We start from the raw sequence: 118091 nt of genomic DNA, 5'->3' as shown, positions 1-118091 counted from the left end.
CATCTGGTCGTGGAGCAGGCTTTCTCATTGTTAGAGCAAATGTGTACAGCATTTTGCAGTGATTTATTTAGCCAGAGAATATACAAGCACTTAGATTTCACCTCATGAGTCTTTAATGCTGTAAATAATCAGCTACTACTTTTATTGTTTGCGGTTTTGTATATTGGCTCTTGGAGGCTCTGATGTTGCTTAGAAACCCACCTGCATGGCAGCATCCTCACAATGTCAATGCTAACAAACTGATGTTAAGCAGGTATAATGTTTACCATAATTGTTTAGCATGTAAGCCTGATAACATTAGTGAAGGTTTACCAAAGTCAGTAGGAGTCATCCTCTTGGAAACAAAAAGTGAATGAAACCACAGAATATTTGTTGGGGTTTGTTCAGCCTGGATCAAAGTGATGGATCAAGGAACCAACACTGACACAAACAGAGTCATGACACTGACATAGCTAAAAGTTAAAATTCTGGGGCAAAGTATAAAACTCGGTCAGCCTCTTGGTTCAGCATAATATTCAACTAGATTCAGCCTCCAGGGTACAGGAGCAAGAAGAAAGACAAAATGTTAGAGCTTCACAAGAAAACTATGGGAAAACATTGAGCGACCTCAAGTTAAGACAGATATGTGATATGTTTCCCCTCGATTCCATGTCTGTTTCTTGAACACTCAGGTCCTGGAGGTCAGTAACCTTCCTGCTCAACCTCCAACCTCCCACTGCTCGACACACTCAGTCAATCTCTCTGACCCATACTCACACTCTCATTCTTTCCAAGATGATTCATTTAAGAAATGTTTTTTTTTCAAAGTGCCACGCAGTCCCACTTTTTTCTCCCTATGGGGAGACAGCCCGTCGTGTTCATTAACATCTGACCCCTTTTCAGGGAAGTGAGTTATTAGTCTGTCACTGTATGAAGAGTGAGAGGAGAAAACAGATGAGGTGAAAATAAAAGCCATCGGGTTACTGGCCATCTGTGTCACTTGTGTTTGACTCTTCATATGGCGTTTGTGCAGGATTCGTTAATTCGTCTCATTCCTGGTAGCTGTCTGGCCTGGAGGAAAGCAGTTTGGAGGATTCCAGATGAGTGAGTTCACGCTGGGTATATGTGTGAGCAGGCATACCTTAAATTTCCATGGAAATGGTGCTGGGGCACTGAGCACAAGTCAAAGCCTGTAATAGTTCCATATTGTACAAACAGAGTCCAACCTTCATATGAGTTTCTTCATGTGCAAATTAGACTGAGATAAATAACTTTAGGGGGTCCCTCCTGCCCTTTACTTTGCCAACACGGTGGGCCGGGGGATCAAGATTTATGTAACTATTCAGCTGACAAGCGAGGGATCTATTAACAGGATCACTGGGTTTTTTCCCCCACACTCTTTAATCTGAGCCATCTGAGCCATCTGAGCCTTGAAATAGTAGAATGAACCTTTCAACAATCCTGTAGCTGCTACAGTGTAGCTCTTGACCCCCTGTCAGCCGGACCCTCTCGTCACTTAGGAACTGCAGAAACTGGAGCCCTTTTAGAGTGAACTTCTTTTAAGAGTGAGACTGTGAACCCAAAGAATGTTCCCTTTCTCCTCTCCAGTTTGTGCCTCAGTGTTTTATGTCCCCTTTTTTCCCTATCTGGATAGATTTATTGCTTCTTCGCTCTGTCCCTTTCATCAAAGCCTTCCCATCCCATCTGTCCATCCTTCATCTCTCCTCGTTATCAGTTCAAAACAGGACTGATATTTTCCACATTTCTGCCCATCTGTTATTTGCAGTATTTGACAAGGAGCTTGATCTGTGACAGGAACTTCCTTTTCAGAAGTTAGATTTTCACTCAAATATCTCATCCTCCTGCCGTTGGTCCCCGGTTCTCCTGCCGGGCCTTGTGGGTACGTCTTCAGCCCGACTTCCTCTCGGCATGATGTCATTTCAGTTTGGCTACATGAACTCTAAGAGAAGAGGAAAAAAAGAAAAACACAGTCAGCAAAAACAGAACTAAGGAATGCAAACTAACTGACAGGGATGAAATCAGTCAGGAGAGAGGTGGGAGAGTGTGCCCCCCCCCCCCCATATCTTCAACCTGTCTGGGCAGAGTGGAGTGAAGGAAAGAGTCTAGTGCTGAGATTAGAAATAATCCCATACAGTACTCTGCTGCTCCCACCTCTGGCCTCCCATTACAACCTTAAAACATCTCTTTGGCATGGATATATGGAAACAAGGAGGGCCACCGTCTGCTCAAATAAATCAACAGGAACCATGGCCCCAAAGGGCAAAATAAATGATGGCAAATACAGAATCAAACGCCATGCCCTTTGACCCAGGTGTTTATTTTGTGCTTCATTTTTTGTTCAGTAATATTATTCTTGTTGTGTTAATCGTGGGCTTGGACAAAACTTGACCATGAAAAAAACATTGTCCAGTGATGAAATTAACGAAAGCAAATAAGTGTTACGTCTTCACTTACTCAAGAAAAATTACTTTCCGCACAACCTCCCAGTATGATGAAAACATCAATGGCAAAATACTTGACAGAAAGACAAGAATGACAGGCACCAAAGTGTGGGTTTGATATCTGGGTAATGGCTGGTTAAGTGATACCAGAGAAATGACATCGCTCAGGGAATGTTAGAAATGTGAGATGTTGGTATGTAATGTGAGAAAATACAGACTCGCCTCTCCATCTTTGATATGTTACTCTTTTATATCTTATTATTTTTTTATTTTAACTAACATTTTCTTAAATTATTATTATTTTCTCTATTACCTTATGTTGCTTTAATTTGTCACGATGCCTTTCATATCTTATGTAAAGCCCTTTGAATGGCCTCGCTGTTGAAGAATGCTATACAGATAAACTTGCCTTGTAATCAACGGTGACCACTGAAGTGTCTGCAGGCGATGCTGCCATGCAGATGTTATGCATTGTGGAAAATGCAAACATGTGACTAGAATGACATGTCTGATCGCTGCGAAGCCTCCGTCACAGTAATATGGTTTGAATGTCCACAGATCAGAAAAAATGAGGCTGTGATAGAAACACTACGCGGGAAACTGCAAACCCTCCAACCACATGAGATGGATCAAACTTTCTAAAGCTGTTTCCATGGAGCATTCAGGTCATTTGAGCCAAGAAGCAAATCTGCTGTAAAGGACTCGGTAAACAGACCCAAATATTTACAGCCTCACAGCGAACATTCCCGCTGACACTCGTCTGTGTGAGTCTCTTATTCACGCACAAAGACAGTGGAGTTTCTTTGAGGAGTTTGCACCTAAAAAAGATCCTTAACTCCCACCTGACTGTCCTGGTTTGACTCTGTAAGTGAGTCAGCTCACATACCTTCACTTAAAAGTTTGTTGGAACCTTTCTCACACCTGGAAAACTCCAAAACAGCTTTAACCAAAGATTTAAAGTTTAAAGAGTTTAGAAGTTTAAAGAGCCTAGTTCACAACAACCCAACTTGTCACCTCATTACAACTGAATAATAGAACCGCCAAACCTAGTTAATTGCTTTCATATTGATTATTTTGATGTTTAAACATATCTTTAATACCTATTTCCAATTTGTTTATGATCAATTAGTAAATACAGTGAACATTCCAGGGCTATTCTCTTTTTTTCTATTTTCTTTTCCACTTTGCAACAAACATTTAAAAAAACATTTTTTGTTTTCTTGCCTCTTGATTCAGAGTAAACAGCTCTACATTGAATACAGGCCGCGGAGCCTTAACGGAATGTTCTGGAATGTTATCGCCACAGTTCTCTGCTCCAGAGAAACGGCAAAGGCCCCGCCCACAGGAACAACATAGTTGCCAGGTAACTAAAAACACTTGATAGTGGCGACAGTGTGGTCTGTTAACGTGTGTGTGTGTGTGTGTGTGTGCTACTAGCTGGTTTCAGACGAGTGGTGTAGTCAAGTTACCAAACCTTGTGTTCGAGTTGAGTCTTGAGTCACCAGGGTTTGATTCTGAGTTCAAGTCCAAGTAACCAAATTATAGACATATTCGAATCCCGAGCCTAAGTCTGAGTCATTTACTGTTATTTCAAAGGAATAATCCTAATATTCTTCATTCAGGAAGGTGTGCAGACACGGTGAAGATGTCAAAGCAGAATGCAGCAACATCCAGTAGAGAGATTTGCAGCACGGGATGAACAGACAAGAGAAAGTCATGAGAGAGGACACGCACTGGATTTGTGAGAGATTTGCAACGAAAACTGCCGTGAAAAGGATTTTCAATCAGGAGAGACAAGTCAATGAAGAAATATTATTTATCACATATTTGACAGAATTTTATGTGATTGGCGCTTGGATTCCAGAGGTAGAAATTATAGTCGAGGGCATCGGTCCTGAGCAGAAGCAAAATAAATCACCTCATGGAGTCCAGACACTGGTGGTGATGGTGCTGAGTTGATGAAGAGATGAATCTCTGAAGACTGGGCAGTGATGGGGAGGGGAGGGTGCATGAGCATGATAGAACATGGGAAGGAAGAGATGATAGTTTAACAAGACAGGAGCTACTGGAGAGATGAGACCATCTGATGAGCAACTGAACGCAGAATCGAGCTGGGGGTGCGCATGCGTGAGACGATGCAAGTCAGGATGAAATGGTAAAGTGAACAGCTCAATCCCACATTGCTGTTTTGGTGCGAGTGACTGTCGGTTAAAAGTCACTGCACGCCACTGATTTCAGGTCAGATGAGTTGACCAGACTCAACATTCATCATGTCACTCTTCACAAAATAAACACTTCATTTAAAAATGAGGGCAAGTCTTAACTTACAAACAGCTGGCTGGAGAAATACTATTTCAGATGATTTATGTCTTTATTTGTTTGTACCTTGTTTGACTCCCCAAATTTGTGGCTTTGGTGATTTCATCGTCGGAGCATGGAGGAGCTGATCCAGATGCGGCTCTGACAAACAGAGCTGTGAGGCTGCAGGCTTCCAGATCTCATCCCCATATCTGCAGCTGCTAATCATGTTATTTACATGCAGTTTTAATTTGGTGACACTGCTCTCCAACAAATAAAAACTGCAATGAACATAATTACTGTCAGGCTACAAAACAGAAACTTCCTTCCAAACAACTTGACTGTGAATGAAGAGAAACAACACCCCCTGTCACTCTCTCTGCTCTAACAAAGTCTAAATGATCAGGGCATCTGTGGAGCTGCATCCCCACATTGAAATGAAAGCGTGTTTCCACAGTGCACCTCTCACTCCCATATATCTACTTTATGATTCTGACTCTGCCAGAGCTGTGCACGTTGAATGAGGACCAGGCCAAAACGGTGCACTGGGAGGTTTTCATGGTTATGAAAAAATATAATCAAAAGGACGGGAACGTGGCCTCTCTCGCTGCATTCTTTCCTTTATCAGGAATTCACTGAGGTTTGGCTATGCACTTCTTACTGGAGCCTTTTCCTGTTCGCTTGCAAATAACAAGACTTTCCATTTGTCGTCCCTGTGCACTTTGCACAGAGAAGCCAAAGACTGTGCTTCAGAGCTATCCAAGTGCTCGGGCAACTCCACACCCACAGTTTAATCCTTTAAACGCTGCATATCACACAAACAAAGCCAGGCCCCTCTCCCAGTGTCTGAAAACAGACCCCCGAAAACCGTAGAGCTCATTTTCCTGAGAATAATACTCTCTATGCAGATCAGCCACAAGCTTCGGCTCAGGGTTTTGTCCCTGTGTCTGGTTCTCTTTTCAGCTGCGGACAGATTGATGAAGCAATGATGCTCATAATTGGATTCCAGCATGGCACATCTTTGCTCTGTGCTCAGCTGGAGCTTATTGTTTTTGACCAGCATAAAATCCGCGGCTGATTGGCGTCTGTGAATTCAACAGACAGGAGATAGCACAGGGATTTACAGCTCCAAAAAGACACCACGACCATGACAAAACATTCCAGCAACAACTGTTTAATTGTAAACTTATCTAAAAGTTATCCACAGCCAGATAAACAAAAAGCCCAGAGGACACTGGCGCCTGTGGAACTGGGATGATCACAAACGTTTGCAAATGCATATCTGTTTATAATAAGTGGTAGAATCCAAAACACCCCTAATGCAAGCCAAGGAAAACTTGGAGACAGACTTTTCTGGCACCAGGGAAGCAGTTGAATGATACTGAGAAAGAGACATTCTGTACAAGAAAAACCTATAAAAAGTTCATAAATGTCACAGTCTCCACCTGTCGTGTTTTCAATCAGAAAGACGAAATGGAAAAAGGAGAAAAACAAGGACAGAGAAGGATTAACATACTTTTCATAACTCTCCCAATTCACTCATTCATTGTTTGAAATCAGTGTAGAAATTATCGCCCGTGGTAATTGTTTTTACACACACTGATCTTGTGCATCTGACATCTCGCACCAACTGTTCCCATTTCTCCCTGAAGCATGCGAAGCAGCGCAAACGTCTGGCGGCCACAGACACAGGCAGCGGGACGAGTGACGAGAGTCTGTATTAACACAAAGAATAAGAGAGAGAGAGGCACATGAGGCCACTGAGGTGGCCAGAGCCTCGTCTCAGGCCAGGCAAGGCTGGGCCGCAGCTGTGTCCTCACACCCACCTCCCATCTATAGATCCAGATTAGTAACACTATGACTCCGCCAAGACCTGCTCCCAATTATGTTAACGGGGATATATTTATCAAACAAGGTTGATCTCTTCATCTTTTTATTGATGCATTTACATACATTACATTACATCATACATTATACTGATTCCCAGTATAATAACAGTTACTGTAAGGGTGCCATGTAGAGCTTTTTAAATCTCAGTTCAGACTTTCAGTGCTCCAAAGGCAACGTTTACTGAAAGGGTCCCCTTATTGTATTGTCTTTGAGTTTATCTGCCACATTACACAAAGTAATTGTGTAATCACGGGGCTTATGTGATACAGAGGACAGTAACACACGTTGACAATTGGTGATGCTGTAACGTACCAAAACAGTTAGCCAAGGAAAAAGAACTACAGACTACAGATGGGTGATAATTCATTATTATTGTTCACCAACCTCCAGGTGATCTGATTCCTAAGAAAAATGTTTTGTCTGCTTTAATTCATAGTGGAACAAAAGTTTGATCTGCTGAATATCAATTTGATTTGATTTGAGCATGATGAGTTCTTTTAAATAAGTTAACTTTAAATTAACCTTGCGTATGACTAAAAGCTGAATAAAGAAGATGTAATTGGGCTTTGAATTGATTTTGTCAAATTAAGTTTAACTTTGTTTGTCTCATTTTACATATTGTGATTTATATTTATATAAAAATTTTAAATCTTATATAATATTGGTTTCAACCATACTTTGTGTATGAAAATGGACATGGTCACCAGGTCTGTAAAGTGAAGCCAACGTAGAAGAAACTGTATTCTCTCAAATGGCCAGCAGAGGGCGACTCCACTGGTTACAAAAGAAGTCAGTTTCTATAGAAGTCTATGAGAAAATGACTTCTCTACTTCCAACTTTACAACATCAGAAAACGTTTTCCTGAGGAAGTTATGGTCTCAATCGCTAGTTTCAAGTCTTTTTCAATACAGCAAGATGATCCTTTTGTAAAATTATGGCCCCATTTACGATATAGCACGGAATGCATTAGGGCGAGGACACCATGTGATTGACAGCTAAGACCGGCCAATGGGTGGAGGGTGCAGGTGGACGTGCAGTGGACAAACTCTCAATGTCCCTGCCCCCTGTTCCTCCAACAATGGTAACTTCTGGTTTAAAAAAAACAAGATTGCGCTGGACAAAATGCCAAACTCAAGGCTTCATAATGGCAGTTCGCAAACGAATGGAAATGACGTCAGGCTGGTTTTGCCACTTGGTTTTGGTTTTAACCATATCACCCAGGTTTAAAACCATTAAAAAGAAGCTGCCATGTTTTATGAGATAGAGAACTCATTCAGAGAGGCCGCCCTGCTGCAGTGATGTAGAAGGGAACCAGTACATTGTGACATCATTGCTGGGTGTGTTTACAAGCGCAAAAGACTCAACATTTTGAGTCCCAGAGTTGCTTTAATTTCATCCGTATGTATTTTCTCCTTTGTGTTTTCAATAACGTCAAGACCATTTTATGTTTCTCCTCTAGCTGCTATGCTGCGTACAGTATTTGTGTTGCTGTCACATTCGCTTCTCATGCAGGGGTCCAGACGGTGCTGTTGAATTATGGGCCTGTGACTCGGGTGTTGAATGACTGTCGGCTTAAAGAGCGCCGGTTCACCAACTCTACCGCAGAGCCAAAGAAACTCTAGTCAGCGGCCAAGTCCCCAATGCCCTCTAGTCACCCACAACAAACACCCCGAGGAGACATTCAAACCACAGAGGGTTTAACCTGCTGTCATTAGTTCCCTTCATATTTATATTTTTCTTCCCTTCCCCTCAAAAAAAACTGCACAGTCATAAAATCTGGACCAACAATGTGAATTCTTTTCCAGCACTGTGTTTCAGGGTCACAGTCAGCTGCGTATCGAAGCTGCCAGATGTAAAAAAGGAGTTAAAGTGAAGCAGTTTGAGGAATAAATGTTCTGCTTGACATCATTTCACATCCTCTCAATGATTCTAGGGACATAAACCAGCTAATCTGAAATCACCCACCTGCTTCATTCACTTTTGAATACATTTCAAATAATTTGAGATGTGTTCAAAGTCAATCATTTCAAATAATCTCTGAAGTTAAAAAAAAGGCTAATGCTAACAAATCCTTAGTTTCAACCTTTTTCAACATTAATTTTGCTGATTTCTCTGATGTTTGAGTGCAGCACTATTTCTTAGACAAAACGTACTTGATCATATGAAATTGGACTTTATACATTTACATATTTTCTTCAAAATGAAGAATCAATCAAGAAAGTAGTCTGCAGATAATGATGGCAATGAAACATGCATTAGTTGCAGCCCTCCGTAAAAGCGTCAGTGGCCTGAAAGCTGTGGAGACTGTGCAGGACTCAGTCTGCTTGCTGTTTCCCATCTGAATCATATTTGTCGCTTCCTTTATATGAAACAAAAATATGGAAACAGTGAGTGGGTTAATGCACCACAAACAGTGCAAACCTGCTGCTCATAAATCAGAGAGCTGACAGCTCTGTAACAATGGACTCCACCTGACCTTTTCCTCGTTGCTGCTCTCAGCACTAGAGCTGCTGCTGCTGCTGCAGGGTGGCGTGAGTCTGAGGATCTGTGCGACCCAGCAGGTCTGCACACGAGAGCGCCACTGTTTCAACACAAAGTAAGTAGAAACACAAATAGCAGTCGCTTCTGACTACATGTCGGGATATGGTTCATTTCATCAGGCTGTTTTATTTGTCTTTTAACTCGGAGAGGATGCACAGAAACACAAGAGGTTTACACAGCTCGATGGATGAAGGGAAATAACTGATATAACAAACGAGTTGAAGGTGTGTGTGTGTGTGTGTGTGTGTGTGTGTGTGTGTGTGTGTGTGTGTGTGTGTGTGTGTGTGAGAGAGAGATAGCAGCAGCAGCAGCAGCAGAAGAGGTGGTGCTGCGGTGGTGGGGATGATTTCAAGCGGTCTTTGGTTACTGAGCTGTGTTGTTTCTTTCACAGAGTCACCCAGACACCATGTGACGGACAGATGGAGCGTTAAGTCGTGACTCACACTGACACTCGGTTTAGCACTGCAGTGACCAAGCATGACAAAGGTTTAAAAGGGAGTCGAGAGACCGGCTTAGAGGCCCAAATTTAAGACCTTACACTTTCTTTTCTGTTGGAAAATATCTTGATTTTCTCAGCCGTTCTCCCCCTTCGCAGCTTTTTCTCACTCACTCCTCCTTTTAAAGCCCCACACAAAGAGACGTGGAACTTATTCCTTTCCCGACTCTTTATTCTTTCTCCAAGTTAAGCTTTTCTCACTCTTTGTCCTACTTTGGCCATACCGCAGGGAAACTCCAAACCATATCCAACAATGTCACTCAAGTCAAGCAGGCCAGAAAGTTAGAATTCAGAGTTGTCTCTCCGGTCTGAGCGGCTCCCAGCTCTCCATCATCTGATACTCTCTCACTGAGTTGCAAGCGGTGTTGGATTCAACCGGGTCAAGGCATGGAGAGGCAGAAATGGTTCACGGAGGGGGTGAATACAAGAGAGAACACTGACAATCTGGGTGTGAACACACATGATGCCGCTCCCAAAAAGTGATTTTTGTGGTTTCTCTGTGTATCCAGAGACGCACATGTTGCCTCAGCAGTCTGGGCATGTGCAGCATATTTTCTGCGCCCCACATGGTAAACGGCGCGTGGGAGCGAGGCCAGGTATCTTAATCCCCAATCACCCTTGGGATTCCCCACCAAGAGATCCCATTAGTGAGGATAAGAGCTGTAATGTAGTCCGGAGAGGCTCGGTGGACTGGTGGTGTGCTGCAACCCCCACAGGCCAGTAGTGACCTCCATCTGATCCCTCACTAACTGGAATTACAGCTCCGGCTCCATCAGGCAGTGTAAAAGAGCACTGAACTGTAAAGCATTCTGATGTTTTAATGAACAACATACGCAGAGCAACAAGTCCAGTGAAGGGCACCTGTATATATGAAAAGAACAGCAGTACTTGCAGATCCCACAGAAACCGCTCCCGGCACTTTATGGCTTGCAGTTATGAATAGAGGAGGAATTTCAACAACCAAAGCCACTTTAGAGACAAATTTCAGTTGTTTGGAAAGAAACTGCACGTTGCCATTGTTATTCAACTGGCGGAAATATCAGTTGCATGTGTCTAAATGTGAGTCTAAGACAGAGGAATCTGAGGGGAGGAAACCCGTCTACACTCTGCTCAGACGTACAGTACGGTGCGCGGCCTTGGGTCAGCATCTGGTGTCACTGAGCAATAATCACACACGATGTGAACACGTGAAATAATTCCACAACCAGATCCGGAAATTTATTCAGTTTAATGATGTCTGGAGTGCGATCATAGTGGGTGTCGGAGCATGAAAAAGTAGAAATCTGAGACACCTGAACACAAACCGCAACCTTCATCCTGGACGAAGACGAGGATGAAATGAAAGGGACTGAACACGTGATGAGGCAAACGGAGCCAGTCGAGGACCAAATTTCATGATTGCAAAAGTCATTTTCATCTATTTGAATACAAGCCGAGGCCTCCGGCATTTTCTGATTGTAATGTAATGATCATTATTACAAGTTGTTACTGTATATCATCACAGGTACACAAACAAAACCCCGTCTGTGATCAGTAGGAGGGAGTGTGTAATGAGTCGGTCTGAATTCCTCTGGACTGCATTCACCACTTTTGGCCTCGGTCCCGTGTGTAATTGCTTTAGTATGTTTCCCTTCATAGTTCATTTTGGGTTTTTCATTTAAAATGAAACTGGAGGAGGAGTGTTTGGTCAGAGGCCAGTGCCCTCAGGTGACGACTTGTCCCAGAACCCAACAATGAGGACACAGTTTCCCCGAGAGAAAGAGCAGATCTGTGATGCTGACGTGTCATCTGTGAGCTAATGCATGTGTATAAACAGTTTTACTTCATTGCTGTTCCTGTCACCTTTAACCTTTTAGACTCACGTTGTGCTTTGATACATTTTTTTTGGTGACACTTTATATTACAAAAAGAGAGTACTACAGAGTACATGTACTACAGGAATCATGTGAGGACATGGGAACGCTCTCTTTGTTTCGAGGACTTCTGTTACAAACTTGTGAAATACTTATATTGCACTAACTCTGTTTTTAATTAGTCACTACCTATTCAACTATTAATAATATTATGCTGGATAACAAGGCAGGAAATGGGGTAAGAGTGCCAATGCTCTAATTAAATTAGTTGGAGTATTATTCATTTGAAAAATATATCTGGGAAACAAAACATTAGCTTTTAATGACTCATCTATTATGACATGATGTTTTCGCCTGTTGATCCCCTTTAAGGATTTAATATGGACTGGGTCATTTAGGACACTAGTTTATTACCAGGTCCTCTCCTAAATGCATTCTCCCTTATTATTATTATTATCATTATACCTACCCGTAGATATACGCGAAGCATTCAATGTAATTAGTATGTATAGTATAGTATGTAATTTGCACGCTGTGATCTAAGGTTTTCGCAAACACAAAAAATAAATTCTCCAGCATTTGCACAGATTGATTTAGGAATAATCCCAGATTACATCATTTCTATTTATGATCAAGTGAGACAGCAGGGCAGATGACAATAAGACAACGTGAGCAGCGAAAGGATGCTTTTGCCACACGTGAGGCAGCAATAGTTTGTTGTTTGCTCTTTTCCGTTTACGTGTGAGAAGAAAGTAAACTGTGCAATATATGCCACAAGAGCAAATATACAACTAGCAAGGCAGTGCAAAGGACAACGATCTAGATAAGGTTGAAGACAAAAGGTCAAAGTTCACCGTCTTGATAGCCTGAGAAAAGAACACCTTTATTACTTTGGTGGTGAGGTAGAAATAATAAATGATTGCTCCTTTCTGACTATAATGTGAAAATGCAGAAGCCATAAGGTTCGGTCATTTCCTGTTTACAGATGGCGATGGTCGACTCCGATGGCAATAAATTCTGTTGCAAAGGCTTTAAATGTCCTTCCGCTGCTCCGCGGTGATGCTGAGAAATATTTGGTCTTGTGTGAGAGTTTCCATTTCTCCCTCTCCCCGGTGCACAGAGCTGATACTGTTGTCAAAGCAGTGGCTCTTTTACAGTGGCACGTTACAGGGCGAACAAGGGACCATCTGGTAAAATAAAACATCAAATAAAAAGAGGTTAACCCGCCCCCGCCCTCGATCCTACACGGTCCTGTCACAGTGTGGTTATGGAAACACTAAAGCTGTAACACTTCCTCCTCCTCACCACACACACCTGGTCAAAAGTACACGTCCCCGCTCCTCCTGGTTATGATCCCTTCATGTGGAAACAAACAGCCACGTAAACCAGTGTCGTTTTCCCAATTAGGAGAGGAGAGGAGGTCTGGAGATGAAGAGCGACAGCAGCAGCTTCTGGAGTCAGCATGAAAGCTGCTCATTTGCGAACACCCCGCTGGGTTAATTCAACCCCTGCATGAGTGTGTATGTTTTCACACTGGCCTTCTGAACTCTTTCCACTCGGGCCATCCGAGGACCTCTGGTGTGGACAAATGAACACATGATGATTCATGTGCAAGTGTCACACAGTCGCACACAAAACACAAACATCACAGAGTGAATCAACATTTGTATTGCTTTTGTTGTTGAGTTTTTAGATATGTTATTTTAAGCCTCTGGAAACTATGTTTTGGGGAATACAATCACATCTATAGTAACATCATTTTATTTATATCACAGTAACCGTCTGTAGATATTACATAGATATTACCATCCTAATATTTACAGTGAATTAGAGGCACACACATAGGCACAGACATTTATTTTGTGTAATCATCACTTAAGATTTACATTCTTATAGGCGCCTGTTGTATGTGTTTTGGGGAGTGCTGGTAGTTTTCTACTTTTGTTAACACACAACTTTCGTGCCCCGAGTAGCTTCGTATTTCCATTTCCTCTGACAGTGGCAGATATTAAAATTTGGCAGAAAAGCAAATTTAAGAGAGGCATTTACATTTAGTGATGATTTGTTTTTGACAACAAAATAGTCTTTGACTAGTTTTTGATCGGCGTACATACAGACATACATCTCGTTGGTCAATGCTGTAAAGACGCTGCAGTAGCGAGATGCTGGTAAGGACTTTTGTTATTTTTGTCAATTCAGCTGTTCCACCGTCTGCCACGGATAGATACCCGGAGAACTCTATTCTCTTACTTGTTGTGGTTACGCAATGGATGACTTGGTTCCTTTGTGCCGTCAATCGAGTCGTCATTTTTCTGCATGAGAGTGCGTCCTGGTGAGAATAACATGGAGAGGAACAAGGGGCTTATAGGGACTAATACATATGTAGATGGTGGCACTTTTCCAACACTCTGCAATCAGTTTTTACATCATAGTGACAAGTTTTAGGCCAAAAAGTTTTCTTTTCCACTTTAAGCAACAAGAGCAAACAGATTAATACGATGCATGTGGCTAAGGGAAGTTTAAAAGGTGCTAGACAAAAATAAAAATGAAATTGCTCCACAGGGTTAATATGACAGATGTCAGTAGTTTCAGTCCTTCACTCAACTGTGTTTCCCTTTGCGTGTGTTCACAGCTGTTTTTAATACAGGAGCAACTGACAGATAAGAAAATGTTCAGCAGCAGTGAAGGGGAAAGGAATTTACCATAACTGAAAACAACATATGTCACAACCCCCTGTTGAGACAGGTATCTGGTTATGTTCTATAATTTATCTATACAGAGAGCCTTGATACGTTCACTGTATCAGCTCGTATGTATTTCCACTCATCTCTGTTCAGAGTGAGTCGAATCTTTGACCATAGTGAGCATCAGGTCTGCATCACAGTAAATGTTAGACACTCAGGGAAATGCACTTATTCACTTTCTTGCAAAGATGTTCAGTATTTGAGAATATTTATAACATCAGTGTTTGAAATAATAAGAATAAACGTCAAACTATTTCATATTTTTGTCAATACGTTGTCGATCCCCAATGGTGCATGGCAAACGTCAAACACTTCAAAAGACAACAACAGAGTTTGCATCTGTTCTGGACCACTATCAATCGTTTGGTCCATTCAAATGTCAGATATTGGTTTAAAAAAAACACTAAAGCTAATAGCAGTGATTTATTTTTTTTAAACTTAAAATAATTGAGTATCAAAATTGTTGCTCTAGTTAGTTCTGATTTGATTAGGAGCTAACGGGTCAGAAACATGACATGTACGGTCACTGCAGAGCACCGGTGAGGTGTGTGTGCATGTCAACATCGCTGCAGGTCACCAGTGGACCCCTGTGTGGATTTAAGTATTTCTTGGTATGAGCTACTTTTGTAGTAGCAGTTTTCACCACATGCAGTCCTACTTGAGTACAGTTTGACTCCACTAACTTCTACTTGAGCTGGATAATCTCAGGCTCCAAACAGCAGCACACGCTGCTGCCAACAACGGAGTGCCGGGATTGGAGGGGAGGCCCCAGACTCCGTCTTTGTGCCCTCCTGGGACAGTGACTAGTGAACGTTGTTTGGACCGTAGACATCACACAAAACTGGCTGCACGCGTACTTTGAGTCATGTGGACCGCAGATAGCAAATCATCCTGCAGCAGCAGCAGCAGCAGCAGCAGCAGGTCTGAACGGGATGGACTTAAGTAGCAGACATTTCAACATTTTCCTTCCCTGGACTCTCCTCTAAAGGCTCCTGATCGACCCTTCTGTTTTTACTTGGCCCTCAACTAAACTCTGTCAAACCCCTCTGGGGCAAAGCACAGTTCAGATAAGAGCGGGTGGAAAATGTGAAGAGACACAGAATGACAAGCAGTTTCAACACAATAGCAGGTTTTTGGAAGAACAGCGTGTAGAGATTGACTGCACTTTTCCTAAAGTGCACTGCCAGTGTCAACTGGAAACCTGGACGCCTCGCGGCTACACGTCAGGAGCAGGTTCCTGAGGGAGACGGGAAGAAAAGCTGCGGAGGAATCAGCTCAACACAAAGATACGGCATGATCACAACAACAGAATGAGCAGTTCATCAGATCTCAGAGATGCTGGGGTAACTCTGTCACCATATATAGATTTAATTTCCCGTTAACTTGGACAGTTTAGAGTTATTTCTGTGGGTTGATTGAAACAGTAGTTGAAAAATGATTAACTACAACTTCCTTTCAATGCAAAAATGGGCACAGCCAAAAGAAACACTTCATATCGTCATCTGCTTTATATTCCTACACCACTGCAGATGCCAAGAACCATGAGGCTCATACATGAACACTGCCACCTAGAGGAAGATACATAAAATGACATGTGGTTTGATCATAATGGTCCATGGAAATCAATACAAATCAAATTCTTAACTCATGTGCATAATTGCTACTGATTTCTTACTGATCTTTTAAAAAGTCTTTCATTGTACCCGATATTGTATCGTTTATGCACTTTGTATTATTTTGTATGAAATTTGATATAGTAAGTAGAAGAACAATGTGATAAATTTAAGCTGCCACTATTTTGATAAATTATTAAATTTTGCCAATTTCAGACCCAAGTTCTTTTTTATAAAAAAAATGTTATAATGAAAATAATCTGCTGTTGTTGTTACCTTGTATCTTTTATTGACTTAAAAACATAAAAAGGAATCAAAAGATGTTGCCTTATTTAAAGATTTATTAATTTATAATACAAGCTTTTATGTAGACCACATTGCATTTTTAGTTTTTACATTTATTCATACTGAGCTACACTTCATAGCAGTGACATTGATTGACACAAACACAAACCAAAGGACACTCGATGGAAGGAATCAAAAGGTTTCCAACTGTTTCTGAAGAAACCGCAGCCCATCAACACTCCCAGTGAACCACCTTATTTTTTAAGACCACATGCCCTCGCTAGTCTTCAAACAGTATGCCACATGCATCACACACCCTCAGACACACACACACTCTCTCACACACTCACACACACACACACACACACACACACACTAAAATTCAACAAATACCTATACACAAGATAAAAATTGATATATTTAAATTTCAATATTAATGCTATTACTGAATTCCACAATAAAAGGCAAACAAGAAGTAAAGACAGCATCCAAATGAAAGGAGGTGAAACACCACCAAAATTTTTCCTTTTTACTCAGTGAGAGAGAACTCTCCCCCCGCCTCCTTTTCGCAGTCCAGTAGAGGAGGGTCTCACGCCGGCAACACATCTCCCTCCCACCTTCAACCATCTTCTTCTGTCTGACTGTAAGTGGCCCGCAATGTCGGCTCGAGTCACAAGGAAACGTTGACTATCTAGTCAGTAAAGTCACTGCCACAAGTGCGAACACGACACCAGATGGCAAACGAGCAAATTCTCTGACCCCGTCCCTGCACTCCTCATCGGGAGTCTGCTCCTGTTCCTCGTGGACCCGAACATCCCTTAGGTGTTTACGCAGCTCCTCCTGATAAGTCTTTTCTCTATTGGTCCATTGCCAGGAACAAACGGGATGTGGGTGGTGGCACAAATGCCACTGGTGCTGATACAGACCAAACGGTTGAGTTAATAAGAGGCAGAAACAGTCTATGAGGAGGAGGATGGCACATTTTCTACTACGCAGGGAATTGAGGTCTGTTTAAAGAAATACGTCATGAGGGAGGGGAGGGCGACACAACAAACACTTCTGAATTAACAAACCAGTTAAGTGCAATGAGAGGGTTAACATCATTGAGTACGACCTGGGGAAACATCCATGTGACTAGTAGGAAAGGGTTAAAGCCCACACATCCTTTATAGCACTTCTGTGTCCATGAAGAGTGATGGGTTCCTGGGTCTTCATCACTATGTATGACAGCTCTTTAAAACTTGTCCAGCAGCGAAGGGACTGTTTAACATCACGATCTTCAAATTAAAAAGGAGAAACTACAGCAAAATTCTGCAGATTGAGTAAAAGTTTGGGGGCAAAACGTGAATATGTTGGCACAAAAAAGCCTCAGATTGGACTAGAGTTCACTCAAAGTGGGTAATGGGCCCCCAACCGGACTTCCTGCGATGTATTCCGAATCCACTGCGGCTGGGATGACGGGTAGGAGGGAGCAGAGTGTATGCATGTCTATACGTGTGTGTTATGTGTGTCAGTTATGTGTGAGGTCAGGGGGAGAGGGGAGGGTGCCGCTTCTGTTGCTTTACAAGAGAAGGCAGCAGTTGCTCTCTGTGGTTTTTTCTCTGTTCCTTTGACCTACAGAGACAGGACAGCAGAGACAAGTTGAGAATAAAACACAACAACTACAACAACAAGCTGAAACCAGGAAAAGCACAAGAACAGACGCCGCGTGGGACGAGGCTGACGTTAGCGGCTGTAGCAAGGACGGTCTCACAGCATGGGATTTGTGAAAGGTCAGAGAAAATGGACCAGTAACCATGAAGAAGCAGTCAATACAATAATAATATATTGATATTCACTCTTCAACATAACAGAATAACAGCTGACACAGGAGTCTGAAAAAGGTTTCAGCGATGAGGACTCTTCTTCTTCATGTAGGTATCAAATTGACAAACAGGAGGGTCGTCTTATGATCATGCTCGTCTTTGCCACACATGATATTTATTTGTCTGAATCATGATATTTGTGTTACACAGATATATTCTCTTTAAATTTTAGCTTTAAAGAAAAGAGAAGGAAAAAAAAGACAAATGAAAGATGCCCACCATGAGAGTTGGGCTCCGGAAGAGTCTCTCTGGCAACCAAGTGCATGACAGTAGTTCGGCCCGGTGGTAGCTTCAGAGCTTTAAACAAAGAAACAGACCAAATAATTCATTATTTTCATTAATAATCATACCATTCATATGAACGTATGGTGGCTTAACCTGTGAGAATTGTGTGATCTCATGAAAGATCGACCTTGAATCAGAAAATATTGTTTGTTTGTATATTTTTGAATCAATTCAAGCAGCTGAAACGGAAGAAAGATTCTGACCGGCCAGAGTGATTGTGAGGACAGTGATGGAGGTAAATAGCGGGTATGTGATAAGAAGGCGTGTAATTAACAACATTTCTGTTGTTAGCAAAAGCAAAACCCACATCACTTTCTGTTTCAACTTACTTTCACCACACCACTTGTTTTGACTCAGCTGCTCGTTTGTTAAACTGTCTCCACCTCAAGTTTAGGAAGAGCATGACTTGACTACACTGGCACCTGTCACTATGACAACAGATGCATTGATCATTGTCATATCAGGCATTGATGATACTATTGATATTTTGTAACAGTCCTCACGTCAAACATGAAAAACTTGACAGACCTGACAGATTTGATATAATATACGATCCAGTCAATAAAGGAAATTACCCGTCAGTAATTAATTCAGTGGTGTAAGTTACAGTGCAAAAAAAAACTGCAACCAGAGTTTTGAGGGTCAGTGAGCAACTCACTCAAATAAATTTGGAGAAGAACTTGTATTTCTTTCTCATTAATTATGTGTTTATGTATTGTGGCCAAGACATCTCATCCATGATATAATGGTTTAGTTTTTACCATCTCAGAAACAATTGATCACACGTCGTGTATTGTATTGTAAAAATCTACAGAACTGAACTTAAAAAGTTAATTATCGCTCTTGGAAATATCAGTTTGACTAATAACACTCAAGGTCCACCTACTGGACATCTTCCAGAGCATTTGGCCACATCTCATGGCCATATTGAGTGAATGAGATTACCTGTTACATTGCGATTGAAAATCCATACTGGGGCCACTTGAAATATTTTTTAATTTTAAAAATGAATTAGCTGAAAGCTCCATAAAACTTGAGCGTGGGGTTACTTTTCAATCCACATGTGAGTTGGCCACCATACTCTTTGTGTCTTACCTCCCAGGGTGACATTGCCATGAAGGAAGCGTCCCTGGAAGATGAGGCGCAGTATACTGGGGCTGCTGACCCTCTCCTCCTCCCATCCTGTCAGAGAGCAGAGTAACAAGTGCATCACTTAAGATTTGGTAACATTATGTTTCCTTACGTTCAACGAAATCTAGCTGCATTCAGATCTGAAACAGGACATGATGTTCCTACTGCTGGAGATAAGCATTTATAATAATCTCAAACAATAAAATGTTTGAGATTGATTATGCGGTTTACAGTCTGCTGATATAATAATGTACAAAAATAATAAACATGCTAAAATAATAAATTTACAGTCAAGCAATAAATAAATCAACATGTCGGTGACACCCAGTTACCTTGAACCAAGTCTGCCGTTTCAGCAATGTATTTGCTATAACCCAATATCTTAAGATATATACTAGTTTGGCCAATTGATCAATCTATCTCTGCTGTGTACCATCACGTTTCGTCACCATTTGTACCCATCTGGACGCTTTTAATTTTTTACATCCACGGTAAAATTGTCAAAAATTCATTTTGACTATTAATATCAACACAGTATACAAGGTTTATATTCATATTTGAGTCTAATACAACAGAACTGCAACTCATCCTACATTTGCGAAGGTTACAATATTCAGTTTGGTTGAAACTGTGTTAAAAAGGTGTATATTCAACTTTGTGATCATTTCGGAGGATGTAAGATGCTGTGTACTGAACTGAAGTGTAATGTTGACTGGTGTTCCTATTATTTTGTCCACCCCATTCAAATCTGAGGGCAGGCTAAACAACAGACACCTAAACAGGTTGTTGTATTAGACTGCATTAGTCATAGCTAGGTGTTTCTAATAAACTGTGTAAATTTAAAAAATTTAATGAAGGCTGAATCCTGCTAAAACATACCTGCGGGCCAGTTCTCGAATACATGTTTGGCAATGTCTGTGGCCGAGTCGTTTGGGGAGAAAGTGAAGTCTTGCGTTTTCCCACTGACCAGGATAAGGCGAAGGTGCACCTAAAACAACAAACAAAAACAGACTCATCCCAGTCCATAGAAATGCGGCATCAACCAACTCAAAACACAAAACTTCCATTAAAAAAAAATCTTCAGTTAGTGGTGGTGGAATCCCTCCACTTCCTCTAACCTCTTCAGACATGAGGTGACATTCAGAAGGCTGTGAAGAGACAGGCATTCCAGTCTAATTAGATTTATCCACACCAGATCTCCACCCTTCGACTGGGCGACTTCATTCACTGAGGGCTTACACTGAAGTGAGCCCCTGTTGCCGGAGACGACAACAGATAAGGGTGGGGCTGAGGGGGAGAACACTGGCCCTTTAGTTCCAGGGTGCTGCAAGCTCCTCTCCGGGCTGTCGGCCTAATGCGATAACCCCAGGTGTCCCAGACAGCTCTGGGCCATGTTATTAAATTTACATGGCCAGTGCGTAGCGCCGAGGGGGGACTGTGCATGTGTGTGTGGGAGGGTCTTTAACAGTGGGGTTTCCTAGAAATGTTATCCTCTGGGCAACTACACAAACCAAATCTGTTTGAATTTTTTTTACTAGAAATAAAAAGGAGCTGCTTATATGGATGCCTTGAAGAACTAAAATATTACAGCATCATCAGGAAATCCATGTGAAACACTGCGTACTCTCACCACGAGATTTAATATGTTCACAAACTCTTGCATCATTTAACATTTAAAATAGTATAAAAGCCTTTTGTTGTTGTGCACAATACATTGACCAAATAATCAACAGATTAAAATCCGCACCTATTTTGATTTCCAGAATATAAATTAAATTGCCAGATATTAACACCTAGTTTATAGTGTAAATAATTAGAGAAAACCAATGACAGACTTACTGATGCTCTAAAACAACCTTAGAAAATAATGTAACTAAACATTAGTTGCAGCCCTATATTGTAATACAGTCTATCGTAGGCAGGGCACGTTTATTTGTATGGGACATTTCAACAACAAGCCAATTCAAATACACAATTAATGAGCACAACGCTGTAGTTGATCAAAAGTAAAATAAAACAATGTCCGAGGTTGAAGAATAGACTTTCAGCTGTACAGTAGGATTTTTACTCGCTGCAAGGAGTCAGATTTCACCTCTGCAATGCTACACACACATTATCAAGCCATATCTTGCTTTATATTCACTAACATTCTTTAAAGTGTTGTTGCACACATTCAACTCAGTGCTTGTCATTGCTGAACAGGAAACGACCACTGTCTAATCGCTGTGTTTATGTTCATCCATTTTAATGAAGCAGCAACCGCGGTGAGAAGATTTGCGATGTAATCACTTTCATGAATAAAACGAGAAGTCTCTCTGTAACTTTCTGTAATAGTTTCTCTCAATTAACTTCCCCAGCAACAGAAACAAGTAAAGAAAAATAAAGACAGCCAGTCTCAGTTCTAGTAGCACTCGAGTTTTTTCCATCCAGATTAATTTCAACACTATTCATTGTTGACTTATTACTTTTACGGTTATACGCGGTGCTCATCACTGTTGATTGCTCTCTGGATGTGTTCAGTTGTTGCAATATAAGTGTATGATACTCAGTGACACATATATAAATAATTAATAGACCTTTAACACAGAAGCATACATGGGCCTAAAGGGTGTGTCCGGGTTCTCACATCCATGTTGGGTGAACAAAGAACTAAGTGAAATGCTCTTGAGAAGCAAAATCAATCATCTGACCTTGAACCGAACAATCTGACGACACCTACATGTGACGAGAATATGTCTGTGCTCCTTCTCACAGATTTCAGGCAATCATCAATAGGTAAAGGATTTGAATTCCTGATATTATTCTGATTTGACCAGTTATGATTTGTCTGTATGGCCAGCTCATGGTCAAGACTAAAAACAGCAAATACTGTTCCTTGTTAATCCAATAATCCATCATCTCTAATCAATCATGTCTCTACTCCAAAAAATTACTTAGAGGGTTAAAAAAAAACAACCAAAACACCGCATCAACTAAATCTTTCGAGTGAGACACTTCAATAAAAGAGGGAGAATTGACAGATGGAATTCATTTTCTCTGACAGTTGCCCTTCTTAAAAAGGTCACAGAGGAACTTTCTTTGGTTCACAAATCACGGAGGAGAGAACAAAGAGACTTAACCACGAGGTGTGATGTTCAGAGCGGGACATCCCCACTCTCTGATCTGTTTACAAATACAATCCTCCCTCGGTGGTCCTCTGCCCTCCCCTCCCCCCTCTGAACTGAATAACCCCAATGTGGAGTTACATACTATGTCATCATTAACAAGCTTTGTCCCCATCCCTTTCATCCCCTGCAAAATAAAAACAATGTCAAATCTGCCTGGTAACTCATGGCAACGTCCTGTATCACAAATATCCTCAAGGTTCTCCAATCCAAAGGCGACAGTACTTTCGTCAAACACTGGTACGACTAACTTTCTTAAGGGTTAGTGGAGCTATCAAAGGCTTATACACATGCTAGATGTTGGTTCGGTTTTCTAAAAACAAACAACCACAAGCTAATGTCCCAGGCTTGCTGCCAAGAGATGTTCCACTAAATCGCACTCTGCCTCGCTGTGGGTTTTTTACCTGACGTAGGTGTTTTACAAAGTTTTTCTTTAAGTAAAATTTTACAGATTTGAACTACAAATTCGAAGAGGCTAGTTTCTCAAAAGCTGAAATACAAAAATACAAAACACATCTATTTCAATAATTGACAATCAAAATTGTTATAGATTTTTTTTTTCTAAACTAAATGCTTCCCTATTAATCACGTAAGTATTAATCTGTGCAACTTCCCATCTTGAACACACAAAGATCTGTTGGTTACGGCTTCAACAAAGGATAAAACTTGGTAGTTTTTTGTTTTTCTTTGTGGGTATAAAGTGAATATTGGCAGATTAGATATCCATCTGCCAAGTATCATAATTAATAAGACATTTCATTCTCTGTATAACTTCTATTATCGTTTCTGTCAAATCTGACACTTAAATAAGTGTTGTCCATTCCTGCGGTTGCCGGGGTTAAAGTGGGGTGGAGGGGCGACATAGTAAGAGGGTACAATCAATTGGCGTCTAAACCTTGAAAGGAAAGTAGGGCAACGTTTTAACAGAGATTAGACAGATGGTGTTCACAGGAACAGCAGTCACTGTCCCAGCTAAGTGTTTGTGGACGTTGGCTAATCCATGATCCCCCACCCCCAAACCCTAAATAATTATAATGTGAGCACACTATATGATATACAATCTTATCCACTAATATGTACATGAATGCAGCAGTGTGTGGTGTTGCAGAATCCTTGAATCTTTGATCAATAAAGGTACATTTGATCAATCAGTGTTGACATTTGAAACCAAGGTGTCGGGCCCTCACTCACCATATCGAGCTCCCTCTGGGTGGTCATGGCTCAGGTCGGAGGAGGGCCGCGGACGTGGAGCAGAGAGATCAGGACTGGTGTGGTTCAGCTGCTGGAGACGGGGCCAGAGCCCTGGAACAAACAACAGACACACTGTGAGTCTCCTCCACTGCCTGGCACCACCACCGCACATCACCCCCGACCCAGCGAGCTGACGTGCGGCTCGTGTCCGCTCGCAGCGATATCACCCAAACACCAAAACATGCACATCACGGAGCCACCGGAAGCCACATAGGTAGTGAGCGAGGGGGCTCACCTGTCCGCGGGTTGGCTGATAAAAACGAAACTGGGGTTAGCAGCTTGTCGGCTAATGGAGCTAGCGGGCTAACACGGCTAATATTAGCTTAATTCAACCACCACTACCAATTAGCTGGGTTGCAGCATTTAATCGTTTTTTGTTGTTAAAAAAATAACTATATATGTTTCCTCCCCCGGACACGACATCTACCGCCGAGTACAGTCCTGACAAATATCGAAACGGAGCCGTGCCACTGGAGAAGGAGTTAGCGTTAGCTGCTGTGTGAGCTTATGTCAATCCTGCTGTTAGCTGGTAAGCTGTCGGCTAGCTGGGACGACCAAATGTGACATCTTGTCTTTTCGACCTCACCTGCATCGGATGGACGCGATTAAATGTTGCATTCAGTTGAGTTGACGAATCAACGGGCAGCGCTTTTCGTGGGGAGAATATCGAGTGTAGACGGATATCGTTGACAGTGTATATCGGTGGCTAATGGACGGGAAGACGCCGGAAGTCAGCTGGTTGTAAACACAGACAACGACCGCAAACGCTTCTGGGAGATGGAGTCCAGAACCAATAATAAGCGACTCTGCGACATCATGGCCGATATTAAAATAAATAAATAAACCTTTCTGTTTCAGAAGATTCTGCGTCTTCTTTGAAACATAATTACTCATTTGTGTAACTAAGTCCTCATGTATGTACTCCACCATATTAATCTGACAGATATATTTAAAGATTTAAAGATTAAACCAGTGGTCCCCAACCGTCTTGTCTTGTCCATTGGTTTTCATTTGGAGACTAAGCTGGAGGCACGCACGCTTAAAATTGACCCCCAACCCTCACAAAAAATTTGGAACATAGGAATAATTATTTTTTTTAAGTGTATCATTTTATGACTCCTCAAATTCATATTGTGATTCTTAGGGAGGGCCCAATCCCTAGGTTGCAAACCACCAGACTAAATGATCAAAGTAAGTTTCAAGACTGAATTTTCCTGCTTAACCAGGTTATCAAAGTTTGGCTTCTGAAATATAAACTGTGGCAGTGGACCAAGCAGTTCTTCCAACTTGGTGATATCATTTTTCTAAAATCCTTTGTTCAGTTAAAGCAGCTCATTTTCAATTGACGTTACCTGCGCCTCAACATGAAAATGTGAACATGAACATGAACATGTTTATTTTAATATAAATGAAAACAGATCTTGGTGTTTGCTTATTCAACCTAAAGGCTTTCATTTTCACCCATCAAGACCCAGATCACCTCACATTTCAGTACCCATACACAGATCCAGCTTTAAGGACATGGGTATTAAACTCAGCACTGGAAACACAGAGGGGAACATTGCAACATAGCACAGCACTTTGGGGGATCCTGCCTATTTCCTGGTTACATGCTGACAGCACATGCTCCCTGGCTCCTGATGTTGATCCCACACCCTGAGCATTTGGGGTTAGTCAAAGCAGTGCAACAGGGAAAACTGGGGCCACACCTTGCTGTCAGACAGCTTGAGCCACCACGGCACGTTAAATATAAAGCCAGCCTTTTCTCAGTTATGTCTCAGCTAATGAGTGACAGTGCAGGAATTAACTTCCGAGATAGAGATGAAGCATTTATGAGCTCCATATAAACATTATGTTAATGGTTTATAACATATTGCAGTGAATTGTATACAGATCTAAGTAACATCTAATTACAGCTGCTACTTACAAAATCCCTCCTTGAAGACAAAGGAAAAACTTTGGCAACTAAATAGATAGTAGATAAATGTTTACTAAAGCTGTAAATCATTGTTGTCGTGGAAATCCATATAATTGAGGTGAAAAGTCTATTGAAATGTCAGTTAAAATTCTACCTTGAACAAATAAGAACAGTGCCAAGTTATCAATACAAAACAATAAAACAAAATGTCCTGAGTTTTTTGTCCCTCTGTGTGTCATCATTAGTTCATGTTTTTGTAGAAATTTTGCTTTTGATGCGTATTGAAACGTATTTATTGCAAAATGTATAGAACAGAGTTTACAAGGACAGTAAAACAGTTTATGACGTTAAAAAAATTTAGTTATAGTGACAGTGTGGGAGGTCACGTTTAATGAGATTTTATGTCAATGCAGGGGAGATGACAAGTTATGTCAAGGAAATAAGAGAAAAAAAATCCAAATTGATTCAGGGTTAGGGGGCATTCCTGTTCTGTTCTTCAAATGTAAAAGTATTTCTGAGTTGTGAGAGAGTGTTCCGCTGGCTACAGTTGTGTGTTATCAGATATATGTGTTCACAAATGTTCATTCCTATTCTCGATAATTGTTAATTAGCAATCCCCGCAGATGTAAGGATCAAAGGTATACATTCCTGAGATCTGTCATATACACTCCTGATATCATAGCATCATAGGCATACATGCTCCTTTGATCTAGCACACACCCAACTCCTGAGATCAAAGCAATCAAAGGCACGAGCTCACAAGACAAATCTGAGGAGTCAGGAAACTAACAGCATAGGAAAATCAGAAAACTCCTCAAACTAGAATATTTTTCTTTAGTTGTTTTATTCATTTTGAAAGAAGGGGGTAACGAATAATAATAGACCACAGCAAACTGTACGAGTAGTTATAGTTGTATTACAAGAGGTTACGAGCTAAAAAATAAAAATAAAAGGTTGGGACCCACTCGTGTGAACTAATGATACACACACACACACCTCTTTATTTCAACATCACTGAAGACTCGTATTTCCACCACAAGGTATAGGATGATGGACAGAGCTGACAGTGGTATTAGGCTACGGATTACACAAGACATTTGTAGTGCTATATTTAGGTAATGTAACACAAGAAAACACAACATGACGACAGACATCTTATTATAGTTCTACTAGCAGCTACCATGAAGGCAACCACGAGGAAAGGGTGTCAAGAGGATCCCCCTATCAAACGCTGGCTGGACATAGCTGAGATACATGATATGGAAAAAAATCATCTAATAATTCAACAATTTACAAATCAAATCCAACTAAAACCTTTACACATAGACTGGGATACATTTAGTTGTTTCACCAAGTTGTATGCCCCTGTGACACCATTTTGTTTTTGTTCTGTAATAATTAAAGGAAAGGTTATAAAGTTGTTGTTTTTTTTAAGTGTGAACTTTTATTTGATAGGTGATTAAATTAATTGATCGATTAAAGATTAGGTAAACCACGTTTAATGTTGCTGATTACATGCCTCTACTTTTACTTTAGTGGGATTTTGAATGCAGGACATTTACTTGTGGAGCATTTTGACATTGTTCACCTGAACTTTAACCGAGGAAGAAGATCTGAGTGGCCTACTTCTTCTACGCTGACCGGTAATAACCCTCTGTAAATATCCCGAGTGTACATGGGGCTAAGCACACTTTCATAAACTGTTACATAATGCTCCACAACAGGTACACGGTGCCTCGCCGGGGCTGCGGCTGTTGACGCCCGAGCGCTGTCACGTGAAGGACTCGCTTTCCCAGAATGCCCCTGGGCGCATGCGCAGAGCACGTCGCCTGACAGTGGTAAACAGACGTCAGAAGGGAGTCTTCGCCTCGAGTCAAAACAAAACAAAACAAAAACAAGTCGAAAAGACGCCGAACGAGCGAATATCTGGACCGTCGCGACGACGGGGATCTCCGCCGAGCTCGCCGCTCGCCAAAAGCGGAAACTTGGAGGGAGTTACGCGCTCGTCTCGCGGACTTTTTCACGGATTGTAAAACTCTGGAGTAGCAGGGAGCTTAAGCAGCTAACGTTACGGAGGCGGTCGTGCGGTTTTCAAAGTGCGGCGAGTGGGAGCCGACAGACCCGCGAGGCGACGCGGCTTCACAGCGACCGACCGGCCGGCGGATCCGCTCCGTAGCTCGGTCAGCGACACGTCGGCGCGGGGCTCGGCCGTGCTGCGGGCCGACGGGGCCGAGGGAGAGGAGGGTTGTTGTTTTTTTTCTTTTACAACCGCTCCGCCGAGCATCGTGTGCCGCGGCAGGAGTGTGGAGAAACATGGCAGATGGCGACACGCGCCTGTCCGCAATGTGGCGGAGCGTGCGGACCTGAAGCACGGACTCTTGTCCCTGCGCGGCTCTCTCGTCGACACTGTGCAACCGACCCGCAGTGCGTTTAACTCCGATTCCCTCGCCCGACTTTTCTGTGCTTGCTGTGAAAACAGGCCACACTATTTTTTTTGTCTTCTTCTTCTTTTTTTTCTTCTTTTTTTTTTTTTTTTTTTTACACTTTTACACAGTCGATGAACAAAACCGCTGCTCGGACATTCTGCCGTTTCTACCCTTCCATCCGCCGGACTGCAGTGTGACTGGTCCGGGTCATTGGGGGATTTTCTTCTGTTCTTTTTCCCACTAAAGGTATTTTATCTTGTGGCGAGCTCAGACCTCACGTTGTTTACAAGTGGAGGCGGACAGAGGCTCCTCGGAAGCTGCTTTGTAACAGTAGCCAGATAATCCCTGTTTGTAGCCTTTATGGTATCACAGTAGAAGAAGACAAAAAGTTCAATCAGAACATTTTTTATTGGATTTCATCTGGTACGAAGTTTATCTTAATGTTATCTGTCTTATCTAAAATCGTTGTCTGGTTACACTTTAGGTGGAATCAGAAAAGTTTAGCTTTTATCTAAATTGTGTTGTTGCTTTTTAAGGGGAACGACATTATTTTATATCCATTCATGATTTTGTAATTCATTCTTCGGGCGAGCCAAGATCCCCGTGTACATCCACATGTTTTGCTGCTCACTGCCACTCAGCCACTTTTGTTTTTATTCCATTCAAACAAAGAGACTCGCGTCCCAGCCCTCCTTCGTTCTATATAAATCAGAAGGTTTATGATAGTTACTATTAAGGAGATTATTTGGGTTCCCTAATCTCCAATCTGAGGATTAACCGAGGCTATTGGTGTGTCCAGATTATTACGTCTCTCTTCGCGGCCCCTCGGTGGGTGAAGCATCTTGTTTTTGTGTTGGCAAGTTGTTTTTTTGTTTTTGTTTTGACGCGTCATCTCCTCCCAGTTCAGTTTAAACTTTAAAGGTAAATGTTTTGAGTGGTCCCCATTTTTGTGGTCGAGTGTAACTTCCGCGGAGCCGCCATGGATGAGTCGTCGGTGCCCCCGATTGACCCAGATTTCGAGCCGCAGAGCAGACCCCGCTCCTGCACGTGGCCGCTGCCCAGACCCGACCTCTCGGTTGTCAAGCCGGAGGGGGCCGATGGCACCGAGTCCGCCGCCGGCACCCCGCCCGCCGACGAGGACAAGCCCGAGCCGCAGCCAATCACGTCCGAGCCCGAGAAGGCTGCGGCGGCGGCCGAGGGCGGGGCCGTGGCCGGAGTGGGCGGAGCCGGCGCGACGCCCCGCAAAGGCTCGTCGCGGCGCAACGCGTGGGGGAACCAGAGCTACGCGGACCTGATCAGCCAGGCCATCGAGAACTCCCCCGAGAAGAGGCTGACCCTGGCGCAGATCTACGAGTGGATGGTGAAGACGGTGCCTTACTTCAGAGACAAAGGAGACAGCAACAGCTCAGCCGGCTGGAAGGTGAGTGTGTCCATCTTCACCGCAGCAGTTATAACGCGCTGGGGGCAACAAGTCATTGATTTATAGCTTCACAGTTCATGTTACATCCGGTTGGTTCCTCTTTACTTCTGCTGCACTACATGATCCGTATGTAACGATGATTATCTGTTTGGATAAATAGACACAAATACATTTAGCAAATGAACATCCTTAGGAAAACAATGCAGCAGTCTCAGCAGCTAATATCAAAGTATATGACATTGTTGCTTTAGGTTTGGAAAATTAACTTCTTAAGCATGTTTATTTGATGTTATTCATCTTGGACTGCATTGTGAAACACCACGACAAGATTAATATAGTGTTAAGACTGCAACTATAATGATCATTTCCATTATTGATGAATCTGTAGTCTATTCTATGACTTAATTGTTTGGTATCCTGCAGAAAAACAACCACAAATTCTCACAATTGAGAACAATAAACTATTTTTTTTCATTTTTAATTGAAATGTACCTAATCAAATAGTAATAATTCAACTGATAATCACAATCGTTTTCGATTTATCAATTAATTAACCAATTGTTGCAGCTCAGTTTACTCTACCAGCACTTTGTCACATCAAGTCCATTGTAATTAAACAGCGCCAAGTCTCAGGGTAATTTTTTATTACATTAAAAACAATTGTAGGACTAGTAATCGAACTAAAGATTAGTCTTAACAATAACAACGATAAGACTATTAATGATGATTGTAGCAGTGATTGTTGAGTAGGACCATGGAGGCGGTAGATCACAGATCCAGACTCTATCTGCAGAAACACCTGCAGAAAGCAGCAGCAGCAAGTAGTAACATACAATAAAGGATAGAAAAACCTACAGATGGAGAAAAAGAGAAGAAGAGAGAGGAGCTTTGTGCTTCATTAGGAAGTCTCAATCAAACCTGGTCCAGCCCTAACTGTAATCTTTAGCAAAAAGGAAAAGTTTTAGGCTTGAACGTGGAGAGGGTGTTTCCCAACTTGTAACCACAAAGGAACCACAGGTCTGCGTTCTGTGAACGCGGTGTTCTAGCAGGGTAATCGTGGCCTATGAGCTCCTTAAGATGTATTGGAGCAGGGATCCAATGCAATGAGGCGGACATCGGAGAAAAGTGATCTCTTTCCTTTAAGTGCTTGCCCTGCAGCATTTTGGATCAACTTTGAATGTCCTCAGTTGTCTTATTGGGTTATTTTAGTGGTTATGCATTAATGGGTTGTTTTTTTATTTGCTGCCTTGCTGCAAAAACACCTTTGTCTTGTCAGACGAGAGATCTGAACTGACCTGGGATACATCTGACAAAGTCACTACACTACTTTTTTTTTAGCTCGTAACCTCTTGAAATACACCTATAACTACTTGTACAGTTTGCTTTGGTCTATTATTATTCTTAGCCCCCTTCTTTAAAAATGAATAAAATTGAAGAAAACTATTCTAGTTTGAGGATGAGTTTTCTGACTCGTGCCTTTGATCACTTGGATCTCAGGCGTGTGTGTGTGTGTGTGTGTGTGTGTGTGTGTGTGTGTGTGTCTGTGTGTGTCTGTGTGTGTCTGTGTGTGTGTGTGTGTGTGTGTGTGTGTGTGTGTGTGTGTGTGTGTGTGTGTGTGCGCGCGCGTGTGCGTGCTAGATCACAGGCGCATGTATGCCTATGATGCTCTGATCTCAGGAGTGTAGATGACAGGTCACAGTAATGTATACCTTTGATCCTTTGACATCAACGGGATTGCTAATTAAAAATAATCGAGAATAGGAATGAACTTTCGTGAACACATAAATCAGATAAGTAACTGTAGCCAGCAGAACAAACTGTCTCAAAACTCAGAAATACTATTATATTTGAAGAACAGAACAGGAACGCCAACAGAGAGTGCATAGAGGCATGGCCTATAAATATTCGGTGTCATGATTGTCCAAAATAAAAGTATTCTTTAGTGTGATTTATGTCCAGGTTTCATTTCAGTAGAATAAGTTAAACTCTGGCTTTGTCAAATGTCTTATGTTTAATAGTAGTGATTAAACTGTGAATTAAACAGCATTTAATGAACATAGGCCAAAATTTTATCTGCATTTTTAATTTATTTCTCATTCTTCTCAGAATTCTATCCGCCACAACTTATCACTCCACAACAAGTTCTTGAGGGTACACAATGAATCGACGGGAAAGAGCTCCTGGTGGATGCTCAACCCAGAGGGAGGGAAGACCGGGAAAGCTCCTCGACGCCGGGCCGCCTCCATGGACAACAGCAGCAAACTATTGAAGAGTCGGATGAGGGCCAAGCAGACCAAGAAGCAGGCGGGAGCAGCGGGTGCTGGAGGTGCGCTGCAGGGTGACGGCAACACGGGGTCAGCAGGCGCAGACAGCCCCAACTCATCCCAGCAGTTTCCCAAGTGGGGGGTCAACAGCAGTAGCCCTTCCTCCCGCGGCAGCCTGGACGACTCTGACATGTGGACCACATTCCGCCCACGCACAAGCTCTAATGCCAGCACCCTGAGTGGACGTCTGTCCCCCATCGCTCCTGGACAAGAGGACGATGATAACCTGCCTGAAGACGGACTGCTGGGTAGATACGCCGCCAGGAGCTTGACCCCCACCCTCACTGAGACCCTCATGGAGGAGCTGGATCTGATCGACGGCCTCACATTGATGACTGGGCAGCAGGGAGGGGCCAGTCCCAGCACAGCCCCACCGGCACCTCCCACTCCGCTGCCCTCTGCCTCCACCCTGCTGCCCCGAGGCTCCAGCTTCTCCTCCTTCCATCAGCGGCAACCATCCAGCCTCTCGCAGGCCCCCACCCACACCGGGGCCCCGGCCTCAATCTCTCAGTGCGGACCCAGCAGCAAAGAGCAGTCAACCTTCAGCAACTCCCTCTTCAACCCCATGCCCAGCTCCGGGTCTCGTGGAAGCGGCCACTACAACAACCACGTGCCCTCCAGTCTGGAAGCACTGCTCACCTCCGACTCCCCTCCTCCGAATGATGTCATGATGACCCAGGTGGATCCCCTCATGCCCAGTCCTGGAGGAGTGGGCCTGATGGGGTTGGGTACATCCATGGTGGGTGTGAGGTCCAAACCCAATCAGCTGTTGTTGGGTAAAGGGCTGGAGCCGAACACGGTGGCCCCCATGGCGCTGCAGGCTCAGCTGCAGCCTCACCAGCATCACCTTCACCACCAGCAGCAGCAGCAGCAGCAGCAGCAGCAACAGCCACAACAACAACAACAACAACAACAACACCAGCATCACTCTCAGATGGGGTTGGGGATGATCCTTTCAGGTATGTCTCAAGACCCGTCACAGCTCTCAGCCCTCAAAGCCCAGCACACCACGTTGCCAGCAGTGGGCTCTCTCCATGGGGGGTCCAGCATGGGTCTGCAGGGGATGGGTCACTTTGGAGCTCCGTCGTTCTTCCCCACCGGTCAGGACCGACTGCCCACAGACTTGGACATGGACATGTTCACGGAAAACCTGGACTGTGACGTGGACTACATCATCAACAGTGACCTCATGGACGGAGACAGCCTTGATTTCAACTTTGACCCCATACTGCCTGGAGGCCAAGGCTACGCCGGCCCGACCACCACACAGGGCTCCGCTCACACCTGGGTCCCCAGCTAATTCCTCCACTGACCGCAGCAATCCAGGTAAACAGAGACACTAACTCATGAGGGTGCAACTGATGATTCTTTTAATGATCAATCAATCTACTGTAAAAAAAAAAAAAAAAAAGTTTTAGTCTATAAATGAATAAGAAAATAGTTAAAATTATCTAACACTTGTTTTGTCTGAAATGATATTATTGCATTTTACAATTTTATAAAACAAGAAAAACAGAAACTCCTCAGATTTGAGAAGCTGCGATTAACTTTTCAGAGCTGAAAGTAGATCAACAAATTAGTCAATTGACAGAAAATCAATTTTCAACTATTTTTATGACCAATGTTTTTTTTTTACTTTTTGAGCAAAGCTTTACACTTACAATTTTCAACTTCCCAAATGATAAGAACCTGCAGCTCCTTTGTTTTATATCATTGTAAACTGAATATTTCAGAATTTTGGAAAAACACATTAATCAGGAAAATATAAAAAAAATAAATTATCTCTACAGAATTACCAAAGTTGTTACTGTTGCTGATGCACAGCTTAACATACGGATGAGAATGTTAATAAACAACCTCAACCCAGTGAGATGATTTTTAACACACCAGTTTAATGAATTAAACTGTCGTCGGTGACCGTTTCATCATCTTCTCTCGCAGGAACCGATCTCCAATGAAGATGACCTCACAATATGACAATAGAACCGGTGCACTCCTCCTCCCTGATGGCTGATCCACAAACGCAACCTGGAGTTTAAAGACAATACCAGACCTCAGTCATGTCATGTGCCAACACATGCAGAGGACAGGGAGGAGATGCAGGCTACTATGCACAACATTTCTCCTTTTTAATAAAAAAAGTAACACTTTCAACAATTTTTATCTTTAAATCCAAACGGATAATTTTTTAAGACGTGAAATTATGTTTTTAGAGTGAAAAGACAAATCATGACCTCCCGTCTGCTGTGGAGTTTACATTACAGTTACGTTTCACCACGATAGCTTTAGGGTCGATACGGTACCCCCGATCTTGATGGCTTTGGTTTTCAAGACTCGACGGACTGTGATTTTGGAGAAGTGGCCAGTTTTCCATGGACTCTTGCCCAGCATGAATTGCCAGAAGACCAAATGCTGTTTGATCGTCTGAGCGAGGTGCACTTAACTCCGCCGCACCTCCAGAGGAGAGTTCTCGTCCTCAGTAAAAACCCTGAGGATTGTGACTGTCGTGTGAAGAGGTGAAAGACTGGAGATACAAAATGTTTGCTAGAAACATTGGCTATACATTTTTGCCCAATTGTGTACTTGGACTATGATCATATGTACGATTCATTTTCTCACTTTAGAGAAAGAAAAACAAGTTGAAAGATAAAAAATGTTCAGCTATATTTGGTGTAGGGCTGGGCGATATGGCCAAACATGTTATCACGATAAAAAACGATTCATATCAATTGATATCGGTAGTTATCACGATAAATGTCAACGACTATTTCTTCTAAGTTGAAAGACTGATTGTTGCTCGTGAGTGAAAGTCAAAGAAACCAGAGCTAACTTTTCTTCAATGTCAGAAAAAGACAGAAGAATATTTCACAAATCTGAGGTGGAACATTCAAGACGATTGTACGTGTCGAACCTCTCACCATGCACAAGCATTATATTGATTTATATTGATTTTTCGTTATATTGCTGTTGAAGAACATTGTATCGCGATAATCAGTTCTTGTTTTATCGCCTAGCCCTAATTTGGTGATTCAGTTAAGAGGGTATGTATTTGCAGTTTGGCATTTTTCAATCCAGTGCGGTGAGGAAGGTGTGAGTTAGAGCGTGATTTTTGTTTGTTTTTTTAATCCCTGATGTGCAGTTAAACTAACAAAATGAAGAAATGTGATTTGTGACATACACAGGGCATTCAAGGGTAAATTTATTTGCCAACAAGTGATTGGTTGGCCAAGTATTACATTGTCTTAAACAGCAATATGCCTCCACTGTCAAATAGTCTACCTGATTTTTTTTTCTTCTTCCCTCATTTTTTTAATTTGTTTTTTTTCTTGAGCCTGTGCATTTTCAAAGCACTTAGGTTTCCTGCGACACAGGGACCCCGAACTAAGAGAATACATCCACATCAGGGTTGTACCATTTCATTATAAAAGAGTTTAAATCCTGTTAAAAAAAAAAAAAAAAGATTTAAAAAACATCTCATGTACACATTGCACATTTACATGGTGGCACGCTATGCAGATTTATCAGGAGAACAAAATGAAAGCTTGAAGGAAATTTGAAAAAAAATCGCTTCTTGAAGGGTTTTTGCTATTTAACATTTTCCTGATATTTTGTCTGGAGGGCGACGGAGGTGTGGGCCAGAATATCCTCTCACACTTTAATTATTTAGTACTATTTACTGTGTGAGAAGTACAAAAAAAGAATATATTTGATTATAGTTTTAATATACAATTTAGATGGAGGTAATAAATGAGATATTAATGCATATAAATATATTACTAATGACCAGTGATGGGGTTTTTTTACATTGGAGGAAGCATTTTCAGAAAATTTTTAACGGTAATTTTCTATACTTTTATTTTTGTAAAGATGAGATGCATGTAGATTTTTTTACATAACCAAAGGAACACTAATATTTGCATTCGCATGGCATTTAGGGAGCTTGGGCCTGACACAGTATCTCAGTGTACATATACGCTTAGAAAGAGACGCCTGTAACATGAAATCTGACTTTGACAGCAAAGTGCATCAACACTTGACCATTTAAACTAAAAGATTCCCAGTGATCTGCCTCATCGTTTTTTGCATTAATTGTGAATCCAATTTAAAACAGAAAAAAAAAAGATCTGTGCTGAAGCGTGGCGCGACGAAAAGAAAAGCCTGTGCCGTGTGATACTTTCTCATCTCAAAACGAGACAAATGCAACCATTACCTCTCAGGGTCACTCGGAAGAAACACAACAGGAGAACAAGTCTGCACAGAGGGAATCAGAAAACATGACAATAGCCAAAACAAAAACGAAAAAAAAAAGTAATTTTCTCTGTTACAACAGACTGGAAATGATACGCCACATCTTTGTTTTGTTTTCCTGGAGACAAGAGTTGATCTCAAATTGGACTTCCCTTTCTAGAGCGACTGCTTCTCCCTCTCCAGTCGTGTCCATCAGAACCAGCCTGCCCCTTGTTTCTGTGGGTTGTTGTTTTTTTTGTTGTTGTTTTTTTGACTGCCAATATTTAAAACACTATAGCATGATGTTACTCTGGAGCAGTATGGACTTTTTTTTGTCATCTTCCCCCATAAGAATTTTGTGTTTTGTGTTTGTATGTAATTACATTTTTTGAAATAACATCCCAACAGTTACACTCTTAATATTCATCATTTCACTGTAGCAATGTGAATATGTTAGCCTCTGATTTGTACAAAGCACTCTCTCTGTTTCTCTCCCTCCCCCCCTCCAAATGTTTTTTTTGTTAATGGTGCTAGATGTCCTTGTGACATATCCTGGAGTACGCCATGATGCTGTGGGTGCAAATCAGGGCCTTTGAATCTTTTGAATTTTTTTTGTATTCCGCACAAGGATCTTGAGTCCTTTCAGATTTGTTTATATATATAACCCCCCCCAATCTGGTCACTTAGAGAAAGATCTGAAAACAAAGGACCAGCTTGTTAAAAAAAGCATGATTTTTAAAATTATTTTAAAACATAGCATGTTATTATTTTAGGATGTTGTATGTGCAACAAACCCCCGTGTTTCTCTTCACTAATGTTCAGGTGTTGGAATGTTATTAACAGTTAATAGGACAGACTGGTCGGTTTGTGAGGATCAGCTGCACCAGGCCTCGATGTCTCTAGTTTACTGTTGCCGCCTTAAAAAAAGGGCATATGTGGTATTATTACTTGCCGTGTACCCCCCCCCCCCCCCCCCTTATGTAATTTCAACTATCTACATATTTTTCTCTTCAGTTTTCTTAAAATAGCAGTTAGACCCTTTATGTTTTCTTTGAAATTTAAAATTGCCCCATTTTAATACAGTATTTTAGTATTTGGCGAGGGTTGTTTTGTTTATTTTTCTTCCATAGGGGAGCAGGGTGGGGCGGGCAGGGAATGATAAGTTGTGCATACGCCAATTATGTCTATGATTTTTGATTAAATGTCAATAGATTTTCTTTTTCTTCTTCCCCCTCTTCAGTCTTCTTCTCTCTTTACACATTGTAAAGTCAGCCAGAGATGACGAACAGTTCTGAACATCAGAAATAAATTCAATAAACTGTTTAACCCACTTTGTCTGAGTTATCGGTTCAAGATGAATCGTGATGCTTCAGATGTGAGTTTTTTGTGTAGTATGTTGTTTTGTTTTCATGTCAGGCTGTTTTCAGCTCCGCAGGTCTGCCAATAGGGGGCAATGTCATCGAGGAACACTGCTGGTATTCAACTAAACACATACAGTAGCCAGTTATTAAAATATCCTTAAAATTAAACCGGACCACTCAGGTTTATTCTTGACTGACTTTTGAACTCCACTTGAATTTCTTTTAAATTTCATGTTTCCTCATTTTCCCCAACATGTTATAAGGATTTAACAAATTAGCATTTTTGTTTGTTTTACAAAAATACATAATTTCACTAAGTGCCAAACAGTGTTTTAGGGTTTTAGGACAGGTACTTTTTCATGCCCGTCTTGAAATAATACTGATAAGTAAGCATTGGATAGTAATTAGTAAGTGATAAGATGAAAAAACGAATTCTTGTTCTGTGCAAGGAAAATATTTCAAAGTTCTTGATTAAGTCAAATTAAATGGGGAACTTACAAAGTTTTTACATGTCCACTTGAAATATTACATTAAAAATGATGGTAAGACTTTGGGAAAAAAATGGTTCTTGAATATCTTTTTCATGATTTCCATTAATTTCAGTATGTGAAATCATTATCAGTTTGCGGCCATGAAACAGGATTCTACAATCACTGTATTACCATTGACATTGTATATTAATTAATACTCAAATGGGTATTTTAGTGTTTTTACTAGACTGAGGCCAACAAAAACCTTATCGCAAGTTATAACAAGGGTGGACGAAAACATAAAACATCATTATCCTGTAGAAGAAAGAAGAAGAAACAGACAGCAGAAGGCAAGTTATTTTCATAGAGCATCTTTATAGAAAACATTTCTTCACATTTTCAAAAAACATTTTTTTGTTGTTTTTCACTTGTTCTGTTTTTTTAAGTTGTTTTATTTTTAGTAAATTGTCCATTTTTTTTATAACTGTTAAAGTTGAACATTTTTTTAAACATCCATCTGTGTCAAAGGCTCACGCTGAGTTGCTGGGGCTCGAAGAAAGTGTCAGATTAAAAACAAAAAAACAAACAAACAAAACCCCGGTGCATTTGCAGCCGTATTATTTGTCAGAAATGGCGCTGACCAACGTAAGAAAACAGTTCCCATTCATGCGGGAAACACCACAAGTTCAACACTCGTCAGGTGGAGGCGTTTCCCGGCTGCAACCAAAGCCCACATTCAGCCTCCAGGAGTCACAGCCCTTCACTTCAGCAGCACTCCAGTTAAATCCTGAAGGCACCTGTGTTAACAGCGCTTTTTTTATTAAGTCGATAAGCACTTTTTGTTTCTTTCCTAAATCTAATGTCTAACTCTAAACAGTCGGTCACACCTCTACATCTACCCAGGCTGCAGCACAACAAGCAGGTCCTACCGTTGCACCCAGGAACAAAAAAAGAGAAAGTACTCTGAAGTTTACAAAAACTGTAAAAAATAAAAAAAGACGAAAAGATACAAGCATTTTAACAACTAGTTGCACATTGTTCTTCTCTGCAAACTGTACCGTGGATTTCGACTTGATAATCAGCTTTGATACAGCTCACAAAAAAAGCCTTAGCACAAAGCTTTGAGCGAAACTCTGATCTCAACCTCAACTTACGACCAGTGCAGATCTACTTCTGTGCACTTGTCATCTGTACAAGTCTTCACGCTACTGCAGCTTTTTCTTTTTAATTTTTATGACCTTTGGTCTGAAACTCAGTGTTTGATCATTTCTGAAATACGTGAGTACCAAGAACAACTAAACAATAATTCTGCAATTGGCTCAGCCGAATTTTCACTGTAGGAAACAGCTCGCTGACCACTTCAGTTTAGGTACAAATTTTCTCATCAGGTGAAAATTGTTTTGCAAATATTATTCGTCGTTCAAAATCCTTCCAATAATTCACTGAAATATTTTGGATCAAGAGGAAACCTCACTCGGAGTTCTGCAGTTCAGCACAGAAGCGGAGTTTGAAAGTCGGAGGACAAACAGTCTAAAAATGTTTGTAACGCGTCATACAGTGACAAGAAAGGCCTCAGACCCACACACCGTGTGTCTCAACGTCCACTAACAAGCTACCTTGCATTATAAATATATAAAGTTTTAAAAAGTGCTTATTAAAAGAAACTATAGTGATGTGAAAACTTCCAGCAGTGTCACTGTTGCGTTTGTTTTTGACCAGCATTAATACAAAATGCTTGGGGAGAGCAAAATGGTCGTCCTTCACAGTCCCATTTACTGTCCTCCAACACTGACTAGGATTGTCCAAAACAAAACACAAAAAAATGAAAGGCCCTGGTCTCCCATTGACATTCATTAAACTTGTACGGAGAGATATGTTTTGGGAAAACGCATAGTTAATACGAAGAGGGGACTGATCTTAACTCAAAAGGACAATATTGGCCACTGTATCACGCTGCTACACCCAAGCAGTTTCTCACAGGCTGAGCTGGAGCACACAACAACAGGTAAAAATTAAAACAACGCTAGTAATAATTGCACATAACCTTGGAGAGCAGAGATGTCTGATAAGAGGACTTCACAATAGGAGCATCTGCAGAAAGGGGCGAGGAGGGGACTGTGGCACACTATGGTATATAAATACATTAATTCTGAGAAGGAGAGAAGCATATTCATGAGGCACCGCTACGAAACAATGGAGCTCTGTGTCCTTAAAAGTGCTACTCTCATCCCACTTCACTGCATCTTTATCCTCGTGTCTCTCTGGGTCTCTGTACCGGCGAAGAGTTTTGACTTTGTGCCTCTCCAAGCACTCAGGCAATCATGTACTGAGTGATGGCTCTCAGAGCGTAGAGCAGCTCCGCCTGCAGTCGGGCCTCCATGATTAGTAAATTCACATGTATCTAAAAAAAAAAAGAAAAGAACTTGAGCTAGGTCGACCAGGTTTAACATGTTTTATTTTGTTAACGTCTCGTCTTCAATATAATAATGTCAGTAAAATAAAAAACCTTCTTACCCTTTCGGAAGTTTTGAGTAGAGCCCAACTCAGCGGACACACTGGAGTTTTGGTGGCATCCGGAAAACAGGCCACGGCCTTGATGTACAACTTCAAATCCCGCTCCAACAGCTGGTTCACTTCACCGTAGTCATAGTCGTCATAGCTGCAGCCACAAACAAACATATTTATTAACTGAACTCACAATAAAACTCAAGGGTTCTGTATGTGTAAAAAGAGTTTTTTTTATTTTTTTTTATTGTTGTTGGCAAATGGATCGAATGAAGAGCCCGTCTCACCGTATTCCTAACACACAATGGATGTAGTTCCAGATCGCCCTCTTCAGGTCAGAGCTGTGCAACGAGGGGAGGGTGCTCACACTCCTGAATCTGTCGTCCAGGAGGTGCCCGATGTCCGAATACAATCTGTTTACCAGGGAGAAGCCGTGGTCCTCCCATGAGTAGTCCTACAGAGTCAAAACAACAACACGTTTACCATCTGAGACTTGTGCAACCAAACAGTTTTATATACTTTTTTATTAGAATAGATTTTAGAGGCCGGAGGAAGTAAAATGGGTTCAGAAGGGGAAAAAAGGAAGAAAAGTAACCACAAAATTTATTTTACATCATGCAATCACTTTAATGGCCCTAAATAACTGCCCACCGCAATAATGACCGAGTAACAAACATAAAAAACAATAATTAAAGATCCGCTCTCACTAAGCATGTAAAGATGTAACATGAAAGAATAAACTTAATTTAACTAACAGCCATTTGCACTTCTGTAAGGAGAAAAAAAAACACAACTGCATATATTTGAGGGGAATTTGAAAAAAACAACAACAACTCCAGACTGCGATGATTATTTGTAATTTTCTCACGAGGAACTAATTTGTATGTTCGTTTTGTTTGCTCAGGTGACAGGCCGCGGTTTAACACCGTGGATTTAAAACGGTGTTAATCTGATCTACCAATCAGGGATAAATATTCCCCGTGGCCACGGCTTCAAGAGCCACAACACACAGAGGAGTTTACTGACAACACCACCTGTCTGATGATTCATGCACAAAGTTGGATGTCCTCACCTGAACTCTGAATACTTGGAAGTGGTCCTCCTCACTACGGGCAAACTCCTCATAGCAAAAGTCAGGGTCTGTGATGAAACCCGACGGGTCTGCGAAGCATATTATCTCCTCCTCTTCTTCCATGTCTAAAAAAAGAAAGGGCCGTGTCAATACGTGTGACTGATGAGTGGTAATCGCTCACGTTTCAACCCATTTGAACTGAATTCAACATGCGATGTATCCATGAGAAATGAGTGGGAACTTCAAAGCGGTGTTTAGTTTGTGTTTGTGCGTTCAGCAGCCAACTAGGTCACCTGTTTGTTGGAGTGTCTGGGTCTGCAGGAGGCGTTCTTCTCTCTTCTCTCGCTCCTCCTGGGACTTCTGGATCCTCTCCTTTAGACAAACCATGTCACAACTGGAGTCCAGAGACTGTCGACACAAATACCACACAGAGTACAGATTTGATTAAATTCATCTTTTCATGTACTTTTAAAAAGAACAGACAGTACTAACTATTGTAGCAGGAAATCATCTTATCGTACATGTTGTTTGAGTCGTGTACCAACAACTCTTTGGTTTCAGCCTCTCCAATGACTTGATTTTAATTTTCTCTGTTTCCATATAATCAATCAATAGTGCAATATAAGGAATTTACTTTCGGTTATTTTTTAATATCCTTTTCTGATATTTTATAGACTAAAAGAATAATCAGGTAAAACTATTTATACAAATGAACGAGTTAAACTGAACTGTTAGCTGCAGCCCTTCTGTAAACCTGAGTCATTATATAGCTAAATAATTGATTTATATAAATCTTGCCAGTTTCTCAAATGAAAGAAGGAAAAAATTATTACATTAAAGAAAAACCTTAGTGTCAATTGCGGAGACAGGTATCATTAAAAAGACCAAAGAAAATGCAATTTAGAGGTTTTGTTACCCGTCGTCTTGTTTTGTGTTCGGAGGGAGTGGCGAGTGACTGAGGCACGTTGGTGTTGCCGTTGGCAGCATCAAAGGGGCAGAAGGTCGGCGGGGTACCGTTGGGAGTTTTGGTGCGGGGGACGAAGTCGGAGTCAGCGTCACACCCGTACACAAAGCTGCAGAGGGCGTGGCAGTGGGCCAGGATCACCACGGCCTGCACCAGTTCCGCCAGCGACCAGCACTGCTCGCCCGACTTCAGCAGGGTCTGAAGGGAGCAGAGTCGAGAGCTCAGGCTCACACGGGGGCGGATCAAGTGAACTCCTCAAGAATAGTCATTTTGTCAATGACCTTGTGTGATTTTAAGGCTTTATTACACTTCTTTTGTGTGATCTAAAGATGTAAATAACCATGGGTAATAATTTGATACCGTCTTGTTACAGTTCATGTACATTCTGTTTCGTGTGGTTTGTCTGCGTTTCACTCTGCTATACCTGAATGTGTGAGCAGGCAGTGAGCCAGGGTTGGTGGGCCAGCACCTTGTTGATGTGGGCAAGGAGTCGAAGGCGAGGGGGCGCCGCCTCCAAACCTTGCAGCCACAGTGGGTCCCCGCCCACCCTAAGAAAGTGAGCTGAGTGCAGGTACACCAGGTAGTGGCAGTGATGTCGTGCAGCAGCCTGGAGGTCACGGGAAGAAACAGTCGAACAGACAGATTTGGGGAAAGAACTCAACCATTAGAGCTCGATAGTCTTTCATTTTGAGTAATACTAATGATTATTGCTGTTTAACTTTCTTTAGCTACATGCACAGCAGAATGGTCACTGACCATGATGGCGATGTAATGGCGGTATGGCAGCGGCAGGGGGCCGTCCATGTGCAGGATGTAGTGCTGTGCGCGCAGGAAGCTCTCCAAGTACTGAGGGTGAGAGGCCATCTGCTGGAACACAGCGTCCACGCTCCCCCTGCTGACCAGAGCCTTCATGAACAGCAGCGACACGCGCTCCTTCTCACCGTTCACCACCACCTAAAGAAGACGGGACAGAGCAGGGGGAGAAGGTTGGTTTCCGAAGTTAAAAACATAAAGCTGCTTGTTATTGCGGCATAAGCTGAGAATGAGGTCATGTATGTGAAGCCGGGCCAGTCGCCACTCAAACTGAAAAGTCACTTGGTATACAGTCAAACTATTTCAGTAATCAAAGTTAGGGCTGCAGCGACGTGTCGACGTAACCGATTAAGAATCGATGACATATCTGCGTATTGTGTGTGTGTGTGTGGGGGGGGGGACTGTGCGTTGTTACTTATCACTCCACAACCAAGCAAAGAAAAAGAAAAAGCTCACATCAAACAGGGACATACATAAACTACGTCATAGCTTTGATGGTTTGTCACGATAAGTTGTGCTTTGATGCCCATTAGCACAAAGACTTTTTGTCACTTTGATGCGATACCCTTCCGTCACTGGCAGCTCTGACGTCACTACGCAGCGCCACAAAGAGTGTTTGGAATAAATACTTAGAGACATATTAGTTAAATTAAATGAGTTTTGAAGTGAGAAACCTCAAATGGAACAGATGAGTTTGTCTGACCGTGTCCCTATAAACATAAAGGCTTTGCTCTGCTTCACTTCACGCACATCATTTTCAGATGTTGTGCTATGGATTGTATGTGGAAGTTGTTTCTTTTGCTTCATCTTCATTATTACATAGAGGATATTCACTCTAAATGTTTTCTTCTTCAGGCAAAAATGAAATCTTTTATTTATGTTGTGTTCCATCTTCATTTGCTCTGATTCATACAGTATAGACCTTGTGGGTGCAGAGACATGCAAAAGGCCCTCGGCAGTATAGAGTTCAAAATGGTTCCTTCATTCATAGATTTATTTTAAAGATATGTCACTGATTTTGATTAGTGTGTATATTTGTCACATCTTATTTAGTACATGCTCTTAAATCTATTTATTTATTTATTTAAGTCTTGGACTTTACAGAAGAATCCTTCTTTGCATTCTTGGCACTTTATTTTTTTAAAGTTGGGATTTCTATTTGTAAATATTCTTATGAGAAAATGCCAGAGAAATAGGTTGAAAGATAAATGGAAGTTATGGTTATTACTTATTGGTAAGTAAATCAAAGGATTAAGGGACTAATTGAAAAAAATAATCAATAGATTTTATTTTTTTAAATAGTAATTAGCTGCGGCCTTAAATCAAATATATGTTAATTTTTTTTTAAACAAAAAGGGCAAAAACCTTGGCTTCTCAGATGTGAATTTTATTCTATTTTCTCTAAAGTCTTAGAATTTCATAGACAAACTGATTAAGCAATTCTCTGTGTGGTAACTTTCCTTCACAACTCCGTGCATACTGCAGGTCTGATTGTCCTTTTGGGGAATTAACACAACTCTTTTGGCGGCCGAAGCAGGAAGACTTCAGATGAGGTCGGACTTCAGTGTCCACACCGTGTCACGCCAGGCCTCGGCCTGTGCTCTGGTCAGTCTGAGCGAGGTAGTCTTGGATGCGAAACGGCCATGATACTGTAATTCCCCTTCCACTTGCAAAGTGAGTGCATTCCTCACAGTATTTTTTCTCTCCAAATAAAACAAGCAAACAATGGAGCTCAGCTGGGAGCTCCACAGCCCCAAGGATACTAACTCATGTTGGCTACAGCCGGGTCTGAATGACTCCTCTACACCATTATTATCAGATGTAGATCAAGCACCATGTGCATTGACAGGTACTGAAATTAAATTAAACCGAAACAAAAAGCAGACTGATGCTCAGCTGAAACAAAAAACAAAACAAAAAATGAAAAACATCAAAGGTCGTCTGAAATGGGGATTTACATGCAGGGAGGAACCACAGATGAAGAAACTAATGTGAGAGAGTTGGGTTTAGGAGGCCTTAAAGAGTGAGAGTGAGGCTCGGCGGCGGTTGAAGAAGTGAATGAGACCAAACCCACATACTGTAGGAGCGACTGGGCGGATGAGTCCGAGGCCAAGAGAAACACACCCATGTGGAGAGGGAAGGTGATTTGTCCTCATTGGCCCTGCCCTTTATCACTTCTCTCGCCATCATACATTAACCTCGAGGTTAAAAGGTGTTTGGCAGCTCGGACTCAGTTCCCTCACATACGTGAAACCCGAGTGCACGGCGGCGATCAAAGCCAAATGGTTCAAATGGTGGTTTGAACGATATGAATTCTGACAAAGATTTCTTTAAACGGCACAGACACTGCTGTCCGGGACTATCACTGTCCAGTGGAATCCCAAGCACCTCAACTTCTGTCAAAGATAGTCAGAGTGAACGGCGACCGCTGGGCCTTTAGCTCCACACAGCTCTTTGGCATTCGGCACCATGTTTATCTGGCCGGTCGCTCCATGAGATATTTCACTTCACCCTGCAGCGAATGAGGGTTTCCTCCTGATCCTGCCACAGGCTCCACCTCTTGACCTATATAGAGCCCATGCTCAAATCTTAACATACTACACATTAAACAAATCCAGAGTCTTATTCTCATGCTTACATTCACCCTAATCTCATCGTTTATATACAGCTAGTAATAAAAAAAAAGAAAGCCCAGAAGGGAACAGGAGGATAAAAAGAAAGCAGTGAGTTGGCGCTAACTGAAACGGGGTCGGGCACAGACCACGACCCACCTCTCGTCTGTCGACGCACGCGGGATATGGTGTCGAGGGGAACGTGGCGCACACAGGTGCCTGCCAATCAAAGAGCTATTGACGAGAGCACATTCACACAAGTATCTCTCTGCAAACACAAGAGCTCCTGATTAGTATGCTGCACTGCAGAATGTAGGTTACTGCTGCGACAAGAAAGGAGGACTGTTTAACTAGCCGGCATTTCAGGATCCTACAGAAAAACATGCTCCAAGTTCGACCTATTGGAGGCTTAAAATACCACTTGTCCTATTTATTTATTTTCCAATCTGTCATTGTAGAAAAAGCTTGGACCGCAACATTAACCGAGTATACTTTTCATCTCACAGCGAAGGATCCACATGAAGAAAAAGAAACTGCTGACTCTTCAGTTTGTTGCACGCATGTTGTGATTTGGGGCTATACGAATAAAATTAATTGAACCGAGTTTGCTGGCTTTTGGCTTTTAGGTTTCAGACCACACCACACACCAGACCAGGCCTAGAGGTGTACAGGAAACATTTCAGGCTGAAAATATGTGAAGATAATAGTTGCCTCTGAAAGGCCAAAAACCCCACAATCCCATGACAAAACCTTATCAGAGAGGGACATTAGGGATATCACTGGCTTTAAAAAGGTGTCCCCACAGACTTCTGCTCTAGCTCCTTGTTCAGAGAGCACTGGAAAACATAATTTCTGCGTGCGGATACATTAATTAATAGGTTACTCATTGTGTTAGTCAAGTATAATCTGAAATAGGACACCGTCTATGACTCGACTGTACACAGGCTCCACTGGGCTGCTCAGTCAGCTGATAAACACACTGCAGTTTTCATCAAGAGAAAAAATAACAAAAATTGTGCCACAAACATGTCGGGACAAACACAACAGCGCAAGTCAAATTGAAACAGGAACTACAGTTGTGCGGCAGGAAATGACACATTGTACAGTTCTGATGAAACGTTAACACAAAAAACAAATTTAAAGCTCTGCTAGACCTCCTGTTTGAGACAATAGACAATCGAGAGAGTATGTTCATGACAACGCAAACTGAACGTTTCCCAGGATTTTGAAACTCGTCTGTATTTCCTGACCATTTGATTTGATTAATCACATAAAGTAATCCATCCAACACGGCTTCAATTTCATCAGAACTTGTCAATACTTTTGATTATTAATACACACTAGGTTTAGGCAGATGTCCAGACAGTTCTGCACACTGCTTCATCTCTATTGCCTGAAAACAAGCCACAAAAGCTGCAGACAGCAGTACTTCTGATAAGACGGTACACGTAATACACTGTCCACCCACATGAAAGAATACACCCATATGAAAAGAAGGGGGGGGGGTTAGTAACAAGCATGTGTGGGTGGACATATAAAAACAAAAAGCAACACGTCATCATTTAGGTGACTGTGTGGTATCACAAAAAACACTTTGGTTTTACAGAGATGCAAAAACAGTCTCATAGACCTTTCTGCACACGCACATATTATTCCTTCTTACAGTTTGCCCCAGCAGCAACTGATGGTTAAAGAGAGTCGTTTCTCTCAAGTCAAACCTCATCCCGAGGGTGACAGAAGCACAACGGCAGAGTTGATATTGGAGCTACTGTATTCAAATCACATGACGAATTCAAACTTATGGCCTTGGCTGCAAAAGATTTTAAAAACAACACCTAACACAGGCCCTGTTGTGAGCAAAAGATTCACAGGTGCAGATCATTTGAAATTCAACAAAAAAAATATAATAATCTCCCTTCCCCAACCCCAGAAGAGGTTCATTTGTTTATTGATCAGAGAGGAGCGAGAGGCAGGGATGAAATGAAAAAACAGAGGTGACGTCAGTGAGGGGAGGAAAGGTAAAGGGAGACAAAGACCGGCTTTCATAGCGGCCTGACAAAAACCGAAGAGCGGCACCAAACGAGCAGGAATACGAGGGAGGACGCTGGACTGTCTGCGATGATCACACACAAAGAAATGGAAAAATGATGCCACCAGTCCTCCAAGGGTAAACGTGTCAGCTCGAGATGAGACGTGCATGTGCACATGTAGTATGTGTGTGTGTGTGTAGGGGGGCTGCTGCAGATATGTATTGGTGGGCTGAAAGGAGGGAGGGGGCTGCTGCAGATACAGGAGAAGGACATTCAATCTGCATTCCGGCTGAGGCTTGGAGGGGGTCCATCCTTATCATGCACCAGTGTCCAAGCAGCATTAAAAAAAAAACTCACCACCCCCATCACCCCCACCGGAAACACAAGCGGCCAGGGCTGATTTTGGCTCTGCAACCTGAACTCTGGGAGTAGCTCAAAACAAACCAGCTGCAGCCCAAAGAGGTTTGAGGCAGAAGAGTGGAGGGTGGACGGGAGAGGGGAGAGGGGAGAGAGGGGAGAGGGGCAGCTGCAGGGTAGGACAGCAAATACAACACGACTAAGACAAACAAAACAGCTGATGGAGTGACCGGACCTGTCAGAAAACATGGGGGGCAGGTCGAACGTGAGGGGAAGATACAAGATCACTCATCATTCATCTCATCAGGTCAATTTGCTGTTGCTTGACAAATAAAAGGTTAATGTTTACAGACGTATGTAGGATGCAGCTGCTTCAGGTTGTTGTGCACTCACTCACTCACATGGGCTGTTTCGCTTTGCAGCAACAACAACAACAACAACAACAAGGTGCCTCTACACTGGGGTGTTTGTCACCAGGCAGTGACAGTCGTGTGGACTCCGAGTGAAGGACAGTGAGAAGGTGAGACGACATGTGGACTTGAAACCAGAGCAGAGAGGGTTCTGAATCCCTCGCTGGCCGCATTCTTCCCTGATTCTGCTCAATTTCTGGACTCTAACCTGCAGCAAACATGTCTCTCTTCTTTCTTTCTTTCTTTCTTTCTTCCTTTCTTTTTTTTTTTTGGCGTGCGCTCGACAGCGCCCCCTCTCTGTTGCAAAACGGAAAAGCAGCGAGCGAGGAGAAAAACAACTTTGATTGGCAGTCCAGCTCGGCCAGCAATAACAGCACAATAAAAAAGTCGCCCAACATTTTTTGCAGGACGGCAAAGAGCAAACGCGGAGAAAACATGCCAGTCGGCCGTCGTCCTTTGCACTGCGTCTCTTTATCTTATCCACGACCATATTAATGTGGCAGCACTTTACTTTGAGACATTTCTCTCCCGAGTCCTCGGATGATGTCATCCTCACCTACACGCACTGCGCCTCGGCTCCTCGCTGCAGGACAGCGTTATAACAGTCTGCTAAAAGAAATCCCGGTAATATTAAATACATATTTTTAAGAAACCCCCTCCAATCCCTCCCCGGGTCCTTTCGCCCCCCCGCCGGTCCCGTCCCGGGGACGTTAGCGTCACGGTGGACTTGTAAAGTGACAATGTTGCAGTTCATTCGCCTCAATGTTCACGCTGGCAGCTCAAAGGTGTCGCGACGTGCCGATGGAGCAGCTCGGTGTGGAATATACAACGCGTAACGACCTGGAGTCGAGGAGTTCAATGGAATCTAAAATAAAGACCATGTCTTGTGTTCGTTTCTAACACCGGCGCGCCAGCTGCGGGCCGTGCGCTCGCAGCCGCTGAAACGTCCCCGACTCTGGGGTAATAAAGGGAAAAGTTGACAGACTCGACCGAAGTGCAGCCACGAGTCTCCGTGTGGATGTCGAGTGTCCGCTGCTCGGGCTTCTCGGTTCAAACCGAAGCGAACCGCGACACAGGGAGCAGTTCGACACACTCGCCTGGTACCTGCTCCTTCCTGTGTGTGTACACAGACTGCGGTTCCTTCTAGATGAAACCGTGGACAAATGAATGGGGAAGCAGCTGCTCGGTTAGCCCCGCTAGCTCCGACTGAGTGCGACTGGTCCGCTTTTCCAGCCTCGCGTACAATGTCGCGTTCCACCGACCTGTTTCTGGACTCGCTGGCACTGGGTTCTCAGGGGGTACTCCATTTTATTCGCGCAGATGATCATTTTCCACAAAAAAAATAAACGCGTCTGCTATTGCACGGACGCGGCTTCTGTCGTGTCTTCTCCTGGTGCCTCTGCTGTGAGCTAACAAAAGGCTGTGGAGCCCCCGTCCGCCCGGCCGCCGTCGACCCGTCGGTGCGCCGCTGGAGACTGCGCAGGGGAGGAAAGCTTCCCGGAGCAGAGCTGACAGCTCCGGTAACAGTGTGGCCAATCAGCGCGCAGGGGGGCGGGGCGGGGCGGGGCGGCCCGACCGACTCAAGGGTTCGCATCCAAATGCTAATGAACATCTGCAAACAACAGCGCAGCAGCAGAGGGTGAAAACAGGCCGGACGATCTCGGCCAGACTTCGGACTTCATGCACAGTTCATGGGACCGAATGTGGGATCATCAACCGGCTGAAGTGGGCTCCTGACCCGCGGACCACCCAAAACACAATATATGGGCAAAAGTATTTGATTATGATTTCGTGATGCACAGCAATGAATACAGCACAAAAACACTGGATCCTAAACTTCCCATGATGCAACTGTTGATGTGGTTAGCATCTTTTTTTATGAGAGCCTCCCTGTCTAATAAAGGCCCAAGTCTTATAAACTCCATGTCGACATCTGAACCTTGGCATTCAGTCATTAGGTCCTTATCCACAATGACACAATCCCAGGGTTTTGGTTTCTGATTCTGCACGGAGCTCCTTCAGAGACACACAACAAGAGTAGACTATCTTCGACAAGTAAATTATTTCTGACAATAGTTTGCTCCCAGTTTGTCAGTGAAGAGTCTGAATGACCTCAACCCAGTAAAAATGCAAATGAAAAAAAAAATGCTCCAGCCTTGGTTTATACAACCAAGTCTGGAGCAGTAACCTAACTAGAGTCAAGATGTAATTTCAAAGCCTTACAGTGGAATAAAATTAGGTAGATCTCAACGAATAGATTCATATAATCCATCTTATCCTTTACTGAATATATGCATCCAAGTCCAAGACTTGCATGAGAGTTAAATCTCAGTCTCGCTGTCATAAATCAAATCATTTAAAGGTAACATAATGATGCATCATCCATGCTTGTATCTTTATCTTAATACATAACAAGCGTTGAAAACAGTCCCTCTCGCCATGTGATGTCCACTACTGGCCACTGCATTCTGGCTGCTGTGATTGACCCTCTGTGGGTTTATTCACTCCATTCTTGTTTTAATGAATGGGGCGCTTGTTCTTTATCAGAAATTTTGGAATTGCGTTGGTTCAAATCGTGTTGTTTTTCTGTCTGAGCGCAGGAGTCGTGACTCCCATTTGAGTTTGTTGCACTCGAGATTCTTATCAACTCCACTCACTCTACTAACTGAAGCAAAAATGCAAGTGTGCACAAATATGAACAAAACATGCGGAAATAGATTCAATCTAAATTATATAAGGGACGAATAAGATGCATCTCTAATACATGCACTTTGAGATTGCTTTTAGCAATGAAAAGTGCTCTATAAATGAAATGTATTATTATTATTATTACAGCAGTTTTAAGGTTGTCATGACTGGAGATACATGTAAAGCCCATAACCCAACTATATACCATTACAGATCATACACTAATAACTTGATGTATCATATAACACAAGTTTCACATGTAAATAAATCTGGAGGCTTCAGCTTGGGGGGAAAACAAGCAACTGTAGACTACTGTCCGTCTATCAGATTAACATGCAGTTTGCAAAAACATCATGTGAATCTTCATGGAGTGGCAGGCAGAACCAGTCGATGCCAAATAACTCCTGTTGTATCAAATCAAGAAAAAAAAGGAAAAAAAGCTTGTGACTCGGTCTCAAACATCTGCAGGGTTTTCATTGAGGGATTAAGTGTAGACTGAGAGTTCTATTTGTGCCCGTCTTCATCAAAATCACCATGCGTTGCTATGTAACTTGTCCCCTCCTCCCCCTTTTTGTAGTCATGTGTTAAAATTAACCACTTCCTTTTTTTAAACTGAGGTGGTACAACAGCTGCCTGGACTAAACCACAGAATCAGAGACTAAAGCTGTCATGCTTCAGATCTTGCACTCTTCAAAAAGGACACATTTTATGTTTGAGAGCTCAAGGAGAAGTGAAGAAAACCCCTCTGTCCCAGATGGTTTCATATCGCGGTGAATCTGACATTTCCACAGAAATTAATCAAAACACAAACAGCATGCACTTTCTTAAGAAGGAAGTCTTAAAGGGGTTTATTCCTCATGTACAACGGTGATGTGAGGTGTGACACACTCTTCCAAAAGGCCAACTGTACCTGAAGAAATTTGGGGAATTCACACCCATAGAATAAAAACAAAATGCTGGTGAAATCAGTGTTTTAACCTGTATTTCTATTTATCCTGTCAGTAAAAACCAGCTTGTTGGTTGATTAATTAAAGTCGCTGCTTAATCTTTCTGCCTCGTTTCCCGTCGTGGACTGTATATAAACAGGTCATGACTCTACATTCTGTTCAGATGTGGAGCATCTAAACTAAACTACGTGCTGCTTTTCACTCAACATTTCCTGTTTAACAAAACTCTACTAGTGAAGAAACAACACAACAGTGTTGGACCAAGATCAACACTTCCTAAATTGAACGGTATTTCTCTCGTCATAGCAGGTTTGCAAAGATCAACCTAGTCAGTCAGTCAGTCAGTCAGTCAGTCAGTCAGTCAACACCAGCTGAACAAGGCGGAAAATAATCTGTCTTCAATTTAAACACCAACAAAATAAAACCTAACAGAATTTCATCTGAAATTTCTGTTCCTAGGCTGTTTAAATAAACAAGCGTACAGATCTTGGCTGCGCCGCGGATGATTTATGACAGCCTCTCACACAGTGATCGCTGGAGCAGATGGTGGTGCCTCATATCCGAGCAAAGAAAACATTTGAAGATGCATCTTCTCTCCTACTGTTGTGCAGAGATACACAGACAGACTGAGGTAGACAAAAGGTCATGCCAGATATTTAGCATCTATAACCGGTGTACAGACATTTATTAAAGGGTTTATAACACAGTAAGGTATAGTTTTAGCAGATGTGTGTTTAATCATGCATGTGTTAAGGACTACAAGTCCTCCTGTGGGTGGGGGCCCAAGAGTGGCTACTGGTGTATGAACATAATTAATGAACATAAACAGTAAAACTTGTAACATCTAAATGTTTTTTTATGTTGCTATAGTTGTTGACACATACTACATTATTTAATACTTAAAATGTCCTCATACTACATTATTGTGTGTTATAAACCATTTATCCAACATTATCTTTACATGCTGCTAATAAATGGTAAATAGACACTGGAGGCCCATGCCACTTGGTGCTGGGATGACAAATGACAATCAACCTACAAGGTCACAGATTTAAACATTATCTCACCCTTGTGGCAAGAATTGGTACAACCTGCCTCATTCTGATGCAGCAAATTGCTTCGGTGTCTCTGCAGATCAGAACTATTTACATTTAACTGGCTCCCCGTCTATATAAGTGATGTGATCTTATATCCCATGTACAGTGGAGGTTCAGTTATTCAGAATTTGCTCCACAATAAAGACTATGGAGTTTTGGGTTCCTCCAGCACATGCCCATGACCTTCAGTAAAATGATGGTGTATTAAACAGATTGCAAAGAATTAGAAATAACGAGTGGGAGAAATGCAGACTCTCTTACAGGCTGTTGAGACTTCACTCTGTGTCAAACACAAATACACAGCCTCTTTCCCCTCATACCATAAAGACTAAAGCTGGTACCAGCTTCATAAAACAGATGCCATAAGTCGTTATGTCTAAAATTAGAGGATTACATTGAGCATAAATTTTCCATCCCTAGATTTGCAAACCAGCTGTTTGGGTGACAACGAATATAAAACGAGACGCAGCAGATTCAGTTAGTGTGCTTTAATAACAAATAAATCCTGAAGTTTGTGGAGTCTTCGCACCAATGCAGACTTTGTTCTAAGTGCAGCGATGCCTTCAACTCTCTGAACTGCTGGGTTTTTGAAAAAAAACTAACTCCTTTGTATATATTAAAAAAAACAAATATCTAGAAGAAAAAATTCACAACGTGCATAAGGATGTTAAATTAGACATTATTATTTATTGCATTACAGTAATAGAAAAGATTTAAATGTTCAGCAGTGTCAGAATCTACTACACAAACAGAAAAGAGGCAGTTCTACAAATTAAAGTTTTACTGAACACCGAGGGCTTTGTCTAGGAAGTTGGCAAAATGTTGTGGCCGTCCAGGTAAGAAGGGCTGGAGAACAGACAGATCCATGGTCGTCAGCGTTTCTGTCAGCGTGCTGAAACATTTATCAAGAGGGAGCAGGTTATCATAACCTTGTATGATAACATTGTATGTATAAAGTGTAGCAGGTGTGTGGGGAACAAATACCTGCATGTGCAGTACAACAGGTGGGAGTCTGCGTGTAGCTGCCTGGCCAGCTCTAGTTGGTGGTTGTTCATCAGCTTGTCATTGACGACGACCAGCAGAGGTTTGCCTGCACCGAGCGCTTCCAAACAACTTCCTGCCCCTGGTGAGAGAAACTAAATCTTAACTACAACTGTGTTTCTGCAGCTGCTGGTTTCTTTTAATTTTACCGATTTAACAAAATATTGATATTCACACAGAGATATGATATAAACTTAAAACTGAAGTTAACATCTACTTTTTTGGGGATTTGGTGAATTTGTTGTGATGTGATGTTGCTCTACGACAGCTACAATTACTGAGAAGTGTGGTACTTCACTTGCACAACAACACAACACAATGTGGAGTCAGTTGCACATCCATGTGCAGGGTTACATTACACCAATCAATTAATCTAAAAAAATTAGCTGTTAGTTAGTTGCAGTCTGAAGTCAACAGGCCGAAAATTTGATCCAATTTCAGTCAACGTAAACTAACTCTGTGTGAGAAAAACTGTAGGTTTTGTTAACTGCTTGAATATCAACTTGTTTTTAATTCTCTGCCACGTCTGATGCTTTTAAACATCAATCTTCTCTTTTACGTTTGCTTTTCCAAATGAATAGGAAACTACCTGTTTTGACACAAGACTATTATAATGCATTATGTTTTCATGACAGTTCTTTGGCTTATGCAACAGCGTCAGATGAGTGTGGTGGAATAAAAAGAAGTTAAACTAATGTGTATTCTCCATTGACTGCTGACAGGCTCAACCCTCAGTGTATTGCTTTAAGAAGAGGAAATGTCCAGGCAGCAGGTGCTCAAGGTTTACGATGTTTTACTCACCGGCGTGGCTGACGACGAGGTCGGCCTGCTTCATGTCCTCTGCTATCGAGTCTTTGAATCGAAAAGCCTCCAGTCTGACGTGTGGGCAACTGTCATCAGCTGGAAGAAGAGATCCTCTTCCGACCTGAAGAACCAACCGCTCATATCCACGAGCCTTTAGAGCCTGCAGGAAGAAAAGGAAATGGTCAAGAACCCTTTGAAAGAGAAGAACTATTTGGATAATACACCTCTCATACTGCCGTCAGTCGTCTGTATAGTGTATAATAGCAACATGGAATTAGTGCAACTAATGTATTTTTTATTATTAATGAACATTTTTGAGTTTTCTTATTGATTAATCAGTTAATCAGGTTGACAATAAAATGTCAGAAAATAATGAGGAGAAAATGGAACCTTCTTTGTTTTGAGGACAATAAGTAATAAAATAAACTTTAAAATGAAGGACCACCGTTTCTTTACCTGGATCCCAAACATATCACATGAAGGAGTGTTAGGGCCAAACAGAAGAGAAGAAGATCTAACATCACAAGAATAACGTCGTAATCTAATGAGATTAGTATTTCGAGATGAGATCGTCAAACACCAGTCATTTCCCTCGAGTCTGTGTGGCTCTTTCTTCGGATTAGACACTTTCTTGCTCAATCGTTTCAAAGTGCTGATGACGTGATGCTATTTGTGAAACCTAAACTCGTAACATAAAGCAACAAGATGCTCTACTTTCCTCATTTGATCACAAGCGGCTGGCTCATCTTCTGAGATCATCCCACGAAAATGACACGTAGCCTGAAATTAGGACTTTATTCTCCTAATATTATTATACTGGTACGATACACCACCATATACTGGAGACTGAACCTAGTGTCAGTGTAAACATCGCTCACCTGAACGGCCTCGGACGACGTGATGTTCTCGATGAGCTCGTCAAAACTCGTGGTACCGACAGTCACGAACACCGTCTTCATGTTTTCTCAGGTGAACCCTTGTCACTTTCCAGTCTTCACTCCGGCTGTTAGAAGTCTCCTCCTATCAGCGCTCACCTCCGTCCTGCAGCCGCGGACCTGACGGCTGCTTCCTCTCCACGGTCCGGCTGCTAAAACACAATGTCGCCACCTGCAGGCCCGGAGGTGTAACTGCTTCCACACACTGTGATGCGTCCGAGGCTGCAGCGTGGAAAAATACCAGTCTGCAGTATATTTTTTTAGTTTCACTGTAATACATGGAATATATAAATGCCGGTACTGAAAATAACTTATATTTTGCGATATTTAGCACAGAAAACATTTTTTCAAAACTGATTTCTTTAAAGTCCACCCTTTTTCCCCACAAGGTTTACAGTAATTTTTGTGAAAATATATCAAAGATAATGTCAATGTTGAATCTAGATATGGAATTTAAACCTAAATGTCACTGGTGCTTGGTGAAACTAAATATTTAGCCAATATGCAAATTCACACTGTGCAAAATATGGTTTAGCAAAACAGCATTTTAGAATGATTGCAGCCAATGTCACTTCTGTATTCATGAGTCCCAAGTCTTTAGAAACACTTAAAATCATAGTCATCACATACACAGGTCACATGGTGACCTGCCCTACTGATAAACAGAAAAATCATAAAGAACTCAGATCTTGAATACTTCATCTGTTGCTTTTGAGGACTTTCAGTATTTCAGCTGATATTACACTCATGTGGTGGGTGTTCCTGAATAAATGCATTTTAATAAAATTACCAGATTAACTAGGTACTGTATATAACTACAGGAGTGTCTGTTACCTGTGGCTCTTCTTGTCCGTCCATGACAGACAAGAAGATCATTTCTGAAGTCCATTCACATTATGTGAAACAATTAATGAATCACCAATGTTTCTTTCTGAAAACGGACTGATTAATATTCATTTCATTCATTACATTACAGAAAGACCACCAAAGTCTCTTTAGAGTAAATAAATCCAGAACTGGAAAAAGCTGAGGTGTTGCACCGAGCCGGAGGTAAAAATGTGGCAGGGAAACAACAAAAACTAAACATGGCTCGTTTTGTTGCTGGTTTCAGAAGTTAAAATAAGAAATCAAGGTCATCAGGAGGAAAACCAACATCGGTGATTGGCTCCGTGTTAGTCAAAGACAACACTGTAACTTTGTCCCATGACAAAAGCAGAAAGGCCAGCATGTTTATTACCAAACAATGAAAGCTGTTCGACTTTGAGGAAACAAAAGAAGCATGAGACGAGGGTGCAACGGAAATTATTTAAGGCTCTGTTAAATTCTCAGCTTCAAAATTACAAAAAACAAACATAACTTTAGTTGTGAAAAGTCACAAAAAGCAAAAAACTAGTATAAAATTAAAAGTTTAAAACTGGCTACCCATATGATTACTTTTAATAAATAGGTTACTGTAAGAAAAAAGAAAAATTGAAAGTTAAATCTGATTAACTGTGCCAGAACTTTTATCAAATCATATTGCAGCCCGAGTTATTCAAAGACAAGAAATCAGCGTTTCCTGGATTGAAAGCAACACACATCATGTAGTCAAATACAAATATGCAATGGGAGCTTCCTTTGGTCTTTCCAAAATCATTCTCCTACAGAGACTCCTCGTGAAACCTGAAAATGGAAGACCTGCGTCCAAGCGATTTATGCCGTGTAGAGCGATGGACAGAGTTCACGCTAAAACAGCTAAATGGCTCTTCCTTATCACGACAGGTTGATTTAGAACATTTTCAATTTTGAGCATGCATGTTTTCAGATGAGTTTAGCTGCTTCAGGTTACTGCAATGATTAAAAATGGCAATTTTTTTAGAACCACATGGTAGCAGAGCAGACTGGTGGATAAAGCAACTGTCTGAATCCGCAAAGTTGTACATCCTGTCCAAGCTTTCCAAAAGTTAGATGACTCATTATACATCCTGCTGCAGTTTGTGTCAGTTAAAAGAACTATTCTGGACAAGATTTTCAAAGTAAAGCCAGCAGTATACCTGGTCAGCAAACTGGTCAATGTATGCATGCTTAAAAGTCAAAATGTTTCAATATTACGAAATACTTTGTCAAATTCCAAACTTGAGACATAATACAAGTTATAATAAAGTATATAATAGTGATTAACGCAGCTTTAAAAAGCAGCTGCAACCTCACAAACACTTATTATTTCTGGGATACTTCTCGACTAAAATAGGGAGGAAAAAAAGAAAGATTTTCACAGATGGCCAAGTCCGTTTGTCTGACTCCCTCCTGGGTCATCGCAAAGGCCATTAAGGTTGCAGCAGAAATGTCATCAACAGTTGTGATATCAAAAATAGGACTGACGTCTTTGCTGTCAGATGCTCTGTGATGGACAGCCAGAAAACACCGAGGACAGAAACTTTACCGGCTGTGGTAAGTCTTTGTCAGAAGAGTCAAAGTCAGGTTGTCCCATGGTTCATCAATATTTTTGTGGTGATCCAGACAAATGATGTATCTATTTAAAAAAAGAAGAAGACAAAAAATACAAAACGAGTAAATAATTCAACGTGTTTAAAGGGTTTTAAAATGGCACATGTGCTGGCAGTGGTTAACACCGCCGTCATCTCCCACAGAGTCTAAAGTGAACTTCCTGTTTTGGAACATACTCTCTTTCTCAGGATGTTACATTTTCCTCATACTACTGCTCCCAGGACTGTCTGCTCTGTTAGTCTCTGCTCTTTGGGGTCTTTTTCCTCTCTCCCGGCCCCGAGCTGCACAGACAGTTGTGTCCTTCATGCGCATACTTTCTGCAATCTTATGATAACAAACTAAAGCAACGGTTTGCACGGAGCAGCACCACCACCCACTCTTCTTTCGCACTTCCAACTGAGTCTATCCTCTCCCTGGCACTGCACTGAAACGCCACACAGTCATCCATGTGTCACATTTCTCCTCAGCTTGTGAACCATTTCTGCCCAGGCACTGTGTGGACATTTTATCACATTTTGTAAAATTAGTGAGCAGCCAACTGTGCAGTGCTGGTGAGTTCCTTGGTGCTGTTCAAGTAGGAATTTTTGCGGCACAGTATATTGTTCCAGCATCGTCATCACAACATGTGTATGTGCAGTATTAGTAGTTGTAGTCACATCGCAGGACATGCAATGTCAACTAGGGCAAATTTACTCAATTGAGTCTCCTTACAACTTTGTTTGGTGCTTGATACACACTGTTCTCATTTTCCATGACTAATCTACAAGAGAAGCATTTCTAACATAACATAATCTAAAACATGATCATATTGAATCAAATCTTACTAAAGAGGAAGGGAATGGCAGTGCTCGTACCTCTTACTCACTGCACCACACAGGCTGTGCAGCACTGTTCCTGCTTCTCTGGGAGTGTGGAATAATTCATCTGTCGGACGATCTCTGCAAATAGCTCGTCCACCATGGTCTTGCTCTTGGCCGAAGTCTCAATAAAAGGGCAACCCCACTCTTGAGCCAGAGCTCGTCCGTCCGTCCCGGCGACCTCACGCTCAGACTCCAGATCGACTTTATTCCCGACCAGGATCAACGGCACCTTCTCGAAGCGCTTCACCCGCACAATTTGGTCCCGCATTGGCCTGATGTCCTGTGAAATGAAGAGGGAGAGAATCACGAAAAGTGTAGTTAGCTATCTGTATAGGACAAAAATTAGAATGACACAATAGCCATGTCCCACTTGCATACAACATGCAAATTCTTATCGGATATTTAACAGTGGAAGTGTTAAAAACAAAGTAGAGGCAAAAAGGTGAGGTACACACACACTTATTGATTTCTCCTACGACGACATTATGAAAAAGGAAATGTAGACGTAACAATTACTATGGTGGAAGCCCTGTGATAACTAAAACACTGACTGATCTTTTTAGAATTACTTTTTTTTTTTACAAACACATTCGTCCATTTATTAATTACTGTTTGACAATTCACCAGGTACAACAAAACTGCCTATACATATTGATGCCTAATTTTCCACAACATTTTATGTTTTATTAATCTGTTCTGTTATCAGACAAAATATCCAAAAATTAGCTTGTTCCACATTCTGGAAGAGCTTTGCACATATGATAGTAAATTGTAATAACTGACTTTTGGGTCACTGATTGGATGAAATGAGACATGTGAAGACGTCAAAATATGAAACTGAGATCATTTTATTTCAAAGTTAAGGAACATTAGGAACTAATCGAGACACTAAAATCAAACAGCGGCCTGGTGCAGGGAGTCACTGTATTAGAAAAATGTTTGGCCAAATGCATTGTCTGTTTAGGAATAGTGACGTTAAATGTGTATTGTGCTGGATACTGATTGACAGCTCTTACTGGATTGGCAGCATGAATCACTAAAGCCCTGATTACCCCACACACACACACACACACACACACCTGAAATGACTGCTGGTTCACCAGGCTGTAGACCAGGATGAAGCCCTGTCCGTTCTTGATGTACAGGTCTCTCATGGAGGCGAACTGCTCGGTCCCCGCCGTGTCCAGGATCTCCAGCACGGAGGGCGACGAGTCCACCTCGATCTCCTTGCGGTAGAAGTCCTCGATGGTCGGGTCGTACTTCTCGATGAACGTGCCGGTGACGAACTGGACGGTCAGCGCGGACTTGCCGACGCCGCCGCTGCCCAGCACTACAACTTTGTACTCCTTCATCGGGGCGGCGGGGGGGGGGGGCAGGCTAACGTAGCAGCTAACGACTTAGCTACACGACTGTACCCGCTCCAGAGGCATGTATCTGGCCTTTAAACGAGCTCAAGACAGAGCGACCCAAACGTTACACGGTGTAAAAATAAACCCTCCTCATTCACTAAGCCCGACTGCACCGCTCATACCTGTGGTCGCTGCGGGCGAGTAAAAGTTGACGTCCGTGAAGTCCGGTGTTAGCTAGCAGTCGAGCTAGCTCGCGGTGCCATGTCCGAGCCTCCACACCGAGCACCGGGGACTCGCTGCCTGGCTACAGACAGCAAGATACACATGACACCTCCCCGACACGCAGCATGACAAGTCCGACACACACACACAAGCTCGTCGGCGTCGCAAGGCACGGCGCTGCGCTATGTCCGTCCGGGCCTGGTTCTGGTTCTGGTTCCGGCCCGGCGCCTCGGCACACGGGCGTACTATCGATGGACAAGCCGCAGATTCAATATGATGATCCGAGGGTCCATCGGCTGGATTTGTGGCTGCACCGGAGTGTTCGACCCCGTTCTGGACAGGTTTGATTATAGGAAGAAACGGCTTTTTTTTCTCACAGCGGATTTCCTGAAGCTAATAGACTGGTTTCCGCTAACGACAACTACACTTCCGGCGGGACCATTTTTCAGAATAAAAGCTTCCTCTCCTGCTGTAGTAAACACGTGTTAAACTAAGCAAACAGGTGTCTAATACAGTTGTATGCAAAAATGTTTAGGCCTATTTACATATTTTGTTGAAAAAGTAAAAAAAACAAAAACATTAGTAACCATTATAATAAGCCAACTTAAAAACAACAAAATAGTTTTTTGTCCAAATATTTTGGCAGCCTACAAATTAAAAGTACCTTTAGTGGAGGCGTGTTGCCTGCAGGGATTTATAATTCTCTGTATATATATATATATATATATATATATATATATATATATATATATATCAACCTTTTTGATTGAAAGGGTTGATCACGATTTGGTCAGCCAACAGGAATAGTTTACTTCTCATGCCAATGATATAAAATTATTACAGTAGTGGGTAAAAAGTCTAGAAACTTTAAATCAGACAGGCCAGAGATCGTCAACCGAGTGGCTCTTTTAGCTTTTAAATCTAAATTTAAAACCTAGATTTTAAGTACTCCAAAAACACATTGTTATGTATTATTATCATTATTTCAGACAAATTGTCACAGTTTGTCAGACATGCAAAGGCCATAATCCAATCTAAATATTGTGAACTGAAAGGTCCCGAAAGATATTTGAATACAGTGAAAATCTGTGATCATTAGACTTCAACTGTAAATCTAACCTCCATTTATAAAAAAAATATCAAGACACACAAAGGTAAAATGTAGATTTCGCGTTAGAGGACACAGAAAGATAATAACACTGACACACACTGACCAAGAGGATCACAATTATGTTTTTATTAAAGGTCAAACAGATATCGCAGAACTCATCATAGGCACAGTAACTTACTCTTTATAGCGATACACAGCAAAATGAATTGGCATGTAGCATAGCAGCACATACAAGCACCACAAGCAAATAGAAAGGAAAAAAAAGAGTGTTGAAGCAATAGGTGACTCAGAAACAGCCGGCACTTAAAAGTTTGTCCTAGAGTGTCAGAGAGAGTTTTTCATATGGCTTAGTCCTGAACAGTCTTTGGCCCCTCGTCACCTCTCAGGGGGCTGCCATTCAGTCTGTGACTGTACCCAACATGATAACGACTCACCAACAGAGGATTCTAAATAAAGGATGACACACACTCAACACATGAGATGTTTTAAGTAAACTCAAATAGGAAATCTACATTTTGCACGATGAATTCACAATTATAGCTGAACCTTTTTGAAATTACAATAAATACATAAAAAAAAAATTGTACTCCCTTATTGGTGACTGGACACCCACAGTATGTTAAGACCACTCCACATGTACTTTTCCCCCATACTGCACGTCAGCACTGCAGCGATGACGGGTGCTGGTTAGTCACAGTAGAGAACCTTTGGTGAGCTTTTGGGTACAAGTCATGTGAACAGACACTTTACAGTCAATATTCAAAAACAGTCCCGAGGCCTGTGAACCGATTCACCAGGATGACTCAGTCAATCCACCGCTAGGACAAGTGCCATGGTAACAAAATCGCTGGCTTTTGAGAGCAATATAAGAGCATCAAATGTCCAAATCGGCAGGAACAGAGTTACACAAGGATGTTGAAGCTGCTGCTGCTACGAGAATAACATTGAAAAACCTGGTTGTTTGCAGTTTTGACTTAAATCCACGAGAGAATTCGGATTTATTATTTTCAATAATAACAACAAGGGAGCACACAATAACCCATATCACAAAACCACAGAAGTTAAATCGAATTAAAAAACTCTGTGAAGACATCTCATATTCACATCTCACCTAAGTCTGATTTTTATATCTACTTTTCCTGGCTGTTTTGCAGCTTTCAGGTGGACCTACCCTGTGCTATATTTTGGTGATTTACCAGAGAGGATATAATGACAAGATTAGAATTAATTTATTATATTTATTCCAGAAGGACTATTTCTTTTAATCCATTTCTATTGTTGGATGTCAGGTTTGGATATTACTGAAATGCCCCGGTAATGAACTGCAAAAGCTTTTTGAAACCGCAACCCATTCATGGTTTACAGCTTGGCAATGTCATGCTTGGGGAACCACAGGGCTCTGGCAAACAAACAAACAAAGGGCAGATCCCTCAGAAGTAATCTTCTTATACCTTAATAAAATGATAAACATATCATTAACAATACACTGATTAGATTTTTTTTAATCAACTATTTTCTCTATATTTATTCAAAATAAATTTGGAGTATTTTGACATAGTTATGTACATAAGTGCAAACAAGGTGAACATCACACATTCATATACACCTCAGTAAGGATCGTCATCCCCCAGCACAGCTGGGCAGGAAGAGACTTCTGGACCATGTTCCCAACTGAAATAGAATTCACTAATAAAAACTCCAACCTCCATACGGAGACAGCTGAGGCAGAGTCGTCTGGTCTGCAAGCATGAAGTGAACCTTTACTAGTTTGATCTTTCTCTTAGTCCAAAAGCCTCGTTACCTCCCTGACAGAACGGTGTTTGCTTAAAAGCCAAAGTCCATTCTTATTTTTCAAAAACACCATGTACAAGAACAACAACAACAAAAAAAGAAAAACAATTAAGGTCAAATTAACACAGCAAAATAAACACCTGATCTCCCCTAAGGACCTTTGGATATTACGAGGATTTAAGTTTTCCATACAAAATATTTAATCACGTCGCAATAACAAGACAAACTAGTTAGACATTCCCTTCTTGAATAAGTTAGTGTTGTATGTTATTTCAATTAATGTGAAAAAAAAATCACAATTAGGATAATAGAAAGGTAGCCATGTTGTCATTTGTTGCCATAGCAACAACAACTATTACCATTTACAATGACTCCATCATTGTATACAAATGATTTTTATATTATATGTTTTTTTATCTTGTTGGTCTACACAAACTATTAATTATGGATAGATGACTTTTTATTTTCATGCTGTGTTTTTTTAAAAGTTAGATAAAAAAAAATGTAACCTACCATTAATACATTGTCATTTTGATACACAGCTATCATACCTTTATACAGTGACCAAGAAATAAGGCCCTTTGTTTGTGCCCCAGGAAAAAAAATATGCTGACTTAATTGTCCACAATGAAAATGCTCTGGTCATTGGACAGTGACCAGAGCATTTAGCAGATAAGCAAATAAAATAAAATAAAATAAAAAAGTATTTTTTCTCATGCCACACTGCAGATCCCCTAACTAACACACTCTTGTGCATCAATACATACATCTACATGTACTTAACCATTTGAAAGTCCTCGTGGAGCACTTTTTATTAATATTTATTAAGTATTCTGTATTTTTGCCAGGTGGACAGAACTTACTGAAGTCAAAATGATGTGAGGGGGGAAGAGATGAAGGCTAGACGGGATGCCTTGTCTTACAAAGACAATAGATTTAGAGAAAAGCTGGACATTATGATCATCAATTTCGTTGAACAGGGGAGGAAGTTTTCCATTCAGATTCTTCCAAGAGTTTAGAAAATGTAAAACACATTCAAAGGTACAATATATGTCTGTGACAAATAGTACAGTGCTTGTGCCTGTGTACAATAACAGGCTACATACTGTTTTATATGCAGGACCACAAGTGTCACAGAAATAAAGCATATCAACAATTAATAACTAATTGTACAATAAAATATGCATTTGTAAATTTGTTTACAATTAAATCTATTAATCTATAAAAAAAACTGACTAAATTATGGAGCAATACAAGTGGAATTTTCAAAATACTTTACAAATGAAAGATTACAACAAAACATAAAACAGTCAATAAGGACATCATTTAAAAATACATTATTAAATTCAAATTTAAATAAAGGAATTTTAAAAGTTGTATGAACATGCATTTTTTTTTAAAAATTGGACAATTTTATTGTACAATATGTCATCAATTAATGAAATGCTCTATTACTATTTCTGTGACACTTGTGGTTCGGCATAGCGTGATGCACTGGCTGTTGTGGCGGTTGCCTGGCAACGTCACTGCGACAAGATTTCAGAATCTCACTGTGCCTGGCTGTTGTTTAGAAACGCTATCAGGTGCTCCCCTGCCTCCAGTTCTTGTGCTAAGCTAATCGGCTATACTTAAAACACAAACATGAAAGCAGTATTGGTTTCCTCATCGAACGAAGAAAGACAGCAGGCGTGCTGTTCATGAAATGCTTAGCGCTCAACTACATGATTTTTAGCCCGATTTACCACTCGCCGACAAAAGCCCCAGATCGGAGCCAAATCAGCAACGACCGGCATGAGCACATTGGTATGTGTGAGTTAGCCTATACGTTGCAGCCTCCAACTAGATTTCCAGCAGGCTAAATATCTAGATGAATCTGCGATAATTACAGCCAATCAGAGCACAGGACTACGGCATTGTTGGGGGGTTTTTCCTGGTGAAAGATTGCGTAGTGTGTGACCCCCCTCTTGCTAGTCAGTCATGTAGTATGAACTCACAACGACTGCTTTGGGTATATTCAAAGTTTGGGGTACAGAAACTGATAAGCAAGACTTAAATGGTCCTGTAATGTACCTGTATGGTGTCCATTTGTACTTCAAAAAGTCTAATTCAGCTCTACCATTTCTGAGAGTGAAAGATATTTCTAAAAGTAGTCACACCACCCACTGACATTAAATATAAATCTATAGAACAATACACATACTTTAATATGTCTTAACACATAGTATCAGCATGGTACCTTTGTGACATAAGAAATAGCCTATATATAGTGAACGTTACATTTCAACATGCCAGTCTTTTAGAGGAGCATGTATAGAGTTTTTGCATTAGATACATTCACGACACAATGACATTATCTAAAATGAATAATGTTCAGTGGGAAATGTAATATCTGCAGCATTTACAACAAACCAAATATGTTATTCATTGTCTCTTTCAACACACTTTACTATGGATACAACACTGATATATTGACTTTACTTTAACAACAAGACAGCACAGCTGTCTCAGAGAAGAAACTAGTACAGATATGACTTACTGTTATAATAAGGAACCAAATATTACATCTATCTTTGAGCACTGGTCTGTTCTTAAAGTGTATTGACAGCAGTGGTTTGAGGAGACTTGAAAGAGGCACATTTGAATTTGGATAAATGTAATTTCAGCCCAGTTCCCAAAGCCGTTACGTTCAATTGTACATGCCTTCAGAACAATTCCTTACAGACATTTGAAAACCATAAATCAGACATTTTTTTAATCATCAGACATCAAACTGGTGATTTATTTTCCATCTATTAGCTTCGCCATAACTCAGTCCTGGTTATAACAACTGTCGCTGTGATAATAATGTGAGTCTGACAACTATAGACAAACAGGACATATCAGTAGAAAAGACGACACAATTTTAAGTCAGACAGGATATTTTCAAGTTCTAAGCTTTCTCCCTGAAGAGCCATAAAACATAAACGTCTTGTGCCACTCATTGAATTCCAAAGCCACATGAAAGGAGACAATTACACAAACCAACTGCCTGTTTCAAATACATATCTGCATTGAAGGGGGAGATGTTTATTAGGAGTTATTCAGGTATTGCATTGAATAGGGGCAGCTCCTTGCATATACCACCACTTGGCACACAGACTAGGCACATCAGGAAACACATCCAGCTTCCTTCTCTGACATCAGGTTTAAAAGTTTAAGAAGTACCAATTAAAACGTCTACAATCTTAGATCTGACACCCATAAACTTCATTTTGTTTTGAATTCAGGGAAGTTGGACACAGGAATTCTGGGTTTGAGGTTTGAATCCAAGGCTCATTGTTTCAATAGGAGGAGAAAATGACTGCGCCTGTAGATTGTCATTTTATCACACCACGTGTGGACGTCAAATCATTGTGAAAACGGGACAAACAGAACTTTCTTTTCAGTCATTGGATAATTACGGGCTAAAATCAATCACAGATCAGACATCACAAGTCGAAATACTTCACTGAAATTCAACAGTTTTGGTGATTCGAGGTGTCTGATCTGTAACTGGTCGAGTTATACCGAGTAAGGATTCACACAGCGAACATCACCTCACCTGCTTTAAGGCAGTTTGTGTCTTACGTCTAGAAATTAAGGGCCACATTCTGAAAAATCCCTTAACTCAGCTCCTTTAGCACAGAAGAGATTGTATCCTAATTTGATGGAACTCTGTCAATTTATAGTTTGTGTTTCATTAAAAGGAAGTAATGAGAAAAGTAATGTCTCATTTGCTGCCATTATCCAGTAAGTACCAGATATTGACTATGAAGCCAGAGGACAGAAACGTATATAAATCATACTTAACATTTATGAAACAATCTAAAGTGGTGATCAATGTAATTACTGTATTTTCTTACGAGAGGAACTGTGGGATAATACAAAGTCTTTTTGTAACAACAGATATTGCCATTAATTGCAAATAACAACACCTTTTCAATGTATGCTGTTAAGTTGTTTGAACTATTTGTGGAAACCGAGTCTCCTCTGCAGCTGAGCTGATAAACAAAAGGCACAAACAAATCAACCACAACTCACTGACGTTCCATCAGGCAAGAGGAGAACAAACTGAACCTAGTACAACACAAAAGTTACATTAGTAGCCATCTTGAGATGTAAACATGACGTGACATGAAACATTCCTTCTCTTCGAAAAAATGTAATGGTTTTCGACATGTGGCAGGTCCACAGATGACGCTTATATGGTCTGAATTTCCAGAATTCACCTTTCAGTGTTTCAGACTTTGGAACAGTCAAATGTGTTGGGTTGCCACGTGTGATGGCTCCAACCCATTAAGGATATTATAAAGTCATAAATGTTTATGCGTGTGTGTGTTTGTGTGCATACGTCTGCTGAACTTTTAAGGTGTGGGCATGTATGGCTGTAAGAACGAGGGAGCTCTATAGCTCGGCCTGGTCAAGTCAGTATGCATCAGGATGGCTGCTTTAAAGCAACAGTAGTACGTTCGGGCTTGTATTGCGTGAACCACCGCAGCTTTCCTACTTTTTCACAATATTTTCAGAGATTCACATTGCCACTCAGTCAGTGTGCAGTGTAGGTGAGGCACATGTTTGCTGCATTCAGAAAGATGGCCGCCCCGGTACTGCGCATGTGTCAGGGACTTTTAACTGGTGTTTCGGGAAAGGCTTACTGAGTTTAGTGCCACTGGAGCCGCTACCAGCATTTTGGGGATGGGACAGAAATGGGTTTCCATGGGAACACACTGCAGCTCTACTGGATCAGAAGTCAGAAGCTCTGAGGGCTCTGCTGGGAGAGGGAGGGAGAGGGAGAAAGAGAGAGAGAGAGAGAGAGAGAGAGAGAGAGACACACAAACATCTTTACATAACCTTCAGTTATCAGCAGATAATTCTGTAAGTGTGAGAAATATTTATAGTGTAAAGCCAGTATTTTGTGCTATTTTGTACCAAACTTAAATACTTAACAACATATCGCAAAGTATTTTTTAATGTAACTCAGCTGCTAAATTTCCGTGCTGTTTTTAAAAGTAGACAGAAAGTCACTGAAACAAAGAGAAGAGTTATTGAATTTAGGTTACAGCAGGGATGACACTTGACAGACTACAAACAGTAGACGACAGAGAACAACAATGACTGGGACAGACAGTGAACAATGATATGGTTCAATGCCAAACTAAGAAATCTAGATGAAAACAGTAAGCTAATTTAAGATTCGACTCAAATTATGCTCTCATTTGCTCACTACAGACTCAAAGGTGAAGACAGATGAAATTTGAACATAAGACAGGTGACACTTACAAGCAGGTGTTTCTTTAACCTGATGAAAAAAAAGGCTGAACAGGACTGAGAACCTACAAAGCTAAAATAAAGGAGAACTGAAATGAAAGAGCAAACCTGATTCGAGGCGGCAGATTCAGCGAAAGGAACATTGGTGACTGGGGTCGAGGCCGACGAAACAGAGGAGGTGGTGGCACCGTGCATCATGGCAACTTTTATTCAGGCGAGTCAGACGAAAGACAGAGGACGAGGATGTGGGCGGGAAGGGGAGGGGGGGGACGACAGGAATGATATGGTTACCATGGCAAAATGTGTAGGATCAAAAGTCATGGCACAAGTCAAGTGATACTGCCAGGATGAATTTGAACACGTATCAAGACACATGCAAACAAAATAAGAGATAAAGAAAATGACATATTTAACCAGCCAACGAGTTACAAAATAAAAAAAACCCAATGCTGTCCACCAACAAACAGTAGTCAAACAAACAAGGCGATACAGTCATACAATCTAATCAGACCTGAGCATCTGATAATTGTATTCAGTGGACGAAGTATGTGCATGGAGGGAGCAAATGATCCATAAGAGAAGAAAACTTTTTCAATAGTGTCACAGCTATAATTTGACACTAGTTCATCTCGTCTTCAGAAAATGAGTTGAGTAATTAGTTGATACTTGACTGAAATCTGCCGATCAATTGTGACTTATTTTCATTCACAGTTTTGTGATTGTCAGATTAAGTGACTGGCTTTGCAAGATAAATTTCAACATCTCACTTTCATTTTGCATTCAACTCATAAATGTCCTGTGGTGCAGGTGCTATGGACAGAGACAGTGCCAATACAACAATTGTAATAGAACAAACAATCTACCTTGTTTTCACTCAAAGGTCAGTTTACTATTCACTGAGAACATTAACCCTTAGCCTGAAAACAATATTGTAACGCCGTCTGTGTCTGGAGGAGTTTTGTCTGAGAAAATAACCACTGCAAATGTCAACAGGGCTCATCTCAGCTGAGAAACAGTATTTATGATTATAGTCAAATGCCGACTCGTGTCTTGTATTTCTGCCTGGTAACAGCCCTATTAGTGCCTATTGAAAACAGGGTGTGGACAACCTATAGATGTGTGTTTACCAGGTAGGGAGGGTCTCATGAATTGATTCTTTTGGTTACACTATGGAAAATGTAGGATCTAGTGTTCGTTGGAGTTAAACATACATAAGGGTCCAAAAGTCGGGCAATTTCAGCCTTTGCTGCTTCAATTTTCACCAATTAAATATGTCTAGTGAGTCCCCAGACATTATGAAAGAGCAATGCTAAATCAGTGGAGCATTAAACCCTTTGAGCATTTCAATTCACAACTGGAAAAAAGAAAAAAACAGTATAAAAGAAAAATCTGAAAGATTGACACCCCCACAGCAGTTTCAAATATCCAGCAGCACGACACATCCTGCAAAAATCTTTTCACTGTGGTTTATAAGGGCAATGGACATACTGTATGAAAAACATATTTTACCTTATGCTGAGATTTTTTTTATACTGAAAGTGAAATTATTTTCAAAATGTTGCATATTATTATCATAATATAAGCACGCAGCAGTGACAAATGCTTTATGGATGGAGAACACAAAGTCATGAGGTGCACAAAGATCACACACATTCAGATACACACACGTGACAATATGTCCTCGGGAAACCCTCTATAATCACTGTCTGCAGGATTTGTGACGGCCACAAATGACACTGAATTTCCTTTCCTTATGGGTGAGTGGATAGATTCATGATTTTAATAGATGTTTAATATTTCAGTATAATATTTTTGTAATCACTGTTAATATCTGAACACTGAACAAGACTATCACAGAGGAGAAGCCGGCGGTTTAGGTCCACACATTCTGTATTTAATGTATTGCACAAACTTTAATAATAATAAAATAATTATTAACAGTTTTAGAATTAAATTTTGTGAATATTTCTATCACACAGCTACAATAAAAACTGGAAAACACTACTCTGCACTTAAGACCTGTTTAATTTAGTTTCTCAAATGCAAACGGGGGCTTGTACAGGTGTTGTCTGGACAGGGTCAACCTACAGGGAGTCCCCTCACCACTCAGTCCAGGTACTGACAGGAAGCGGTTGGGGTTTTGCCTGCAGCTGCTCCACTCTCTCCTTTCCCAGCAGCCCTCCGCTGCCAGCGGGGCCGTGGTTTTCATAAATCCTACAAGACACAGGAGGAAGGCTTACGGCAAGAGCATCTGGTGCTGGACCTCGTCCTGCTTCCCTGATCTAACCTGCACCGAGCTGGCTGCCACACCTTCACACACACGTACAGCCTGCACGCACACATCGTGCATGAACAGAGTAGAATGAACCAATGAACTGCTTCAGCTTTATAATGTGAAGGCCGACATGATGCAATGAAGAAAACAGTCTGAATTTTGATCATATGTTCTTCAGTGGCTGACACAATAATAACCCCTTGCATGTTCTTACAAAGCACTTAATCTACCTTGACAATATACACATATGTGTATACACAATATGCAGACCTGCTACTAGTCTCTTAAGTAAAGGACGGTGCACAAATTAACTTTCAGAAACTTGGAGCTATTAGAGAGAAGAAAACCGTCATATCAATTAGACACCTTTAGCCTCCATCACAGTAACATTACTGTTGGATAATGTAGTGGCTGGTTTGTTCAAGAGACCTTTGACACCAGAGATATGACAGCAAATGGCAACTTTTGTCAGAAAATAAATTCCAGCCCTTCATCTGCATTTTAATATCATATATGATTTGTCAGAGCTTCGGGTTATCTTTCAGCAGCAGAATTTTGAGTTTCAGAACTCCTTTGCATAGTATATGGGAGAATTTTCCAAATATGATCTATTCTTGTGTTTAAGGGACTGACAATGTGAATGTAACCTCAGTGTGAGGTAATTAACAAATTGTTGTCTTAATTGCAGAAAAAAAGAGTTAAAATTCTAATATAGCTATATAACTTGTTGACAGTACTGCAAAACGTACATGATTCGCAGTTATTGGCTATTACATGCTTTTCAGCAAAGAATCCGTGAATCCTTCATTAAAGGCCTCTGTTCCTTAACACATGCAGTACTGTTACTAATTTACAGCTGTAATACATCTAACATACCAAGGCATCATGCAAAGAACAGAGCCTGTCACATTATGAATGCAAACACAAGTATGTGCTGAAAACAAGAGATGAATGGGAGCAGACGAGAAGAACAGCGAGAGGAAAACAAGGACGGAGAGTTGTGGTAAATACAAAGGTGGAATTGGTGGCAGCAGGTAAAAGGCAAGTCAACGGGTTAAGGTCACTGCAGGCAACACAAGCGACATGGACGCTTCCACAGCTACTGCACAAGTGTGATACACATACAGAATAAGATACGATAAAAGATAAGAGCACAAAAGCCAACTGCTTTAAACTGATGCTGAGATTTGAGGTTTGAGGAATATCAATAATTCATGTCTGGCAGCCTTAAGGACTTTCACCAAGAAACCAATGATGAAACACAATTCCATGTATCTTTAAGTTGTATTTTTATAAATGTATATTTTATATTTTACTGGTATAGTACACACATTGAAGTGTATAAAAGTTTCATCTTGGGCTGTAACTTATTATTTCCATCGTCCTTTAAATGAATGAATCAATTGTTTAAACTTTGAAAGGTCAGAAAATAGTGAAGAAATGCGCATCGTAAATTTGGACACCATCAAATTACTGATAACTTCTGAACAATACTTCAACATACGGATATTCAGTTCACAGCTTATAGTATATACAAAATATTTTAACATTTTAGAGGCTAGAAAAGCAAATATTCTGACTTTTTTACGTGATAAACGGGTTAAACAAATAGGCATTTTTTGGCAGTTGACTAATCAGTTAAAAGATTGATGGCTTCACCACTAATATCATCAAATAATATCATCTCTTCTGATGTTAAGTAACAATCAAACATCTAGTTTAATACACAAGCACATGATAAAAAATGAAAAAGTCTCAACAACTCTCATCACATGTAAAGCCAGAGTAAATCGATATGCAGCACAACAGTCAGTACCAGGAAGAGAAGCAAGATGTGTTATAAGAGGTAAAGGTGAGAATGTTGGAAGGTAGAGAAACGTTGCACAGACAAAACATACATACTGTTACTACTTCAGCTGTAATTCCCTGCATCCACAATATACCCCAGTCATTTCACATAAAAGCCCTTAAGTTTTATTGGTCCATTGAACTTTTAAATCAAGTTCCAAGAGTCAAAGACAAATAGTTTGGCTCTTAGATACGCTGACACTAGATGGACTGAGTCTCAGTGTTGCTGATGTTTGTAGCGACTCACCAGTGGGGATAAAGGCTGGTTGGAGCTGCATGTTAGCCAGGGCTTGCTGGTAGTGGAACATGTTGTGGTTGAAGACGGCGGAAGCAGCTCCGTTACTTTTCTCTAAGATCTGCCTCTTCGGTAGCGGCTGCATGACCCCAGGTGGCAGAGCCTGGCCAGGGGGGAATCAGAGGGAGGAAAAGAGGACATTTCTTTTCAGCACTGGCTCCTGCGGGTTACAAAACTTGCCCTTGCACTGTATTAACACTTTCCTGAAATAAAAATGATCTAGTGTTACCTCAGAGTAAATATACAGTCTTATCTCTGGATGCTCTTTAGACTCAACGTCCAGTCGACACAGATTATTTCTATTCCCCACCACAAGAGGACACTGCAGCATCTAACATTAGGTGATTTGACTTGGGACGGCCCAGAGGTCAGGCCAAGAGGAAAATGGGATTACTATGGTTTCATTCTCTAATGGGCCCAATGCTGAAACATCAGACTGCAGTGGAAGACATGATAAGTCTTTTGACACCTATTAGTAACATATATATATAACATGAATGTGGGAAAAAAACTTAAACACGGTACGAAATAGTAAGATGTGATTTCAGGCAGATGCACGAACACATTTTTAATTATACAACTTGATTTATCTCAGATTAAATACATGAACAGATGAACAGATGGTGACTATTAGGGCTGTCAAAATTGCCCAAAATTAAGTTTGAATAATTTAAATATCTATTTTTGCTCATTAAATCAAACCAACAGAAAGACAGACGCAACTATTTGTATAGGTTTATTTATTTAAAAACAAACCCGCCTTTTAAAATACCTATCAATGGTGGACAATATGATGTGAGACACGGCTGTTTGGGTGAAGTTCCAGATCTGACCATGCTCAGTCATCTGGGGGAATAGTTTCGAGATGTGCATTCAGGTTGCGAGCGCTGAAATGGCGGGCTAATTCTCACTTCCAGAGATTGTGTACAATTTATGAGGCTTCACAAATTTACCATCTACTGATGAAAATCCAAATTATTTGCAAAATGAGATTGTCTCACGTTGCATTTTCATTAACATCAAACTTTTAAAAGTGAGTCAGTCGTGGAATGCATTCACTGAAGCGGCCCAAGCCAGATCTCGCAATTGTGTGTTTTCCTAATCTAATGTCTGTTTCTTTTTTTAAACAATTCAACTATGTAATTGAATCTAGAATATTTGTTGACAGCCGAAGTGACTATACAGAATAGTATCAGGGAGTTCTGCATTTTAATGGCAAACAGCGTTAGCAGCCACAGTGACAAAATGTCAACAAGTTATATAGCTGAATGCCAAAATGTATAAACCTTGGACACATTTTGTTTCTATCTCCTTTTATTTTACTACTTTGTATTTGTATTTTGTCCAATACTTTCATTCTCTGCATCAAATTGACCTGATTTTGTTGCTGCTGCTCACAATGCAAACTAAAATCCTTGTAGCTTGCTCCACTGACACCGGCTCAGACACATGCACAGTAGCAGACAGTCATGAATAACATAATAACATAATCCAGAGAATAGATTATCAAATTTCAAGATGGCTGAGACATAGCATAGCACACAGCATCCGAGTGCAGGAGAGGAAAGTCTTTAATCGTTTCACTGCAGTGTTTAGCAGATATTATGTTGATTTGTAACTTTTGAGAAGGTATTTGTGTACTCCTGTGTTTTTTATGTTGTAGGATTCTACATATCAAAAAAGAAGATTAAACCTTTGACTAACGTTTACTTTAAAGTAAAAAGAAAGTTCTCAGTATGTCACAGCGTTGATAAGGACTTACCAATCCTGTGTTGGCGATTGCGTTCTGACTGGCTTGGTGCTGTGCAGCCTTGATCCTTGCTTGCAGGTGAGCAGGCGGATGGAAATACTTGCACTTGTCTCGGCTGCAGCGGCCCTTGATGTAGTCCATGCAAACGATGACCGAGTTCTCGCTGCAGTCCACCATGCCGGCCTCCAGGGGGTGAGCGTAGCGGCAGTCGCTCTCACCCCGTGTACAGTTACCGCGCTGAAATTCCCGACAAACCTGGCAGGGCCAGTGGGAGCACTGGTCAACATTTACGTTTCGTCACACCAAACAGAGAAACATAACGACTGCTCACAGGCTGCATACCTCCAGCTTGTCTGTGCGCACATGTTTTTGTGCAGAGGTGCCGTTGCCCATGGCTGCCAAGCCGGTGGGACTCCCTGGGACCAGAAGGGGAGCACTGGGCAGCAGTTCAGGCATCAGGCCCATGCCTGGGCCCATGTGGCTCAAATATGGACTGAACGCCATACTGGGACTCGTTGCCAGGGAGGGCGTCATTGAGAATGTCGTCTGAGGGAGAGTGAAAGAATAGACGAGACGAGAGAAACAAAACAAGTTACAGCAGATAGAGCAGCAGCACTTGAACTAGTGAAAACTAGAGAGGATTTGGTGGCAACATAACATGTACTATGTTTTCTTCATTTTTATATATATATTAATGAGCACAATTTATGAGCTAATGAGCTAAGCAATTACTCTATGAAGCAAATTAACATTAAAATGAAATATAAAATATAATCACTAAATAAAGTTTTACATTTCCTTTTAAAGACTTGAATAAGTCTTAATCACTGGCAATTCAAAATCATAACCGTCCAAAGTGATTTAGATTTTTTAGTATTTGCATTCATTAAAAGGTTGTAGTTTTGATGTGCCTTGCTCACTATGGGCTGTAGCTGTGTTCCAGGCAGCATGAACTGCATCTGTTGAGCCAACATGGCTGCCGCAGCCTTCTGCTGGATCAGGTTGTTCCTCCCGTTAATCTCCAGCTGGGTTTTCAGGTGTGGAGGTGGGTGAAGGTATTTACAGTTCTCACGTGTGCAGCGCCCCTGATGTGGAGAGAGGACGGGTGGACACACAGCAGGGATATGAGCATAATGTGATTGAGAGGCTAAATCAGTCAGGGGTGTGCCTCGAGGCAGACGACAATGACCTCCAAACATTTTGTTAAACCAATTCGCTTAATTTAACATCATGAGTCAAGTGTGTTTTCCTACAGTCTTAGGACCACCTGGTAAATTTTGTTGAAATTGAAGTACTAATGAAGTCCCAGAAGATCTTGTGTTGCATAATTCATGCAACACTTATTAACATTAAATTCACTGTATGCAGGAAACAACAATAATCTGAGCAAAACAGAAATGTAGAAATTTAACTAACACTACTTTAAAGCTTGTTCAATGGGCAGTAGTTACACATTTGTGCATCTAATTTGAAAATAACTTCTACTAACTAAAAAACATCATGTAGTTACAGTCAAACTGTACCATTAATGAGTGTTTTTTAAGCACTGTGACATATAGTTTTTGAGTCATCTTTGGCAACATAAAGAGATAAAATAGATAAAATATTTTTCTGGAAAAGTACAGAGAAAATAAATGTTTGTGACTGACTGCAGCACACTCACAGTTCAGAGAAGAGCTAAAATAAAAGACTATCTTCCCCCTAATAATATAGTATATTGTTAAATTAGCTTTAGTTTTTAGAAATATATATATTAAGGAAGACACACACACACACATACACACACACACACACATTATTTTCAAAGCAAATACAACGTATAAGACATGATGGTTAAACAGTCAGTATTCTGGTGCTTTTCTATTTGTCCTCTATGCAAAGCTTCATTGCAGGATTAAACATTGACGGCAGTTTGAATGAAACAACTAGAAATGCTTGTAAAAACATGTCCAGAGGTCACATAGCAAGCAAATAACTCTCCAACTTTCCATAACGATATTTGAATCTGAAACTGTGAAACAACTAATGATAAAATAATTACCAAAAAAATATTTTTTTTGATTAATTATTTAACCAATAAAAGTTCAGAAATATGTGCAAAATTAAAATCACAATTTGCCCAACAAACTATCAATTTTTGGTTGATGACAAAAATCTGTTTACTATTATTTGAGACAAAGGAATGCAGTAATTCGTAACATTGAGCCAAAGAATATTTGTCATTTTCTGGTAAGACAACTTAAACAATTAATCAATGAAAATTGATTTCAAAAGTTGCTGATCAATTTTCTAAATAAGTAATCATTTCCGCTCTTAACATTTTGATGAAACAATGGATCCAAAACAAAGGCTTCAATGACTTAATAACATGAACCTATATAGATATATTTTTGTATTTTACCCAGCTGCATCATGTCACTGCCAAAAGCCACTTTGATCAAAAGTAATTCTTCATGCTCCTTTTTACTTGTTATTTTTGGCTTCTTGACAAATCCCAAATCAGATTTTGAACTGTGTATCTAAAAGCAATTCATTTTACCACAGAATACCGTTAAAGCAGTGTCCTTCATCCCTGCCAGAGTCTGTGGGGAAGGTGAAGATGGTGCTGCAGGAACACTGCAGGTCAACACGCGCTCAGAGGAGGAACTGCAGTCTGCATTAAACTCCTGGGCCGACAGCAGCTGTCTGCCCCTGCCAACCCGCAAGCCTACCTCCACCGAGCATCAGCCGCATGCTCTGTCATCAGACCACACCGATGAAAGTAGCATGCATTATGTGGCCATGACAGGAGTATGCCGCACCACGGAAAATAAAAAGCTCATACTGACGTCATAGTGCAGAGACTCCGACGTTGATGAATGATGTCGTGCTGAGATGAGGACAAATGAAAAAGGGTTTAGCATCCAAGAGAACTACTTATATAGGAAAGGACAAACCACAGTGTCTCCCAAAGTACCGCAGAGGGATGCACATCACACACAAGACAAAAATCGTACAACATGTACCAGCTTGAAAAAATGATCAGGATATCACGCAGGCTCACACAAACACTCTCACCTACACCGGAGATGTGAGCAAGCTTTGCATCAGCAAGCTGTGTGTTTAGGGATGAGTCTGTAATGAGGAACGGCGAGGCCCAGGAGCCAAGCAAGCCAGCTCAGAGGGACAGAAGAGTACCTTTTAATGAGTCTGATGACAAACCGTATGCAGTGTGTGTGCTGTCCTTCACAACACAACAGTTACTGTCTGATTCTGTGCTATGGCAGGATGAAGATTGAAGCAGATAGAAGAGCTTTATAAAAACTAAAAAGAAATCTGGGTTTAGAGAAGAAAGCCAATAATGGTTTTGATGAGAGTATTAGGTCAAGAATCTCCTTTTGGTAACCATAGCAATGCACCACACAACACAGAGAACGTAGCTGCGACGGTAGTGTGTTGTTGTTGATGCACCCGGTGAGAAGAGAGGGATAGGGCATTGCTAAACAGGATCGCTGCACAGATCTTAACTGGTGCACACTTTTTAGAGCTGCATTATTCTGTGGATTACTCAAAAAGTCATGGATAGGTCTAGGCCATTGTAATATGTGATAAATAATTTGGGACAGATCAGGGAATGTTTTTGAAAGATTCTTCACCATTGCTTGACATTTTGAGTCATACCTTCACCAATACATAACATTCTAAAAACATGTAGGTCAAATGGACATGGGAATGCAAGTTTTTGGTGGAGCAGCATCTAGGTGGGGGATTGCTCAGCCTCGGCGGAGGTCTGCGCTCTCTGAGTGCTCTTGTTTCTCAGTATGGAAGACAAACTGCAGTTAAATGCAGACAATTCATGGTCCCTGGAGCATGAATATTAGTAACTTTGGTGATTCAGCTTGCACCATCCTTAGAGCTGACATTTGTTTGACAAATTGCAACGAAATTTGGAAAATTGGCACAGAAATCCAAAGACTTGGTTTTCTTGTCTTTCTTGTCTTGCATGATGATAGTAAACCGAGAACCTTTGGGCTTAGAATTGTTATTTAAGTAAAGACTCATTTCAAAGCAGTTGCCTTTGGGTCCCAAGAACTCGGCTTTTGAAATGTTATATTTCGCCATGTTACAGACAAATAAATAAGCATTTTATTCAATTAATAAAAATAATCATTAGTTGCGGCCCTTACCATGATGTCATCCAAAAGTGACACAGCCCTTAAATCTACAGTTTGTAGTGCAGATGTGATGTCCACGCTAATCATAGGAGATGACAGCAGCACTCCAGTTAACAAGGTAAAAAGAACTAGGCGGTGAGCTTCCTCTTCCCTCCCCTGCAGCAGGTTCAGACCAACCAGACAGAGCTAATGGAGGAGCAACAGGGAATGACCGCGGTCGGGTCGGACCCGGCTAGAGTTGCCAGATATGGGAGGGATGGCGAGGAGGGAGGCCATTAGCAGATAAATCCATGACATTAACAAACACCCTCCTTTAGGTGGGCAGCGGTAGGAAGGAGTGATGCTGTAGAGGGGCTCTGTTATAGGCACAGCATGTGGTGCTTCTTTGTTTATTCAAGTCAGTGGACCGAAAACCACGACTGTCAGCTGAGAATAATCCTGAACAACAATGAGGATGGAAACACTGCTGTAAAAAGGTGGTTGCTGACACACTGTGCTGGCACCAAAGCCCTGCTGCAGCCCCTGATAAAAAGAGGCCGCTTTGACCTTCAGCCGTCAACAACTTCAGTTCTTTCTCAAACTAACAACATGACCCCGGGGCTTCCAACAGCCAAAAGTGTCCTTTAATGCTCGTTCACTGCCTTTGGTACAAAGCAGCTCGCCTCTATCTCCCATCAATACAACCAGTACAGAGCCAGGCTGTTGCTCTGTGCTAAAAACAGCCGTGCCACTCAGGAAGATCACACTATCCAATGGGTACGCACTCCTGTGCTGTTGCTAGGCCCCCCTCTCTTTCTCTCTTTCTCTCTTTCTCTCTCTCTCTCTAGCTCCCTCCTTCTCTGGAGCACATAACACAGAAAAATGGCTGAATAATAAATTCTAACTCAATAAACCAGGAGACAGCAGCTGCACTCAGACAGAAAGCCCCCTGTCTGGGTCCCACTTCTTCACCGCAGGAAAGCTGGTCGAACAAAACCATTTTCGAAAAAACACACGTGCGTCCAGACGCATACGCACACACCGACACACAGCAACAGTCTAGTCTTGACTTTAACACCTTCGTCCATTTGTAGTCAGAGCTTTTCTACAATACAGTAAAGCGTCATCACTTGTCAGACCGTCAGTTTCTCTGATCTGCACGATTAGCGATAATAATGTGGTTCTGTGGAGGAGGATGAGAGTCGGGAGAGCGGATGCAGCGATGTTGAAGTAGCATGACTGACAAGCCTGCATCGTTGATGGGGAAACAGACCAAGAGCAGAGAAGCAGAATAGATGTACTGATTGTGTTTTGTGTCTATGTGTAAACACACCTGCCACCTGCCCACCATGGTGCTGTCAAACCACAAATGGCTACACCTCATTGTTATACAGTCTATGGGCTACACACAGCACGCCTATCCTAATGATGCTAGCCATGCCAACTAGCTGATAGCCGCTAGCCCGCTGACACAGTATGCAGCACACGTTTACAGACTGAAGTGTCTCACACGGACGCTCAGACCATGACGGGAGCGGCAACTTGTGTACGACTCGCAATGGGTCCAATTTACCAGTCTGCACGGCAGCTAGCTGGATTGTCTGTTGGCTCTGTATAGAGGGTCACTATTCAATTGTGCTTCATCACCCCCCCGTAGCTTTAATTCACTGCTTTAGACGGATCAAACATGTCATTTTCAGTTGATATTCTCAAGAATTTAAAATTCGCTCCGGGGTAAACGTGACTATTTGAATGATTAACATAGATAACAAACCCATTCATCATAATTCATAATATTAAAAACACAAAGTGACCAGTCCCAGAATAACTAGGATATATACATGCAACTACAAAAAAAATGACAAAATGTGTGTTTAAAAGTCTTTGACCCTTGGTATCTCAGCTGGCAGCTCATGTACCACATTTCAAGGCTGAGTCCTTCTGCAGTGATCTGGGTTCAAATCCAAACCAAACCGTTTACTGTATGTCAACGCCCCTCTCTTTACTGTTTAAATCTAATGCAGCAGACCCCAAAAAATATCAGGTGACCAACATAGTTTGAACGGGTTTAACAGGAAATTGTTGAATTGATTATGATGCATCTTTTTAACTTGGAAGAATTTGATATGCAGATAACGCCCTTGAGCAGTCACACTCATTTAGTACATTATTTTGACTTCTTTGTGTTGAAATTGCATGTTTACTTATTTATTACTTTTATTTATTACTTTTTTTTCTACTGATGTTTCCTCAGTTTATAATATCTGCTTTTCTTCTGTAAAATGGCAAATATCACCATTGTGGGACTAATAACGGATTATCTTATCTTATCTTTTATGGCATTTGATGTGTGAAATAGCTCCTCTGCTGTTTACCTTAAATATGGCACAAAGATTAAGTGAAATGAAGACCAGCTCCACTATGAATTACTACAGTTTGTGTGTATATGTGGGTGTGTTTGTGTATGTGTCAAATAAGCGGGCACCACCTTAACTTCTGTATTTATACAATACTTTGCAGAACCAGATGGCCCCAACTGACCTGAAGTTAACCATAATGCACATGCCTAAACAAACATGATGTAATATGGCAAGTGTTGATGTTGAATGTAAGGACTGTTGTATTGTTACCTTCAGTGAGTCAAAGCAGGCGATGACTCGGCCATTCTCCACATGGCAGCTCCGGGAGGGGTGGGCAAACTTGCACTCGGCATCAGACCTCGAGCATGTACCTCTCTGAAACTCACGACACACTTCCAGGGTGAGCCATTTGGTGTCCCTTCCCATTGTCATGCTGACAGCCATCAGAGACGCTCACAAACACTGAACGGTGGCAGGAGCAGATGGATGGAAAAATGTCTGACGGACGAGTGCAAGGGTGACTAATAGTGATGCAAAAAAAATAATCCCGAGCAAAACAGACAGGAAACAGAAGCAAAAATATTCTCAGTTTTTTCCTCAGTGAAAAATGGGCAGCAAGTCCTTATGGTCAATGTATTTTGGGGGATGTTTATTAGTTCTTCCTGGGAAATGTGGCAGCTGAGGTTTCACCGGGGAGAGATAGGGGGCCTTGGCCGTGAGCAGAGGCCAGCTCTGTCTCGAAAAAAAGAAAAAAGAAAAACAGCAACTACTCTGAGGACATCATTCTGGAATGCTTGGATATGTCACTGAGCATCTGCGCCTTCACCTGAATCAAAGGACACCCACTGTAAGTCACTGTTACATTCACGTCAACATGGCCAAGGCTGTGGCGGTCTCTGTAGAGCTAGTTGTTTGAATAGCACGAAAAAAGGAAGATGTCCGTAGAACAAAAAAGTAGAACGTTTTAGGGATGGTTTCCTTGCACTGATGAGACGAGGTGGTGGCTCTGCTCACGGTATGTTGGGACTGCAGCCCAGCAACATAGGATGGATGACTGTGTGGCTGTCAGGATAAAATATAGCCTCAATTCAAGGCCAAACACGCACTACACTGAGCCCCGTCCAGTTCTCATCCGGCAAAGTCAGAGAGCAGCAGACAAGCCCTCGCAGTAGGCACTTTAGGGTTCCTCTTCCTCCTCTCACTTCAGTCTCTTTCTCATCCCTCCTTCGCTGTCCTTTATTCATCTGCTGTCATTCTCCTCACTGACCTCTCTTCTGCATGTCCTGTGGTGTGGCGTCCTTGCTTGTTTTCTTGCTGTGGATTGTAAAATCAGAAGAGCAAACATTAATTCAAAGCATTGACCGACCAGCAGGCTGTTGAAGAGAAAACGTTGTTAAGCTACAACCTTGTGTAGAGCTTGTTTAATCGGAGGGTGGCGAGGACCGAGAGGCAGGAGGGTGGACTGGTGAAGAGCCAAAGAGAATAAAGTGAGGACAAACACATAGGGAAGGAGAGCAGATACAGAAGGGAAGGAGGCAGCGATCAACAGCAAAGGGCAAGCCACGTTTTGATTAAGTGATACGAGAGAAAGAGCGAAAGAGAGGAAGAGAGAGGATGGAGGGAGATTGCAGGCAGGACAGAGACGTCACTTCAACTCCCCTGAGCTCCACGGAGCAGAAAGTAATTGACTAACTTGACATGAATCCTGCTGCAATGCACTGTGAAAAGTGGCGTCCTTGAAGTGACACAGGCTGGCACATGTGGTCGGCGCCGCTGATTCTCAGACAGTTGTTGATGTGGAGGGAAGAGGGAGGAAAGAGAGAGACAGGGCAGAGAGAGAAGAGGGTAATTTCTTCACAACTGCAGCTGCTGTGCTCAATGCAAAGCAACAGCCAATCGGGCTAGCTTTTGCACAGGCAGAACACATCGCCAACCAATGACAGGGCAGTTTCCACAGCAGCTCCTCCCCCCACAGAGCCCGTCCTTGTTCCTCCCAGATTTTTTTTTTTCCACTGGTACAGCACAGTCATGGCTGAGCCACATGTTAATATTCAAACTGTACAACAACGCGGAGCTGACTCCAAACAGCTTTGTCCTCTAACAAACGAGGTGGAGTAGGTCATGTCATTTTTAAACCCAGGACTGTACAGCAGACGTGTCCGGACAGTAACTGAATACAGATAACAAACAGAGAGGTGGCTCAATAAAGATACACAGAGAATCAAATATAATTTGGCTTCACAGGGGAAGGCAAAGTCCAAACTGCATTTAAGACATGAAAGAAATTAAAGCGAAACGAGGGCTTCCTTGTAGGGACATGAATGCACAAAGTGAGTAATCGATAGGTGAGATGCAGGAGAGGAGGAGTATCAAAAATAGGAGGAGGAGATGGGGGGTTGGAGCAGATATTATCACTCCCTGTGTCTGATGGCGGCAGACACAGACGGATGGGTGTGTGTGTGTGGGTGTGTGTGTGTGTGTGTGTGTGTGTGTGTGTGTGTGTGTGGAAGCACACAGCTACACAGCCCAGTACGAGCACACTGCAATGGAGTGGGAGAAGCAGAGATGAGGGGCAAATGTTACACCCACTTTCAAACACAAGACCACATCCCCCCAAAAAAGGCAGGATGGGAGATGAGCAGGTACAGCAATTGCTTTGCTTGCTTAAACATTATGCTTATCTGTGCCTCCTCCTCCTTCCCGTCTACGTACAGATCAATAGAAACTTTTCTCAGGGGGACGAGACAAGCACTCCTCCTGCAGCTCTGCGCGTCCTGTGTTCATGTCCACATCGGTGTCAAGCGCTCTTGCTTGCTTACGCCCCGACGACGCAGCTCAGCCTGCATCATCAAAATGCTCCACAGCAACACTCCTCACTTTCGCTCATCGCTCTCGCCATACCAGACACCAAATGGCGAACAGTTGCCATTACAACAATTTCTGGAAAGCTGCATAGCAATACTGGCTCTCCTCCAAAGCCATTCCAGTTTATACTGCACCCTGTACCTTTGAATATGCATTGTAATGACCAATCACTGACACATGCTTTCCAAAGAGGTTCACCAACTGTTTAACCAAGTCTTTCCATGTTAGCTTTGACTTTGGCCTCTACCAGGGCTACTGGAAGACAATGGGCACAGTTAAAAATAGAGAAATCATGCCATGGCATAATGTGGGTTAAAAGTGACATGCCTACGTGGGGGTTGTGTTTGTTACAACACATTCGCCTCCAGCGAGAGTCATTGGTAAGCTAGTAGATTTGACAGTCAGACAAGACAGAAAGTTTTTATTAATCAGTTACTCATAAGTGGCGCATGATCATGAATGGATAAATCACAGGCCACAAAACCGCTCAAACTCAGCATGCTATTGCTGAAATGCTTATGTTTAGCTATTAAAATGTTCGCGTTCACTCTGAGGCTTTACAAAAGCTTTTATTAGGAATGAACACAAAGTACATAAGAAAAAATTAATAGTTTGATCTGATAATGACTATGGAGGAAAGGTCAGGGTTATCACTGTTCATCATGAGGAAGTCCGTGTGGAGTGAGTGTGAACCATATTTCATAGGAATTTTACCAATATTCATGAAGGGATTTCACAAAAAAGTTAACTTCAACTTCAGCACTAGAGGAAGATTTTGCAACATCTGGAAACTACGTATGTGATGAATGTTCCAAATGTTGTGCCGATTGCTTATGTAGATATTTCACAGGATAAGTAAAAACTCGACTTGCTGGTGCTGCTATGAAAAGTCAGGGGGTCATGAAAGTCTATAGGATTAAATGTCTGAAGACCATGAATGTCTGTACAAAATTTCATGGCAATCCATTTGAAAGATGTTGAGATATTTCAATCGTGACCAAAGCAGAGTGACAGAGCAACACCCTGACGTTGTAAACCATAGAGCCATGGCCTCTAGCATATTTAAAAAGCAGTCCACCCACCAATAGTTTGGACGGTCTACCCTGTGTACAGTGAGTACATCTTTTTACTGTTCTGCCCATTGGTCTATTAGTAAGTCATCAACAGCAGTAGGCAAATATAACAACCAGGGGTATATCCAACAGGACATTTCATCTATTTAAAAATGCAGAAATTCCAAAATGTAAAACATCTATCTAAAGTCACCCAACATTTGGGTTTCAAAATAAATAACCATACACTTGTCTGTCTTCTGAGATGTGACAAACTTACAAGATACCCAACTAACAGACAAAGTTCGCCAAAAAACATACAACAGCCACATGCATTGTCTGCATTAAACAAAATATGCCTCCTCTTATATATATGATGTTTTAAATTCACAACAGCAATTTAAAAAAAAGATAACACTCTTTAGAAATTAATATCCTTCATTCTGCACAGTAGATAAAACATAAGACTATAGGATACACAAGCTAAACAAACAGCCGAGGAGCAACTAATTAAGATGCAGATGAAAAAGCAATAGGAGTGAAACAATAGAGAAGGAGAAGTTTGGTTTGAAGAACTCTTGTAGCCAAACATTGATCAAGAATTCTGTTCAAGACGCAAGGACGCTCGAGGCTGTATTATTGAGTATAGTTGCAGACCACACACTACAATAATCTCAGTGTTCAAAAGACGTCAAAAGACTGATGAAACGCGTAAAACACTTACATAAAAACAAAAATTGAGCTTTAGCCATATATTAGCCGAATATTATCATTTACTCATTCAATTAATATAATCAATATACTGATTATTTTCAAGATTATTTCATTAACTGTTTGATTTAAGAAAATGCTCATTATAATTCCCCACAGCTCAAGGAGATGCATTCAAATTTAACCCTCAAATATATTCAGTCTATAGCTGCCGATAGCTGCCGATTAATATTCTGTTGAGCAACCAATTAATGGTTTTGGCTCTAATTCACACATCTACTTAGAAAAGACACCAAAAGTGTCAACTAAAAGTGTCAATTAAAGAGTGTACCATTTTGAACCAAAATAATTTCTGACTACTGAACTGCCTGACCTTTCTAATGCAGCATCAAGAGTCATATGCAGGGTTGGATGTGGACTGGTGAATAAATATAGACTGCCCTAGTTCTGACAGGCATCATGCTGCTGCCTGTCTTCAGGGGTCTGCAGGGAGACCAGGGGCTCCAGCAGTCAGCAGGCAATAGCTGGGGGTCAACATAGGTGAAAAAGGATATGGGGAAGTATCAGGAGGAAAGATGGGGGAGGCCGCTGTGCACTGCATCCTTCATCAAACACAGTGCACCGAAGTGCTATAACCTCCACCAGAAACTTCACCAGTGTGTAGGCCGTGGGTGTAAAATGTAATGTTTTAAACACACATTCAATAAAAGGCAGGGGGACACATTAACCTAAACTCATTATATTTTCAAGTGCCCTATCGCTTTGATTTCTTGCCAGTGGTTACTGTTAAAATTAGAGTTTAGGAGTTTTAGAAATCCTCTAAATTAAGAGCATTTGGACAAATTCAATAAATGGGATTGTGAGTTGAAAGGCTAATTGAAATATAATTACCGTACTTTAAAAAAGTTTAAATGACATTTTAAATGAAATAAGTAAAAAATTCAGTAAATGTTATTTATTGATTGATTGTCAGTGCTGGGAGCAGCTGATACTGCTTGAATTGAAAATGCACAAAATTTAAGTCAAGCAATGAAAGGAGTTTAGGTTTTAGGTGTTGTTGTTGTGTGGAAATGTATGCTAGTGAATGCCTACTTGTGAACTTGTGAGATTTGTGTCAATTCATGAATTGAGAAGGAGAGGCGTCATTGGCTAGGAAATGAAGAACACGTTGCACGTGCATTTTATGAAGCAGGTACATAGGTATTAGCTAAATTAATTCATTTATATTGCAAGTTGGACAGTGTGTAAGATTTTGTTTGCTATAGGTGTTTCTGGGCAACAGCTCAAATTTGCTGCTTTTGCAGTTGAAATGTGTTGAGAAATTATTTTTGAAGTGGCATTCCTAATACAAACACTGAAAGTGTTGAAATGTAACCACCACTCAGATCACCGTCTGATACCCGTGCTAAAGTTCACTTCTCTGACAACTCTTTTAAGAGTAGTGACAAGGTCGAGTGCTAAACGGGATAACACCAATGAGCAGGTGATTGATTAAAAAGCACAAGGTGAAAGAACCGTAAATCACAATGAGAGTAAAATCCAGCAGCCTGGAGGGAGGGAACAAAGTAATTAGGTTAAGTATCAATAATCCTTTCAGCTCATTAAAGCACCACAACTCCCATTCAAGCAAACATACAACAGGCCTTTTCCATTATACAATATAACCTACACAAAGCATGAATATGTGGGATACTGTAATATACAGTAACTTGGCAATTACACTTCAAAGTTTAACTTCAGAAAAGACTGAATGACGTGTATGTTTCGAGTTACGTCAGCTGTAACTCTGATTTGAGCAGGGGGTTTCACATCCCTGCCGAGAGATAATGAAAGTTAACTGCGTGGAAAAACTGTCGATATTACAGCTGAACCAATAATGTGCTGTCTGCATAGCATTTTTTGATTTGTTATTGCTGCTACGTTGTGAGCGAAAAGGTTTTTATTTGTACCATAAAAGATGAAGCATCTCCGGCACTTAATGTGTGTCTGAGGGGAAATGAAAACTGGTTGCATGGGAAATATGGCTGAGCCTGTGTGTGTGTGTGTGTGAGTGTTTCTATGGTTGTGTGGACAAGATTTAGTTGGACATATGGACACTGTGAGAAGTCTGGCCAGTCCTCACAAGTTCAAAGGGCTGTCTGGGGGTCAAAGACTTGTTTTAGGGTCAGAGTAAAAGAGGTTAAGGGGGTAAAATAGGGTTTATGACAATGAGTGTCCTGACAGCTATAGGAAAAACCAAGGTTGGTGTCTGTTTCAGTTTATTTGTGTTTATATTTAGTAAAAGAAAAACTAGCTAGACTGGGGAAGAGTCTGCAGCCTGAGGGGAGTGTGAACTTGCCTTGACTGGCTGTATCGTTGACTAAGGCAAAAATGATGGCAATTCAATATGCACGGAAATGCACAGTGTGTGTGTGTGTGTGTGTGTGTGTGTTTGTGTGTGTGTGTGTGTGTGTGTGTGTGTGTGTGCGAGTGGTGACAACATAGTCTGCCATGGTGGCTGGAGTGTTTGACCTGTCTGACCCATTAAGGTAAACAAGGACAAGGCTCAATCTCCTGAAATGACTCTACACAAACACACACACGCACACACACACACACAAACAACCAGGAGGCAACCTGCAAGTGCTCTTCACTCTGTCACCTGATAACATCAGACTTGCATTTGAGATATTGACGCCGTGAGGCTCGAGATCTCGCAGACGTGTGCAGATCCCAGACTGGAAATGTAACAGCTGCTCTTACAGCACTATTAGAATCCAGGCGCAGAGAGCCCATCTCCAGACGCGCGCTCCCCGCAGACCTGCCCAGGCGGCAAGTGAAATGTTGTCACTGTTCGTGCCTGATGAGCAACAAGCACAGTGACGCTGAATGTGTTCAAGAATATCAAAGGAGGATTCGAGAATCCACGCAACAGGCGAGACTGGAAGAGGCGTTTGTTTTTTGAACGAGTGCAAACGTGGATTCAAACACGAACCCCCCTGCGACCCTTAGTTATTGAAATGCGTCAGGTAGCATTCGTATTGCTGCAAAGTCAACTGCGCCAGACGCGCTCACTCGCTCTCTTACCTGCTCGTGGTCCAATCGGATTCAGATCCCAAACGTCCGTGTCCAGAAATCAACGACGGCTCCGAGTGTTTATTTCCCACCAAGGGTCCTAACATACATCCAGTGGCACCTGCGGGTGGGAGAAGGATGAGAATAACGCGCGCGTTATCGTTGGCTTGACATAATAAGACCGAACAAAGTGGGGAGGGGGTCGGGGGGGGGGGGGGGCGTGCTGTCTCCGCGGAGGGACGGAGAGAGAGGAGGAGGAGGAGGCAGACCAAATGTTCCCTGCAACTAAATGTGCTCGGCTGCAACACGCAGCAGATTAAAAAAATCAAGAGGCAGGACAAAATGGTGAGGGAGGAGTTGTGTGTGCGAGTGTGTGTGTGTTTGTGTGTGCTTACGTTTACTAGATAACACACCGTTAACATGAGGAGAAATAAAAGTCACGACTGCAGGTACGTGCTCACGATAGAGGTGTGTGTGTGTGTGTGTGTGTCACAAATAAGTCGTCAGATTTAAAGGATAGTTCAAATAATTACAGCCACTGTAAAGTCAATCTCCGTGCTGCCATTTTAAGGATACAACTTGAAAAGCTTTTACAGTATTTATAATAGAATACATAACCGTTGAGCAAAAACGACCCGTTCAAAAATGGCGGGGTTTTGTTTGTGTTACTAACGTTAATTAACGGTTAATAATGTAAACCTAAAGATTCCAAAAACCTGTTCCGAGCAAATTTAAACAAAGTGGGTGAGTTTCTCCTCCTTTAAATGGTTCAACACGTTTAAAACTGACATATACAAGACATTTTCAAGTTATTTTTTACTTCTTACATTTAGGTGGCCGCCAACATTTGCAGGTGATTCAGTGATTCAACCTGATGATGCGAGTTAGTTGCTTTGATGCCAGTTTCCGGTTGACGTATCGTTTTTTCACAATAAAACCAGCCATCACCCTGTTTCACGTTTGTTCGGTTCACAGACCATGTACAATGGGATTCGTGTTTTTCATGTTCTAATCCCAATTTAAACAAAACTATATATATATAAGTTTTCATATTTTGGTATATATAATATATATTATCTGTTCTCACTCCACATTAGCCTATACAGCAATCCCCAGGCCCATTTACAGTCTGTTGACCAATGAGCACTGCCCCTATCAAAATAAAATAAAAACATTCCGAGCAACGCAGCAGTACTATTAAAAAAAGTAATCCCTCCTTTCAACAATCCAATAAACTCTCTAAAAATGTTCGCAGTACATTGTAGAATAATTCTTCAAAATTCACGAGAAGCTGTCAAAGCTGATCCCTCTATTAAATCCCCGGAGGATCAGACTGAAATATGGTTCAAATTCTATCCAACCAAAGTTAAGAATAATCCGTGATGTCATCTATCACCTCAGCATCTCCACTCAGGAAGCTTCAATTTAATGTTGGGTACGTCAGCGGCCCCTGCTGGTGTTCCAGATGTTTTGCAAGTGGAACCCAACAGCTGGCAGTCTTCTGTGCAGGTAATCAGACAACAGGAGGTAGGATAAAGAAGATGCATCTATAAAGCAAAAATAGAGCAATAGTTCAGTAGATGTAAAATATTTTTTTATATAAAAATCGAGACCTGGGACACATTCAATAATTTTACAACATTAGCAGTTAATGCAACACATTGAGGTATCTATTAAAATTCCATTCTTCTTTTCTTGTCACTTAAGAGACATGTTAAAAAACACAGGTACATTTAAAAATGTACACATTTCATAGACGATAACAATCTGGCAAACAGGTAGCTTATTAATCACAAACAGTAGCAATTTTTTTAAATAGAAACATGTATTAGATTGTTCCTGACAAAAAAGAAAAAATTACAAAATGAGTTCAGATGTGTAAAAAAAACAAGAAGAACGGTCTTGAAGGCTCGTGTGAACAGTGGATGTATGGGAAAGCAGGGACCCAGAGCAGCCTCCCTTTCTCCATCCACTGTCTTTTATGACTGTCAGTTGTTGTGGCCAAGATATACAATCAGTTTCAATAAATAAATATGTAGTTTAAAACAGTTCACGTAGAGAGCAACAGTAGTGGAAGTAGACTACTTAAATGAGTTGGATTCATAAACGACAGACAACAAGGCAGAACTTGGCGCAGTATTTGAACCCTAATGCTTGTCCCTGTCACTACCACTGTTCCACATTGTCCATGTAGTCCTCCATGGTGCTATTCTCATCCAGATCCCACCATTCAGGGAGTAGCACCTCAGACTCCACATTGTCTGCGACAGCCTTCTCCTTCTGCTGCTCTTCGGTTGCTACATGTTGGCTGGCAGGTTGATGGGGTGTTTCTGTGGGCTTCAGCAGCTGACCTTGCTTCGTCGTGAGCCTACCACGGAGCCGCCTCCTCTCCTGCTGCCGCCTCTCTCTGGCCTGCCTGCGCTCCTGCTGCCTCGCCACCTGGAAACGCTGCAGGAAAAGGTCACGGCCGTACTCGTACAGCTCTACGTCCCATCGGTTAAGCAGGCGGATTCTGTGTTGCGTCTCGGCAGGTACGTCAACACTGGAGGCCCGTGTGCCGTTGAGCTGCGTGAAGGGTGCGATGAACTCCAGGTTGAAGGTCCGTTCGAACAAGTACTGGGTCTTACGCTGGTACTCTGTTAGCCCAAAGAAGGCCATGCCCCGCAGGTTACGCTTAGCACTCTGCAGAAGAACTGCCCAGCGCTCTTCCTCACTCATGGCAGAGACGTTGTAGCACCCCACCAGGCTGAGGTCAGCCAGCATGCGGGTCTGCCGGTTGTTGGCTAAGTTGTAGGGGCAGTCAACGAACTCCTGCAGGGAGCAACCTGACCAGTCATCTCCAGGGTAGCAGCTCGGCAGCTCGGACAGCGTTGGTGAACGTCCATCACACACATGTAAGGAGGCTTTCCATGTGGCACCGCGCTGCACGTGGCGCCACTCACTCAGGTAGCGTGACACTGGGTCTCGTAAGATGGTTATATAATAATAGTTCCTTCTAGAAAGAAAAAGAAGACATTAGGTGTGCAATGAGCCATTCAAATAGCCTCAAGATGCCTTGTTTAAATTAATGCAGCAACTTTATGTTTTTTCATTATTGAATTCTTTTCATTTTATTCAACCAATTGTTCAGTGTGTTACATTGCTATAAGATAGCATAAATGGTTATTAAACAACAAGCACTAGGTAAGTTTGGCAAAACAGGGGGTGATGAATACAGGAAACTCAACGGGTTCCAAGTTGACTGTAATCACAGAAAGAAATGGTTGTCCTGCTGACATGTGCTCTCTACGTTTATTCTGTGGGGACTAGAAGCGTTGTGCATGAGGTATAAGAGAAGTTAAGCTTCTAAAACACATTTTATGTTCATTGTCTCCTACAAAATCTCTCAGTGCACAGAGATCATGTTAAAAGCAGCTAAAACATCAAATGATCAAATTCACTCTCAAGATGAAGGCAAAGAGCTGCATCAAATGAACGAATACACAGCTATAACATCTTCAAAAAGATCATTAAAAAAATGCTCCATTAAATACAGTATGTATGTTAAATGTGTAGGTACATGGCATTACATGTACTCTTTGATTTGCATTACAGTGGTCAGACTACCTTGCCCTGTGTTCGCTCACTGAATTGCGTGCAGTTCTTGTGAGAATTATTGGGAACATCTCTCGGTTCACCAACCTGAGCAGGTTCTTGGGAGCCTCCCGCGTGTCCATGCGTGACGGGACACACTTGGTGAGCTCGGTCCAGTCCGCGTGCAGCCCGCAGCTCCAGCCGGTGGAGAACCGGGAGAAGAGCCAGGTTTCTTTTTTACCTGGCCGGTAACACATACACTTCTTCTGACCCGCGTGGCACTCGCACGGCCTCTCCAGCTGAATGTTGCGCACCAGGTGTCGACCGAACGTCGTGCCGCCTGTCTTCTGAATGTGCAGAAAGACGATCACATCGTCGCCCTTCATGTGGAAGTCCACCACACGATTTAAATCGGCTTTGGTGAAGTTGTAGCGAGGGACGAAGCGGACCAGGGCGCCGTCTTCTGCGATGTACGGATCCTTCTGAGGCCCGTCTTTGACTTCACTGCCCCGGGAACCAGCTGCACTGCCGATCCTCAACCAGGACCCCAGCTGGTGCAGCACCTGGCACTCGGACCTGCTCGGGCACACGTACTGGACCATGATGACGCCAAAGAGCAACGACATGAGCAGGACGATCAGGAGCCGTTGGTGGCTGCTGCTGCTGCTGGATTTATCATCCATCTTCCCGAGAGGAACAGAAAAACATCACTCAGCCAGTCCGGACCCCTGCCTCGGCTGGGGAACCTCCGGGAGTAGTATTTATATGGCCGCCGCCAAAAAAAACCCGAAAACAATAACAATGCAGCAGCTAGCCGGCTAACGTTAGCTAGCCAGTGTGATGTGACGGTGGCTGAATGTCAGAAAAGTGGACGACAGCGTTGTGTAAGTTTTACTGTATTATTAACAGCAACGCGTGTCGGTCTCGTTTAAAACAATAGACTAGCTTTACCAGTTCTATTTACTGAGATCATCTCTGTTGCAGCGGCGGATCCGTGTTAAATGCTGCCAGCGATTCTTGACCTTTCTTCCCAGCAGCCTCTGCGCAGAATGTGTGAATGGGAATGAAGTTACGTCACCGCATAACATCCTGGCGAGCCAGCGTCACGGAGACACGAAACTGAACCAACATCCGTCCGGGGCCTTGTTACCATTTATGCACCAAGTAATTACGGGGGGAAAAAACGATATGAAACGTTCTTTTCGTTGAAGACTGTATAGTTATAGAATAACTGTTATGATAAGAATTGTTTAGAACTTCTCTGGAGTTCATCGCCGAAATAGCTCAGTTGGGAGAGCGTTAGACTGAAGATCTAAAGGTCCCTGGTTCGATCCCGGGTTTCGGCATTTTGGTCTGATGTCGGCGCCAGAGCAAATATAAAATTATCTCATGTTTTTTAAACACAAAGAGATCAATGTCCTTTGTTACCAAACACTAGGGCTTGCTAACTTCACTCTGGGGTAGAGACCTCACTTCCTTGGGCGGTAAATGTCTCTCCTACAGGGTCATTTAGAAGGTACGGGATACAGTCACTGGAGTCTACACCCCCACACATGAGGGCACCACAAACAGTGCACAATATGTCTACAAAGCAGTTCCTCACTAAGCAGCCGCACCAGTATAACGCTTGTTACAGGTGTGGAGGTGAGCAGCACAGGGCTGGGGACTGTAGGTTTATTCAAGAAACCTGTCATAAGTGTGGAAAAATTGGTCACATTAAAAAAGTGTGTAGGTCAAATGGCTCAGCTAGCACTTCACAGGCTAGAGGGGGTGGAGTACCAACAGGGAAGCATGGGAAAACTCAGGGAACACACTATGTCAGCCAGGGGGAGGGCGTAAAAGACGACATAGACGAAGAAAAAGTCATGTTCACACTGTACAAACTAGATGAACTAGACATACCAGCAGAGGAGCCATTTATACAGACATTGACTGTTAATGGGGATCAACAGCAATTTGAAATGGACTTGGGTTGTGGGGTTACAGTACTGAACTACTCTGTACAAAACCTTTGGGGGAAGGAGGTGCCAGAGCTACGCTCATGTAGAGTGAGGCTGAAAACATACACAGGACATAAAGTAAATGTTTTGGGAGCAGCAGTGGGTAAAGTACAGCATAAACAGCTAGTAAAAAACTGTTAAACTATTATAACAAGTTCCTACCAAATTTGTCTACTGTCCTTGGTCCGGTGCACAAACTGCTACAAAAAGACACAAAGTGGCAGTGGGGAGACGCACAACAAGCAGCCTTTAAAAAATCAAAAGAACTCATGCAGTCAGCTCAGGTGCTGGTGCATTACGATCCAGAGAAGGACATTGTGCTGTCATGTGACACGTCACCATACGGGGTAGGTGCCGTACTGTCACACCACATGCCAGATGGACCTGAAAGACCCATAGGTTTTACCTCACGAACACTGAACACAGCAGAAAAAAACTACTCACAACTGGATTAGGAAGGACTTGCGGTGATATTTGGAATACAACGCTTCCACAAGTATATTTATGGACGGAAATTCACTAAAGTGACAGACCACAAGCCCTTGTTGTCACTTTTCTATGAGATGAAGGCAGTACCACAAATGGCATCGCCCAGGATCCAAAGGTGGGCTGTAACACTGAGAGCCTATGAATACACAATAGTGTATAAAGAAGGAAAACACCACAGCAATGCAGACGCTCTCAGCCGCCTTCCTTTGTCAGATACACGTGAAGTGGAGACGTCGGAAGAGAGGGTTCTCATGCTGGAGAGCTCTGACATCACACTGGTGACAGCTGATCAAGTGGAAGCATGGACAGACAAAGATCCAGTACTATCGAGAGTGTGAGAGATGGTTCACAACGGCTGGTCAGAAAAAGAAAAAGGGGAGGAGTGGGCCCCTTATGAGGTGAGGAAACTTGAACTCAGTATTCAAAAGGGCTGTGTGATGTGGGGGTCGAGAGTGGTTGTGCCAAAACCAGGCCAAGAAAGTGTCATGAGACAACTCCATGTGGATCAGATTCATGCTCACCACCAGAGACCAGAAAGAGGCAATGAAAAACAACAGACTGCTTCAACTGAGCCCAACACAAAAGATGAAGCATGGCTGGATGCTGAGGAGGTTGTGCTCAGTGGCGACCAGTTGGAAGGGCCAGCAGCAACAGAAGCTTTAGGAAGTTCAGATACAGACCAAAGAGCTGTGGCAAACAAAACTCCAGTGAAGAGATGGCCAAAAAGGGACACTAAGTTGCCCAGTTCTCTTAAAGACTTCCAGTTGAACTAAGGGAAAGAGACTTATTAATAAGATGGTCTTAATATTGACACCTAGTATAACAGGAAAAAAACTGATGTGTTTGTATAGTTAGAATGTTCCTAGGAGAAATTGGGTAATAACCTGCTTAAGGAGGGAGGGATGTGATATCTGTGCAGAGTAATTCAAATGTTAATCCGCTGGTCCACTAGGTGGCAGCGACCCTCTGTTGTTACGGTTGAGTTTCCCCTATAGACAAGCACAGAACAAGTTCAGGAGTGACGTGCACCTGTCTGCGATGTTATTCATGCTGCACCATGTGTTCTCCAGGAAGAAAATAAAAAGCCTTAAATGAGCTATAAGAAGCCTCCCGTGAGTTACTACAACATTGTTATTATGTGAATCCCTTGGATGTTGGGGTGGGGAAATATTGGTTTTGTAACAGAGGAATAGAAAATATTATAAAAACACAGCAATGACACGAGCAACATGGAAGACGAATTAAATGTTGGGATCACAGCTTAATTATAGACGATTTGATTTGTATAGTATCCAATAATAATATCAATGTTCCTGTGTTGAGTTTCGATTGGCTGTCAGGCCTGAGACGTCTGCTGTCTGGCGTCGCTGATCAGACCTTTCATCAGAGAGATCATCCACAGATCAGACTGTCTGTAGGATGATTAAATCCTCTTCTGCATCAGCTGACGAAACGAGGCCAGTTGGTGAAATCTGACGCCGCGATACGTCACGGAGGAATTTGTAGTCCTAACGATCGTTGGTGTGAAAAGATGTATCACTCTGTTCAACGATTACCACCCGGTTCCACGAAGAAAGCGGTTCTGTCAAGTGTACTTGTACTTCAATGGAGTATTTCTATTTTCTTATACTTATATCTCTACTACAGTACAAAGGGAAATATTGCACTATTTACATTATTTGATCATCTTAGTTACTTTGCAGTTTCAAAGTAATAATTCAAATGTAAATCCATACATACATACATACATTGTGCTGTATTGAAAATTGGACAACGTTTAACGGTCATAGGGAGGAGATTCACAAACTACCAAGTAGAATATAAAGTTTGATAATTAACATTATATAATTATATAATTATCATTTAAAGTATAATCCAATACAGTACAATCCAAAAGGTTTTGCACTTACATACTTTTACTTTAGTAAAAGTTCTGAGTACTTTCTCCCACCACTGATAATTACTATGGATCCTTTTATCAAATAAATTAAGTGTTGTAAAAAGTACAATATTTGTTTCTGAATTATGGTGGAGAAACGTTATTTATCTAGTCCATTCATTATACAGCTGTGCACAACGGCAGGCGGCTTTGCACACAGTTATTATTATGGTATGTAACTGTTGCTTATGTTACACCGCGTTTATATAAACTGTTATGTAACGAGGACAGCAACGATGGTGAGTCTTATTCTCTCTCTGCCGTATTTGGAGATAGCGGCGGAGTGAGCCCTCTGTCTGTGGGGGCTCCTCCTCCGCTGTGCCGGAATGCAGGCCCCGCCCTTCTCACTTTAAACACCCAGCAGCAGCAGCAGCAGGACCGTGAACCGTTACGAGGGAGACAACAGGGATGTGCCGATAAAAGGCGATTCGTTTGGTGGTTTTTTTACAACATATTTCCCCGGTTTAAATTTATTTTGACTGCCAACATGGAGCTGGACCGGCGGCTGTTGTCGGCTCACTGTGCGGTTCACGCCCTGTCGATCGCGGCGGGCTTGCTGGTGGTCGTCCCCATGGCGCTCAACGGCTCCGCGTTCAAAGGCCGCTGCGCCCTCTTCTCCACCGGCTACTGGAGGGCCGAGACTCGCGGGGCCGACACGGAGCCGTCGGCGGACGCCTCCCACCTGGTGGTGCAGCAGTGGGGCCCGCTGGCCGCCTGCCAGTTCGCCACATTCGTCGGTATCTTCACGGTGCTGTACGGCGCCGCGCAGAGCTGGAGGGGCTTCTTCTATCTGCACGGACGACATGACGAGTGAGTCCTCTGACGTCACACACACACACACACTGGGGCGGAAGAACCGCTGGGTGAAAACACTGTGTTGTTGTGATGATATTGAAAATCTTAATGTATTGTATAACATGTATCAAATAGTTTTCATATTTATTTTTTGTCCAAAGAAACAACTTTGGCTTGTGTCTAGTTTGTCTTTAAAACAAGCAGTGAGTGGTTTCAAAATTCTTAATTTATAGTCAGTCTACTTTGATCTGTCTGTAAAACCAAAATACTGAGAATACTGTATACTGTACTTCAAAGTAATTGGTCTTACTTTAGTCTTGAAATTCTGACAATTAATTTCAAAATTCCAAGTATAATCACCAAATTCTAACTTTGACAACAATCACCTGGTTAACTGAGAATAAAATAAGCATCGTTATGAAATGTAAGCACAGTATATATCTAATGTCTGTGCTGCTCTATTTCCGCTCAGCACCCTGTTTTCGTCCTTCCTGACGGTGCTGCTGAGTGTGTGTGTGCTCTTCCTGTCTGGAGGGGCCAGTGTCCTCTTGTCTCTGGGCCTGGTGTCCTGGTGCGACACCGTGACCGACAACAACACACGTCCATACAGGTCAGTAGTCTGGTCCTAAAAGGTTTTGATGCTGTCCCGTTGGTCAAAGTGCCCCTATGATTTGATTTTGTCCGATCCTTTGTCTAAAACTTAAAGATATTGTTTACTGTCATAGACAACTCTGGAAACCAGAAAATATTCACATTTGACAAGCTAAAACCAAAGAATTTGGACGCAAGAAAATGACTCAAAATGATATTGACTAATTAAAACTGTCCACAGTTGATGTCAGTTAATTATATGGTTAAAAAAAAACAACGGGACAGCTTCTGTATTACGTTAATATTTCTTATCGTACTGTGGGTGTAGCTGGGAATCATTTCTCACCTTCTCATGTTTGTTTGTTTGTGTTTAGCTGTGCAGAGTCTCAGTCTGTTCCACTTTACCTGGATGTGGACACCTCCTCCTTCTACACTGAGCTCAGTCTGGCACAGGTGGGAGCACAAACACACATTGTACACAGTTGATAGCCAAGGTCACAAACACACTTTACCTCAGTGGCCTCAACCCGACCAAGGTTTTTTTTTTATTTGTTGTTGTAGAATGCTGAGACATGACGCTTGGACCTTCTGTCTGTATATCATGTTTTGGTTTGGTAGCATTTGATTGTTCATTAAATCTTCAGTGAATATGTTTCAATTATGAAACTAATTTAATGATAGTGGATACAAACCAGAAAAAGAAAGAAATAGAACAAGAAAAAAATACTGAAAAGTCAATATTAAGGCCAGTTTGCCCAGTTTATTTCTGTTTTTGTTTGTTTGCTTGCCGTCTAGTCCCCTCAGCCTGATAATCAGACTGAATTCCAATTTTCCTGTCAGTCTGACATTGTGTTCATTTTGGTTTGAAAGCAGATTGATTTTGTTTGTTGTGTTACCATGGCCAGTCCATATCAGGTGGCATATCTTTACCACAAACATAATTTTCAGTTGATACAGAAGGTGGTTGTAGTTGTTACCTGGAGAAGTCAACCTCTTTTCCTGTCACTTTAAAAAAAATTATCTTGGGAAGATACATGACATCCCTATTTGTCATCCAGCATACAAAACATTGATTTGGCCTTTACATTTTCCAAACCGGTAAAACTTCCATCAAAGAGCACAACACCACACCTATATGAATCACTGAGGGAAAAAAAAGGGAATTCTACAGACACTATCTATCTGTCATATGCAGACACAGTAGCTCTTCAGTTAATTATGAAGCTTTTTTTTCTGTCGGTTAACCATAAGTCTGACCATGTGTCCTCAGGCATCTCTGTGGTGTGTGACTGCCCTTTGGCTGGCTCAGTCTATCCTGGCCTTCCTGCGGCTGTACCACTCCCACAGCCAGCACATCAGCGGGCCTTGTCTTCCCCGAGAGAAGGAGCTCCTCCTGGGACACAGTCCGTCCGAATGTGGCAGCTCCCCCTCACCTCCACTTCCTTCTGCAACACCCACCCTCTTAGTCTGACTCAGAGTAAATGAGGTAGTGATATAAGGTTTAACTCTAAATTAAGTTTGACACCTTTTCTTCCCTCGTCACTACTGACCATATCCACTCTACATTTCTTATCCCTGCATGTAGAATATGAATAATTTAGGTATGGTTTAGTTCAAAATGTTAAAGGGAACCTTTATATTTTGATATGATTCAGCATAGAGCCTGGCCGATAAAATCATATCGGAGTATACATCAGTAGATTAGAAACAATTGCAAGTTTATGTTTTAACTGTAAAGCAGGTCAAAATACTCTGATAACCAAATTTAAAAGATCCTTAAGAGAAATGTTTTTTTTATCGTTTGTGTTTATGACAAATTATTTATCTTTTGTTGGCTGATTTTTGACAAATGTGAAATATTGGTATCAGCCTCAAAAATACAGTATCCACCAGGCTGTAATATTTAATCAAATGTTTGAGCAGGGCCAACTTCACTTACATTACACTGTCTAACTCGCGCACCCATCACCTCATAGTGGCGCCACAACTCGTGCATTTCTCAATGGATTAGAGTTAATTCATGGCGCTGGTGACGCCACAAGCAACCAGATGGTGGTTTTCCATTTATTCAAGATGCATGGATGTTTACAGTTCTGCTGGAGTCTGACATTTTGCACAGTTAGTTCCTCATCAGGGAGAATACATTATATTTTGTTGGTTTTGTTTGGTTGACTTGCTCTAAGTGTATAATCCATATGTAGCACTGAACGCTTTTATTGTGAAGCATGTGGTAAGAGTTTGACTGAGCCACTGGGTACGTGAAACAGGCTCACTGTGTGAGCATGACCCGAGCAATCTGTTATGTTACAGAAAAATTGCTGCCGACTCTCTTCTTGTGACGATTTTGATTATGATGCTGTTTGTGTGGACACGGCCGCTCTCAGGGCGTTAATGAAGTAGTCAAATCTCCTCTAATGATGCGTTTCGAGGATAACCGGGAGATCAACTTTCAAGGACCCTTGAGCGTTTCCTGTTGAGAGAGATTTGTGTAGAGCCCAAAAGGCTCAGTGGAGAGGAAGAAGTTAATAACTTTATTGATTTTTTTGTAAACAAATCATTCTAAGCTGTTTCTAAACTTCTCTCACTTTGAACAAAAGTGGTTGTAATGATACACAGACAGCGGAGCAAGAAATCTGAAGTAAACAGACGAGGCGGCATTGTGATGTGAAATTAATTTTAACATGTGAAATGTTTTTGTATAATGCCTGACAATGGTTTTGCTTTTTACCTCTTATACCTGTTTGTGCACATTGAAGTATTTGTCTTGTTTATAGAATAAAAAGCTTCCCATTGTGAGAAAAAAAATCTTGTCTTAACTCATTAGCAAAGAAGGCAGATTTAAGGTACTTCTGCATTGCCTTCACTTGTCAGACCCAGAGTCTTCTCCATCTTTAAAAAATGAATAATCCAGAGTTTGGATACAGTCTTTTATTTACAGTCAGCGAGTCTTCTCCATCCTTAAAAAATGAATAATCCAGAGTTTGGATACAGTCTTTTATTTACAGTCAGCGAGGAAGTCTGGCTAAGGAAATGTGTATGCTCATTGTTAAAGAGGTGCAGTACTATGTCTTGCCGTTAGTGGAAGTAAAGAGCTCTACGAGTGTTTATGTCACAGTAATTACAAGCGCGAGAGAGCAACGAGCCAATCACAAACTAGAGCACCATATTGAATTGGTGTGAATCCAAACATTTGGTTTGTTTCGTTTAGTTTAATGTAGTTTAGTTGATATCGACGCGACCACAGCTCGATTAACAACACGACTGAACCGGGCCTCACAAGTCGACCATGAAGCTAACGGATATGAAAAAGTTAAAAGTGGCGGAGCTGCGCTCCAGACTTAGGGAAGCAGGACTGGACAGTCGAGGGCTGAAGGCTGAGCTGGTGGACCGGCTGTGGGCTGCTGCGGAGAGAGGACCGAGCCCCGGGGAAGTACAACTACAACATGACCGCTCACCGACGGAGGCAGCCGAGGTCCGCGCTCCGTCCTCTGAAACGGGTGTCGCTGCGCTGCCATGCTGCCCCCACAGCACCAGAGACACCGCGACGCAGACCGAGCCCGAGGCCGGAGGAACCGCACCGCGACGCGGCTCCGAGGTCGTTCCAGAGTCGCTGCGGGGGAACGAGGTGGATGATCCCGGAGAACACAGCAGAGCTCTGTCCTGCGAGGGGACGGGCAGGGGGAGAGCTTTCTACGAGTTTAAGGAGGAGATGCGATACAAAAGGTAATTTAAAAGCTGGACAGAGGTTAGTACAGAGTGGTTATGAACCCCCACAGAGGAGACCGAGTCAAGGTAACACTTAAAATACATTCTGTACAAAGGTTTGAGTGATGGGATGGAAGTGAGGATGCTTATGATGTCATGACTTCTGAAGAAGCCTCTTTGACCAGAGGGGAAACGTCTTCAATAATCCAGAAGAAGTCCAGTTGCTCCCGATTCAACGCACTTTGGATATCTATGACCTGGATGGATGAGAATCACCACAGGCAATGTCATCAGTTCATCACTTCATACAAAGTGCAGTGAACTGAACAACAAACTAATTTGCATTTAAAACGGTGTTCCAGGACTCCCTGTTCTTCAATTCATGAAGAAAATGTAGATTTGAGAAACCTCAGTCTGGAGCTTCTCACCACACTTCAAATATTTAAGGATTAGTGTCTGACCAGCTGATTAATTATGGATGATGAATTTTTAAGGCCTTTATTAAACATGGTAATGCTAATAACAACAATTAAATGTTTTATGAAATGTGTATTTTAAGCGGCTTGTGTCTCCGTGTATCTCCTCCCAACTAGGGCAAAGTCACCACAGCCTCCAAAGGACAGAGATGAGGCAGAGGAAGAGCATGAAGATAAAATCTGTCTAGATCCATGTGAGTCTTTGGACAACAGTCAAAACCGTCCTGGTGAATGAACAAGAACAAGAACAAACCTCATGACGTTAATGTTGTCAAGATATGGACCCAAGATGAGGCTGTTTCTTGAAAATGAGATTTGCAGGGGAATTTAAAATCTTTCTCTGTTGTTACCACAGATGATTGTCACCTCCACTTTGAGGCGAGCTCCAATGGATCCTGTGGGCAGCCACGGTTCTGGGACCAGTTCCCCTCACTGTGGTCTGGCTGCAGGCTCACCCACGGGGTGCTGCGGGGCAGGGTGGGCTTTGAGGTGAGGCTGGAGAGGAAGTTGATGACTACACAGCTGGTGAAAGAGGAGGACACGGAGCCCCATGGTGTGAGAGTGGGCTGGTCAGTGGCTGGCACCTCTTTGCTGCTGGGTAAGGATTTCAGTTTTTCATAATTTCATTCTGTTTCCTACTTTGATGGAGTTGGTTTTATTTTATTGTTGGTTTTCAATGTGTCTCATACCAGGTGAGGATGAGCTCTCTTTTGCTTATGATGGGCGCAGTAAAAAAGTGTCAGGCGGAAAGGAAGAGGAGTTTGGAGAACCTCTGTCAGAGGGGGACATAATTGGCTGCTATGCTGTGAGTTACTTTTCTTTATATTCACTTGGATTCAGGTTGTTCAGTGAGTTTTTTGCTAATCACCACCGTGTGTATGTGTGTGGGTGTGTGTGTGTGTTGTATTTACACCCACAGTGTTTCTCAACAGGTGGAGCCATTCAGCTCTCTTTCCATAAGAATGGTCATTTCGTAGGTGTGGCCTTTTCCCTGGCCGCCTCCATGCTGCAGGGTCGTCCTCTGTTCCCTCACATCCTCTGTAAGAGCTATTCAGTAAGATTCCTCCTGGACCCCACATCCCCTCCCTGGTACCCCGGCCCTCCAGGTTTCACACAGCTGGCAGCTCTCCCTGCTGGGCAGAGGGTGTGTTCTACACTGGCCTCTTCTTCCAGAGCACAGAGTGAGGTAAGCGATGGGGTTTGTAGCTGGGCATTGTTCTACAAATTAAATCTAAATTTAAAAAGTTTTTAGATCACTCTTAGTAACGTGTACAATTGTCTAAAGCTTTATACAGTTCAATTCTTCCTTGATCCAGTACTACAAATTGAATTGGTGAAACATTTTTCCAATTTGGAATAGTAAGACATCAGATCAGAAATGTAGTAGAGATGAAGATGCCTTCCTAAGTGACAGAATGATTAATGTCACAGCAACAGCAAAACTTACTTTATTTGGATTAGGAGTAACTGTTTTTAACGAGTTGAGTTGATAGATGAGATAAAGAGGTTGATTTCAATAGATCATCTGAGGGAGGCTCACAGTTACGATTAGAGAAACAAGGGAACCGTGTTTGAACAAGGTATGTAATGAAAAATAAACAGATAGGTGTGGGTGAGGTTCACCAAAGGGGTTTGTCAAGTATGAAAATACCACTTTATTACTGTAAAGGTGGTTCTGATATCTTTTTATGTGTATTATGGAAAGGCTGGAACAATTTGACCAGAATTCATATATCACAAGGATTTTGTATGCCCCCTGCCCCCAGGTGAAGAGCTTTTATTAAAGTGTTATTTAAAGAATAAAATTCCCATACTCATTTGATTTTGCTCTTCTCTTCCTCCCCCCAGGTGTTGTTGATGGTGGGTCTTCCTGGTTCTGGGAAGAGCCACTGGGCCATGACTCACATGAAGCAGCATCCAGAGAAACAGTACAAGCTGCTGGGCACAGAGGAGCTGCTGGCATGTATGATTGTCAGTCAAACCTCCTGTTTCACTCACGGTTTATATTCACATTCAAAGTTACTCAACTTCTGACCAGCTGATCCAAATACGTGTGTGTGCGTGCGTGCGTGTGTGTGTGTGTGTGTGTGCAGACTGGTGGACAGACGGACAGCAGGCTCCGACAGGCCTCTCAGTGTTTGACTGATTTAATCAAGATGGCTGCTCAGACTCCTGGCAACTATATCCTGGACCAGGTGACCCTTTTCCCCCCAAACACGTATCAGTATATTCACCTTCTTCTAAACACTTTGTCCAGTTTCACCGCATGAGAAACTGCTATAGAATTAACTAGTTTGTATCCTAAAGGCAAAAAACAGGTATGTTATGAACCATAGAAATATATAACAGGAATGTGAGATGAAATGTCGACTACAGACTCACGAGTGGAAAGGTAATATCAATATGCATATGGAGTTGATTAATCATTAGAGTTCTGAGACATACTTGGGCCTAACCGTAGCAGTTCAGTTTAGGCCTTGAAATCATACTCTGCCGCATTAAGCATCTTGTCCTTGTTATCTCTCCGTTTCTAGTGCAACATCCTTTTCTCGGCACGTCGTCACAAGCTGCGGCTGTTCACTGGCTTTCGGAGGCGGGTGGTGGTAGTTTTTCCAGCTGCAGACGAGTGGAAAAGGCGACTGACGCTGCACCAGACGAGTGACGGGGAGCAGATCCCAGAGACTGCCCTTCTCAAACTCCAAGGTCTGACTTGTGCAAGTTTTATAATTTGGTGATTAATAAGAGGATGGCCCTTGTGATAGTTTAGACGAACACATTAAAGAGATTTTATGTATCCGACAGCAGGCACTATCAGATCCACACGATCACTCTGTGTTGGCATAAATTAATTAATCATTTGTAATTGGTTCATCCATCAATTGTCAGCCACTGATCTGGATCCAGGTCATATTAACATAATTTTTTAGCCGAATTAATGATTTTAATTTGTCTTAAAATATAATCAGACTATAATATTAGTCTGGTTTCCTATTATTCTGTTTCTTCTCTATTTGAATTACTGAAATATCTCGGGATGTGGGCAGCAATTTACAGATCTCAATCCAGGATTGAGGTGTGTGGCACTACACCACGAGTTGTAAAAATGAATGACGAACATAATCTTTGTAAAGCCTCTCAAACTTTGATTTCAGTGAGTTGCAGCCTTCCAGAGCAGGAGACTAATCTGCTGGACGAGCTGCAATATGTAGAGCTGCCTCGGGAGAAGGCGCAGACACTCCTGCAGGAGTACAAGAACTCTGCTCACAGACTGCTGCCCCCAATCCCCAAACAGGACAAGAGGAAATCCCGCTTTCAAAAGAAAAGACCCCACCCCCATGGCCCCCTACCATCACACAGGATCCAGGGGACTGGGATACGTGGTAGGCAGGACAATTATTGACAGTGTGTGTGGAGACTTGAGAATATTTTAAGATGATAGTTGATTGGATTTTCATGTCTGTCATTGTAGGGTGGAATGACCCGAGACTCAACATGCAGCCATGGAGTCAGCACCCAAGATATGTAAGTATCTTGTAGCTGTGGAAACCTACTCAACCTACAAAACAAGCCAAACCTCATTCTAACACAATTAATCCTTGGAGACTTGATTTCAAGTGTAACTTCACCCCTGAGATTTGGCTGAAATTGGGCTGACTGCGCCTGTCAAGAGACATTGGTTTTTTATGGAAGGAGGTGGTGGTTGGTGTTGTCAGCTGCCTCCAGATACATCAGCTGCCTCCAGATCAGCCAATAGCTAAATTCAATTGCAGTGGCATGGTTTCAACCAGTAGAGGGCAGTTGCTAAACATGTACTGTAAGTCAAATCCTTTGTACTGAAATGTCAAGATTTGGACCTGAATCAATCAATCAGTAACATTACAAGATACACATACACATTGGTTTTCAGATGAGAAAAAAGTGGTTTAGTGGTTTATTTACTCTTTAAGGTTTAAGAGGTTTAAACCAGTGTTTTTGTTCAGAACTCTGCTGTCGTCAAATATTGCATTAATCACAGAACAATAATCCAACTAAACAGTAATGTATTTGAGGAACTATGGGCTTCCAGCAGCCTCCTCGTCAAGAAATAAAATGGGTGAAAACAACAAATATTTTTCCACTGTCACTTCTACTCGGATAAAACCATTTTACTACTATCATACTGGGGTCAACGGTTTGATTTTGAATTTAAATTATTATAAGCATCATAGCCAATAAATAATAGACTCAGATTCAGTGAAGTCTTGTCAACCTCTTTCCCCCATTTAACAAAATAAAACAAAATGTAACATGGTGATTTCAAACACACACGGAGCTGTTAGAAACATATCTGACAGCCCAGTTTATGTACAAGGACCATGGATTTTGATGTCATTTTACAGTGAGATAGATCAGTTTGTGTACAGTTAGCAGACCCTCTAATTACGTTAATTTCCATTTCTTCTTTACATAGTTGCCAGTTTATTAGCTACACCTAGTTCTACCTGGTTGTGCTGAGGTTCCTGTTGTTTAACAGAGAGGTTACATTTAGCACTTAGCTGCTACTTAAACTCCCTTAAAGTTCGTTTTTTTTTATCCCAGTCCGAACCTCATCTCAGCTCAGTCATTGAGCAAAATGAAACCAAATCACTTTGTCCTTTTGTGTCATTTACATTTCAGTGGAACCTGGCTCATCCGGACCCGAGCTACAACTACAACAGACACTTTGGTTACATCGGTTATGAGGATAACTGTTGAAGAAAACGATGCTGCTGCATTACCTGCGTTTACAAGGACAATATTTTCTATTGATCAGCCATTTAATTAGAAAAAAAGATTAGGAGCTGACTAAATCATGGAGAAATACAGATTATATGTTGCACCCCCTGCTTCGACCAATCAATGATAATCAGTGTTTTATTTAAGGAATTTTGATGCCAAAACCCAGGTCACTTTGTGGACAGGATTTGTATTCGAAAACAAAAAGATTTTATAAGTTGTTTTTACTGTACAGTGTAAAAATGATGAAAAACTGTATTTTGCACAGTTTTAACACCAGTATTGTTAAGAGAGTGCTTAAAGTCAAAGAGTACATAAATAAACTTTGATGAAGAAGTTTTGTGTCTGTTTCTGGTCTCACTCTCCGTCAGGTTTCACTGTCTGATAAAGCAGCACGGCTCCTTTAGCTGAGGGACAGAGCTCCGACCACAGAGGGCTGCTCCGGTCCAGCTGCAAAACCTCCTGTTAAAATCACGGGACGACGAAATGCCAAAATATCACTCTGCTGTGATTAGATATGCACCTTTGATCCTGTCATTTGAAACAACTCTGTGAAGATTCCCAGTTATCCTGGTCACAGTTATTGTGAAAATATAAACTTTTGTGTCTACAATCTTGTCATAAACTGAACTTTCCCTCACAGCTGCCAAAGCAATAACGGATCTGTAACTGTGGTTTACTCACCGCTCTGCTGAGGAACACGATGTCTGTGGACTCGTGGGCCTCTGCTCCTCCTTTCCAGTACAACTCTCTGACTTCATCAGACGTCAGTGAGCAGCTGAAGACAATTTAAGTCAATTTAAAGAAGCATGATGTTGAATCATAGGTTGTCACAATGGACAGTGGCAGTGCAGTTTCAATTTAAGTCATCTTTTGTTTTTTCAGAGAAATCACGATGACAGACAAAACGATCTGATACCGTCATGTCACGTCACGTTTATGAAATTGCAATTTCAGACCAGACTACATGTCACAGGCCCGACAATGAGGTGAACAATAAGTTTTATTTGAAAAAGTTAGACTGCGACAAATAAAGTCCCCATTGTTACGTAAACTTATTCCAACAGTAGAAGTAGCAATACATTTGCTCAAAGCCTCCATATTTATTTGTGTAGTAGGGACAATATCACATTAACCCCGGTGCCACAGTGTGTGATCAGGATTAAAATAGGACAAACACAAGTACCTGACGTAGAACTCGGCGCTTGGTCTTCCAGCACTCGTGTGATTCAGGGCGACACCCATCAGGACAGGGTCTCCGAGGCAGCTCAGGGGAACGTTCACCTGGAGACGGACAGAGGGAGGACCAGACGATGGAAGCGAGGGACTAAATGTCAAACGGTGTTTAACATTTCAAGAAATCACAGAGCACAAAGCGCTGCACTTATTCTTCAAAAAAGTCAGTAAATTCAGCTTTTGGTTTTCATAATGTCAAGTTTTATAATGTCATGGCATTTTGCCAAACCCTCACAATGAAATAAATGAGTCGTATAAAAGCAGTGAAGACTGTGTGTGACTGAAGCTCTGTCACTTGTTAACCTCACTGTTTTACTGACGGGGGAGTCAGACCTAGGTGGTCAAAGCCTATAAGATCTGAGATTTAATCACTATCTTTCCCAGCAGGCGTTTAGTTATGACATTAGCCTTTTTTATGCACCACATACACACACCACGTTTATCCTTATATGCTACATACACTACAGATAACACTGATGCACACTGATGCTATTTTGTCAGGTCATTTGTATAAGTTATGTAAAAATATATATATATATATATATTTCTTCACTTAATCTCTGTGTCTCCACTTTGTTGAGGCCTTAAGAGTCAGCTAATAAATCGCTGTCGAACTAAATATAATCTAGACGTGGACTAACAGAAGTGATCTCTTGAGGCGCATGCAGACAAACCCACTTCGTCTCTGATCTCAGCACACACGGCCGCAAACAGCTCTGAGACGACGGCCTCCGGCCTCTGCTGCATCGCAACCATGCTGATCTCCTCACAAGCCGCCCGGCCCAGGCGCTCACACACCACCTGAACAGAGCAGAGATGGTGTAAATCGATACATCGAGCACATTGGTGACATTCATTCAGTTTTTTGTTTCACTCCACCTGTGGCTCTGGGTGACCTCCAGGGACGTCTAGGAGCCCCTCTGCCTCTGCCACCCTCTGGCTCCTCCTGATCAACACCAGCTGTCCGTCATCCGTGCACAGGACAGCGGCCACACCCAGCGGCTGAGCCAGCAGCGCCAGGGGATCGCTGAACTCCGCCCCACCGCGCTGACGGAGCTCTGCCACCCGACGTGACCAGTTGGTTCCCAGGTAGTCCTTGTAGCACGTAAGGCCCAGTCTCAGCGTGAGGAGCGGCGCGGCGTCTTCATCGTCTGTGTGTTCAACGGAGTGTGGGGGAAGTTGAGCTTTTCTACAAGCAGATGAAGCTTGGTCCAGTGTACTAGCTGCCGGATGGACGTCACCCTCTACCTTTTCTGTCGGGCTGATAGACTTGTTTCTTTGGTCCAAACGATTCTGACCCTGCACACAGTCTAAGGAGGGTGCTGTGGCTGAATGGGTGCAGGCTGGATGTTTTGGTGAAGCATATGCCGGTGATGAGGGATGCTGAGTGGAGGCCAAGCAGAAAGAGTGCAGCCTGAATTTGGGCCCGTTGAAAAGCCACGGCTCCTTCGAGACCCGCTCAGTCCACACCTCCTCAATGTGACGCTCCAGAGCCGCATCTGTCTGCCTGTTAAATCTGAGGAGATGAAACAGGAAGTAAAAGTTAAACAGGTTTGAAACATAACCAGCAAAGGACTTCAGGTATGTAATTCAGATTTAGGTTCCTTACCTTTCAGAAAGCTCCACTTTGAGATGAGACTCCTGCAGCCCCCTCCAGTCGGCACAATGCAGCAGCACAGACACCTCCGGGTCCATCATCTCTCACTGGATTATCATCCAAGTCTCCTCACTCACAGCATTGCAGTGTTGTAATGTCTCGCCCTTGATGTTGCGGCATGAAAATCACATGCATGAAAATCAATGAATTGATTTTAACCAGGTAAATGTGTCAAAAGCAGAATCTGTTAAAAAAATCATGATTAATAATTTATTTTTCGATTATTCATTACAAAAAATGCATACACCAATAGACTCATTCACATTTTACACACACTGTCTCCTCCTCAAACATGAACACACACACACACACACACACACACACACACACACACACACAAAGAGAGCGGGAGAGAGTCAGAAACAGAAGATATAATATAATGAGAAAATAATGCCTCAAAATCATGAAGAATAAATACGCAAATAGATACATCAGAAATATCATGTGAGAACTCATGATGAATGTTGTCAAAAACGTGAAATAAGTTTGGCATTTTTACTTGAAAACACTCAGCCCTTGCATTTTGATATCTTTGAAACATATACTATTGTTGTAACATATACTATTGTTTTAATGTAATTTATGTTTCTGCTTTTTTTAATATGACTCTTTGTTGACTCAGCCTGGATGTTGTGAACAGTTTAATGTCAACTTCTGATTCATCCGAGCACCGTCAGAGGAACCAGACACGGTGCGACCCACGAGTGACCATGTGAAACCTAAAAGTCACCAGCTTTTAATAATCGAACTAGTAACTTTGGACACAACAGCTTAGATACATTTTGCCTCTCTTACCTTCCTTGGTGTAAACATCCGCAAAACAGCAGCGGAGTAATCTCTTCCTCTTTTCATTTTTTTTTTGGCAGATATTGTACAATATGTTAATTATCGCCACCCAGTGACCAAGATGCCCAACTGCAGGGATGGAAGAAGTATTCAGATCATTTACTGAAGTAAAAGTACACACTACAGTACTATTACAAGTAAACTTCTTGTACTGTAATATTCCTTAAGTTAAAGTATGAACTTCAATGTACTTAAAGTATGAAAAGTAAAAGTACCTGATGCAAAGAATGGCCCATGTGTTAAAATATCATTATCAATAATGCATTAATGTAAAAAGAGCATTTGGCCCTTTTAGTTGACGGAAGTGGAGCTATGTTAATTGTGCATTTTCTGATGAGTATTTTCACAGTTTCTTGTTTTGGTTGTATACTTCAGAATCCAACGTGAACTCCAAGAAACACAAACTAAACATCCTTCACAGTCCCCTCGGTTAAATGTCACACAAAATCAGTTTGCTACAAAAAGGGTTAGTTTGCGAAGTGTGATAGTAAAATGTGTAATACTGTACTAAGTCAATGTTTCCTGTGAAGAAATTAATTTAAAAAGTAACATAGTGTTATAATTTGGAGAAATGCTGATTCTATAATGTCTGTTTGCTGCAGAGTTGTATTCACTCATTTCCACTTGGGAAACCTGTGCTTTTCTGAACTCCTTGGCTGTAATACTGTAAACTGTAATTGAAAATATATATAATAAAAAAAAATCAAGTGTCTTCTGCTCTGTTGAATGTGACATCGTCGAAATTAAGTTAAACCTTGGTGACTTTATTTTGAAGTATAATATTTTTGATCTCGCGTCTTCCGGTTTAGTCTCGGTTAGCTTGACGGCGCTACATTTACGCAACGGACTCTCAGCGAAGCTTCACTGTTATGAAACAAAGTCCTTCTGGTCTGTGACGTCTCCTCCTTCAAATGCTCCTTTTATTCTCACCTCCAGTTTAGAATCATGTTGTCATGTTTGTCTCTCGTGTTTACCAGAAGATATTTTTACAGCAGCACGCTAACATTAGCACAGAATGATTTGAAGCTAACCCCGGCTAGCACCTAGCAGCTAGTGTGTTCAGCAGCAGGACACCGTGTTCCATCAATGGTTCCTCCTGGACACTCGCGAGGTTTCTCTGCTCTTTAACTCGACCGTTTGTGTGTCGACATGTGCTCGAGGCCCGCGGTCGCTCTGTGACTGGCCTCGTAGTTTATGAAAGTGACTTTAGGTCAGATTGTGTGAAACTAACTTGTGTTACACAGTCTACACCCCCCCTTCCACAACAGTGGCTGGAGTTCAAATGAATGACAGGTCGCTCTTGTGTGTTTTGGTTTGTTGGAGTCAAAAACCTCTGTAATCTGCAAACTGAATAGTTAATGTCCAATGCTCTTTCTTCTTCTTCTTCTTCTTCTTCTTCTTCTTCTTCTTCTTCTTCTCCTCCTCCTCCTGTGTTGGTGATGTTGAAATCTCAGCGTGGAACCTCAGAAATCCTCCATCATGCAGCTGGAGGCGCAGCTGCGACTGTGCCAGAGTTGTCTTTGGTGCTGCAAGAGGGGACTGCGCCTGCTCTCACAGAGCCATGCACACAGGTAGACTTTATAGACAGATGTATATGATGTAGATGTATAGATGTATATATATATATATATATATGTATATATACACTGTGTCTGTGTGTGTGTGTGCGCGCGTGCGCTTTATCATGGGTTGTACCACAAACTAACTAACTAAGTATAAGTAGAATGTAGATATAAATAATGTACATAATATTAGTGCACGTATGTGCAATTTGTTGTTACTAGTTATGTGCAGAAGAACATGGTAAGAGAAAGGTGTGTGTGTGTGTGTGTGTGTGTGTGTGTGTGTGTGTGTGTGTGTGTGTGTGTGTGTGTGTGTGTGTGTGTTAGAGAGAGAGATTGAGAGAGAGAGAGAGAGCTCTTCGCAGATGTGGCTGCCAAAAGGAGGTAATCTTAGCCTTGTGTGAAAGACTGATCCAGAAAAGACACATTTACTTCAGCTCACATCCTACCAGTAACAAAATGACCTCAGTTCTAGCTTAACTCAGAATCACTGTGGGCCAAATCAGTGTGTGTGTGTGTGTGTGTGTGTGTGTGTGTGTGTGTGTGTGTGTGTGTGTGTGTGTGTGTGTGTGTGTGTGTGTGTGTGTGTGTGTGTGTGTGTGTGTGTGTGTGTGTGTGTGTGTGTGTGTGTGTAAAAACAACTGAGGTGTATTCTGCTTTAAGCAGGCCTGAGTTATTTGCTTTCTCACCACAGAAAATCCGCGACCTACTACGATCTCCTGGGAATAAGATCTGATGCCAACTTGGGGGAAATCAAAAAAGCATTTTTTGACAAATCTAAGAAGGTAAGGGTCTTTTGGTTTGTGAGCAAGGTGTGCATTTGATTTTTTTTTTTTTTTTAAATGGCGTTGGCCACTTGAGGGCAGCCTTTCACAGCCAGGTTTCCACTTGCTAACTGAACCCACAGCGGGCTTCCAGACTGTTTGTTTTCCTGGTTTAGCTTCCAGTGTAAATAAGGATGGACGTGTGTATTTACATTCTGATTGTGGCATAACTGAGGGGTGAGGCAACTCACCTTTTAGAGAGAAAAGCCCGGTTGTGAGTGCAAAAAGTAAGCAATAGCATTTTTGTGTTACCTGCACCAGAGTGTCTCTTGAATGGTTTGCTTTCTACGCCTGATCATCCCTGATAAACTCCTCCCTTGTCCTTGTAGCTGCACCCAGACAGCGACCCGTCGAACCCAGCATTGCACGGCCAGTTCGTGGAGCTGAACGAGGCGTACCGTGTACTGAGCAAAGAGCCGAGCCGGAAGGAGTACGACATCAAAATCAGACACAGATACGCTGGCGGCCCAGCCTCTACATATACGTCCAGTCACACCACGTATAGAGCCAGGTGAAGATGTTTGGGGAGAAGAAAATAAAAAAGAAGACATTTGCTGATGTAGTTCTGGATGAAGAAATGCTGAAGATGTATAATTGATTTCAAGACTATGGCCACGTGGCTTGTGTTTGCTTGCTGTAACACTCACAGGACATGATATTCTTGTGATGACTACACACCTGAAACCTTCACCTTTGTAACTGTGCATTAACAGGCCAGACATTTTAGATTCGCCATGGAAGTGCTGCATAGTTTCATCTTTCAGGTCTAGTTCAACCATATGTACAAACCAACAAACTGTGAACATTTTGTACGCATCACTCAATAGCTTCTGATTTGCCGTACAATATCCATGTTTTTACATTTGGCACCATCTGACCCTCCTCTTTGTGTTTGATGTCACCGATCATGACGTGATCTCTCTTCAACTGCTTCCCGCCCAGGGCGAACACCCGGAACAACAGTCATTACTGGGAGCAGTTTCATCAGTCTTATGCTGCTGAGATGTCGTCAGAGGAAGGGCAGAAGCATAGGAGGAAGAAGAACCTCCGCCTGCTGGGCTACTGTATCCTGACGATGGTGGTCAGCGTTGGAGCCCACGCGATCTTCTTCAGGTAAAAACCAGGTGCCCCTAGTGGTTCCAGGTAGTATTATTGTTCGGTCACTGTCATAAAAGAAGCTGCCGTTAAACTTAATTCAGCCTTTAGTCTTTTAATCTCATCAAAATGAACATTCTTGTTTCATTAAATCACAAGTATAACACATCACAACTGAGAACCCATTTGACCGCTGTGAGTCATCAGGACGTTAAATAGGATGATGAAATAACAGGGTTGTGTTAAAAGCCCCAGTGTGTAATTTTTGTAATTTCCTGACTGAGCAATTGACAGGAGACACATTATGGTGGCGCACCGCTGATTCCATTTCCGAATTCAGGCAGTGCTGAAAATTCAAGGCAAGTGCGACGTATTCTGGACTGTTATGTGCAACAGCCGTATTCAACGCGACGTAGCAAGCATGGCGACTTAAACGGAGGTCGGGTCCACCTCATGTAACTATATTTAACTCATTCAAAGTTGATGAAAAAAGAGCGGTTCTTTGTTGCAGGTGATTATACATATATGAACACATAGTTATGGACAATATATTCAATTTCTGTGAAATTGTGATCACATGGGAAGCCAACGTAATGGACGTCCAGTGTTTGCACAAGATTTCTGTGATGTTCCTTACGGATGTCAGTAATGCAGCAACGATATGTGTTGAACTTTTGTGAAATGTACAAGTATTACAGGAGAGTGCATGGAGGAGGATGCACAACCATGTTAATGTCTCACAGCAGGAACTAGTAAACATCTATCCTGGCTTCTAACAATCCCTTTGCCATGGACAATTAGAAATGTTCACTTTGTCTAACACGATTGTGGTTGACCACGAGGAAAGGCGGGAGGATTCTTGTTGTTGTATTCACAGCAGCTGTTCGAGCGCTCAACAGTGACATTCCTGTGCGTGTATGTATTTGTTTGAGTGTGTGTATTTGTTATTGGGTGCGTCGGAGTATCCCCTTCATTTCATATCAGCCCCAGTCAGCGGCACACTGTGTAGAAAGGGCCAGATGCTGCAGTTGCATATATAGAGTTGGTGAATGCATTTGGCAGAGACGCCGCTCGACCACCTTCCCACTGCAGTCCCTCCATCTTGTTTCCATAATTTATGTTTTTCCTTTCATTGCTCTCCTGACTTCTCTTCACACCCAGATGAATGCGATAGTTTGTGGACATGACTCCGTGCCATGTGTCTTGACACAACCCCTGGGCTTGTGTCGTCATATTTGTTTTCAGACACTGACTCGCTACCACTTCTGTTAGTGGGGATTCACTTCTTTGTGGACTGAACAGCTGTACAAACTCAGAAACACAACTGAGCACACGGAGCGTCCGCTGAGCTCTGGGGTTTTTTTTTGGTTGAACAAAGTTATTCTGTTAAGATTGTCGTAACTCAAGTGTTTCTCCAACTCTTTTAGGAAATTGGAAGACGTTCACTCCAACTTCATGGACGAGAGAGATCGAATTATTACAGAGATTTATAATGATTCCAAAGAGCGGGCGAGGTGAGTTCTTTTGTTTTTCTATTTGGCACATTTGGCTGCTAACAGTACATCTGTTTTGAGATTCAGGATACTTGAATACGCGAGACTGAAGGTGTCTTCGGTGCTGTTCCTCAGGGTCAACGGTTTTAAGAAACAGACAGAAATCCTCCGGCAGAAACACGCCGAGTTCCTGGAGAAGTACAAGAAACCCAACAGTGGAGAGGCCAAGTAGGAGCGAGTCCTGCTGTTCTCCGTGGTGATTGGAGTTGGAACTGTCAGCAGGTGGAAGGTGGCAGACTGAATGTGGTTTAGGATTTTTAAAGTTTTATATTTTCTGACCCATTGAAACGTGTTAAAGTTAAAGCAACCAATGTTTAACCCTAGATACTGAAGAAACAGAAGAGGAAAGTGTGTTGAAGTGGGACAGTTTCATTTTCTGTCCAAGCTGAGCTGCATATTAGACCGAACTATTGATAGTTTTCAGCGGCTTTGCATCACGTGGACGGTCACAAGAATGTTCTCAGAACCCTTTACCTCCATTTGTCCGAAGGAGACACAATGAACATGTCAACGCATCAAACTGCCTCTAATGAACTCACAGGAACGTGCAAGTTAACGTCTTCCGCCTGATTACTGTGTAAGTGGTGCACAGCTTGCACAGCTCATAGATAACAATGATGTTGCACACTGTAGAGGCAGGACAGCTGCGGTGGTGGAAACGTGACACACTACCGGGTTTATTCAAAATTCCCAGCTCTTGATTTTGGGACCTGACTTTCTGGCTTTTTTCTTTTCTTTTCTTTTCGTTTGAGCTGCAAACTATGAGTGATTACTATTATGACATTAAGAGTGACACTGTGCCATTTATTTATTGTAAAATAATGATACTGAATTTTTATGATTTTGAGACTAATTGAAGGGAACGTTCACTGGTTATTTCAACCTGCAGAGCAGAAACATTTCCCTTTTTGCCTTTCACTTTTTAGATAATAGAGGTTGTTTTTTTTGTTTTTGACTGCCTTATCTGTCCCCTGGAGGCACGTCAGTGAGAAATGATTCACAGATAAACTTTTTCTCATCAATCATTACTGTTTATTTCGTCTCTCATTCTCACAAACCGTCAGCGCACGCTGCGTTTCAAATATTGCTTATAGTTTTTCCCTCATAAATTCTGAGTGTTTTTGAAAAAAAATCCTATTTTAGTAGCATTTCTCAATATTGAAATTGATTTCCTCTCGTTGGCAGCATTAAAAGAGGCATCCACATCCAGGTGTAGATGGATCTTCTAATGAGCAATCACACTGAGGAGATGATTATTCATTTGGTTT

General features: G+C 41.9%; 11 protein-coding genes, 2 long non-coding RNA genes and 1 other non-coding gene across 30 annotated transcripts; 7 read left to right on the top strand and 7 right to left on the bottom strand.

Moving 5' to 3' along the window:
• Positions 1-16199: 16199 nt before the first annotated feature.
• ubl3b (ubiquitin-like 3b) lies at positions 16200-24602 on the bottom strand. Its single transcript, XM_035650143.2, has 6 exons — positions 24444-24602; positions 23798-23908; positions 20322-20430; positions 19407-19493; positions 18246-18323; positions 16200-17775 (listed from the first exon to the last, which is right to left on the bottom strand). Exons 2-6 carry the CDS (start codon positions 23822-23824, stop codon positions 17723-17725), a joined length of 354 nt encoding a protein of 117 aa, XP_035506036.1. The 5' UTR covers positions 23825-23908; positions 24444-24602; the 3' UTR covers positions 16200-17722.
• Positions 24603-27513: 2911 nt separating this feature from the next.
• On the top strand, positions 27514-37503 carry foxo4 (forkhead box O4). Its single transcript, XM_035650138.2, has 3 exons — positions 27514-29621; positions 31728-33271; positions 33887-37503. Exons 1-2 carry the CDS (start codon positions 29181-29183, stop codon positions 33243-33245), a joined length of 1959 nt encoding a protein of 652 aa, XP_035506031.1. The 5' UTR covers positions 27514-29180; the 3' UTR covers positions 33246-33271; positions 33887-37503.
• Positions 37504-38361: 858 nt separating this feature from the next.
• On the bottom strand, positions 38362-50255 carry sesn4 (sestrin 4). The gene is made up of 9 exons (XM_035650140.2): positions 50029-50255; positions 43301-43498; positions 42969-43151; positions 42497-42742; positions 41874-41988; positions 41581-41705; positions 40796-40962; positions 40518-40662; positions 38362-40404 (listed from the first exon to the last, which is right to left on the bottom strand). Exons 1-9 carry the CDS (start codon positions 50092-50094, stop codon positions 40315-40317), a joined length of 1335 nt encoding a protein of 444 aa, XP_035506033.1. The 5' UTR covers positions 50095-50255; the 3' UTR covers positions 38362-40314.
• On the top strand, positions 43828-46571 carry LOC124850524. Its single transcript, XR_007031460.1, has 3 exons — positions 43828-44135; positions 44843-45031; positions 46476-46571. It is a non-coding gene; the product is annotated as an uncharacterized LOC124850524 (long non-coding RNA).
• Positions 48475-54613, top strand: LOC124850523. Its single transcript, XR_007031459.1, has 2 exons — positions 48475-48663; positions 48779-54613. It is a non-coding gene; the product is annotated as an uncharacterized LOC124850523 (long non-coding RNA).
• On the bottom strand, positions 54166-56422 carry zgc:92907 (uncharacterized protein LOC436733 homolog). Its single transcript, XM_035650142.2, has 4 exons — positions 56222-56422; positions 55341-55503; positions 54483-54621; positions 54166-54390 (listed from the first exon to the last, which is right to left on the bottom strand). Exons 1-4 carry the CDS (start codon positions 56300-56302, stop codon positions 54279-54281), a joined length of 495 nt encoding a protein of 164 aa, XP_035506035.1. The 5' UTR covers positions 56303-56422; the 3' UTR covers positions 54166-54278.
• Positions 56423-57493: 1071 nt separating this feature from the next.
• rap2c (RAP2C, member of RAS oncogene family) lies at positions 57494-61633 on the bottom strand. The gene is made up of 3 exons (XM_035650141.2): positions 60705-61633; positions 59620-59905; positions 57494-58790 (listed from the first exon to the last, which is right to left on the bottom strand). Exons 1-2 carry the CDS (start codon positions 60975-60977, stop codon positions 59627-59629), a joined length of 552 nt encoding a protein of 183 aa, XP_035506034.1. The 5' UTR covers positions 60978-61633; the 3' UTR covers positions 57494-58790; positions 59620-59626.
• Positions 61634-62418: 785 nt separating this feature from the next.
• On the bottom strand, positions 62419-90590 carry mbnl3 (muscleblind-like splicing regulator 3). Of its 16 annotated transcripts, XM_047334565.1 has the most exons (11): positions 90555-90579; positions 89740-89848; positions 83451-83507; positions 82316-83359; positions 76473-76637; positions 75895-76098; positions 75565-75807; positions 73755-73905; positions 71473-71598; positions 69493-69587; positions 62419-68887 (listed from the first exon to the last, which is right to left on the bottom strand). In XM_047334565.1, exons 4-11 carry the CDS (start codon positions 82487-82489, stop codon positions 68867-68869), a joined length of 1179 nt encoding a protein of 392 aa, XP_047190521.1. In that variant the 5' UTR covers positions 82490-83359; positions 83451-83507; positions 89740-89848; positions 90555-90579; the 3' UTR covers positions 62419-68866. The 16 variants fall into 16 exon arrangements, 14 of the variants coding, with proteins under 14 accessions (XP_047190521.1, XP_047190519.1, XP_047190520.1 ...); XR_007031480.1 differs by lacking the exons at positions 83451-83507; positions 90555-90579 and having other exon boundaries at positions 62419-62990; positions 68772-68887; positions 89740-89941; XR_007031481.1 differs by lacking the exons at positions 83451-83507; positions 90555-90579 and having other exon boundaries at positions 62419-62990; positions 68772-68884; positions 89740-89941.
• A 709-nt stretch (positions 90591-91299) lies between these two features.
• Positions 91300-97684, bottom strand: hs6st2 (heparan sulfate 6-O-sulfotransferase 2). 2 transcript variants are annotated; one of them, XM_035650687.2, is made up of 2 exons: positions 93409-97684; positions 91300-92722 (listed from the first exon to the last, which is right to left on the bottom strand). In XM_035650687.2, exons 1-2 carry the CDS (start codon positions 93981-93983, stop codon positions 91894-91896), a joined length of 1404 nt encoding a protein of 467 aa, XP_035506580.1. In that variant the 5' UTR covers positions 93984-97684; the 3' UTR covers positions 91300-91893. The 2 variants fall into 2 exon arrangements, with proteins under 2 accessions (XP_035506580.1, XP_047190518.1); XM_047334562.1 differs by having other exon boundaries at positions 91300-92719.
• On the top strand, positions 94574-94646 carry trnaf-gaa. Its single transcript has one exon. It is a non-coding gene; the product is annotated as a tRNA-Phe (tRNA).
• A 388-nt stretch (positions 97685-98072) lies between the features above and the next one.
• On the top strand, positions 98073-101919 carry zgc:153018 (Transmembrane protein 179-like). Its single transcript, XM_035650698.2, has 4 exons — positions 98073-98538; positions 98996-99133; positions 99489-99567; positions 100385-101919. Exons 1-4 carry the CDS (start codon positions 98216-98218, stop codon positions 100583-100585), a joined length of 741 nt encoding a protein of 246 aa, XP_035506591.1. The 5' UTR covers positions 98073-98215; the 3' UTR covers positions 100586-101919.
• Positions 101920-102249: 330 nt separating this feature from the next.
• si:ch211-107m4.1 (heterogeneous nuclear ribonucleoprotein U-like protein 2) lies at positions 102250-108386 on the top strand. The gene is made up of 11 exons (XM_035650686.2): positions 102250-102837; positions 103413-103489; positions 103651-103893; positions 103988-104100; positions 104215-104481; positions 105144-105266; positions 105389-105490; positions 105830-105998; positions 106448-106675; positions 106765-106817; positions 107952-108386. The coding sequence occupies exons 1-11, from the start codon at positions 102401-102403 to the stop codon at positions 108027-108029; spliced, it is 1890 nt and encodes a 629-aa protein (XP_035506579.2). The 5' UTR covers positions 102250-102400; the 3' UTR covers positions 108030-108386.
• Positions 107196-111801, bottom strand: nudt22 (nudix (nucleoside diphosphate linked moiety X)-type motif 22). Its single transcript, XM_035650697.2, has 7 exons — positions 111739-111801; positions 110896-111047; positions 110166-110802; positions 109965-110087; positions 109237-109334; positions 108735-108828; positions 107196-108512 (listed from the first exon to the last, which is right to left on the bottom strand). Exons 2-7 carry the CDS (start codon positions 110982-110984, stop codon positions 108408-108410), a joined length of 1146 nt encoding a protein of 381 aa, XP_035506590.2. The 5' UTR covers positions 110985-111047; positions 111739-111801; the 3' UTR covers positions 107196-108407.
• A 787-nt stretch (positions 111802-112588) lies between these two features.
• On the top strand, positions 112589-117848 carry dnajc4 (DnaJ (Hsp40) homolog, subfamily C, member 4). The gene is made up of 7 exons (XM_035650339.2): positions 112589-112677; positions 113244-113360; positions 114046-114136; positions 114505-114686; positions 115118-115288; positions 116698-116784; positions 116899-117848. The coding sequence occupies exons 2-7, from the start codon at positions 113269-113271 to the stop codon at positions 116993-116995; spliced, it is 720 nt and encodes a 239-aa protein (XP_035506232.1). The 5' UTR covers positions 112589-112677; positions 113244-113268; the 3' UTR covers positions 116996-117848.
• The last annotated feature ends 243 nt before the right edge of the window (positions 117849-118091 follow it).

Source organism: Scophthalmus maximus, chromosome 9 (assembly GCF_022379125.1).
Source record: "Scophthalmus maximus strain ysfricsl-2021 chromosome 9, ASM2237912v1, whole genome shotgun sequence".
Classification (NCBI taxonomy): Eukaryota; Metazoa; Chordata; class Actinopteri; order Pleuronectiformes; family Scophthalmidae; genus Scophthalmus; species Scophthalmus maximus.
Note: the sequence above shows the minus strand (reverse complement) of the source record. Positions and strands in the feature narration are given on the sequence as shown.

Bases quoted from the DNA above. Each gene is read 5' to 3' on its own strand.
- ubl3b (XM_035650143.2), bottom strand. From the start codon at position 23,824: ATGACCACCCAGAGGGAGCTCGATATG. The intron at 20,431-23,797 runs GTGAGTGAGGGC...TTGTTGTTTTAG, and splicing joins CCCAGAGGGAGCTCGATATG to GTGCACCTTCGCCTTATCCT. The intron at 17,776-18,245 runs GTGGGCATCTTT...CTGTCTCTGTAG, and splicing joins TCCGGAGCCCAACTCTCATG to GTCAAAGGAACAGAGAAAAA.
- foxo4 (XM_035650138.2), top strand. From the start codon at position 29,181: ATGGATGAGTCGTCGGTGCCCCCGATTGACCCAGATTTCGAGCCGCAG. The intron at 29,622-31,727 runs GTGAGTGTGTCC...CATTCTTCTCAG, and splicing joins ACAGCTCAGCCGGCTGGAAG to AATTCTATCCGCCACAACTT.
- sesn4 (XM_035650140.2), bottom strand. From the start codon at position 50,094: ATGATCATCTGCGCGAATAAAATGGAGTACCCCCTGAGAACCCAGTGC. The intron at 43,152-43,300 runs GTCAGTGACCAT...CGTGACCTCCAG, and splicing joins GCCATTACATCGCCATCATG to GCTGCTGCACGACATCACTG. The intron at 41,706-41,873 runs GTGACCTAGTTG...TTCTTTTTTTAG, and splicing joins CCAGACACTCCAACAAACAG to ACATGGAAGAAGAGGAGGAG.
- zgc:92907 (XM_035650142.2), bottom strand. From the start codon at position 56,302: ATGAAGACGGTGTTCGTGACTGTCGGTACCACGAGTTTTGACGAGCTC. The intron at 55,504-56,221 runs GTGAGCGATGTT...TTCTTCCTGCAG, and splicing joins CGTCGTCCGAGGCCGTTCAG to GCTCTAAAGGCTCGTGGATA. The intron at 54,391-54,482 runs GTATTTGTTCCC...TAAATGTTTCAG, and splicing joins CTGTTGTACTGCACATGCAG to CACGCTGACAGAAACGCTGA.
- rap2c (XM_035650141.2), bottom strand. From the start codon at position 60,977: ATGAAGGAGTACAAAGTTGTAGTGCTGGGCAGCGGCGGCGTCGGCAAG. The intron at 59,906-60,704 runs GTGTGTGTGTGT...TTCATTTCACAG, and splicing joins TGAACCAGCAGTCATTTCAG to GACATCAGGCCAATGCGGGA.
- mbnl3 (XM_047334563.1), bottom strand. From the start codon at position 82,489: ATGGCTGTCAGCATGACAATGGGAAGGGACACCAAATGGCTCACCCTG. The intron at 76,099-76,472 runs GTGAGCAAGGCA...ACTCTCCCTCAG, and splicing joins GAACACAGCTACAGCCCATA to ACGACATTCTCAATGACGCC. The intron at 75,808-75,894 runs GTATGCAGCCTG...TGGCCCTGCCAG, and splicing joins TGCGCACAGACAAGCTGGAG to GTTTGTCGGGAATTTCAGCG.
- hs6st2 (XM_035650687.2), bottom strand. From the start codon at position 93,983: ATGGATGATAAATCCAGCAGCAGCAGCAGCCACCAACGGCTCCTGATC. The intron at 92,723-93,408 runs GTTGGTGAACCG...TTTTCTTTCTAG, and splicing joins GCTCCCAAGAACCTGCTCAG to AAGGAACTATTATTATATAA.
- zgc:153018 (XM_035650698.2), top strand. From the start codon at position 98,216: ATGGAGCTGGACCGGCGGCTGTTGTCGGCTCACTGTGCGGTTCACGCC. The intron at 98,539-98,995 runs GTGAGTCCTCTG...ATTTCCGCTCAG, and splicing joins CTGCACGGACGACATGACGA to CACCCTGTTTTCGTCCTTCC. The intron at 99,134-99,488 runs GTCAGTAGTCTG...GTTTGTGTTTAG, and splicing joins AACAACACACGTCCATACAG to CTGTGCAGAGTCTCAGTCTG.
- si:ch211-107m4.1 (XM_035650686.2), top strand. From the start codon at position 102,401: ATGAAGCTAACGGATATGAAAAAGTTAAAAGTGGCGGAGCTGCGCTCC. The intron at 102,838-103,412 runs GTAATTTAAAAG...CCTCCCAACTAG, and splicing joins GAGGAGATGCGATACAAAAG to GGCAAAGTCACCACAGCCTC. The intron at 105,267-105,388 runs GTCAGTCAAACC...GTGTGTGTGCAG, and splicing joins AGCTGCTGGCATGTATGATT to ACTGGTGGACAGACGGACAG.
- nudt22 (XM_035650697.2), bottom strand. From the start codon at position 110,984: ATGATGGACCCGGAGGTGTCTGTGCTGCTGCATTGTGCCGACTGGAGG. The intron at 108,829-109,236 runs GTACTTGTGTTT...AATTGTCTTCAG, and splicing joins AGCGCCGAGTTCTACGTCAG to CTGCTCACTGACGTCTGATG. The intron at 108,513-108,734 runs GTGAGTAAACCA...TGATTTTAACAG, and splicing joins TCGTGTTCCTCAGCAGAGCG to GAGGTTTTGCAGCTGGACCG.
- dnajc4 (XM_035650339.2), top strand. From the start codon at position 113,269: ATGCAGCTGGAGGCGCAGCTGCGACTGTGCCAGAGTTGTCTTTGGTGC. The intron at 113,361-114,045 runs GTAGACTTTATA...TTCTCACCACAG, and splicing joins TCACAGAGCCATGCACACAG to AAAATCCGCGACCTACTACG. The intron at 114,137-114,504 runs GTAAGGGTCTTT...TTGTCCTTGTAG, and splicing joins TTTTTGACAAATCTAAGAAG to CTGCACCCAGACAGCGACCC.